The following is a 144179-nucleotide window of genomic DNA, read 5'->3' as shown; positions in this document are numbered from 1 at the left end:
CACTGAATGACATTTTTATAACATGGATGATGCATTATCCCGTGCAAAATCTGTGAATAACCCCTCTTCAATATGATGGGTGTGACGGACTTTGCTCTGACTACTATGTTGTTTTGATCTCTGAGCAGTGTAGCTTAATTGCTTTTATTTTGATACCAGCTGAAAGAAATAAATTGTGCTATTCTGAGAAAAATGTTATTTTTTTTCTTTTTCTGCTGTTTCTTGTTTGCTTGCACTTACTCTCTTTCATTGCAGCAGAGGGATCCTTTGTTATGTTGTGATGGAGAACTTGAGTTTGTATACTTCTAATTCACTGTCACTTTGAAAGCAGAATGATAGTATTTTGCATATCTTTGTTCTCTTGGAAGATTTGTTGACACACTTTATGGTCTTTGGCCAAAGAATAAATTAGTACAATAAATCCTGAAACAGCAAGTGCAATTCTAAATTTTTTGTCATAGATTTTACCAGTCTGAGTCACTTTTTCATGTTTTCTCAGTATGTTTGCAAAATTAATGTGGTACAGTACCTCAGTTCTTAGCTGAACCTTAAAAAGCCCATTTTTTAATGTTTTTCTCTGTTTAAGAGAGACCTTTTCAGTTTTGCTATAATTCTATATTCCTTAAACTTCTGTTAACAGACATGGAACTTCCAGACCCAAAAATTTGTAATGTAAAGAAATAAATATAATTTTCTGCCTAAATAAGAATAAATATATGCCTCTGTAAACATTTCTTTCAGGTCTTTTTCTCTGTATTGATTGGAGCTTTCAGTATTGGACAGACTGCTCCAAGCATAGAGGCATTTGCTAGTGCAAGAGGAGCTGCCTATGTGGTCTTTAATATAATAGACAATGTGAGTATCTTTACCCTTGCTATCATTTCAAAGCTTCTTTTGAAGATAAGAGACCCTTCTTTTTAAAGACAGGAACTAAATTCACACAAAAACTTAATGGAAAAATTATAAAATTATTCTTACATGAGGATATCATCAAAGTAGCAATGTGGGAGCAAAACATCATGCAAATTATATCTTTCAGAAACCTCATCTAAATTTCTTAAAAACCCCATTTAATATCTCTGCAAAATAATGGTGCACTCAAAGACTTCTTGATAAAAGAAATATTGGGGATTTTTTTTGTATTTTATTTTGCACAGGAACCTCAAATTGACAGTTATTCAGAGACAGGTTACAAACCAGACAACATAAAAGGGGACTTGGAGTTCAAAGATGTTTATTTCAATTATCCATCCAGACCAGATGTTGAGGTACTGTAAATGAAACTTTATGTATATTACCGTTGAACCTGAGGGTCATATGTTGGAAAAAAAATAATTTAAAAGCGTTATAAACTAAGTCTTGTTGAAAATATAACGATTTCAGGTTGATTCTCTAATGTATATAAGACTACCCTGTCATCACAGTGATTTTAGCTGAAATTATTTCCACCTTAGTTAAACACGTTAAGTTTCCTGAATAATTTTTTGTCTAAAGCCCTAGTAAGTGTGGCTATGCAAAAAAACCATAAATATGTATTTCTACCGGAATCTAAATTTACAATCCTAACTCATTTATTTGTGTATAATAATAATAATAATGAGATAGTGAGTTTTAAAGTAATTGCAGTGCAGCTCTTGTTATAGCTGTGTCTGAACCAGTTAAAGAAAGCAGATCCAACAAGGACTTGCTATATATGGAATAGAGATCAGAATCTTTATTTGCCTAGATGGAGAGTAAGCTTCCTTTTAAAAGTACTGGCATAAATTCAAAGTATTGATGCCGTGAAGATAGATGACACATGAATGATTTCTGAAAATACTTTCACAGGGTGTCTTTGCACTATGCAGCTATTTCCTCCCTTACCTTGAAGGGAAATCAGTGACCTTGATAAGGTGATCTTTCTTACTTTTGATAGGCAGAAAGGAAAGACACTCAGCTTTTAGCCATGACTTTTACATAGCTTCCCTGTAGTTTGCATGGTGTATTAAAGAAAAAGATGAGGCAACATAATACAGAAATATTGCATCATATTGTTTCTGTATTATATTTTAGTTATGGGTAGTATTATTTTGTCATATGAAATGGTTCATGAGACAGGTAATTGTGAAGTATGTTGTATAATACATAGATACTGAACCAATTGTGATGTAATTAAATGGAAAATTGAGCTGAAGTCATCAGTTATCCAAAATTAAAAGTCACATGTTTATAAATTTTATTTTTAGCAGATTATTCTAGAAATATGAAGGTTATTTTATTGTAGTATTTCAAATTTACCTTGACATTCCTAAATACTGTTATTTTTGTTTTTGATGGACCTTATATGGGTAGATCCTGAAGGGCTTGAATCTCAAGATTAATTCTGGCCAGACAGTGGCCCTGGTTGGTGGCAGTGGCTGTGGGAAAAGTACAACTGTTCAGCTCATCCAGAGATTTTATGATCCGAAGGAAGGCATGGTAAGATACCCCAACTGAGATAACTGCTCTGCGTATCACACTTGTTGAAAGCGTAGCTTGAGCCTCACTGCCATTGTCAATGTTCCAATGACATGGTAAAGTGTCTGCTAAAATGGCACATGCCAGCATGGAGAGAGAGGTTCCTTGATCAAAACACTTAGTAAACAGTTTTTGTCTGCTCTCTTTTGTTCAGGTTAGCATTGATGGCCATGATATTAAGACCTTAAATGTAAGATATCTGCGGGAGGTTATAGGTGTGGTGAATCAGGAGCCCGTGCTCTTTGCCACTACTATTGCAGAAAATATTCGTTATGGCCGTGAGGACGTCACCATGGAAGAGATTGAAAAAGCCACCAAGGAAGCAAATGCTTATGACTTCATCATGAAGCTACCCAATGTAAGCAGATCAGCTCTCCTGCTGAAGTAATTTCTTCTAAGCCTTGTTCCAAATAGTTCCTCAGAAGGAATGCTTATTAAGAGAGGAAACTATCACTGGACCTGTGAATATGCAGAGCTATGCAGAACTTTCTCATAACTATTGAGAATAATGTTAATTTTCTATCTTCAGGCTATGATTTGACAGGCATTTGAAGAACTACTAGAATTCCAGGAACACAAGTGATTAGTCAAATTTAGTAGGTGTTTATTCCTGCAGGGGAAGGAGAAGATGTTACTGTCATTACTGACATCTTTCTTCAGTGGAAGGACTGTGCCACTGAGTGTTTTCAGTACTTGTGTTTGTCTTGTAGAAGTTTGAAACGGTGGTTGGAGATAGAGGGGCACAGCTGAGTGGAGGCCAGAAGCAAAGAATAGCAATTGCCCGAGCTCTGGTTCGCAATCCAAAAATTCTTCTGCTTGATGAGGCAACATCAGCTTTGGATACTGAAAGTGAATCTGTTGTGCAGGCAGCACTGGACAAGGTCAGTAGTGTTTAAAATGAAGCAGGTATGCAGGAGCATAATATTTACTTCTTTTCCCACCCTTTCGTTGAAAATAGAGGCCCGTAAAAACACAAAACATAAACTTTGATTTGGCAAATATTATTTGTACAGAGAATTTTTGAGGTCCTGCAGGTATTACAGAGAGAAATCTTATTTCAAATCAGAAGATGGAATCACATTTTCTGCATTATTAAGCTTAAACCAACATTTTCTTGGTGTAAATACCATCCTCTTCTACAGTAAGACCTTCTGTCTTACTGCCATTCATATTGTTGTCAGTCATGAGGTTCTCCTGGGCCCACTCCTCAGGCCTATCAGAGACCTTCTGAATGTCATCCCTTCCCTCAAGTGGTGAATAAACTGCACCACTCAGCTTGATGTCATCTGTTAACTTGCTGAGTGTGCACTCAGTCCCATTTATCTGGATCAGTGATGAAGATATCAAAGAATATGGACGCTTGAGGGACATTTCTGAAGATGAACTCCATCTGCGTTCCAATAGAATTCCACTGCTTGGGATCATTACTTTGATTATTTAAACTAGAATTTGCTTGATCGCTTTATGGCCTCACAATTAAAATGACAAGCTGTGACATTTGAAACATTAGGTGCAATGTGCTTATAAACATCCAAAGATAGGTATTTAGTTGAAATACAATTCACATGAGATTGTAGAGACTTTTTATTGTAGTCACTTGAGTTAGCAATGACTTAGAACTTAAAACACTGATTTTTTAAAAAGAGTGAGTGTGAAATACTTTCTATTGTTTCTGAGTATAAATTCTCTGTGGATTTTAAGGCTTAAATGGGCAGCTATGGGCCTAAATATAACAAATTCTAGCATTTAAAAAATGGTAGGGTTTGTAACACTCTAAAATTTTATATGTTGAGATTTTTATTCAGATATTTGTGATCAAAATTTGATGTATTTATGTGCCACAGTGAAAGATGGTGCCTAATAATAAATTTCAAACTTAAGATTATATTTCTCTTTTAAGGTACTCATTGAGATACATTTTAAAATTTTTTTTTGAAAGTCATATTTTTCTGTGAACCATTTTAATGTTTCTTTTAAGTCTTATTCAACTCTACTATGAAGATGGACTTTTTGCATTTAGTTCCAAATACTCACATTACCTATTGCTGTTTTTAGGCAAGGGAAGGACGCACCACAGTTGTGGTAGCTCACCGACTGTCCACGGTCCGAAATGCCGATCAGATTGCTGTGTTCGAAGGTGGAGTTATCGCAGAGCAAGGCAATCATGCTAAACTGCTTGAGAGAAAGGGAATCTACCACAAACTCGTTAACATGCAGGTACTTTTCTCTCTAGCTGTTTTTTCATTTTCTTTTTTTTTTTTCCCTACACCCATAGCCATTATATCAGAAGTATGAGAAATTTTGCAGCATATTTTGTTAGCAGCAAAAACCCCATATATTTTGAAAGGAGAGAAGTAATTTGAGAGAGGAGACCACTTGTTTCTGTACAAGCCCTCTTTAAACCCAGAACAGTACATTTTTAATCCTCTAGGTACTTAAACCTAAAAGATTATTTTAGTTTTCTTTTTATGCAGTTAATGTAGAGCAGATGGCTACAGTAGTTTGCTATTCCATTACTTGTTCTTAGTCTGATAAAAGGTAAAATACAGTAGCTGACACTGGAGGAATAGAGCATGCATATTCTAAGCTGTTTAGTCATAATCTTTCATACTGAATTTATTTATAGAGAAAAAAATGTGTAGGAATAGAAGAAAAAGAAAAATAATACAGCAATGCCAAGTGCAAGAATATGTTTTGAACTTATATAGACAGAAAAAAAGAGATTGCAAATAATAATAAATTTCAAAAATGTATTAGTTATTAACTGAAGACCAAAATACTTTGATGCTTACATCTCAATGTCCCATGTGACCATTAAGTTATAGCAGATTTTCATTGTAGCCTTTGTTTTACTGCACAACCACTATGTCCATTAGAGAAGCTGAAACTGCCATCTCAGTACGACAGACGGAAGAGGCTAAACCAGACCAATTAAAATATTTCTTCATAGAATATGAGAATGACTTTGGTTTCCTTAGATTCAAAGTAACTTTTTATCCAAGCAAATGTGATCGTGGAGAAAATAAGGAAATATGAAATGGAAAGAAAATTTAAAAAGATAAAAGAGAAAATAACAGAAAATGGAAAGCAAGCAAAAATAAAAAAACAAACCAAAAACACTAATAGTGCAAAAAAGCAGCAGGAAATGTAAAAAAATGAGAAAAAAACTCCCACAGGTTGAAAGCAACTTTGAATCCAATTGCTATCAAATATATTAGGGGTGGGTAGACATATATTTCTTCTGTCAAAGAGACTGGCAAAAGTACCACCACAGGTAAGGCTCTTTTCCAGGCTGCTCTAATTTTTGACTGGTTTCATCCTGAAACTCCTTGTTCCGTTTAAAGTCAAGAATTGTTAAGTGTGTTCTGCAGTACAGATGGTAATTTTTTATCACTTCATGAATAACCTGTATATCCCCCGAGAACTCATTGTAAAAGAACCCAGGAGGACTGCAAAGGGTTTACACTCGATTTAAAACTTTGTTAGTTTAATTCATTTAAAAAAAAGAGTAGCTACTCTCACTCACCTGTCCTCCACTTACACTAAGTATTTTCTTGGGAGCTGCAAAACTCATATAAGAATAAACCTCTGAAGACAGAGCTCTATTAAATGTTATACAGATTTTCATATCCCCTTTAAAGTGGATATGTTGTTTCCCCCTTACCTCTTTCAACTGAAACAAAGTTACTTTTACATTGATTACCTCATAATTTTGAAAGTTTAGAGTAATATATGCATAATTAATCTTAGCATCATGTTCTTCCCACTTTTAGGCAATAGAAGCTGAAGCTCCATCATCAGACAATGATGAGAATTCCCATAGCATCAAAAGCGGTGAATCTGAAGCAGAATTTGGAGAATCCTTAACAAAAGGTTTGAGGAGGCGATCAACTCGGAGAAGCATGAGAAAGCCAGGAGAGCAAAATGATGGTCCTGATGAGGAAAAAATTTCACCTGTAAGTATCTTTGCAGAGTTGTTAGTGAACTTGATTCCTTTACATAAAGTATGCTAAACTCATTCTCCTGCTCAAAAAGGTACAAGAAGAAGGAAGCATTTGATAGGGATGAAGAAAACCCTAAATACCCTTTGACTGATAATATTCATAACTTGCTTTTTTATTCTCAATGTAAATGATAATACAAATATAATGATAATTTAAAAATCTAGAACAACTATGATGAGTTTATTATTGAAAATAAATTTGCTCTTAAAGAAATATACTTACATATATTTACATACCATATCAACATAATCTGTATAGGTTAAACATTTATTTTTTATGAGAAACAGAACATTTAGCCCAACATAACAACTCTTACAACAAAACTAGCCAAAAAAAAAACAAAACCAAAAGATGATTGCATTCATATTTACGGCAATTACTTTGCTGTTATAAATTGCTTAATAAACAGTTACTTGAATTAATCAAGTCATGGTTTAAACACAGCAATCTGCCCAGAATGAGTAGTTCAGTCATCATTGACCAATACCAAAGTATTCACCAACAAAATTATATGGATAAACTAATATACAATGGCAAAAGCTGTAGATATAGTATACAGCTCTTCCTTTCTTGTGTTAGAATAATAGAAAGTGTATAGTCAGTTATTTATTCATGTTATTAAAAACAATCCATTTTTACTACCCTTGAAGGAAGGGGAAGGAAGGGATGGAATAGGAAATTGATTATTAATCTCTCCTTTTCTCCATATTTCTCCAAATACATTCATGTTTGTCCTAACAGAATTCCCATTTTTTAGGCTGAAGAACTACCTCCAGCTCCATTTTTGAAAATTATGAAGTTAAATAAAACTGAATGGCCATACTTTGTAGCTGGAACATTGTGTGCAATTATCAATGGAGCTTTACAACCTGCATTTGCAGTCATATTTTCTGAAATTATAGGGGTAAGTTGAAGTAAAATATGCAAAAAAACATAAGCCCACAGAATTTTTTCTAATAAAATTAGGTTTAAAACAATCACTGCATAGTGAAGCTGAAGAGTGAATGAAGCACTCTTGCAAAAATCTGAAAATTTGTATGAAATTTACAAAATCCTAAAAATCTTGCTACCACCTGAAATATGATTGTTATACTTTAAATCTTATGTAGCATATGCTCAGATTTTATATTAATGCAATTGATTACCAAAAATACTTATTGAGAAAGATGAGAGTATTTTAGATTCTTCGTGAATTTTTAAAAAATGTTTTAAATTTTATTTTGTAGGTTTTTCAAGAAACTGACAAGGATGTCTTAAGAAAAAAGAGCGACTTATATTCACTGCTGTTTTTAGTACTTGGGATCGTTTCCTTTTTTACTTTCTTTTTTCAGGTATGTCTTATTTTAACTTTATCACAATTGTTCATCGTGTTTTGGAAACCAGCCCTGAAATGTACTAAAAATTTGTGTCTTTGTAATACTCAACCCAGAACCTGTATTTATGGTTCTAGGTGTGTCTTGTGCTGAAACTGACCCAGAGCTTGTGTGTTTGAGGGTTTCGAACTTCTTCAGACCTCTTAACTTCGGAACTTCCCCTCTTGTTCAGCAGTCAAAAACATCTCAGGATGAAACTCTGGATTTTCTCGCTCTTTTCCTGTTGCTAACTAAAGGCAATAGAAGCCCCTCCAGCCTTTACATTCTACCACCCCCTTCTCACCCTCAAGCATTCCTGTTTGAATCTGTTAGTTATTGAAAATCAACCGATCTCCTGTCTTAGGTCTCCAGTTTTTTAGTTTCCTAACCCTTTCCTCATCCAAGGGAAAATCCCTATTTCTCCTATGGGAATCCCCAAAGATTCCCAGCCTCAGTTTTTCAGGTGAGACTCATCACTTTAATATTCATTTCCTCCTGCTGAAATACGAATGGTTGTACCTGCTACAACAGTGCCACTTAAAGGAATAAAAAGATTGTAATAATAAATGTTTTCATATATAGTGTGGCTTAAAATTTATGAACATGTTTGTACAGTTTTATCTGTTAAATGAGCCTACAGAGTGAAATAATAACGTGCACTTGAGACAGCAGCATAAACAGTGTCTTGCAGAAACCTCCTGGTTTGTTTATGGAATTGTCTTGTTGCACAAGCAAAAAAGGCCTTGAGTACAGAAGGCTGAGTTGTACATGGCTGTGATAGGTTTGCTCAGTTTATAAATGTTCAGATAATGTCTTGAATTTGAGTGATGTGTTTGACTTCAATGAACCCAGGTAGCCTTACAAAGTCTTTAATCTAAAGTGAATGGCCTAAATGCTACTTGTTTAAATCTGACTTAGACTGACTCATACAAATGAAATCTGAGGGTTCATTAGTGACATTTTCCCTAAAGCACGCTGGTGAAACAGTGCTGGGAAATATTGCTATGCTCCCTTATATTTTTTTCAGAAATAATATTTGAATGTCTCTGCTGTGAACCTACTCATATTTATGTATATTAAACCTGTTTTTACATTTGCTTTGTGCAGACAGGACTGCAATATTTTGTACTTTGACATTGTAGAGGCAACGTATCTAAAATATTTATTGAACAAACACAAACAATGTCATATTGTACTAAACATTGTACCTTTTCTCAAACAGGGCTTCTTATTTGGCAAAGCTGGAGAAATTCTTACAATGAGGCTTCGATTCATGGCATTTAAAGCAATGCTTAGACAGGTAAAGATAATAAATATTTTGATTTCCTGGGTTGTAAAAATAACTAATTGTATTTGTATAAAATAACTGTATTCTACATCACTCTATCATATTATGACTTACCAACAGAGCAGATTGTTTAAATCAGACTAGAAACCAATTTGGTTAGTTACATGTGGTTAAGCAAAGCATCCTTAGACGGAGAGTATTGAATCAGTAGAAGAGCTTTTTATGTACTGCTTGCAAGGATTTAGATTTGCAGCCAAGTTACAAGGGCCTTAAAATTGATGTGCACCAGCAGTATCCCATTATTTGCTCATTTGCCTGCTTTACTTTCTTGGTGCCCTTTCTCGCCCAAAGAAATGCAATGCAACTTACATTGTAACTCCTACTTCAAATGTCTGATTTAAATTGTGCTGTGTACAGACATGGTTTTGTTTAATGTATTGAAAGTCTCTGTCCAAGAGCCCCATAATCTATAATTGTTGTTTGTTAATGCAATAACAAGATTGTATATTGAAAACTAAAACCACTTTCAGAGAATTAAAATATAAATAGAACATAATGTTGTGAAGTCATTCTAAACAGGCCTTAGTGTCAGTGTTTTAGATTTTGAAATATACAATATGGTAGTTACAGGGTTTTAAGTCTTACACATAAAGCAAGTCTTGCACATATACACACAGAATTTGAATCATGTGAATATGTTTATTTGCAATGTGACAGAAAACTGTTGTAGTCTGAAAAATTACGATTTATAGATCAGCCATACTGAAAATCTACTGAGAAGGCGATCTTACAGTTGAGTCTTGAGGTCATAAATGCCTGTAATACATTATCAGGACTTCATTCAATGCATATTACACATCAAAGTTTAAAATAGATATTTGTTCACATGGTGAATAAATAATAAACTGTGTACCTGATCTGAACAATTAACTTAGATCAGATAGACCAGTTTGGTTTTTCATTTGGTTGGGGAGTTTTGTTTGTTTGTTTATTGGTGTCTCATAGCTTCCAAATAAGCCTATTAAATATGGGAAGAAACAAAGCAATGAACTGAAAATGCTTTTACACTTAACTCCTCCCCAAACAGCTTTGCCACCACAAGGGGGTGTGACTGAAGTGTCCTCTCCTCCAAGGAGGTTCAGAGTGGGAGCAGCAGTGAGGGAGGGTAAAATTTTGCTTTTGGGAATGCTCTCCTTTTTTCTCAGCAGTGACAGTGAATACATCAGATGATTCACAAAATTACACTTTTTGTAAAAATATTCATTGTGCAATGATGGAATATTCATTGTGCAGTGATAGAATGTGTTGGTTTGAAAACAAACCAGTGGGAGATCACAAGTCCAGATTGAAATTAAAAATAAGTGAAATAATACAAGGAAAAGCACTGACAAAGTCAGATACAACCTAACACCCTGTTAGGGTGGTGGTAGCAATCCAACTGAAGTAGTCCAGTTGAAGCGGTGATCCTGTGAAGGTCTAGTCTCCAGCTGAAGGTCCAGTGGTAGCTCTCCTCCTCTGGGAACCCAGTAGACAGGGCTAGCTCAGGCAGTTCCAAGGCCAGGTTATATCCAGGTGGGAACACCTGGTTCCTCCCTCCTGGGCAGAGCATCCCACAATGGGATGAGATAAGTCCATGAGTCACACGGTGGGTCTCTGATGGCCCATTGCCTGTCATGCGGGGTGGGTCATTAGCAAGTGATAATAGCTAACGGATGGCCCATTGCCTGTCATCCGGAGTGGGTGATAGCAGCTAATGGCCCACAGCTGGTGGTAATAGAATACTTAACTACGTCTATATTGCAACCTAGGACATAGAATTTGAATTGAACTTATTTAAGTATGCAGAACTGAGGCACTGCCACATACCAAATTTACTTTGCAGTTTATTTGAAATGTCCAAAACCTGGTCTTAAAAATAATGTTTCTTATTGTAGGATATGGGCTGGTTTGATAATCCTAAAAACAGCACTGGAGCATTAACTACAAGACTTGCTAATGATGCCTCTCAAGTGAAAGGAGTAAGTAAAACTTTGGTTTGGAATTTTTCCTATTTGGTTTAGTATGTAGCAAAGTTGCAGCTTGGGTTTGACTGGTTGGATAACAGTCTTGATTTTGACAACTAAAATTTACTATAAAACAATAGCTGTAGAGACAGTACTGATGAACGTTATGACAATTATGGTAATATATGTTTACAAACTAATTTTCAAGTAAATTTTTTCTAAACTTTACAATTTTGCTGTATTGTGATCTTTATTATTAAACAAATTTGTTGGGAATCTCTTATCTGAGAAGTCTTTAAAAAAAGGTCTTATCAACCTAAAGACATGCAACTAAATATATTCAGTTTATGATCTGCTATTTTTTTGATTGTATGGATTTCTTATTAAAAAAATAGAACTGAGCAATAGACTTCTTTTTCTCTGTTACTTTTTGGAGATTCTTTAGAAGTAACTTGTGTACTTTCAAGGGTCTGTAATATCAAGCTAAAGTACACTGAATGTAATTATTTCTGTATGCTTAAGTGAATTTTTACTGCTACATGCAGGTATGTGCTGTTTTTTTTCTGAACTGAAGAGTTCTGAAGTATCTTTGACATTTTTTCCATAGGAAAAGTTAAATGTTTAATTTTCTTCTTACTAGGTCTCTGTTTGATGACTTATAAAGCCACCGCTGTGATCTACAAAATATGACCGATTTTAATGTTTAGATGTAAATGTGGGTATGTGATGAGGGTAAAGTTTGTTCAGTTTCAAGAGCAGAATTTAGAAATTGCAGAGTAAATTTATGTAATCAGAGCGTGGAGAAAGAAGAAATAAATATGATCTAGGTAATTTTTTATAAAAGCATTTAAGAGAATCCCATTTTGAAAAATAGCAAAACTGTGTTAAAACTTTTTAAATCGTGTTTTGAGAATCAGGAATTTTATGAGTGAAAAATCTTATTTAAAATCCAGTTACTTTAGTAAAAAATTACTTTTTTTTCTTTCTCCAGGCAACTGGGGTCAGACTAGCTTTAATTGCCCAAAACATAGCCAACCTGGGGACTGGAATTATTATATCATTAGTTTATGGCTGGCAGCTGACCCTGCTTCTTTTAGCTGTTGTGCCCATCATTGCAATAGCAGGAATGATTGAAATGAAGATGTTGGCTGGGCATGCTCAGAAAGATAAAAAAGAGCTGGAAGCTGCAGGAAAGGTGGGTCTAGAGAAATTAATCTATTTCTGTATTGTGTATACAGTCATATTTACCAAAGCATTGTTAATGGATGTATTACTTCCAAACAGAGAACATTTCACAATATGGAAGTTCCAAAGACAGTCAGTTAAACTAGTAGACCTACTAAGCATCACACCTCTTCAATAATAATTGAAGACTTATGTTACTAACCCATGAATATTTTTGTAGTTGATAAATCTCAGAATGTACTAAACACTATTCAGGCGCATTGTCTTCTCATTCCTTTTCTATTTATCTTTGTTTTCCTTATTTTACAGCCATCTTCATTTTGACATTCTCTTTTTTTTTTTTTTCCTGTCATCCCATTTTGGCATGTCTTCTATCTTATATTTATTATACTGCTCTTTTTTTTTTCTCCCCTCTCCTTCATCTTATTAATGTTTGCAGTGATAATATGTATATATCCACTGGTTTCTGTTTGCCATTCCTTTGTTTCTTGAGTGGAAGAGAAAGATGAGAACTGAAAAGCAAGAAGGCTAGACTCTTGTTTAAAAATTAAATGAAGGCATTTAATGTCACTTCCGTCCAAAATTCCTTTTGGGACAGAGCAACTATTTCATCACTTCCCAGATATTGCTTTCTTCAAGGTAAAACTCCTCTAAAATCTCTTCCTATGTCCTACAGTTTTTAGAAGTTGCTGGAAAGAAAATTATTTAGCTAAGGTCATGCAGTTCCATTCCTTCTCTTTCAACTGGTACATTTCTTTGCTTCTTTCTAAGGGATAAGCATTTAAATCATGTTATTTTGTTTTAGATGTGACAAAAAATAGTTGACAATTCCTGGAATGGACACAAAAGACTTTCTTAATGCAGCATATTGTGCAGAATTAGCACAGGTGTTACAAACATCTATGGGTTTTTTCCAGAAGTTAAAAAAATATTTTCTTTTCATAGTAATGTCAGTTTTCCTTCTCAAGGCCACCTAAGAAAGCACTGGACTACAGATATTTTATTCAATTTTCCTTTTTTAAAAATTACGGGGTTTTATTCAGTAAAAATGGTGTTCCACCTGGAAAATTTGCTTTCTGCAAAGAGTTGCTAAACTTAGGTTACTAAAAAGCCTTATGTTATGGTCTCTATTAAACTAAAATTGCATGAAATGTATATTTTAACAAAATATGGTAAAGCCTTGAGGGCCTTTTCCCAGAATTATCATGGTGGGAAGAGACCTTCAAGATCATCAAGTCCAACCATCCAACCAGCACCACCATTATCACCCCTAAACCATATCCCCAAATGCCACATCCATCTCTTCAATGCTTGCAGAGACAGTCACTCCACCACCTCCCTGGGCAATCTGTTCCAATCCCTGACTACTCTAATAGTGAAAAGTTTTTTTTAGGATCTGGTCTGAATCTCCCCTGGCACATTTGTGCATACAAATGACTCAAATCTAAAGAATCTGCAAGCTTAAAGAATGTATCAGAGCAAATATTTACTGCTGACATCTAAGTTAGGCTCTAAGGCACCTAAGTAACCTGGATATTTTGATTTTAGCCCAAAATCAGTGGACTGGAAGTTGAATGCTAATATGCCATTTTTCTTGTTGAGTATCTTCTCCATAATTGTCATTGCTGTCTAATGTTTTTCACCACTTCTTTGTAGAATGTTAAGAGGTCTTATCAGAAAATTCTAAGCATTTTAAGAAAATCTCCTTTTCATAAAAAGAAAGTATAAAGTGCTTATTTTTATAACAATGGTCTATTATTTTAAGAACCAGTATAAAAAATACAAAATTGTATTCCAACACAATATTTTTATTAATTTAGAATAAGGAGTTGCAACATAATCTTATCTTTGATTAAAATATTTGTTTTTCTATTACAGATTGCCACAGAAGCAATAGAAAATATTAGAACTGTCGCTAGCTTGACCCGAGAAAGAAAATTTGAGACGATGTATGGTGAACATTTGATTGTACCATACAGGTATAATAAAAATAACTAAGCTAAAAAACAATCTGTAATAAATTGCAAACATTTACTTCAACAAAAATATTTTTTTTGTTAGTGTGCATGATTTAACATATAATTTATTTATCTCAGAATTAATGTCAATATTTTGCATATTTTAATTGAAAAGTGCAACCATCACCAATCAATATTTTTTCTAAATTTTATTCCATTAATTTTCTGTTCTAATATTGGTATCTTCAATTACAATGTCACTTGGTTTGGAAAAATATTGATTTTAAGTGAGCTTTGGAAGTGGTCTAGTCTAAATTTACACCTGAATTGTTTTGGATATTTTGTTAAAACCTTTTTAATGTAAATTGAATAGTACATTAAGCTATTTTTCAAAGTGTTAGTGAGATTGAAAACATTTCAATAATTACTTACTGGTTTAGGGCTAAAAATAAAGTAATATAAGTCTGTCTGGACTAAATTGAAAATTAAAGGTCTTAAAGTAAACAACTAAAAAGATTCTGCCAATTAAAGTTTTATTTGTTCCAGAATGGAACGTTTCATTTTCAGCCATCCATGAAAAAAGTAAAGGAAATGAAAATATATGTACAGACATAATGGGAAAGAAGTAGGGGTGCCACTAATACATCTACCATAATAATTGAGAGGTTAGAGCACAATGCAGGACACATAAAAGATATTACTTAGCTTTTTCTCTCAGGCTGCTTGGTTTTGAGCTCATATCTCACAACTTGCAGATCAGTTTCTAACCATTCTCAGGGTTGACACTGATGGGATTGCTCCAAGACTTTCATCTTTCTGTTGTTTCTAGTGTAAATAGGAACTTATTGCCCTATGAGAGAGAAGATGTGGTTTTTAGTTAATGTTGCAGTGTATGTACACTGCCCACTCGTAACCATATCAATTGAAGTCAATAGTTTTTTTCTAAATTAGGACTTCAGTATGATTGCACATTTTGACAAAAATATGCATTCTTTCTAACAGAAATTCTGTGAGGAAGGCACATATATTTGGCTTTTGTTTTGCCCTTTCGCAAGCAATGATGTTCTTCACCTATGCTGCGTGTTTCCGGTTTGGTGCCTGGCTAGTGGTAAGAGATCTAATGGAGTTTAAAGATGTATTTTTGTAAGTATCTCTTTTGCGATCTTTTTCCTGTCTGTCTAGAAAAATAATTTATAATTTAAGAGGTTTATGGTTAAACAATATAGGGCTATGGAAACAATAAAGACTGTGAAAGGCTGAGACCCTACCAGTGTGCATATCAGTGACTTCAATACCCAGGAAGGTCAACCATACTGATTTTTTCTTGCCAACCTCATTGAAGATCGTTAACACAGCTGACTTTGACCAGATGTTGGAAAGTGTCTGCATCCCATCTGCTAGCTAAACATCTCTAGCCAACTGAGTGAATTTCCAGTTAGATTTGAAAGAGAGGGTTTGAGCAAAAACTGTGTGAGCTCTCTAGGCTGTTCAAATACAAAGTAAAACAGATCACTTTATGTAACTCTGAAAAGACAAAATTAATAAAAATTAATCTATTTTACTTTGCTTTAAAAGAGGCTAAGAAGCCTCGTATGTCAAATACCTTTTCTTAGTGATGAGTATGTTTCTATGGTGTGGGGCAGTAAGCAATAGCTGAAGACAACAGGTTCTTAAACTATTCTAATGTAGCCTGTAAAGTTACATAAAATTCTGTAAAATGACATAAAATTTGCCGTAAACCAACAATAGCATAGTTTTCAACCTTTTGCAGTATTGCAAGCCCTGCAATTATTTCCAGCAGGGATGGGATAGAAAATTAAATCTTTATTGTCACCTTGTTACAGGTTTGATTTCTTATTTTCATTGATGCCTTAAAAATTGGCATCAGTAACTCCCAGCAGTCATTGAACCATTGAGAGGAAACCACAGTGATGATCGAACAGGATAAGATTAACAATTTTGCCATCCATTTACCCCTTTCCTCATAGCCTCTGCTGAGATTTAATAAACTAACCAGTATTAATAATTGAAGAAATTAGTGCTAATGAGTAATGAAAACACTGAATTTGGAATGAAGGCATATTTCATGTCATTAAAAGAGGATAAATAGAAATTTCTGGAGCTAAGTGAATAATTAAAGCAATAATAGTTGATTACTACTTTATGCTTTCTAAATGTAGCCTTCTTTTTTCTCTGAGTAAAAGAAAAACTTGACTGCACTCCATTTCCATTGTCCTTTTCTTCATTGTCTATTGAAGTTTTTCTTACTGATTTCTTTTATAGAGTGTTTTCAGCTGTTGTATTTGGTGCAATGGCATTAGGACAAACCAGTTCTTTTGCCCCAGACTATGCCAAAGCCAAGATATCAGCAGCCCACCTGTTTCTGCTGTTTGAAAGAGTGCCCTCAATAGACAGCTACAGTGAGGAAGGAGACAAGCCTGTAAGTAAGCCATGTGTAATGGGTGGTATTGTTTATTGGTAATATGGACAGCAGTCATTCTCACTTCCTTCAAACTGATCCTTCCTCTCCTGATTTCATCCTTATCTCAAAGCATTCTTGACACTAACTGAATGCAGCATGGACTAAATTCTCTTTTGTGAGTCCAGCTTTTTCACACAGAGACAAAAGGTTATTTGTTTTAAAATCTCTCTTGATTTCTGAGAGGGTGGGGATACTTCTGCAATTCTATTTAATCATCTGTGAAATTGTCTTAACAATGTAACAGTGATACTGTTTTAATTGTAGGAAACATTTGACGGAAACATAACAATCAAAGACGTGGCATTTAACTACCCAAACCGACCAGAGGTCAAAATCCTCCAAGGCTTGAATCTAAAAGTAGAAAAGGGACAAACTCTGGCTCTTGTTGGTAGCAGTGGCTGTGGAAAGAGCACTGTTGTTCAGCTGCTTGAGAGATTTTATGATCCACTTGATGGAGAATTGGTAAGTATTTTTGCAAGAGCATGCCAACAGATCAAGTGAGGGTATTCTTATTTGGTTTTATGTGAGGTGATAAATACAATAGATGTTTTATTTTTTAAGTATTTTTAATGTTAAAAATCAGCAGTGACTCCTTGGGTCTCCTTAATTAAATGAGATGTATGTAAGTCCTGTTTTCCCTCATTATAATGAACGATTGTTCTATAATAAAAACAGTTAAAAAGTTGGTAAATATATGTATCTACTACTGTATAATGTGATAATAAAGTTTGCCGTTTATGTTCTTCCCAAAAAAAAGAAGAAAGGGAACATTGAAAAAATAACTTTTATTGTGATTTTTACTTGTCAGAAATATCTTTATGGATATGTCTGCTTATCAAGTGATAGATTGTAAATACTTTCAGTAATTTTGGTTTAAAATATATGTAGGGTTTCCTATATTACTTGTTCATCAACTTTACAATTTTTTTAACATAAAGGTATTGTTAATTGCTGTTGCTCTTTGATGTAAATGCTCAGAGGTTTTGTCTGAAAAAATACACATTCTGGTCTAAATGAGGTGAGAATAAGAAGGGTTTTAGGACTTGTCTCTGCAAAGGTACTCACAAAGCAAATACAAAGATAAAGCAATACTTAAATAAGGCCTAGATACAACAGAAAATATTTTTTTGAGGTTAAAAGTACCCAAAAAGGTCCAGTGTAGCAAAATGATGTGTAGAAAGAAGCAGCATAGGTGGCCCAAAAGTGTGTTTAACAAAGTGCAATTTCCTTACCAATGTTTTTGATCTTGTGTCCATAAATAAACAAAACAGTTTACTGAAGAGTAAAGCACAGACCTGTGGCATAGAAACCGCGGAAGTGTTGGACTAATTCTCAAGCTGAGTTGCACTGTGAACTGAGTGAAAGGGGTTCAGCTTAAAGCAGTAACTGTCAGAACAGCTGTTCACAAAAACTCCCTCTTTATACCTGCAGATTATTTTGGTTGATTTTGAATCAGGTTCATTATGACACCTTTTCCTTTGGAAAAAAAGTTATATTGGCTGCAAATTGACTGTTCCAGCACAAACTGTGCAGTTACTAGATTATTCTCCTCCAATAGCCATGCTATGAAGGGGACAATTCTTCAGCTACCCAGCTGATCATGTCACCTGATGCAGAGCCTGAGCACTGCGCTGGGTCAGTCTAGTGGAGATGTAACAGCCCTTTTAATGTCCTGGTGTGTTTGTGTCAAAGTTAAGGTGACTTGTGTAATTATAAAACTGATACATAATAAAAAAAAGAATTAAAAATTCTGTTTTCATCTATCTAATAGACAATGATAGCAATTCAGCAGACAGATTAGGAGAAATATGAGAGAATTGCCAATAAAGAAAACTGGCCACAAATGATGTCTTAAGGAACACAGAAGTAAATTTCTTATATATATATGCAAAATAGAGGAAAATATTCCTGTTGAAGAAAGAAATGAAAGAATTTTACCCAAAGTTCTTTGAAGTTGCCTCAGCATATCTTATCTTCTGTTGTCTTCAAAATCCTAACTAAATATTGAAATAAAGAAAAGCACTGAGGCAGCATAAGAGACTGTTCTAACTTCTATAAAATAACCCTTCAGAAAATTCTGGAACATAGAGGAGAAGGAGGGGGAGGGATTATGTGTGCTTGTAATTGGTATCTCTAAGGAAAGAGCTGCAATTGCACAACTTCTATGTATGAATTTACAGTAAGTCTCAAATTCATATATACCTATGTGACTAAAATTTAAAATCTTCACTTTCTCAGCTTTTTGATGGCAAAAATGCAAAGGCACTGAATATCCAGTGGTTGAGAGCTCAGATTGGTATCGTCTCACAAGAACCAATCCTGTTTGACTTCACTATTGCTGAAAACATTGCCTATGGAGATAACAGTCGGCAGGTGTCCTTTGAGGAAATTGTTAGTGCAGCAAAAGAAGCCAATATTCATTCCTTTATTGACTCACTGCCAGATGTAAGTTATTCCCTTTCTCTCCTCCTCAGAACTGGACGTGACCTAAAGGGGCAGGGAAAAATTGTGTCTGCTTATAATTACCCGGGGTACAATAATTCCCTCAGATGAAAATAGATCTTAAGCTATTTTTTAAATATTTTCCTTACATTTACCACACTTATTTTCACTCTGGGAGACTCCATTGTCAAGTGGAGAGTGGAACATTTAAGATTTCAGGGAAGAAAACACACAATTATAACTAACTGAGAGCTGGTAGTAAGGGGTGGGGTTTTTAAAGTTGAACACTTGTTTTTAAGCTCCTGTCTGTCTCAAGCATATTTAAAAGATAGTGATAGACTGATGCGTTTACACATTATTTCCAATTATACCTAGTTAAAATTTAAATTTCTGATATTCTTATGGTCTGAAAATAATGCTAAGAATTTGTCACACGCACACACCCACACACACATATATATATGACCAACACATAATAATGTAAGAATGTGCATCTTGGGTCAAATGAAAGAATCATTTGACTCACTCCTTGTTCCATGCAGTGAGCAGGAAGAATAGAACTTGTAACAACAAGTATTCATAAAGGCTAAAAATTTAATCACATTTCCTCTGAATTCTCATCTAACTTTGCATGATTTGTCAGAGTTTGAACCCCTTTACTGTCACAGACTTTCACTGACCTTTGGTGTTGTGTTTTCTGATTGAGAATAACATTTTCATTTCAACCTCAGAGGGTCTTGCTGCTTTGAATTTATTAAATGCTTGGTGTTACAAAGGAGCCTCCTAGAAAAAGAGCTATAGATCTGTGGCAGAGGGAATTCTGATCAGTTGTTTTCAGAGAGCTACTGGCATGGAATATGCAGATTATGGGTGGCTGGTGTCAGAGTTTATATGCTTCAATATGCATTAGAACTGCTTTTAATTCATAGCCTGAACTTTGTGTATTGTTTCTAGAAATACAATACTCGTGTGGGAGACAAGGGAACACAGCTCTCTGGTGGCCAAAAACAACGTATTGCTATTGCCCGAGCTCTTGTACGAAGGCCCCAAATTCTGCTACTGGATGAAGCTACTTCTGCCTTAGACACAGAAAGTGAAAAGGTAACTTGAGTCTGAATCAGGAATCTAATTTTTTTTTTTCGTATTATGGTTATTGGATTTACTCCCACAGATTAAAGCCAAAAGCTGGAAATATGGTGTCTTATGCAAATTACGTATGTAGGCTAATAACAGACAAATATAAATGTCTTACCCCTCCTTGGGAAAAAAAAGGTATATTTTACATCTGTCTGGCAGTAGGCAGATTGAAGTTGCTATGAAGAATGCATTCCTTAGTCTAGAAGTCTTCAGGATTCAACTGAGAAAGTGCTATCAAAATTGAATCAGGACACACAAACTGCAGAAGCCAAAAAGATTGAGGATGCTGCCAGAGAACTTATTTTTTCTGTGAAACTGTGACTTCTGGCTTTCATTAGTTTTCTTCCTTCTCCCATTGCTCTCTGGTCCTTGCTACACGTTTAGGGCTAAAACAAAAAGTTCCAGTGAAAATTGCTAAAACATTTGCTTCTTTTTTAATCGCAAAGCTCTGATCTTCTGTACAACAGAAGTACAGTCTAGCTGTAGAAGATCAACAGAGTCTACAAAAATACTTACTATTCATGAGGCAAATATTATAATCTGGAAAGATGAAATCTCTCTACTAAGTTTTGATCAGTTGTAAGCATGAAAAAAATGAGGTTTAAGGGGAAGATGCCATTAAATAATCCTATGATTTATTGTTTTCTTGTTTATGTGCCAGTTAGGTATTGAAATTTAATCTCTTCTTTTATTCTGTATTAATAAACATAAGGAATAAATACAAGAAAGCAGAGATTCTCTTTAGTATTTTTCTGCCAGTGCTATCTTTAAGAAAAATGCGATTCATGAGACTCCCTGTGAAATCATGAGAACTAGTATGATAGCAGTGGACCCAAGAATATTGACTTAATTCCCCTTTATAATTAATCAGTCATGAAAAGAAGCTGTAGAGGTCCCCAATTAAACCTCCTCTTCACACAAAGGCCAATACTGAACTCAGACTGCTTTATGATGTGTCTGGTAGGGTACTTGAAAATCTCGAGATTCAGTAGCGATGTTTTTGTCCCTGTTCCAATGCTTAATTATCCTTGCAGTGAATCCTTTTTTAATATCCAGTCAGAACATCTCCTGTTACAATTTAAGACCATTTTCTCTTGTTCTCCTGCCATGCATCTCAGTAATGAGCCTGGTTCCATCTAATCCTCTTAACTATCACAGCATCATCCACTCTAACAGTTTCGACTCTTTGCCAACACAGGCTAATTCTAAATCAGGAAGCTTGTGCAACAGATATTCCCTTTCCCTCACTGTTATATAGCAGTTTACAGATGGCAATAGAGGTATAGCTCAGAACAGCTGCCAGAATTGTTCACCTTTTGGTTTGTTCATTGTGCAGATTGTCCAGGAAGCGCTGGATAAAGCCCGAGAAGGTCGTACGTGCATTGTGATAGCTCACCGCCTCTCCACCATCCAAAATGCTGACAAGATCGCCGTGGTCCAGAATGGCAAGGTCGTAGAGCAGGGCACCCATCAGCAGCTTCTGGCTGAAAAAGGCATCTACTATTCCCTGGTCAATGTTCAAAGTGTGTAATACAGCACCTCAGTTAAAGGCAGTACTTACCTCTGAATTGTCACTGTAGCTACTTTTGTCATTGTAATTATTTCAGTATCAAGTCAATCTTGATACTTTTGGTTTTCCTCCTTCCTTTCATAAATCATACAAACCCAAGAAATACTAGTAAATGTGTACCAGTTTCTTACAACTAGTTTTCATTATTCAAACCACTTTTCTGTGAGGCCAAAGCAGAGGCCCATTGCACTCATGAAAGTAGAAGCACGCTAAGCCAAATGTAATTAATATTAGCTTGCTTTGAGCTCTTTCAAAAATCACATTAATCAGGTGTATCTGGTAAGCAACCTGGAAATATTTTCATGCTCAATAAAAATAGTTTTGCTGTTGTCAGAAGTAGACCTCAAGCCTTATCCTCACTGTGCCTTGTAAGACACAGTCAGTCCTGGCCTATTAGGTGTGTTATCAACTGTTTTAAGAACTTGCAGGTCAGCTGAAGCTTGATGCCAGATGTCTTTTGTTATGATGTGGAGTTTTAGCCTGGGATGTTAGCAAAGGCTCTGAAAGTATGGGCACAGGCTGAACACAAAGGTACCAGGACTGTAAGCACCTTACTGATGGTTAATTACTGATCACTGAAGAGTTGCAACCTTAAGAGATGGAAAAAGACTGCTTGAAGTGAAACAGCATATAAGAAAAAAAAAAAGCAAGACCACAACTGATGGGCAAGACAAGGCACCTGCTGCAGCCTGGGAAAGTATCTGCAAGTCTCTCAAAGTCCTAGGGTCAGAGGTCAAGGAATATGAACTCTCTAAAGACTGCAACATTTTACACAAGCTGAAAATCCTGGATTTGGACTTGGAGGAGGAGGAAGGAAAGCATCCTTTTCAGTGTTAGTGTCCTTGGCTGAAGGGCTCTTGAACCTGTTCATTGCTGTGACTGAGACTCTCAAGGACTGTAACCATTGGTGCTGAATTCTTGGCATCCGCTCTGGGATATTGTATATTGTGTGCTAATATAGGATGGCTGTTAAGGGCTAACTGCTTTGAATATGGAGTAATATTGATTAATAATTATTAATAACTAAACATTAGCAATGTATTTTGTTAGTCTATATTTATGCAGTAAAGCTTTGTTTTTAAGTTTAAAACTGTCTTTATTAATCAGTCATCCACACTTCCATCGTAGCAATTTCTAATTCCCTGAGATTTATACATGTGGTCTGTCTTACCTAGATCTAGATAGTTATACACACAGAGCCAGTCTGATAGGCAGTTATGCTCATTATTTAGGCTCAACCATGGACCAATAACACTCTTCAGAATGTCGATTGATGCAGTTTCATTGTATTCCTCTTGAATCACTTACCTATTTTCTCTTGCTTCTTAGATGCAAAACCAATTTGACTAGCAAATTTGTTTGTTTCCTACTTCTGCATTGCTTGATACAGTAAGGTTCTTGTCCATCTATGAAGATATTGCTCTGCTTAGTAAGTTGTACTTGCAACTACAAGAATGAAATAGATACACTTCAACATTACAGTCTGAAGATTCAAATAAGAACATACTTAAACTGATTTTTTTTTACTAAATTCTGGATGTTAGTATTTTGTTTTTAAACTAGAATTTTTAATTGTTGATGATTACAGTTTCTGATGATTGTATTTGTTTTCCCAATTCATTTCAAAGATGCTTGACTTACCAGACCAATTTAGCTCCTTACAAAAATCAAGTTAGCACACAAATATTTTGCCACAAACATCTGAAAATCAGGTTTTTAAATTTTGGACATATAGTTTAAAATGTATTTCAGAAATTCACATCATAGGTAGAAATTTTCCAAATCTATTTTTCTGTATTCTTTTCTTCTACATTTCTAGCAATGTAATTTAGTCATAAATATGTTCTGTATTTCCAAGACAGTATGGTATCATTATTCTAGTTGTTTTAATGCAGTAAATTGAAAGCAGGAAGTAAGAAACAATACTTTCCTACTTCAGCAGCAACTTCAAATCCTTTGCTGTGAATTTCATGGACTGTAGAGACATCAAAAGTAGAGAACAGGAAGGAAAAGAGCAGAACACACAAGGACAGCTATCTTTAGCAATCCCTGTTATTGAATGGTGAGTACATTTTGTCTTTGTGTGCTTATCCTTGCATACACCTAATTTTGGTATACTCCATTAAGGAGGGAGATCAGCATCATAATGCTGTTGCTGTAGAGATCTAGGACAGGACTGCATGTAACTCACAATGAGCATTCAAACCTAAGTAATTTCTCTAAGCAAGTCTATCTTCTACAGGGCTAAAAAGGTCTGGCTGATGAAGGCAGGGCACTGTTCATCCTGTTCTAGAGTTGCTGCCACTAGCAGGTCAGATTGGCCACAACCTTATATTGTATCTCATCATAAGAGGATGTGACCATGATTATCATAAATACCTACATTGTTAATGCCTGGGTATAGAGTAAATTAATCACACCTTGAATGACTTTTTTATTAAAACAACCATCTTAGATCCTGCATTACATAACAATGTTGTATAAAAGTAGATCCTTGAACATTGGCTGCAGCCTTACATTCACCAAGACAGAGATTTTTTTTATGGGAATACTAGGAATTTCATGGGGCTGTTTCAAAATGCCCTGACATTTAAAGTTATGGATGTTGTAGATAATTTAAATGTAAATATTGTGTCTACATATATAATCTCTGTTTTAATAGATTCCGTTGAAGTATCTGTGGGTAGAAATGGTCTCATTCATTTGCTTAGTAAAGGAGATAAATACGTTAAGATTTTTTTTTTTTAATACAGCAAACCATTGTTCTAAGATAAAAAAGCATGTTCCTTACTTATCTAACAAACAGGAATAGTTTTATTTCCATGTTAGTTCTCATTTGGTTCTCAAATCATAGATAAAAAAGGAGTAAGTGAATAACTTGATTAATCTAAGAAAAAAATTCAGTTAGTGATATACAAGATATTAAAATGAAGCAATGTTGAGGGAGAAGGACTGCATATCTATGTGACTTACTTTTCAAATGTCCATAATTAGGACAGCTTTCATTACAGCAATATGTAAAAAAGCCAGGACAGAACTTAAAAAGAATGAAGCTACTATAGAATTACAGAATGACTTGGGTTGGTAGGGACCTTAAACAACATCTTGTTCCAACCCCTCTTATGTGGGCAGGGACACATTTCACTAGACCAGGTTACTCAGAGCCCCATCCAACCTGGCTTTGAGCACTTCCAGGGATGGGGCATCCACATTTTTTCTGGGCAACCTGTTCCAGTGCCTCACCACACTCAGAGTAAGGAATTTTTTTGTAGTAGCTAATCTAAGCCTTCTCTCTTTCAGTTTAAAGCCATTTCCCCTTGTGCTGTCACCACACACCCTTGTAAGTAGTGTCAGTGCATAGTGACCGGCATTATCTACTCTCTCTACTGCTGGGGCTATGACAAGCTGTTTGGTTAACACTGGCACCACACTTTTTTCTTTCTTGGCACTTAATGAATTTCTTCTTACCTTAAATTAACTTAAGATTAACTTCTTCTTATCTTCCCTTTTACATATATCACATTTTGTATAGCTTTCATTTAGAATTAATCAATGTGCTTGCTTGTTTAGAAACTCTTCAGTCATTTCTTGCTATGCACATATTTAATAGTGTTGTAAAGTAATACATCATGTCCATGTCCATGTTTCTTCAACAAACAAAAAACCCCAAAATTTTTACACACATTCCAAGGAATGGGTAGGACACAATGGAATTATGACGTTTCTCCATCCATGAGATGAATTCCTAATCTAAATTAAGTTTTCCCAGGATTTTCTTTCAGGTAGTTCTACAGAAGATTTATCTCCATGTATCTGTCTATTCTTCACTGTAAAAGAAGATGAGTTATTAAGGATCAGAATTATTTACATATCTGCTGAATCAAAAACAACTTAGACACTACTCCTCATGCATATTAGAGTTGTGAATTACAGTTCAGGATGCTAATATTTCCCTGTGCAGCTTGTTAATGGTGCATTCAATGAAGCATATAGCAATCTAGTTTTGCAGATGTTTATAATGTTGTTTCCTGCAATTTCCTGAGGAGCTTCATAAATAACCAGATGCTTGGTTGTTCACTTGCTGCTCATTTGTAGACATTTGAAATGTTTCCTCTGAAAACATGGTTATTCCTCCTAACTCTCATTTTCCCATATTACCTATGATACTTTAAAGGTAGAAAAAATATATGTGATTTTCATCTAAGGATCTTTCATTGAAAAAGAATTTCTAAAATTTCAAAATACCTTTCAAAATTTCTCAGTAACTATTCATGAAAAATTGAAAAGCTAGAAGTAATTTCTCTGTTTGAACTTTAATACCAGTTTCCTTTGGGTTCATGATGAAAGGTGTGTATTTTGCTCTTTATCACTTTATTCTGTAAATTAACGATTTTTCTTCCTATGGCCATGTCTTTAATTTGCCACATGATGGCCTCATTTGTTCAGAAAATGGCTACACTGATCTGCATTTTCTTCTTTTTACTTCTTCACTTATGTCTTGTTCAACTCAATACATGCAGTATTCTGTCTAACCCAAACAGCAATATTCTCTCTCCTGCCTAAGGGATTAGCATCAATTTGCAGTCCTGACAGCATTGCTACCATGTCTTCTAAAATCAGAATTCCCAAGGCTTGACTAAGGCAATAGACACTAACTGCTCTTCCCAGCTTCTACTATGTCAAGCAGACCTATTGGAGTCAATCCAGGATCGTAGATAATGTTTATCTCCACATTCAAATCAAAGGTCTTTCATTTATTTCTTCCTAATTTAATCTAATTTGTCACAAAATCTATTAAGATAAAGGAGAAGGATAAAGAGGAATCTTCGCATGTATTAAAAATATTTCAGAGTATTACAAGAGCAAAGAGGTTTTCAATTAGTCTGGGTAATTTGATTCCAGATACAGAGTTTGAGTGCCATTTTTCTGAGTGACTTGCTTCTTAAAGAGATATTACATTCAACACCACTATCATTCTACAATGAATTTCCTGTGACCTCTAAATTTTACAGAACAGATATAGAAATTTACGAAATAAGGTTTTAAAATGCTACATTTATATTAAAGTGAAACTGTTCACCTGTGAGACAAACATCTTACAAGCATCTTACCACCCATGTCAGTATTTTATACTCGGTGAATTTAATATTTCCTGTTAATAGAAGATAAATACATTACATAGTTGCTAGACTTTGCATCTGTGGACAGGAAATTCAATGTCTGGTTCAATTTAACATATCACAGACTTTAAAACAGATGTATAATGCACTTTCATATTACCTAAATGAAAATAATAATTTTTAAATAGTTTTACTGTCTAATTGGTTAGACTAGCTGCAGTGAGGATGCAGAGATGGTTTGTTGCTTTACACTGAGAAAATTCTGTTTCTAGTATTAGATTGCTTCACAATAAGAAAATAATTCTTGATAACACACCAATGAACTTTTCATTGTGGGTGAATATGTATGTGCACAAACACTACTCTTTGTTGTGTCCAGTAACAGAAGAAGAAGTGATGGGTCCAATTTTTTTTGAATATGAGAAAACAGTTTATTATTGTGAGAGTGGCTGATCACAGGAACAGGTTGCTTAGAGAGGTTGCAAAGTTTAAATTCAGATATCCAAAACTAAACTCGTCATGGCCCCAAACAACTTGTTCTACTGACAGTGCTTTAGCTAGGCTGTGGACTAGACAGTCTCCAGTGGTGTCTGTCAATCCCAGCCATTAGGTTTTTCTGTGCAGGAAAACCATGGTCAACCATGTGGAGTTGTATGTTTAAAAGTATATAAAATTATGTAAAAGTCTCTCATGCTTCACAGGTGACTATAATATGACAAAAGGAATGTTATAGAAATACTTTATGACCTCTGCTGACAGCCTGAGGCAAAGAATCAGATTTGGGTTGTGTCTCCCAAAGGAGAAAGAGGGTTGGTTTTTCACTCTTACCAACAAACCATCATTTCTAACAGAACATTGTTTTGACACCATGACAAGAAGCCATGACTTTACTCAGTGAAAGCCAGGGACTGGGAAAGCTTTGTTGTTAGGAATTGCAGATAGTTAATTACAGGACAGCCACAGGCAGCTGGAAAGTGGATGCTCAGGTACTGCCACAGCTGCTACTGAGAGCAGCTTTCCCCTTCCCCTCTACCACCTTCTCCTCATACTGCATTGCTGTAAGACCCTCAAGGGCCACACAGAGAATTCATAATGAAAGGAAAACACTGAGTTCTTCCAAGTTTCTAATAGCTGTCACATCACCTAACCTCATTCTGACTGTTAAAATTTTTTTTTGTTTAATTTTTTAATATTTTCATCCTTTCTCAACCAACACTATCAAATTCTAAAAAGACAACACTGATTTTCTAGATATAAATACAGCCATCCATAAAAGTAATTCAAGAGATCAAATATAGCATAGTTTAAACCTTTTTATAAAACCCTCTCCAGCAATTTTTTCTTTATTGGTACATCAGTGAATTTTTCCACAGAAATTTTTCTTACACTCTGATGGGAAAGTTGGAGGAAGAAATTACCAGGTAGTAGGAAAGTTTCCATTCAAATAATGGCTATTGTTTTCTTGTAATAGAGACCTCAAGTGAATGTTCTTTAAAGATTATCCCAATGATTAGCCCAAGGTTAATCTTCTTATAAATATTTCACGGAACAGTAGGAATTCAATTTTTGTTATGTCATTGAGCTAAAATCATTTAATAGGGAGGGAACACCTTGCATTTTCCCACTCTAATCCCCGTCTGTGCCTGTTTGCTTGTGTGTGTTCCTACTTTTACTCGTCCTCCATCCCCATATCTTTCACTCCTCACTGTCCCCTTGCACTCCCCAGTTCGCATTTTGCCACCAGCCCTGCCTAACTGCAGCCTGGCTTCTCTTCTTCCTGTAACAACTTTCTTGTTCATCCTTTTTCCTTTTCCCTGATGCTTTCCCTCCTCTGTCTGTGGTAATGACCACAGGAGGATAAGGCATAGTCCAGTGTACACATGGCTGCCACACATTTGGTGCTGAGGGATGCCCTGGGGTAGGGATCTCTGCAGCTGGGGTTTTGTAGCAACATCTCCAAGATTAAAGATGAAATAAGGAAAAAATGTAGTGTTCATTCAGGAAGTGGCTACCTTTTTCATTGCATTCAGAGCTGGTTTTACAAAAGGCTGGAAACTGACACTTGTGATTCTGGCCTTCAGCCCTGTTTGGAATTCTCATCAGCTCTCTATGCAAAGATATGAAAAGCATGAGTTTTCAAGAACCTAGTGAGCTATATCTTCTATAATCTCATTTGGTGTCTGTAAGATTTAAAAATACAATCTGTATCTTAGTGAACTTAGACCTTGTCTACATACAGAAAGGTGTGAATAGCTACACAATGATACTGAAGAAGAGCAGTGCCTCAACCATGGACTCTCATGTAGTGCTGCAAAGTTTCCATATGTTGGCTGTTTTTATAACAGTGGCTAAAGAGGTTTGTTGGGGGTTTTTTAAAATATTTTTTTCTGTTGATTTTTTTTCTTTTCACTTCTTTTTAGCAGTTTAAGAAAGTATCACAAAACCTGTAGATACACTGTCCCCTTCTTGAAGAGAATATGGTCTTACAGGCCTCATAAACCCACTGAGAGTTACAAACCAAAAAGACAGGCGCATGGCAAAACATCCCCAAGTATAACACTATGGTTACAAGCCAAGGTCATGCACATGTATATATTTGTATTATGTGATGAAATAACAGCCTTGCCATCTTTTTGATCTTTTATCTAAATATAAACAGTATGACCACAAGACCCAGAAAATTTTGGAACTCAAAATTCAATAACAACTTTGTCATCCATCCCTTGACCAGCATATCCCTTTGTGCTCCAGCTGCCACTGTTACCCAGCTTGGGTGGCTAAGGAAGATCTTTGGATACTTTCACCTGGCTTCCCAGTTCAACACAGCATCTCTCTTTGGTCACCCAGTGCTGTTCACTACCCTCATAAGTCTCATTATCTCTTTTTTCTGCTCATCTTCAAGGTGCTGTTTGCCAGCCGCTTCACAGCATAAGCACACTAAATATGATGTAGGTGTTTCCTCATGGCTCAGAAGTGGGAAGGACCTCCCCTGTTCCTAAGACCAGGTCTTGTTTTTGTAGAAAACAAATGTACGGCCTAATACCCCTGTTCTATCCTAAAACCAGGTGAGCTTTTTAACTCTACTGCTGCAGGAATGGTATTCTACTTGTCTGAAGATTGAAAATCTATTTCCAACAAAACAGATGCACAGTTCCTGTGCATTAATTAATTAATGTTATATTAATTTGTTAATATACATTAATTAATTAGTGTCTATTAATTTGTTCCTGGACCAGCCCTGAGCCTTTACTTTAGTAGTTCCCTTCTGTGGGTTTACTTTCCTGTGCTGTTTACAGAAATAAATCTTAGACTCTGTCAGATGACGTTTTGCTAGGCCCACCAAATTAAGTTATTTTCGGTTTTTTCAGACAGTTTAAGTTTTTGCTGGTCATATTTTTCTTTAATTTTGTCATATTGTATTTCACATAATTTTGGTTCATCTACTTCTCTTTTTACTACCTCCCAATATAATTTATCTAATTCTGTAAGATGTTCTGGTATTCTTTTATCCTGGTCCTCTCACTGGTTTTCTGTACTGGTCCTCAGTTTTGTACCATCAGAAAATTTCATTATCATGAGTATTGTTTGCATGCCCAAGTCATTAATTTAAGTAAGAGCAATAAATCCCAAGACTGGATGAAGAACTAATATTGACAGCTCTCTTGTGTATTACATCTCCATGCTGAACACCTCTGTCTTCCTTCAAACTGTTTTTTACCTTACTGTTATTTAATTACAGCACAACTAATGTTTAATAATTTATCTCATGGCTTTAGGATTAATTGACTTTAGTAGGTATTAATGAAGTCCCAATGGATTAGTTTTACTGGGTCTAGCCTCTCTAGAAAAAAGTACTAAAGAAAAGTAATTGGGTTAATTCTTTGCTTCCATAACTCATGACATAATTTATTGTCATTTATTTCAGATTTTATTATTTTCTTTAGCATTTGTTTGCAAGCTTTTTGTGCTGTTTTTGTTAAGAAAGAAGTGCAATTTCTCACGTTAGTGTTTCTGTTGTAACTCTTCAGCCCTGTGGCTCTATTCACAATTTGAAAATAATCACTAGAAGTTTTTGCTACTGAACCAGTATTATGTTGGGCAGTTTATTCAATACTCTGCGATAAACAGTTCATGATCACCATGAGAAGCACATTCCTTCCTTACCATTTTTCCCCTTCAGGTCAGATGTGGTAGTTAAGATACCCCAATTCATGTTTGTCACCCTACTTTGGGCACCATGCATTTTTGTGGGGTTTTTATACTGAAAGTTCAGGCTGAGCTACAGTTTCAAGGCCATCCCTGGTGCAATTATCATCTCAATGCTTTTTAATCTCTAATACGTGAAATCAAAAACCATTGTTGCAGACCTTTTCTCTGTGTGTTCATCTGTAATTACAGTAAGATGAAATTTCTCAGTACATCACAAGTAGAAAGACAGTCAATACATTCTTTTCTACTCTTAGCAAGATCTTTCTTGGGCTTGGATTACTGTATACAAAAATATTTTATACATCTTCAATGTTTTCATGGGAAATTTATGCATATGCAGAATGAAAGAAAGAGTAATTTCCTGTATGTTCTGGGGGATTGAGGGGTTGTTTTTATTTCCTTTTGGATACCAAAAAAATAGAATATATGAATCACATTGCTATCAAATCAGCGATTTCAGCCAACATTTCTGTGGGTATTGCTTTCTTTTTGATATATATATCATATGCCTTGACCTTCTGGTACGGAATCACTGTGATATTTTCCAATTTTTATACAGTTCACAATCCCAAAATTCTTCTGCTTGATGATGCAACATCAACTTTGAATACTGAGAGTGAATCAGCAGTGAAGGTAGCACTGGACCAGGTCGGTATTGGTCAGTGTCAAAGTGCTTTGGTCAGTGCCATTGGAATGCAGGTAAAGTTGTTAGGGGTAGGACTGAAGAGCAGCAGGCTCCCCAAACAAGCTTTAGTCTTCAGATCACTGGGGAGCTCAATGTGTGCTGAGATCTGAATATTCCCAAGCAGTTTTGGGGATTCATGTGGTCTATGCTCTAATTAACACCCAGCAAAGTAATTGAAAACAACTCGGGGGTGTCTTCTAGAGCAGCTGCTACATGTTGACTGCTGTCTAGACAAAACTTATGAACCACACAGAAAAGTCAAAGTAATAGCCAATCCCGTATTTCTTGCTGTCTGCTCTAAGCATGTCAACGAACTATTTACAGAAAAATTCCACCTATTCCCCAGTCTGAATCAATCATATTCACTGATTCTTTCCCTCCTCTGTTTCTCTACCTTACTATGCATCTAAGCTTGTGCTCTGCATGAAGACAAATTCTCACCACTGCATAAACATTTTCAGCAATGATCACAGTGTCTCTATGGACAATCTTTTCAGAGAACATGAGTTCACCATATACTGGAGAAGTACCTAATCTACCTTCTCATCATCAAAGATTTTTTGGTCCCTAATGTTTACTTGGAGACCTAATTGCCACTAATTTCAGCAAGAGTAGGACTCTTTGTCCAGTAGTTCTAATCCCTGATAATTCACACTACTTTGTGAAGTATTGCTGGCACATGCAAGGATCTTTCTCCCAACCCATGACCTGTGAAGTGACTCCCAGAGGCAGGAGGGCAGAGAACTGCTGATAGACATTTTTGGTGAGATTCCCAACCAAGTGCTGCAATATAAAACTTACCGAGCTTGTTTAAGCAAGCTACTTAGCCTCTCACCTCCCCGACTCAGCTTGGAAATTTATCTTCCTATTGACATTTCTGACAGAGCATGCCAGGAAGACTTGCTCGGACTAAACTAGCTCTGATTGCTGATGTTGAGCAAGACAAAGCTAAGCTGTTGTTTGCCAAGCGTTCATTCATTCATTCTCCTCTTGCCTAATTTTTCTCTTCCTGTCTGTGCTGAGCAGGTACCTCCATATATTGGATATAAATCCATAAGAGGATTTATATCAAAAGCACAGACTGTTTTCCCTGCAGGCTTTGCCAAACTTCTGATGAATCTCTGTTTACTGTTTTGTGTATGGGACATTCTGCTATTTCTAATGAAGGACCTTAACTTGATTTTCTTCTACATTGATGTGATTTTAACTTTTTAGTATCACCTCAGACATAGGGAAGCTTTCAGAAAGAAAAATCATACATTTTTTATAGAATGGTTTGAATGGTGTAATTTCCAGCTCTTAAAATCATGTATCAAAATAAAGATATCAGGTTTATCTGGAAATTCGTGGAGAACATCCCGTATATTACAATTTTATCTTTTAATTCCTAATTGTAAAACACTTATTAAGCCACTTATATTCTAGCAGTTGAAAATGATCAGTGAAGATTTTTAACTGAGTTATATAAAGTTTGTATTCATTTCTTGGATCATTAGACATTAATACAAAGTTATCCCAGCAGATGCTGTCACAATGTGCCTGTAAATACATCTTTATTGTCAAACTACATACTTCTAGGATTTATTATAATTTCTGAGTAATTTAAAAGATGAAAAAAATAATATTAGTAATAGAAGTATGATTTTAAGTACAATTTTAGATAAGTATTTTCAACTCATTCAAATGATTAATTTAGGGCAAGTAAAATTGTTAAGTGATAATTTCTTTATACTTGTGAAGTGTTCTGTAATAGAATTATCACTGACATACTTAATGGTAGATTATCTCTTTTCCAGTGAAAACTGTACACATAACCAGGCAGGATATTAAAGGGGAAGTTTCTAAAGTATAACCTTTAGATATTTTTGTTTAGAAAGTAGTAGGACATGAAAAAAAAACAAAACCTTAACATACATTTGCATTGAAACTATGTTTTGGTGCATCTAATTAAAGTTACATTTTTGCTTTAGTTTATCTTGAAGTAACGTAAAAACATTGTGAAGTTCCAAATTCCTCAGCTGACCATTTTGATTTTTTCTAAAACACCATTTGAAAATATTTTATTCAACCCTAATATGAAGAGAGGAAATGTTACATGTACCTGAAAACGCTCATCTGAAGCCACTGTTCCACTCTTTCCAGGTCAGAACAGGATGCTACACATAGCTCAAGGTTCTTATGCAGGTCTTACAGCTGCACTTGAAAACCGTGTAATCACAGAACGAGTCCATAATGAATTAATGAAACAGAATGGAGTTTACTAAAAGCTTGTTAACAGGCAGGTAGCTTTTCTCATGGATTTTATCATGCTGTGTACTATTGACCTAACCAGGTTGAATTGCTCCCAGAGGTACTTCCAGATTTGCCGTGTTTTCTCAGTGAAGAAACTCCAGGAGAAAAAAGCTTCCCTGAAGAGTGCTAAACTTCAGATTAAGGAAAATTCATGATAAGTAAAATATTCAAGTTTAATTCAAAGCTGTGAATTACAGGAATTCTAAGCAATTTTTTTTTCAAAAGTATGACATTAAAAATAATGTATATGTGATCGTAAAAATTATGATTGTGGTAAAAATTAAGTTGTGGAACTGATTGTTTCTCAGACTACGTTTCCAAATCATAGGATTATAAAATCACTCAGGTTGGAGATAACCATCTGGTCCAACCCCTGCTGAAGGCAGGGTGCACTCTGAAGTCAGGGCAGAGTGCTCAGGATTGTGTCCTGTTGGGTTTGAAATACTTCCAAAGATGGAGACTCCACACCCTCCTCAAGCCATCTGCTGAAGGACCTCCCACCATCATTGTGAAAACTGAAAAGGTTTTTTTGCAAGTATCTTTTCAAATCAGCAGCATCTTAGTGACTCAGACTCCTGAAGTTTTGCCATTCAGACATGGTCCATCTTGAATATTTTTATTATCTCCCAAGTTGTCTCCTGAACTTGTCAAGCAGTTTAGTCTCTCAGGCCTGAAATAGCTGTAAGTTTTGTTCCCTATTCTTCTTGGCTCCCTCCTCACACTGAAAGTCCCTCTCGTTGACTTTCAGATTCTCTTTTAATTTGAGGCCCTTTTATACAATTTTTGCATTTTGAAGAGACTTTCTGGCAGGTCTCTTCAGTTAACCTGGTTCTCCTGCATATTTTCAGAACAGTTTAACATAATAAAATTAAAAAAAAATCAGTGGCTAAAACACACACACACATTCACACTAACACACACAATCCCCCTTATGACTGTTAGTGTAAGGTAAAGTTTTTCACTGAATAGAGACAAGACTTAATGGAACTCAGCACTTGATTGGGCTTTGCAAAAATACTCAGCTCTTATCAATCTTTCTTCTCCTTGACATGAATTTTAGTTTTTATTCAGAACTGATCATCATTTGAAAGTACAGGATAAGATAGAATCATAGAATCACACAATGGTTTGGGCTGGAACAGATCTTAAAGACCACCCAGTTCCAACCCCTCTGTCATGGGTAGGAACACCTTCCACTGGACCAGGTTGCTCAAAGCCCCACCCAACCTGACCTTGATCACTTCCAGGGATGGGGCATCCACAGCTTCTCTGGGCAACCTGTTCCAGTGCCTCACCATCTGCACAGATTTTCTTCCTAATATCTGATCTAAGTCTACTCTCATTAATTTTAAAACTGTTACTGCTCATCCCATAGCTACACTCCTTGATAAAAAGTCCTTCTCCAGCTTTCTTGTAGCCCCCTTTAAGTACTGGAAGGCTCCTATAAGGTCCTTCTGGAGCCTTCTCTTCTCCAGGCTGAACAAACTCAAATCTCTCAACCTTTCCTCGTAAGAGAGGTGTTCCAGCCCTCTGATCATGTTTGTGGCCTCCTTTGGATTTGTCCAACAGGTCCATGTCCTTTTGCTGGGACCCCAGAGCTAGATGCAGTGTTCCAGGTGGGATCTCACAGAGGGGCAGAATCCCCTCCCTAGCCCTGCTGCCCACAGTGCTCTGGATGCAGCCCAGGGTGTGGTTGTCTTTCTGAGCTGCAAGGGCACATTGCTGGATCACATCAAGCTTCTTATCCACCAACACCTCCAAGTCCTTCTCTGCAGGGCTGCTCTCAATCCACTCTCTGCCCAGCCCTTATCCATGTTGGTTTACCTCAGTGCAGGTGCAGGACCTTGCACTTGGCCTTGGCAAACTTAATGAGGTTTGCACAGGCCCACCAAGGTCCCTCTGGATAGCTGCGAACAACTTTTAGCATCAACACTGTGTTTTGTTTCAGGCATCAGGGACCAAGGATCAGTTACAGAGAGAAGGCAGCGCATCAGCTATCTCAGAGGAAGCACGGATGGGATCAATCCTGACTGGACAAAAGACACCATCTGCTCAGAAAAGCATAAAAAGGTTCAAAAAGCAGCATCATGAACTTGATCTAAAAGCCTGTGTCTCTGTATTTGTATCTGCCTGTGTTTTCTATAACTAATGGGACAAGAAAGGAGCACAGTCCCACTTGAGATGGAGTAACTTCTAAACAAAATATGGGAAGGCATCCTATATGTCTGGGTAAGGACCCATAAATCAACAAAATCCTACAAGAGTTCTGTGGAAATGCCTTTTCCTCAGAAGTTAAAATTGTTTGTTGTCATACTTAAAATACTTTGAGTAATATCATGAAACAAAATTATGTTAGTATGGGAATAGCCTAAGTAGCAAGTTAATTCATTTAATTATAGAACAAAACCAAAACCATGTAATTAGTCATACAACTGAAATAACACACCCTGAATAGAGAATAATTACTATTTTTGTCTAAATGTTTTGATGTAAAATGCCTCTGTTAACAAATAGATTCCTGAAAATTAATATGTAATTATCAAGCTAAGGAGCCAAACTTGCTAGATCATATTCAGCAACAAGAAACAACTTTCTTAACATTCAATACTATCAAATGCAAAAAGTGGTTTAAATTCTCAACTTCTCTTCCTGGATAGTTCCATGAAGGGTAAGTGACCTAATGTACATCTCATTTACATTTGCAAATTGCTTTATTTATTGCTCAGCCACTTGTTCTTGCCCAGTCTGTAGACTTCTGAATGACACCTTGCTTCCTACTGAATTGTGTTGTAGTCAGTATCTGTTCAGACTCAGAGGCTGCCTCTGGAAAATAACCAGCAGCACTACAGCTTTTGATTTTAAGTTCTTAGAGAAAGAGGGGGAAAACCTTGGTATTTGTTCTAAAATGAGCATAGGGTCTGGTGGGGCCTGAAGACTGCTGCATGATATGCACTTGTTTCCTAAAAAGTAATGTCTCATTTTTCTTATACCTTGTAGGTGCTAAATGTAGGTTTTAAACACTTAGATTACCTCAGTTACAGCTCAAATATATTTTATATTGCAATATTATTCTCAAATTGTGTGCAGATAGTCACTTTTGAAGAAGACAAAAAACGTGATCAAATTATAAAAAAGCTTTTTTTTTCCCCCCACAAACAGGATTTCATGTCAGACAAAGCTGAAGAAATTCTTACAATGAGGCTTTGATCTGTAGTATTTAAAGCAATTTTGAGACATGTAAAAAGCATTATATGTACTTAGTTTTCTGGAGCTTTAGAAATGCTTATTTGTTTACATGACATAAATTGTCTTTGTGTTTATTTAAGCAGTCATGCTGTGATCCTACCCATAAAGATACCACACTGACTTCTTTAGCTCAGTTTAGAAACCAGCTGTGCTGAACCTTCATAACATGTCCAGGTAGATATTTTGAATGGTTTTAAATCATAACTGTAAGTCAAGTGTAGAAAAGCTCAAAGGTAATTGTGGTGTTTATTTAGCTGTTTTAATAAAATCAGAGTACCTTTGGACTGAGGACCAGAGAAAGTAGACTGTGCTTTAAGAGACTGAATCTGAAATTCAGATCAGCCTGCATGGACAGCTAACTCCGTGTATAGACTAGGATCCACAAAAAATTCCTAGTGAAGATGAAAGGACCTGGATATCTCAGTAACTGCACTCACTGAACTGGTGGCTGCTCCTCTGTAGCAGGCACAGAGCTAAAGAGTCACAGTGGGGATCAGGTCTAGGAGCAGGGCTCTGCTGTCAGTAGAAGTACATTCAGCAACAAAGGCAAATCTTTTAAAAATAATCAGCCTGAGATGCGAGCAGGGCAGTCTCCAGTTGCTGAGCAGTGAGTAGGACAGCAAGGCCCCAGGAGTGTGTGTAAGCAGCCTTATCAGCAGCATTGCAGGGTTGGCACTGACTGCTTCCCGGAGCTGCTGCAGTGCTGAGCTGCTCAGCACCCCTGCTCTGCTGCACGGTGTGTAAGGTACCAGGGGAAACTGCTAAACCCCACCTGGGAGGCACAGCCTGCACTGGCACCTGCCCTGAGGGCTTGACAGTGTTTCCAGTTTATATTTTAGTACAGCTAGAACTAATTCAAATATTTTTGTCCCTCTTTTGTTGCTATTCCTACCCTTACCAGTTGATATCTTGACAAAAAACTCTTTTTAATTCATCTCATATTTCAGGGAAATGCTGGTATTCAGCATCTTATTATCAATCCACAGCATAACTTCAATCCTCCTCTGAATTTCTATTAAATTTTACTCTCACCTGACCCAGCTGTCGGCATGCTTGTGATCCCTGAAGTACAGAAAGCAGAGTAATGTGAGACCAGACCAGACACCTCCCTCCTTTGTCATTCTGTCACTGCAGACAGTGGTTTATGCCAGCCACGTCAGTCTCATACATCCACAACCTCCCCACTTTACTGAGCCCATGCAGCTGAGTGAAGTTTCCCTGGCCTCCAGAGAGGGTCATCTCCTCCATGAGAAGTTCCCAGAGCCAACCTGGGTCACATCAGCTTCACTAGTTAACCCGTTTCCCTAGCAACCCAGATGCCCAGATGCTCCTCCTCTCTGGTTTGTATGGGAAGGGATTACAGGTCACCTTCTTGGAAATTAAGTCCCACAACACTTCTTTGACTAGCCCAGGAGGAAAGTGAGGTCTCTCAGACCATGCTGAATCTCAACAGACACCTGGAGGAAGGACTTGAAAAGACCCTAAAGGAAACAGAGTGGTTTTCACGGTTTGAGGATTCAAGTAAAGCCACTCTATTCACTTTTCTCACTCAGGTGTGAAGTGTCCACCTGGCAACCTGTTCAAGTATCAGGCACTGCAACTGTGGAGCCTGGGAGGGTTTTGTGCATTGGCACCAACATGAGGTGTGTTCTGCCATCATGGAACACCAAAGCAGCCATCTGGCTTTGCTAGCCTAGAACCAAATCAAAATTCCTTTTTTTCTTTTTTTTTCTTGCCACATTTAAGAACATTATACTTTACTGCCCTTAGAAACAATCTCCTACCCTTACCCAAGAAATCAAAATGTAATATGTTTATTGATGTCTAAAGGTTCTGCATTTATACATTTATGGTAAGAAACATAAAATCTCTTACAATACACTAACAAACATTTCTTACACAGAAACATCATACTTTGAAACAAATTATGTATGTATAAAGTAATACAAAAACTTAGATTATTTCATGGTGGTGATATTTTAGTTTTGATATTTGGCAAATCTGGAGGAAAGATAGAATGAATGTTTTATTTTTGCTTACTGGGTTTAAATAAGGCAAATGTCTTGCATTTATTTCAGACTTTTTTGTTTCCAAAGATGTGTTTTAAAGTCACTGGTCCCTCTGACCAATTAATTTGAATTTTTAATGAGATAGAAAAGTATATAATTGACAAGATAATTTCCCCCTAAGAATAGTATCTTCCAGATGAGGAAGAGGTGGTGTTGAGAAATCTCCCAGCACTGCACACAATTTCACATATGTGTTCTCAGACACCACAGAGGCTTTGCAGCAACACTCAGAAAGATTTCACAGCGGAGTTACAGCTCTCACAGTACTTGTAAGTGACAGCGAATGAAGATTCATTTCTAGCTTTATAACAGGAGAAAGTATATTGTTTAGTAATTTTTGCAAATGAATGTTATACATCCAAGTAATTGTCCCTGATTGGCAGATTCAGTGGCACTATTTACTGAGCATCTGATTGTCAAAAACAAGTTAAATTCACAAGAAAAATTTATTGTAAAGCTACATTTAATATGAAAAAATGTGGTGGTGTTTGTGTTATTGCAAAAAGGAGTTTTGTGTTCCCATACCTTTCTTAAACTTCTGTATCTATTGCATTATTATATGCAATGAATACCCTGTTACATGTGTCATCCTGTTGTAATCTGAAGTGATTAAGTTCTCTTATGTAGCCTAATTAGGTGATGTGCAGACTGAAGTTTTTGTACTAATTAATTTTTTAAATTTACTTATTAAATGATATTTATTTCAGTGTCACAAAATGTTTTTATATATGTCCTTCTAGTTCCTATTAATGTTCAATCATTATCACTAGTATAAAAAAGTCATCCAAGGAGTCTCTTGACCTAATGTAATTTACCTAGTCAGCTTAGATGTCTAGACAGCATTGTGTTTTCATGCAAAATATTGCAAGTATTAAAAATATTAACAAAATGCTTAATTGTATGTCCCAAAATGGAGATTGCTCTCTTTGCAGCCCAATTTGTCCTCATATGTTTAAAGATAAAAGTGGTCAGAGGGAAAAAAATAGTCATCTCAGGCTCCAAGTTAGGAAATGTCATGTTTTGGATCTGGCAAGCTTAAACTCATGCTTCTATGTATCTTTTAAAAAATGAGACTTACAAAATGCCATTGTCTTTTCCTGGACAAAATCTAAGAAAAAGGACTGTAAATCTGAGCGAATATATGGAAGCAGAGGAGGAATGCTAGATTAGATACTGAAGGCTTGAGGGAAACATCTGTACAACTGACAAAAGACAAAGCATCCAATTCTTCAGAATATTTAGACCAAATTAAGCACTTTCAGATGGCCTCTGGTGAATAAATCTCAATTATCTAGGTAACAAATATTTACTGTCTAGTTTTCAAATAAACCAGAGTAATTTACTGTGGTTTCATTCATTTCCAGACTACAGGTTCCAGACTGGCACTAATTGCCCAAAATGCAGCTATTCTTGGGGCTGGGATGTTTTGTTGCTGATCTGTGGCTGACAGATAATCCCTCTACCTTTAGCCATTGTGCCAATTGTTGCTGTAAAAGGCATGATTCAAATGAAGATGCTTGCTGGACACAGAAAAAAAAGAAGGAGCTGTAAATCACAGGAAAGGTAGGTTCTGTGATATTTTTACACTTTTATGTGGTACTAAACTATGTTGCTTAATAGGGACATTGCTGATGGATCAAGAATATAGTCCTCAAAGAAGTCAGAGTCTACCTTGTTCTATGATTTTGACAAAATGGTGATATAGCAAATATGAAGCCAAAAATTGAAAGCATGACTTACTCATTTGTGTTCTCAAAGAGTTTGTAGCATCCAGAGCACACTAAGCATTTAAAAAGTACTGGATCCCTCATGCCTGTTTCAAAACTGCATTTGGGTTCCCTAGTCTTGATTTTTGTAATTTTTTTTCAGTTTCTTCCCTTTCAGACCCCCTCTCTTCTACCTCTCCTCACATCTTCTCTTTCTCTCATCTTGCAGTTGTCTGTGGGTTTAAGATAAAAAAGCACAGTATAGAAACCATCAGTAACAAGGATGTGTGAAAATGCAATGGTGTAGCTGACCATGCCATACAATTTCTTGCTCTGAGTTTTATTCCTTCTGTCTCAGCTGGGAAGAGAAGCAGGAGCCTGGGAACCTGTTTCAAAGGAAAATCCTTAGAGTTTGTAGTGAGGTGGGAATCAGACTTTTCCTCTTGTCCTCTTGCTTGTTACCTGGGAGAAATGTCCTCAAGTTGCCCTAAGAGAGGTATAGAATCAGAATCATAAAATTATAGAATGGTTTGGGTTGGAAGAGACCTTAAAGATCATCCAGTTCCAACCCCTCTGGCATGGAAAGGGACACCTTTCACTTACAAGTTACTCACATCCCCATCTGAACTGGCCTTGAATACCTCCAGGGATGGGGCAGCCACAACTTCTCTGGGCAACCTGTGTCAGTGCCTCACCAACCTCACAGAATCCTTTCCTCATATCTAATCTAAGCCTACTTCCCTTCAATTTGAAGCCATTGCCCCTTGTCCTGTCACTACCGGCTCTTGTAAAAAGTGCCTCTCCATTTTTCATGAAGGTTTTCTTCAGGCACTGGAAGACTGCAATTAGGTCACCACTAAGCCATCTCTTTTCCAGGCTCAACAAACCCCACTCTCTCAGCCTTTCCTCCTAGGAGAGGTGTTCCATCCATCTGATCATTTTGATGTCCCTTCTCTGGACTCACTCCAACAGGTCCATGTCCTTCCTGTGCTGAGGACCCCAGAGCTGGATGCAGTGCTCCATGTGGGATCTCACCAGAGCAGAGCAGAGCAGTGCAGAGCAGAGCAGAGCAGAGGGGCAGAATCCCCTCCCTGGCCCTGCTGCCCACAGTGCTCTGGATGCAGCCCAGGACACATTTGGCTCTCTGGGCTGTGAGTGCACATGGCTGGGTCATGTCCAGCCTCTCACCCACCAGCACCCCAAAGTCCTTCACGGCAGTGCTGCTCTTGATCTGCTTATCCCCAGCCTGTGTTGTCACTGGGTGCAGCACCTTGTACTTGGTCTTATTGAACCTCATGAGATTACCATGGGCCACTTCTTGGGCTTGTCCAGGTCCCTCTGGATGGCATTCTGTCCTTCAGGTGTGTCAACTGCAGCTCCCAGCTTGGTGTCACCTGCAAACTTGCTGAGGGTGCACTCAATCCCTTTGTCTATGTCATTAATGAAGACAATAAATAACACTGGTACAAATATGAACCCCTGAGGGACACCATTGGTTTCTTGATTTCCAACAAGACTCTGAGCCCTTGACCATTATCCTCTTGGATGCATCCATCCAGCCAATTTTTATCCACTTCATAGTCCTCTTATCAAATCCATGTCTTTCCAACTTAGAGAGAAGACTGTTCAGGGGGTGGGAGAGGTTGTGTAAAAGGCTTTACAGAATCCCAAATAAATTACATCTATAGCCCTTCCTTTATCCACTGATGTAGTCTTCCCATCCTAGAAGGCCACTAGATGGGATATTAGGAGAGATTTCTTCACTGAGAGGGTTGTTAAGCATTGGAACAGGGTTCCAAGGGTAGTGATTGAGTCACCAACCCTGAAAGTGTTCAAAAAATCATGTAGATGTGACACTGAGACATGGTTTAGTGGTGAAAATGGCAGCGCTGATTACAGGGTTGAACTCAATGATCTTAGAGGTCTTTTCCAACTTTAATTATTCTGTAATTATATGGTACTTAGTCTGTGTTTCTTATTTGTAGATTGTCTAAGCATTTATTCTACTTCTTATGCAGAAGTAATTGTGTGGAAAGAAGGATTTACCAACTGCGTAACGTAAAGTTTTTGGAGGTAAGCTCTTGTATTTAGAGCTTCTAGGCTTTTCCTTCTGACTGAGTTGGAGGTTGAGTCATGTTTGTTTCCAAGCTGTTTTCCACATTTACAGTAAGTACTGATGATTCACAAGCCTAGAGGTGTTCTGTTACACATTAAATTAAGAAGTTAGGTTTATTTTTAAAAGAATATATGTGTTAAAAAATAAGAAACATGTTCTTCTTTACATGATAGGGTAACCAAGAAAAAAAATTCATAACACTGTGTCTAATTATTCACAAAGTTTTGCCAAATTAATGACCTTGTTGAGTGAGTTCTGATGCACTGAAATATTTCAAAGTTATTTTGCAGCCACATTGTTTACAGCTGGTAATGGTAATCTCATGCCAACTTCCTTGGAGACTATTTGTAAGAAGAGTTACATGATTGTGAAGTGATGACCTGAATATCTGGTTCTGGCAGACTGTATTAATCAAAACAATTTTTTGCAGATCATCAGTTTCTGGCAATATTTAAAACACGTATCTTTCCATAGCAATTCAGCAAAATGGTTTACACTCAGTATATCAAGCAAACTTGAAGGAAAACAAGTCTCAAGCATCTCTTTTTAGCTCCAGGTAGAAATCTATTTTTTTTAAAAGTGAGGTTCTTCCTGGAGTGCTGCCTACAGAGAAATGCCATCATCACACACCAGAGGTAAAAATAAACTACTCTCATTGAAAGGCAGTGCAGAAATAACACGGTTAAAAGAGAGCAAATATATTTCATGCCTTCCTTATGAGCAACAAAACCTGTCATACACTTATCTAATGAATCAGGTAGCTCCTGGTACAATCCATGAGCAACAATTCAAAGTGGTACAGACATTATGGGGAGCTTCTCTGAAGGTAGTGGGATTCCACAGTGTACAAATCTTACATGGGTGACAGAAAGTGACAAAGAATTGAGCTTCAGTCCTGCATACTGGCTGGTTTTCTAGACATACCTAATGATATCTTCACATATCTAGTGGATAATTCCTAATTTTCTACTCCCACGAAATGAGTATGTTGAAACTAAATTATGAGCTGTAGGGAATTTAGTGCTTAATCAATATACTTTACAAGATTGATTTCCAAGATGTTTTACATAATTAGTTTTGATTTGCTCGATTCCTGACCAAGGCTAAATCCACTGTTGCTGTTGTAACACTTGCTGTTGGTATCAATTAGCTAGAAGTAGATTCTCTTAATATTTGGGAGAATTAAGAAAATTAAGGCATGAACTTCCCCTAGTTTTCAATCACAATTGGGTACTTAGCTTAATTAATAATTTTGAGGACTTCTACTATTTTTCTACTGTGCAAAACAGGAAGATTTTCAAAGATATAAAATGAATAGGGATTAGATGCCAAACGACTGTATGAGCCAGGAAAATGTGTCTCTACATTTTTAGGAATGGCCAGTGGTTCTCTTTTAGGAGTTTTAAATGGCGTTGGGTTTGGAATTTCTCCTTTAGAAGTTTGGAAAAACTCCTGATTTTCAGAAAATGCTGAGAATATACCCTGTGAAAGACAGTTTCTTTTTGGGGAAACTCCAAATCCCTGGTTGCTTTTGACAAAGTGAATGTATGTTTACCCTGCAGTTCCAAATGCCTTTGCAGGTGATGTGGGCTTGTTCAGGGTATCCTGACTGGGCTGCTGCAGCCATGACAGCTCCATGGCATTATCCTCATGGCAGCCTTCACAAGACCAATGGAACATAAACTCTCATTGCTGGCCTGTGCTCAAATGTGTACTGTCTGCACTTCACTGCTCTAATTCTAATTGGATATATTTAATAGCAGCACACCCACAAAGATTGTGACTATGCTCTCAACAGGACATAGACACACTTCTATTGCAGTTATCCATTGGATTATGTTTAAAAATATCCATACAATCTTCTTCTCTGCTGATGAATATCTGCTCCCAGACACAACTGCTTCAGCAGTTACAGAAAATATTTGCATTGTTACGTTTAATCAGGAAAAAAAATTGAGCTTATATCTGGAGAAAGTTTGCAAGCACCACACAAGTTGCAGGATGCTTCCTAAGACAACAAACACCAATAAACTGAGGTCCAGAGTAGGGACCAGTTAAGTGTGTATACCAAGTACACGCTTTCTTAGTGCTTAAAAACTGAAACACAAAATTATCCAACATATTGTTTGATTATAACATGATTTTATAATGGAACTTTTTGGGGGATAAAGTTGTAATTACTTAAGGAGTGGGACTGATCTTGAAGCACTTCTCCATGTTGCTGAAAGTGAGTCAGAAAGTGCATGACTTGTCAAATGAGCCAGGCCAATTTGTTTGGGACAATTTCTAAAACGAATCAACTAAGACCTGCTTACAGCAGTAAAGAAGGGCTAGGCTGTGACTCTGGAAAAATGTGCTTGATCTGACTTCTGGAGCAAGTGAAAATACAGTGAGCACTGTCTGTCTCCTGCCCCCCATCCCAGATGTACAAACAGGGCTCCAGGTTGAAAAAGGCATCTACTCTTGTCTGGTCAATGTTCAAAGTAGGACATGAAATGCATGAGACAGGGCAGTACCAGCAGCTGAACTGCAGCTTTACAGCAGGTTCACTGTTTTAGGTGAGACTGGATATTTCACTACACGTGGTTTTGGTAGAATTCCATAAATAGTTTCCTTAAAACCCGTAACTAATAAATAACTGAAGTGCATTTGCTTTAAGAACCTAAACCTCTTCTTGCAGCACAAAATTCATAGTTGCTCAAAGAGTACACAGCAGTCCTGAAAAAACCTCACTGACTTGCCAAACTGCAAAGTGAAGGACTGGGTGGAGAGCTCCAGGCACTGAGATCAGCTCTGCTGCACAAAGCATCTGTGCTCATGGAGAAGGGCATAAAAACAGGGAGAGGCTGTGAGGGCAGAGGCACTGGAGACAAAATGCTTTACACAACATGGAAATTAATACCACATTCATGAATTCATGCATCCATGGCGCATAACAAGTAGCTCTACCAAGTCACAGAATTTAAATTTGTTCTCCCTGGATACACTTCTGTCTTCAGTTTCTCTAGGCAAGGCTCAGACTGTCTCAGCTGAACAGGAAATTCTGCTTATGCTGGTGATTCAACACCATTTTCTCAATGATTCACTTTCTGAAAAAGTGAATACTTTTTCTGTATTTCTGTCAGCATTTCTATGTTCCCAGAAATCCTCAGAAAGGCAGGAGTAGGTGTATTGAAAATAAATGCAAATAAATGCAAAATTACATCCTTCTTTAGTTTGCAGGCTGCTTTGAATGAATGTTCAACACAAAATGTCCTTATCCCAACTGCAACCAGGTTTACTAACCCTGTTGAGGGGTGAAAGGTTTTAACAATCACACAGAATCATCAGGCATAGCTTGATCCAAAATCCTAATCTATCTCACAGAAATCACAGCATCATGAAGACACAGGCTTCACTGCCCATTAGATTTCAGAAAGTCATTTACCTCTGAGAAAGAGAGTGGGTTATTACAAGCACTGCAGAACAGGGATGGATGTTTTCCCTGTATGAGTTTTGGAAGATCTCAAACTGTTAAACATTGAATGGTTGTCAGATATAATTGAGCCAAGACATACAGGTAGCTCAGTAAAGGCAAAGAAAACAAAAATTGAAAGGAGGAGACCATTTTTTGAGGCAGCAAGACACCCTGTAACACACCCTGGCCTGTAGAGAAGTGTCAGGCTTTGAAGGAGGAAATCAAAAGGGGACCTGTTCTTGCTACTGTGGACAAAAAATGTGCAACATAGCTTCCAAAAGGCAAAGAGACTGGTTCCATATTAGCTGAAAATGGAGTTGTTTCTATAAAACAAATAATGGTATTTGATCTCTCTGAAACTCTAAAAGCTAGAGAAAAAACAATCGGTACTTCAGAATCTCTATTTCAAGTTCACCTGTCTCCGAGATCATCTTTTTCTCACAATGTTGCTACATATTAAACAGTCCAGCCATAAATCAATTAATATAAAGTTGATTTTTAGAAGAATTTTATTTCTGTAACAGGAAAATACAAAGCGTCTCAGAAGAATCAAGTATTAAAATCCTGAGAACCATATCAAACTGTATTCAGTGCTTACTTTTATTGTGCATTATTAGTGTTAAGCAGCAGATATTCACAGTTCACTAGAGAATGAAAACTGAGAAATTTGAAACTCATGCTGCTTTCTCTCTTTATTATTGAGTGATTCTCTTTTCAAAATACTTCAAACTGTAGTGCTCTCATACTACAAATGTAGTGGGAACATCCCCGTTCATGGCTACAACATTTATTTGGTATAATCCTGATAGCAAAGACAAAAGATAACTGAGAAAATACCACATAACCTGATGGAGGCAGCCCTTCTGTTTCATAAACCACTATGAATAAGAAGCATAATCACATAAGAGGACAGTGTGGTTACTTTTAAGTACAAAGTTAAGTGCTCCACTGGCATAAACACTGTCAGCAGACTACAAACTATGTGACTACTAAGGTCATAAATAAAAGTCACCAATCAATACTCCACTCCAACATCCCATCCCTAAGTTGCATTGTTGTGGCATATTTTAATATTGCATAGTTCTACACAGGTAAGGTACTACTGCTTGCATTGCTGTTGCAAATGGCTACATTATTCTTAAATGGGTACTGTTACCACAGTAAATCTCATAAAAATAGCTACATGTCACATAGATCATTAAATGTCTTGAATAAAACAGTACTCTTGAGTAGTATTTCATTTTAAAGTACTACATATAACTCATGAGCTTGCCTCTTACATGATTATCAAGCTTACAGCTGTGCTGTAATTGTTAACTGCAGCATGTCATGAAAACACTGGAACACAGTTCTGCACAGCACTTCTGCATCAGTCTCTGGGCAGGATTTCCAAGAAGAACAGGTAGCAACGATCCTATTAATATAGAAAACAGTGAAGTCACCACTCTTAATTGTCAAGGTCTAGGATAAAGTCACACAAATTGTCCTGAAATGTGGAATTATCGACATAAATTCCGAAGTAAGAATTGTCACATAAAAATACTGTACCAACATTAAAAAAGGACTCATACCCTTAGTGCCTTCAGTAAGCAATAGTGCTGACAGATCTTGAAAACAGATACTTTGATTTAAAATACCCATGACTCCATCCACAGTGACACTTTTCTGCTTGTATTTGAAAATGCTATGAATTATATTTCTTCTTTTTATGCACCTAGTTTAACATTTTAATACTTCTTTTCTGTTTATCTGATAAAAGATATATCTTAATACAGTTCTATTTATTTGAGAGAGCCACAGATAAAAGTATTAATGACTTGTACTCCTGAACTGATTTGAACGGGCAAACAACCCATGTTTAGCTCTAGGAAGAAGTCATTCGAAATACACCTAAAACAGCAATTTATCTCCATGCATTCTAACCAAAGTAGTTTTAGATTTCAAAAAAAGCAGTAATTTTTGTCCATAAGACCAAGACCCCAGAGTTGGATCTTTTCAAATTGTATGATTTTTGGAGAAGCCAAATGTTTTAGCCTCTCCTTGTCAAAAAGGTCTGGTTTGAGTCAAGATGTGTGTCACTGGCAAGAATGATGGACAATGTGCTCATCTGTCCTCTTATCTGCTCTAGCTGAGCCAAAAAACTTTTTGTAACCTTTACATGTTACAAATTATCTCTAAACTGACAGCCTATTTTAAAGTTAATTCCTCTTGATGCTCCGTTCTTTCACCTTCCCTACTCTTTATTTCTGCTTATTGTCAGTATCTTGGTGCTCACTTGCCCTTCACCACTCGTCTCTCCTCCCAGCCATGCCTTCCCAGAATGTCAATGCCTCTATTACCATGTACCTCACTTCTCAACCTCTTCTGACACATTCAGCCGTATTTCTTTGGTATTTGCCTTTCCTCATTCTACTTGTTAGAATTTCCCTCTGTGACGAAGGCTGAACCATATCCAAAATGAAATTATATCCTTACCTGTCATCTCTAATTGAATAAAAAAAGCCATAGCCATGTTCTACCATAGGGAGTGCAGATCCATTAAACCTAGTGTAGCCAGTCAGACTAGTTGAAAGGACAAAATTCCCACCTCCTCCACTGTGAAACAACACAAAACAAAAGCAGCACTTTTAAAGATAATTTAAAACAGAGTTTTACAAAACAGCTATTCTGTTGTAGAGATCAAGAAATCAGCATGAATAAGGCCAGTGTAACAAAGGCCTTGGTATCAAGGGATACAACTCCCTACAGGACAAGAATATGAATTACCTGGCTGTGAAGGCCTTATCCCCATACAGTTCTGGCACTGGCAGTCCTTGCTCCTGTGCAATGAGCAGGAGACCCAGAAGATGACGATCAAAGCCTGTCAAATAAATTTAAATACTGAATCATTAACAGCAGCATTCCCAGTTTTCTGCTTCTTCTGGTGTGGACAGCTGGGAGCTCAACAGCAGCTGAAGGATGGATAAACAACAGCATCATATTGCAGCACCCAAAAACATTTCCCACATATTTGATCTAAGAGGTCTTCAATACTTTCAACTTGCAGCACCGAGCTCAAAAGCAAATTACTTAAGTAACATAGACCCAGCACAGCTCCTGTGGAAAACAAAACCCAAGAAAACTCCCACTTCAGTCAAGGAGGAGAAGTTCCACACAGTGGAATTGGCCCACGGGTGATCACGTCAACACAGCAAAATGGCTTTCAGGGCCATGACTTCCCTGAATTGTGGTAACACATCATGTAGGATAGAGAAAGTATGAATTTCATCAGGTTAATTTCCCAGCTACTCTTTCCTACTCATAAAATAGTGTACAGCACTAACACAGCTAGGTTAGAATCTCACCTAAATCTCTCCTCTGCCTAAAAGACCAGCTTTTTCACTTTTCAGCAAAACACATATTTGACTGGAAGGTATTCCAAAGTAATGTTTCGTCAGGCAGAAAAAATGAATTAATATTCTAAGTGAATGTATTTTTGGGGTACAAGGACGGGTGCAAGGACTAGGTTTTACTTCTTCTACCCAAAATTAAAGTATAAAATGTTCAGGGGTAATTTTTATTCAGGTTGAAAATAAGGAGACAGAGAAAATGTACTAGCATACAATGTTACTCCCTTTTCACCCACAAGAAAAAAACAAAAAAAAAATTTGATCCCAGAGTACCTTTTCCATTTTCACATTCTTTCCTCATTTTATTGTGCTTTGCAAATGCCTTATGCATCAGTTGTAGCTGTTGATAAGTCTGTAAAGTAGGAGGGGGGACAGGATTAAAAAAAAAAAAAAAGAAGAAAAAACAATCCAAATGAGTAACACATCAGCAATCACAGATCAGCAACTTTTCCCCTTTTATAGTTTCTAACTATTTTAGATAGTAGAAAACAGAAGAACTTGAAAGGTACATTAGAACCTCTCTTAGGCCCTTTTTCCCAAGTCCAAATTCCCTTTCCAGGAGAATGTGCTTGTTTGTTTCCTGTATATCTGTTCTCTTACTCAGATCGCTTTTGAACTGAACAATATTCAAAACCTCATGCTCTTTCCCAAAAAACCTGAAGCAATGAAAAGGAACCACTGTGAATTAGAGTGACCAAACCAAAAAGCCTTCAACGACACCATTTATTCAGAAGGACACTAACTCGTACTAGATGCGTTTCCAAATTTTCTCTGCTGATTGCCAGTTCTGCCCAACATTATTTTTTTTCCAAGTTTATATTAAAACTTACATATTAAAATCAGAGAGAAGATAATACAAATAATATGGGTTTTGTAAAGAAGGCCTTGAGAAACAGTCTTAGACGCTCAAGATCTTGTCTTCCAAGATCTTAGATCTTGATAGCTCTTTGACTACTTAAGAAGCACTTTTTATCCCTTTATTCATCACACAAGAGGCTGCAGGAAAGAATGTGAAACAAGGACAGCAGCCACTTGATTTGGATAAAAATCAAGCCACCAAGCTGACAAGCTGCAAAAAAAATTTGAGACTAAATGATTTTTTTCAAACTATCTAACTTTAAGGTACTAAAAAGCACCTTATTGAAATTAAGCATGTTAATTTCAATACTATTGAACAGATTTTTTAAGCTCCAGGAGTCAGTATTAAAAATAGCCCCAAACAACAATAGGGAGATATTTGGAGATTCTATTTAACATTACAAAGCGAAAAAGGCTACAGTTAGTGTTGGAAGTTACACACTAGTAGTAGTAGTAACCACAGAAGCCTGATAATTGGTTAGAAAGGAACTGAGGAGCAGGGAAATAATAGGAACCCATATTTGGAATAGGAAAGCAGATTTGGAAGATGGCCAGAAAACTGAGTTTTAAAGCTGCAGCACATGCAAAAAAAAGCCAGTTAAGACCAGGAAAATGTGCTCTTAAAGGCTAGAATTATCAATCACACATGCTTTCTGACAACTGTCTTCCTCTGTTTTTCAGAAGCATTAATAATATAAACCATTTGATTTTTCTAAAGATATGTTGCCCTTTGTCTCAAAAATCTTCTTGCTTCATTTCTCAGGCTCTGAGAATTGTGCAGTGAGGATAACAGAAAGAGCTTTAGTAGAGCTCTTGCTTGGCAAGAAAGGCATGACCTGCTTTGCCAGCCAAGCACCAGAGGGTAGTTGCTGGGAAAAGAAAAGGTCTCTGGTTCAGCTACTCAAGGACAAACTCTGGAAGACATCCCTGTTACCACTAGGACACAAACAGATTCCAATCTTGCTCTCAGATAAAACTACTAGACAAACATTTCCTAATTTCCCTTGAAAATTAAAACAACAGAACCACTGCACAGAATACTCTGGTTCCAATCCAGTAACTTTTTGAGGCGTGAAATAAATCAGTGTGAATGTAACTCAAGACAGCTACATTCTTGAACTCAAAAGGTAAATAGCACAGAAAACCAAACAAGCCCACACATGACAGCACATCTCAGTCACAATGACCAGAGCCAGAGTTCAACCCATCCAACATTTGAAATTTGTCTCACTGGAAAGATGCCAACACCCATCAATGAGACAGCAGAAAAATGAGTCTGAACCAGTTCAAATAACAGGCCTTCTAAATACAAGACGATTAAAGTAGAATTTCAGTATTTACACTGTCAGAAGGATCCAGCATGGACTTGCACCATTCCACTGCTTCCACAGTACATGGTCTTATGGTCTCTGTGCGGCCATGATAGAAACGCCTGGTCATGGCAGTTTCGTAACAGCAGCCTGGACTAAGAACAAAAATTAGGGAAGAGTGTCTCATTAACTTAAAACTATTTGCACACTCAAGGACTAAAAAAGTCTTGCAAAAGATCTTGCACATCGAGCTCAGTTACAAGTACCAAAAACCCACTGACTTTTTTTAAGTTACGTGGTTGAAAAAGAGCCACAAAGCAACTCCACGTGCGTTTATGGGACAGATGACTGAAAAAAAGTGTCAGTACTATAATCATACCTTGAAAAGACTGCATTGCCATGGATATTTTCTATATCCAGAAAGGCAGAGCTACCAGCCTCTAGCAAAAATAGCTGGAATTACACAAGCTTTAGTTTATAGACTTCCACCTATACCATCCAAACTGTCAAAAATTAGGAGACACATTTGAAACAAGCAATGTGTTCCAAAGCATTTAGAGGAAAAAGGTCAAAACCTTCTCTGCTACGTACTGACAGCCATCCAACTTTTAGGTAGAGCAACTCCAGCTCTGTGACAGTCTGCCATTTAATATACAACCTACATGAAACATGGAGGTTGTACATTTACAACAGACTAAGGCTATTTTAGTCACATAATTAATTTGTCCAGATGTTCAGCAAACCAAGATCTACCAACCTTTGTTATGATGAGACACCTCATCAGTGACTAAACACACTTCTGTGATGAAACTCTCCTCCTTCTGAAGCAAGCAATACTCCACTGGTCAGTAATGACTTACACAAGCCATAATGAGTGCTAGTTAGCAAACAGAAATTTGGGAACACCAATAACAGGAAGAATGACACCTTATAATCAATAATACAAAATTAAATGCCACAACCAAAAATACAGAGGCGGGCATTTAAAGGGTCACTACATCTATCTCAATTATTCTGCCCGAAACTTCACATCCAATAGTGCTAAAGAAAGTGAGACACTGAAGTTTGTGAAGCCTTTTACAGGCTTGGAAGTCTAAACATTTTACTCACGGCTGTTGCTACAGATAAAACTCTCTTCTACATTTGAGCAACTATATGACATTAGACAATCCTGACCCACTGCACATTTGGTGTTTGCCCAAGTGTTTCCTTTGTACAGCCTGAATTCAAGTCTTCATGGACTGTGTTCTGCCATCCATTCCACAATATGCATGCATTTACCCCTTTGGGCACAAGAATACAATTCTCCTGAAACAAGAATGGCCCCATGCAATGTTACTGTAAAAAACCCTTAGTTCTTTATTCTTACATCCTCGTAGCATGTTACGTACTAACATTGCAAAACCACTCCATCCCTCTACTCAAGAAACTAGCTTTTTATTCCTAACCTGATATGTTCTTACCGTCCATGGCATTTGTAATGAGCAAGCTGAAGGGCAAGCTGCACAAATGTATCAGGATGAAGTTTTCTCTTTCTAATCAATGCTTTGCCAAAGGATGTAAAGGCATAAGACACCAGCTGCAAGTCTGATACCTGTCATACCAAGGGAGGAAAAACAACTGAAGTCAAGAAATATCACAACTTGGTCCACTTCAAATAAAACACACTCAACATAAACCAACAATGTAACAAATCTAACCATGGTGTTAAATTCATCAATTGATCAGTAAGATATTCATTCCTGTTCTCCAGCATGAAGAAAGACCAACTAAAAACATGTAAATAGAATGAAAAAAAAAATACTATCAGTAACAACTAAGAGTACCAGGAACAAATTTCACCTTCTTGTAATATAGTTCTTTAGTATGTTCAATTTCATGTAAAATTTTTGGATCCACTGTGAATACAAGTTCCTCAGGCAATGGAATATCCCTCACATTATCTGATCCCTGGGAATATGAAGATAGAAAGAAAGACACAAAACCAGAAAATGTTACCCATAAGAAAAGACACATTCACTGAAAAGCTGGGAAGTTTATAAAGGATAGATACCTTCCATTTTCCCTCATTTTCAATAATCTTCTTTTCAGCATAAGATAACATGGTAATTACAGCCATGGCATCAAAAGGAGCATGCTAAAATCAGATAAGAGAAGATATTACATTATTTTGCATAACACCAGGAAGATCAAACTGCTCTGGTTTTTTCCCTATCCCACTCTTTTTCCTGCAGACCAACAGCTTTACTGAACAGAGTTGGACTTGTTTTTCTAGTTCTACAATAAATATAGAACTACTCTAAGTCTACCCACTGTTTTGACTGATCTGCAGCCAGACAGGGAGGTACAGTGTACTACTGCCATGAAAAAGCAGATTTCAGGAAAAATATAAGCCCTTCTGGCCATGCAATAATGAGTTTAAAATAACATGAGTTTAAAAAGCACAGGTGTTCAAATGGATACATCATATAAAGAGTTAATTTGAAGCCTTCTTGTGCATTGTATTTTTTTTCTTTGGAACTCTTCATTAAATACTTTCAGAAATAAGATTATTACTTCAGATCCCATTATTAATTCAAGTATGGTATAATATCAAACACTGAGAAAGAAGACTGCTTTTGGAAACTTACCAGACGAGGTGCCAGGTAAACAAGGCTATACTAAAGAGTAACACATTATGCACTTAAAATAATACTCTGAAAGGGGAAATCAGTAAATAAATATTCAAAAGATGGAAAAAAATTTAACTTACATCACAGAATGCACTACAGGTTCCATTGGAAAAGAATATGCTATTGTAGGATTTATCTCCCCAGCGCACAGTTGGATCACCTATCACCCCCAGCCTCGTAAGCTAAAGCAAAAGAAACACACTGTGAGCTCTAAAAAACACCAAGAACACTGCCAATCTTTGTCAGCTAAACCTAGCCTACATTAAGATGGCAAGACCTCCCTGACAGATAACAAGTTCAAGATGAAACGTGATTATAAGGCCAAGTTATTAAACAGAAGTGTGATAAAAAGTTAATGACTATGTTTTTGAAGACCTTGAAGGACAGAGAGCTAAAAAGCTATGAAAGTAGATTTCAGCCATCCCCACTTCCAATGTCCTAACAATTAAAACTATTTAAGTTTTCCTATGGATCCAAAAAGCACATTTTTTGCATATTTATTTGCTTCACTTTTACTGTTCTGAAAGAGCAAGAGATGTTACTTCTGTATATATGCAGGAGAAATTTTTGTGTAAAGATGAACAGATATGAATTATCAAAAATCCTCAGCTACCTCAGTGTAGTCCTCAGGAGTTGCATGGGGACTAGAATCATCAAGGCAGACCACAAACAAACTTCTCTGAATTTTTTCCAGAAGAGTTAAGTTCTTTGGATCAAGACCAATCAAATATTCCCGTAACTAGAAGGCATAAAAAGACAAAGCTAAGTGAAAGAATGTTTTTCCAGTGGTCACAATGCTTTTCCCACTAACTTCTGGCTGTTGAAGTATTCCTACCTCTGCCCATTTGGTCCTTTCATTGCTTGTTAGGGCTGCCAGTCCTGGTCCATCTGGTTCACTATGGCATCTTTTCTGTATATACGTAAGTTGCCTTTAAGAAGATTTCAAAAACTGAACTTAACAAAGAACAAGTGGAGAGAAGGTAAAAGTCACCTTGTTTCTCTCTCTTTTTTTGGCAAAGCTGGAATTTTGGTTCGACATGCACAAGCCAATGTGAATTTTCAGGAAGCATGAATCAGCTCCCCTGGATTCTAAGGACAATTGAAGACCTGCTCAGTTTTCAGTCACTCAGCACCTACGAGCCCAGTACAAACTCACACATAAACATAGTGCCAATGTGTTATTACACACTTAATTTAAAACTAGATTTAAGACTTCAACAGTGCAGGTTGAGACTTTTCAGAGCAGCAGACATCTGCAGTAGTGCAGCTTTACAGCTTTTATAGCAACTAATCATATACAAGGCAAATATCCACTCCAGATAAACCCTGAAAGTTAAAGCAGAACACTAGCTACAGTACATCCTGAATGTAGAGTCTGAACTACAGAAGAGCAATTTTCTTCCTACCTTTTACTTGCATTTTCCTTTAGGAGAACAATTAAGAGAGGGGTAATTTTTAGTTTGCAAATTCAGTTTTTCACATGCTGTTCTAGATGTTGAACTCCACAAATCACAGGCACTTAATTTGGCTTGTTCTTTGTTCTGGAACTCTTGCTTATTAAATTTCACTACTGATCATTAGTTACATAGCATCAAAAATGTAAGATGCACACAATGAGGTTGTAAAAATAAAGCCAAACAAAAAACCCCACCAAACCAAACCAAACCAAACCTGCCCTTCCTATAGACAATAGATTTAGGGGTTTTTGTCTGTATCCCAAGTGCTCATTTCTTTGTCACTGGCTTTGTTACTGGCCTTAACAAGTACAGCTTCGAAACACATATATTAAAATATTAAGTATTAAAGTACCAGACTATTTTAAAAAGTGATTTTTTAGCTTCTCTAATTAGTTTTTTGTCTTGCCTGAGGAATTTGGCCATCCACTTTTTGCCAGTTCTAATTACAAGTCTTCTGTTGCACTCTCTAAAGCAGCACTTTGACAAATGCAGTAAATTATTACCTGGCAAAATTAACAACCCTTCTTTAGTAAGGAGATGCACATAGATCCCAAATCAATCACAAGGGATTGATGCTGAAACTACTTCTGTATGTGACAGGAGAGTTCAACACATGGGAGTGCTTCACCTTTGATAATGATTAAGTAGCAATGAGACAATTTTCAACGCGGATTGTACCTGAAAGGAATGACGATAGTTATAATCCTACTAATTCCATACAGAGAAACTTCATATATAAATGATGTTTCCTACTGAAGTATCTTCTTTCAGCCCTTTTGTATGATGGTCTACAGATGTATTACAGCAGTACATGGAAAGAAGTTGCCATCCACTGAACAAGAACTTACTCAAATCTGAACCTTCAACTAAAGGAGAAGCTGTAGCCTCTCTCACACCTGATTCTTTGGGGTGAATGGAATGGAAAAAAAAGTGTCTTTTGAATGTAGCTTATATAGGACAGCTCATTTAAAATAAACATTTTGAAAACCTGAAAATCTCTGGAGGAGTCAGCATGCTGCCTTCATGCACAGCATCAAATGCAAACACTCGACCTCGACACAGGACTATCAAGTGAGATGGGCACTCGCCTTCAGCCTCTGAAATGAAAAACAAGAATAAATTAAAATCCAACCTTGGGGATAAAGTGACAGATACAGGAAGAACTCAGTAAGTCCTACAGACACTTGTTCAATTCTGCAAACTTCAGGACATTTTAAAAATCAACAGAAATCACACATAACTTTCGCTGTTATAAACTACCTCAAGTCATTGTTATGATCCAGTAGCAAATTTCATTTATTTGTATTTCTTGTAGGCAGGAACCCCCTCTCCTGAACTGACTGTTCCTTGCTGAATTTACACACACTCATAACTCACAGAATTACAGAATTTGTCTTTCATCAACTCTTAATGCTGGCATGCTTATAATAGGCATCAGGCTGGTAACATACAATTTGAAGCAGAGCTTTCTATTACTCTTATTTGGTAAGGACTAAATATTGGACCAAAAAGGGCACTTGTAGATGAGATACTGTCTTTGCTACATTATATAAACACTCAACAACCAGTATCTGATTTAGTGCTCAAGAAAGCAAGTATTTTATGGTTAAACTGACCACTTCATTAGCACATTTAAAAAAATCATTTGTTTGTATTAACCCCCAACTTTCAATTGTTTACCAGTTTTAAAGTAACTGGCAAGCGAGTCTCTGGTAACTCCAGGAATTTTGCAAGTGCAGAAGAGCATTCGAAATTGGTTCATGTCCAGAACAGTATTCCCAGATCTCTCTATGGCCACCTTCTCCCTGTAGTAACAAATACAGCAACATTAAGCAAGAGAAATTACAATGATGGAAATAAATCAAGCTAAGACAAACCTGCCTATTACCACAAAGAATGCATGCCAATGAACAGAAACATACATATGCAACTAAGGGATACACAGACTACTAATATTTAGCATCAATTATTTTTTCCTAAAGTCTTACGCTCGTAATTGATCCCAGTATTTCAGGGTGTGCCATATATTTATACATGCTCTCTCTATCTGAGTGCCCTCTTTTGGTGGCCAGCAGTGTTCAATATAGGGACCAGGGCCTCCAATATTACAGTGTATTTGTGTTGCGATGCGAAGATCAAGATAAGCCACATTCAGCCACCAGTCTTCCAGCTGAAATGAAAAATGTTTAACATCAGAACTTAATTTTTATTCATTAATTCTTTAATAATCACCTGAGTGTTCAACTGCCTGCTCTTTTTACTTTTTACTTTTTTTTTTAATACTCCGAATAGTAGTTCGTCTATAACATAGCAGGACAGTGGTTCAAAACAGCTGAAGATAAATGACACAGTTAGCTCTTCTATTTTCAAGCTTGAAATAAAATTCAATGCTGCTTAAGAATATTAAACTGTAAATTATGATATTTCTTCCCTGATATTCAGCATCTTAAATTCTTGCAGATGTCAGTTGTGGCTGCTGCAAATATCACAGATTACTCCATGAAGAATAGAAGGAAAGTAGACTTGTGTTGAGAAAGGATCTGAGACAGACAGTACATAATGTACATTTTCTGCCACCATCTGAAAATCCCCACTCTGGAGTGTGTCATGTTAGGATTTAGAAAGCCCTCACAAATTCCACTTGGTAATGACCTTCCTTGTATCTTTTTCTCTGTTGAAAGACAACTTTAAAATGCTATGACATAGCTTCCTTCTGGGAAGAAAAAGAGAGAAACCAAACTCTCAATTTCAGGGTTGGCTTTGTTGGGGTTTTTTTTGTTTCTTGGGTTTTTGCCAGGGTGGAGAGAGAAGGGACAGATGTCATAGAAGGAGAGACTGACAGACAAAGCATTCAAAAGCTGGTAGATAACTTTAAATTTCAGTTAGTGAGCTCTCTTAGCCACTCAGCTTTGAAGAAAAAACAAATGACATGTATATAAGTGAATGAGTTCATATCCATAGACCAAGTGGCAGATATAAGAAAGATCCTAAGACTTAAAAAAGTGAAATTACTCTTTGAGTTATATCCTGAATAACCAACTTTCCACAAGTTGAATTAAGATTTCTCACATTGAATTATGATTGCTTACATATCTAAATACATACCCAATTCCTTCTCATTTTCGCTCTTTCCAGTAATTTCTGATGCAACTCTTTCCCAATGCCATTTTCAAATTTTTTAACTATATCCTTGGTTCTTTGATATTCTTCTTGATTTAAAAATGGCTTCACTGTAAAAAGAAAATGTTTTTATTTTAAAGACAGCTGCATACTAATATTTATTCCAAGATTCAGATATCCACAGGCAAGGAAGCGAATAAGAATGAATTTTTCCAAAACAAGTATTTGAAGGGAAAACACCTTTTAAACACCTGTCAAAAATCTACAAATAAATCAGTATGTTCTAATAAAACATAAATACATACTTTTAAATAAATACAGATGTTAGCAGACTAAAGTAATTTCTGAAAACCTGAAATACCTAACAGATAACTAAATCAAATATATTTACATCTGTAGCTGGAAATACTATGGAGTTCTACCAAGTAATTAAATTTACAGGAATCTTGTTTGTAAATTAGCACATTGAGCCATATATGTCTGCCACCCTACCGCACCAACTACAAGCTACTTGTCTTTATTTTCAAGTCCATTCATGGTCTACAAGCAACTTGCCCATCAATTCTCACTCACTGTTCCTGTGTTATATCCAACTTTGATTGATAGCAAATGCAGTTACTGCTAGACAGCTTTTCTGTTTTTAAATCCTTTTGGATTTTTCTCAGATCATGTGCATTATAGGCCAAAGTCCTCCATAAACATCTGCAAAACTAGTCATTATTTTAATCCAAATACTCCTTAAAGACTTTTCACCATGAAACCGATGGTCAGTAACAGGCAGTGCTGACATCATTTTCCATACAGGCACATCTCATTTTTTTCCTATACCCACCAGGTCTGCAATGTATTTTCTGTTATATATATACACTTAGATTGTGAAGTCAGTGGGAGATGGAATAGAGGATTGTGCGTGTGAGGTGTGTTTCTGGTGATTCAATGCCTACACAATGAGGTCCAATTAATCTTTGAGGCTGCTGGACACCACCATCAGTTAATTTCTTGTCCGCCTTGCTAGTGTTAACCCTGTAATCAACTTGTAGCCCTTAAGAAACAAAGACACACAATTACTAAAATTTAAACAATTATTTGCATCATCTCTAATCTATCTTTTGCAAGTAACAACCAAGTTTCAACTGGGCAAGATCTCAAATACTTATTTAACCTAAGTATCAAATCTTAACTCTGTCTTGCTGCAACCACAACTGCTTGCCTGCAACCACTATTTTTCTATTCATCATAAATCTAGAGGTCTTCTTGTCCAACACTTCATCTCCACAGAGTCAACTGCAACAAGTTGCTTAGAACTGTGTTGGGTTTTAAATATTTCCAAGGATGAAGCCTCTCCAACCACCTTGATAGCAACCTGTTCCACTACTTCAGCAGTAAGAGGAGTTTTCTTATGTTTAAAAGGAATTTCTTGTACTTCAGTTTGTGCAAATTACCTCTTATTCTTTCACTGGATACTACAATGATACTACTCCTCCACAAAAAGTAATCACACATATTGCAAAAATCTGAACAATCCCAGCTTTCTCCACCTCTTCTCATGTGTCAGATAATCCAAGACCTTAATCACCTTCATGGCCCCTCTCTGGGCTCACTTCGTTGTGTCCATCATTTGCTTGCAAGGGGAGCCCAGAAACAGACACAGAACTGCAGATGTGTCCTTCCCAGCACTGAAACAAGGGAAAGGATCACTTCTCTGTACCTGCTGGCTCTGTATCTGCTGGCAATGTTGCTTCTAAAGGAGCCCTGAAGACTGCTGATATGCCTTCCTGCAAGGCCACACGCTGGCTCCTGCTCAACTTCATGTCTACAGACCACAAGGGCTCTTCTGCATCCAGGCATTAGGCCCCAGCTTGTGCTGCTGTTGCATGTTACTCTCCCCTGGCTGAATGACTTGGCATTTCCCTGTTTGTTGAGTGTCATGAGGTTCCTGTCAGCCTGTTTCTCCAGCCTATCGAGCTGTCTCTGATGGCATAAAAATGACCTGGTGTATCAGCTACTCCTTCCAGCTTTGGAAGCTCCCAAAGTCAGAGTACACTCTGTCCCATCATGGAGCTCACAAATGAGCACACTAAAAATTACTGGACCCCTGGTGTACAACATCAGAGACTGGCCTACATCTGACATATGTGTTGCTGATCACAAACCTTTGAGCCCAGCAGATGATACAACTTCCAGCCCATCTGACTGTCCACTATCTAGCCCATACTTTATTAGTTCATCTATGAAGATTTTCTTTAAAAGCTTTTGATATGCCAAAAGCCTTGCTAAAGTCAATATAAACAATATCCATTCTTCCTCCTTCATCCAGTAAGACAGTCACCTCATCATAAAAAGCTACAATGTTGGTCAAGCAAAATTTCCTCTTCAGAAACCCATGCTACCCATTTCCAGTCGTCTTCTTGTCCTTCAGAAATCGTTGCCATGATTATTTGCCAGGAATTCCCAGGAACTAAAGCAAGACTGAACAGCCCATAGTTACCCAAATCTTCCTTTTTGTCCTTCCTGAAGACAGCAGTAACATCTGCTTTCTTCCTTTTCTCAAGAACCTTCACCAATAATCATGATCTTTCAAAGATTATCAGGAGTGGCCTCCCAAAGAACAGCACCCTCAGTACTCTGGTGTTTGATCACCCTGATTGTGGGAGGGGCAACAAAAATGGGCACATTCCAACAGGGCCCACATAGTTTTTCATATTCAATCAGTTCAGTGCTGATCCTCTTCTATCAAAGGAAAGTCGTCCTCGCTCCTCTTCAAAATAATTCCATTTTAATCCTAATTATATAAGGCATTTCAGTATTTTGCACTACGTGTCCTAAGGTGAAAGAAAAGGATCCATTTTCAAATACACCCTGGCCTCTTTATGGTACTCCACAACAGTATAATGCAAGTCCTAGTGACACTTTTTCTATTCCACAGGACAAACAGGGAGAGTGAGAGCCAAATATTACCTACAAATGTGGTTTTAAACACATTCTGTCAACCTTAGGCAGCAAGACAGAACATCTACTTTCACGTATTATCATTCAATGCTTGTGTTTAAATTGCATTGGGACCTCCATAAATTCCACTGCAGCGCCACCATGACTGGAAAGGTACCAGCATTCCCCCTTACAACTCCACCACAGATGATCAGCTGTGGACATTCAGGCAGTGACCTCCTCTAGATGCAGCTTGAATTGCACACCACAACAAATGCAACACATTTGTTGTGAACACAAATGGAAAAAGAAGTAACAGCAACAGAGCCATTCACCTTTACCCTTTTGCAGATTACAGTTTTCACTCTGAAGCTGAAAGCCTTCCCTGACTGAGGGTAGTCCAACTCTCAGGTTTCCCAGAAAATTACCTTATTATCACACAGTATTGAAAAAGAGAATGATTATCCTTTGTTATTTGGGTTATAAAGTCATTACAGAGCAATATTCACACAGAAAACGAAAACCAAGCAAAATTATTTGGTTCTGGATTTAATTCATAGAATCATTTAGGCTGGAAAAGACCTGTAATAAATTTAGTTAAACCATTCAAGGGGTCACTAAGATTACAAGAGGACTGGAATGCACAATGAAATGAGGCTGAGAACTGCATTTGTTGAGCTTATGAAGAGAATGCAAAGGGGAGATCTTGCTGCCCTCTCCAACTGAATGAAAAGTCCTGGCGAAGATAAAGCACGGTTCCTCTCAGAGATGCAAAGAAAAAGGATAAGAGAAAATGGAATAAAGATGGAATACAGAAAACTTCTGACATGGAAAATGTGAAGTTTTTGGTCATTGCTAGGTTTTTTTTGGTTGGTTGGTTGCTTGGTTTTTTGTTACCACGGCACAATCATGAGGGTGGATCAAACACCAGAAGAGGTTACAATGGAACAGAGTCTCCACCCTAAGCAAGTAAACAAAACCTGCCTAAGCAAGGCCTGAGCAACATGCTGTAGTTGGATCAGCTTTGAGCAGAAATCTGGTCCAGACAAAATCTTCCCAACCTACGTGATTCTGTGACTACAGGGCTTCTTTCTATTTAAAAGCTATTTAATCAGATGTAGAAGCAGCACTGTTGAGAAGGAGCAGAACTTGGTCCCTTTCTCACCACAGTTCAGTGAAACCTCTCCTGCACTTCTGCAGCTCACAGATCTTGGCTGATCTTCCTTTCTGATTAGGAGACCAGCCCTTCCCATGAAGAAGTATGCCATGAAAGACACCTTCAGTTGCATAGTAAAAGGGGCCTCTGGAAAACTGGAACTTTGAGTTTTCATACTTTCATGTTGAGTCCAAGTTTCTGAATCTCAACCTCTGGGTGAACTGGAAAGCTAAATAACACGGCTATGGCCACCTCCTCTGCTCAAAGCTTACTTTCAAAACAGGGTTACTCCTTAAAGCAGAGGTAGCTACTGCAAAGCCTTAAATAAGTCATCTTCTGAGACATTGTCCAGTTTTTCCAGTTGGCTGGCTTTAAACAGAGGAGTGCTTTATCAGCAGGTGCCCTGACTAATGTCAAGTGCCTAGGGTCCTCCTCCAACCAGTGAAAGACAGTTTTCAAGAACTGTTTTAAAGCCTCTATGACAAATCATTTGGAGGTTCTGAACTGTTCTTCAGAAGCACCTCCTTTCCTTCACTCACATTTACAGACTAAAATGACAAGCTTGAGCAAAGCAATTCACAGAGCTAGGTCTAGAACTGTGCCCTGCACTTTGACATTAAATTATTTGTACAAGGGAAGACTGTGGCAAATGCTGAGCTAACTTTTCTCCACCACCAGTAAGACTAAAGAAGAGCAACAGTGACTAAAATTATAGAATGATTTTGTACATGCAACAGTAAGCAGCAATTAACTTCAGCATGAAAACAAAAGGGACGTGATAAGGTATTTATGAAAACACATCAGCATCAGAAAGCACGAGCAAACTAATTCATTGTCAGATTTTCTCACTCCATGAGAGTTATTTATTAACCTAGAGAGACAGATGGGTTTACAAAACTAAACAGCAATTTTGTTATCACAGGTTCTACTTTTGCAGCACAACTTTAGTTAATCTGCATTACAGCAAAAAGAAAATGCATTATTTTAGACACACATACACACACAACATTTTTGCTCTAAACCCACCACTTCAACATTCTGCATCAAAAAGCAATGATGTAAGGGACACCAAAGCAGGCCATTTCCAGTACACTCAGAATAAATGGGAACTCAGAGTGAACTTAACGAATTCTGTTTTGGGCAAGGGAAAATTTGGTGTAGTATGTTTCTGCTAAGGAGGGAACTCCAAGTCTTACTTTGTTAGCACTTGTAAGACGGTAAGATACAACGCAGATGTTCCAGAAAAACTCCATGTCTCAGAGTTCTGAAAATTATTGAAGAAATACAGAAAAGTAATCTCAAGATACTTCATAATGTGTTTTTGCCATTCCCAATATATAATAAAGAACTAACCAGTCATTTCTGCTTTATAAACAAACCTAAACACACATGCACTGATGTTGCTCTCAAAAGTTTTCTGTGATCTTCTTTAGATTAGTCAACATGTCAGGGCAGAAATTATCCATGCTAAATTATGTGAAAATGCTCACCACTGCTTTTTCCTACTACTGTATAGTTAATAAATGCTCTTTTTCACCAATATTAAATATGAAAAGTTTTAAATAACTGGGTTTTTTTAAAGATCCTGGGCAAACACAGTTATAAACAAGCAGCTATGCAAAACAAAATTTGTAGGTGAAGTATCTTTTATCAGACCAGCTTTTTTGGGGGGGAAAAGAAAGTTAAAAAAAAATTCACTCTCAAACCAAAAAGTTAACCATCCCACATGCCAAATTCCCTTGAAGAAAGGTTATTAGGGATAAAATGGAAACTTACTCAGGTTGCTCTGGGCACTTAATTTCCACTTTTGAAGCTGAAAAAACCTTTGGCACTCTAAGCTTTCTCTATCCTACGCCCCAATTACAATACAAGCTGTCTCTACAATCATTTGGCAAACATCTTCAGATTAGCCTGGTTACAACAGCACATGTCACGCTGCCATTACAACATTAAATCATTACCTGCATCAAGATATTTACTCAAAGATTCATCAAGAGGAGGTACTGGCAGGGAAGGCAGGGAATCCTGGTACTGAAACGTTCGCTCCTCTGAGGATTCAAGCACTTGCTTTTCCATGTTGCAGATCTGCAGCACAACCAGACAGTCTATTCACGAAGCCCACGATCGATGACGAAGCTCCCCACACTGTTCTCCCCCACTCCGGCCTCCCATTTACACGGTAAAAGAGAGATAACACGAAACGTCCCCCGGCAAACCCTGCACCCAGGGCTTCTTGCTGGCTTGCAGCCATGAGAGGCTCACACACCGCAGGGGAAACGATGACCAGGCGGCTATTGATGCTTCCTCCGACATGTATCGATCAACCAGCTCGAGCACTGTCGCTCTCTTTCCCAAGAAGAAGCCAGTCAGCCCTGGGACACCCGCCTGAGACCAGAGGATATCTGGGGAAGGGGGAATCACCCCCCAGCCCGGCTGGCCCCTCACCGCCGCCCCCGCAGACCCTCCCCAGTGCCCCGCCTGAGCCCCGGCCGTGCTCTGCTTCCAGCGCTCCCCGGGCCGAGCCGAGCCGAGCCGAGCCGAGCCGAGCCGGGCCGAGCCGAGCCGAACCGAGCCGAACCGGGCCGAGCCGAGCGCGGGGCCCGCGGCAGTACAGCGGTGTTTACAGCGGCTCAGGGCCCACGGCCAGGAAAGTCCCGGAGATCTCCGGGAGGATGGGACCTGGGCGTAAGGGGACAGCCGAGCCGAGCCCACCCCTCTGCCCCGCCGTCGCGCACCCCCGAAGGACGAGGCCGGCGGAGGCCACCGCTCACCCCGGCCCCGCCGGTGTCGGATCGCTGGCCTCCTGCCCAGCGCCCCAGCCGCCGCCTTCGCCGCTGCCCCACTTCCCAGCCGGTCCGGAAGCGGCGCGGGGCGGGGCGGCCTGGGGGCGGGAGCGGAGCGGAGCGGCTCGCCGGCCCCTGCGCTCTGGGGACCCACGGCGGGGTGTCGATAAAAGCAGAATTTGAAATGGACAGGCGGTGGTGACTCCCTCGAAGGCAGACGGGCCCCGCAGAGAGACCTGGACAAACGGAGGGCTGGGCAGTCACCAACTGTGTGTAGTTTAATGAGGGCAGGTGCCGGATTCTGCACCTGGGAAAGGGCAACCCTGGGCGTGTGTACTGACTGGGTAATGAGGGGCTGGAGCCCTGGGGGTCCTGGGCCATGGCAAGTTGGACATGAGCCAGCAGTGCCCTGGCAGCCAGGAGGGCCAATTGTGTCCTGGGGGCATCAGGCACAGCATCACAGCCGGGCAAGGGAGGGGACTGTCCTGCTCTGCTCTGCACTGGGATGGCCTCACCTTGAATATTGTGTGCAGTTTTGGGTGCCACAATATAAAAAAGACACTAAGCTACTAGAGAGCTTCCAAAGGAGAGCTTTGAAAATAGTGAGGTGCCTAGACGGACATGAGGAGTGGTTGTGGTCACTTGGTCTGTTCTGCCTGGGGGAGACTGAGGGGAGACCTCACTGCAGTCTACAATTTCCTCATGAGGGGAAGCAGAGGGGCAGACAGTGACCTTTTGTCTGTGGTGCACAGTGACAGGAAACAAGGGAATGGCCCGAGGTTGTGTCAGGAGAGGCTTAGGTTGTATATTAGGAAAAGATTCTTCCTCCAGAGGGTGATTGGGCACTGGAACAGGTTCACCAGCAAAATGGTCACAGCACCAAGCCTGCTAGAATTCAAGAAGCATTTGGAAAATGCTCTCAGGCACATTATGTCATTCTTGGGATGTCCTGTGCAGGGCCAGGAGCTGGACTTCAGTGGCATTTAGAACTCAGGATCTGTGATATGGGGAGAAAGCACAGCTGGGGCTGCACTGGAGGCTGGGGTGCTTCAGAGCTGCTGTCCTACATGGGCTGTGCTCCCAACTCCAGTGGTGTCCTTAGCATGACTAAAACCAGATGCAAGCCCTGGCTGGCCCAGGGGACTCATCACCCAGGGTAAGTGGCCCAACTGCTTTGTGGGTGGGCAATAGCCCAGGAATCTGCAAGGGCGTTTCTGTGGAGCAGGTGTGGGCTAGACTGGTGGGTTTCTGTGCCACCTGTTGAAATGCTGTGTGGGAGAGATGCTTGTGGGGTGTGACTTGTAGCTCCACAGGAGTAGGAGTAAGCAGTAACCAGAGTAATTGGGTGGGATTTGGAGCAGCCTTCACATGCCAGAGCAAATATTTCACCACATGATGAAGCACCACTTGTACTGGGAAGGACATGTGAGGCTCATCCAGCCCTACTTGCCATGGTTAATGAGGTCTCTACTTTCAGAGACAGCTGCCAGTACTGCTGTTTGGCACACTGAAGGGGTCTCTGACACCTGCATGGGTACTTGGGTGGAGTGTGTTGAAAAGCTATGGCTCAATCCAGAACAAAATGTCACCATGTTCCATGACTTCTTTCCTCTTTGCATCTGCAGCAGTGGCACCCTCTGTTTGCTTCTTTGTTCCTACATGCCTTTGCTGCCAAAATGGCTTCCTATTGCCTAGTGTTGTGGTTTAAGTCCAGCCAGCAACCAAGCCCCATGCAGCCACTCACTCACTCCCCCACCAGTGGGATCGGGGAGAGGATCAGATGAGTAAAAATTAGAAATCTTGTGGGTAGGGAAAGCAAAAGCCACACAGAAAAGCAAATCAAAACAAGCAATTCATTCATATTTCCTGCAGGTAAGTGTCCAGCCATCCCCAGGAAAGCAGAGCTCTGTCACATGTAGCAGTTACTTGGGAAGACAAACACCATTACTCAAAATGTGCCCCCATTCCACCTTCTTCACTACACTTTGTAAACTGAGTTCTTCTTGAAGCCTATGGTGCTGCATGGGGTTGTTTTGACCCAAGGGCAAGACTCAGCACTTGGCCTCATTGAATCTCATACCATCGGCCTTGGACCATTGATCCACCTTGTCCAGATCTCTCTGCAGGGCCTTCCTGACCTCCAGCAGTTCAACACTCCTACCCAGCTTGGTGTTGTCTGTGAATTTACCAAGGATACACTCAATCCCCTCATCCAGATTATCAACAAAGACATTAAACAGGAGGTTGCAATCTTCCAACTAATTTTTTCCCTTGAGATGTTAATTATCTTTCCACATTGATGTCTTTGCTGTTGATTGTCGAGCTACTTGCCTGGCACCATCGCTGCAGCCTTTATTTCCAGTTTTATGTCTCTTACCTTTCACAACTCAACTCAGTGGACCTCTTCAGAGCTCCTTCTCTCAATTTAATGATTTCCTCAAAAATCTGAGCAAAGGTTATGTGGTTGTACCACAGCAGAACTAGGCTGAGTGCAGAAACAGTAGGAAAGGAGGGGAGATTATATTGCTCCTTGTTGTGTTTACTGTTGAAGTCTCCACATGGTCTATATATTTGGCAGTTTCAACACCCTGGAAGGTCCAAATAGTAAAGTCCATGTTGGGAATGCATGTTGTGTGACTTTAATATTTATTTCAATAATTTTGCATTAGGGATGCTGTGAGTATATCAGCTGCAACTCTCCCACAGGTAAGTTTCTCTGTAATAATGTTCTGCATTTTTTTTTCTAGACTAAGTAAAGGGATAGGTAGACAGCTTTCTGGACAACAGGATTGCAGTTGTTCATGACATGCAGATTTTTTTTTCATCAGCAGCTTTTAGATGTTAGCAGTGACTTTAACCTATTTTGAATACAGTCTGCTAAAAAGGTAGCCATGAGAGATATGTTACTGGGAAAAATATGACTAATAAAATGAGTATGCTCCATACCTTTTTTATTTATAGTGTTTAGGTATAATGATGAAGGATTACCTTAGTCTTTATTTTTCAAGAAGCAAAGATCAGTATTTTTGTGAAGTCAGGAGTGACTGAGATATGGCTTCCCCACAGATATTTTTTTCCTGTGGCATATGCATTTTGTTGTCTCCTAAATGGAAGGTCTCACTACTGCTTTTTGCTGAATAAGAAAACTTTTAGGGATATAAATCCACAATCCTGAAAAACCTGTAATAAATATTACAATGCATGTAACAGATGTATTTTCCCTCCAACTGGAGACATCTTTTCATAAACTTATGATTTTCCACAAAGCCCTGGAAAATACATATTTTTAAACTTTTTAAAAGGATGATTTGAATAATGAATGTAATCAAATGTGTGTGATATAGTAATGTGTAAAATACTGACACAGCTGCAGAGATAAAAAAATTTAACTGTATCACAGTGTTTAGGGCACTGAGACATGCTGGTGTCTATCACTTGCACAAACTGCGTTTCTCTTATGAAGATAAAATCAGTAGAGTATTACATTGCCCAACTGTCCTACAGCCTGACAGCTCTGTTATTACAGGATTGCAGATACTAAGTTGTCAATGCCCTGACTTGTGAAGGTTCCCATATTCCCAGCCAGGTGGCTCAGATGTGTGCCTAGCTGTAAGCAGTCCAGCAGCTTTAATTACAGACTCTGTACCTACCATGAAGTGGATCATTTGACTCCCAGGTGCACTGTTCCATTTCTGTGGTTATTGGTGGGAAGTGAATGGGCTACCTTTTGTGAGTAGACTTGGATCTACTTGCCATCTGAGGATAGGGTTGCTTCTTCCCTGGCTTCCAGAATCTGCAGACAAGGGGTTAACTCATGTATGTGCAAACGAGATGGGGTCTAGTATGTAGCATTTTCAAGTGCCTAGATACCCAAGAGGCCTCTTTGGTCCTGGACTGCCCCACTGGCAAATAGCACACAGAGTTCACAAAGACTCCTTCCATAGATTTCTAGGCTGTGTGCTGTAGAATATATTTTCCTTGGGAAAATATCTTTCAGCCCTGTGCTGCAAACACTTGATGTTTCTTTACCTTTGGCTTTCTGTTCCCTTCAGGGTGGGTCTGTTGGTCCATTTGTCCTACCAGCTGGTCAGTGCAAAAGCAGCTTTGTTGTCACTTGTGTTTTCAATTGTACTTTTCAGTTAATACTATAAGATGATGCCATGACAATGAATATAAAAAAAAAGCTAATATAAAAGTTCATAATGCCCTGAAAACCTGTCTCAAAAACATGTTTGAAAAATAATCCAAAATTTCTTTGGTATACCACGTCTGTGTCCATTTTTAATTCTGCTGTATCAGAAGGAAGTTGAAATACTGAAGTGAGCATGGCAGGGTCCCCTGTGACTGTGACTGGAGTGGGTGGTATACAAGGAGAGTCTGAGATAATTGGTTTTGTCACAAGAGAGGAGTGCCAAATTAAGATGTCTACCTAATAGAAGGAAATGCAGAGGATGGATAAAGCCAGACTCTGCTTGGATCTACTCAGCAAAAAGACAAAAGACTTGCAGATACAAGGGACAAACAAGGAAAAAGATAGAAAAAAAATATCCTCACTATGAGCCATGATTGAACACTGACTGGAACATGGTTACCAAGGGGGAGTTACCATCCTTGGAGATACTCAGTATCTAACAAGAGAAAATTTGGACTATATGATCTCTAGAAGTCCCCTTCTACCTAAGTTGTTCTGTGATTTAAACAATGGCTCTTTTAATCTTTTATACAGCTCTTTATCAGACTTGAATTTTACTTTCAGCTTATTCTAAAGAAGAGAGTAAAAGCCAAGAAATACTTTCTTAAAATTCAGTAGGTTTTTTTTCTCACTGAGCCATTTCTTTGGCAATAGTTCAAGAAAAAAACATTCTTTTTTACTGTGAACACTCTAAAGTAGATTTTTCTGTCATTAATTCATCAGATCATGCATCTAACTTAACATTTATAGGTAATAAAATAAATGCTTGTTTCTCTTGAAATGTTTACAATCCACAAAAATCTTGATTATACAGAAGAATTCTTATATATGCTCTCTTTGTTGTAATAGAGTCTAAGTTAGATCTCAGGTGTAAGGCCAATAGATGGAAGTAGAAGAAAATATAAAGACGATTTGGAAATAATAATAATCCATTATTTTTAATGGCTGTCTTGTCTTGTAAAAAAAGTGAAAAACATTTCCCTAACCAGCTATGCTTAGATTTCAAATAAATCCAGATTCAACTGAATGCACTCCAAAAAAGATTGTTTATTCATGTAGTAGTTCTTTCGTGTTTGTGGCCTTTTTGTTTCTCTGAATTAAAAAGTATCTTTCAAACCAGTAAGACAGACTCTGCAGCTTCTTTGTTTCAGGAAGAGTTGTAAAATAATTCTTCAGGGCAAATTACTCCATTAGGTTAGCACAGATGTGTCATTTACATCCAAACCTTGGGGCTGTATATGTAATATCAGCATGCACCTGTCCAGCTGGATGAAGTGTGTGAAAGCTTCCAAAAAGGTCATAAAAGGCTCCTTTCCTTTTCACCAGGAGGATGGTGAGACTGATGTAGGTGAAAAATACACTACAGGATTAGTTTTCAGCTTGATAAACAATGTGCTCTTACTACATAGCTGTGTATTTGCTAGTGCTGACTAAAAGATTGGGGTGGAAGATTATGTTCCAAGAAGCTGGGAAGGGACAGATTGTCTCATCAGCAGCATGATCAGACAAAGCTTCAGCTGGTGACAAGCCTGCATCTCAGTTACAGCTTTGACTGTTGGTCTCTGAGCCTCATAATTTCTCTGCACCACAATTTTGCCTTTCCCACAGCAGTTTCCTTTGCAGTGAAGGCAACAGTGATTGTGAATATGGTTTTACTCCTATTCTTGTAATCAAATACTTCTGTAGGTGATCCTGTGACTAAGAAATCTGGCCCCATAGCTGACTTTTTACAGAAATCTGGTATTTGTTTCCATACCTTATTAGCATATTTCAGCTTGCGTGAGGAAAACTGCACTTGGAATGATTTTCCTGTAGTCCTTGCTATCAAATTTCCTCTTCTGATGGGGTGCCAATAGGTGTGGATATAGGAATTGAGCTCAGACTGATGGGATCACATCACCCATAGGATGCTGGATAGCCAGTAATGAATGCAGAACTTTCAGATGGAAAGAGACAGTTGGTTGTGAGCAGTTGTGGGGATTTTACTATCATCGTCCAAAAATATTTGTGTTTAAAAGAGTGGGAATAGCCCTCTGGAGTCTTGCACCTACTGTAGGTCTCTCAGTTACTAATTTGGAATGGACAAGTCCACTGAATACTTTCTGTACCCCTGGATTATGAGGCCAAACCTCAGTGTTTATAAACCCTGTGCCTTTTTTAGTCATGTGCTTTTTTTCTTGTAGCGTGGAAGTAGAGTGTGCATGTGGTCTTCCCTCTCATGTGGATTGCTGTGGTTAAAGTGTAGTGCCAGCCTTCTTTGTGCTATGTATACCTTCCATGCAAAGGCTATGAAAGGAGCAGATTCCTGTTATCTGTGACATTTATGCCTCTCTGCCTAAGCGAGATCTTTCTGTACCCTGCTAGGTCTCCCAATGTTTGCATGTTTTATTCTTGTCAGTCTTGATGCTACTTAACTCACACTTACTTTTGGGAAAGCAAAACTCTCTCTTCCCTAACCTGCTATGTCCTTTCACTTTCCATGCCTATCTTTTGGTTTTGGTGGGTGACTTGCCACTTGGTGTCCAGGAGCCAAGAGCAGCAGTGGTGGGAGATGGAGGGACCCCCTGCAGAAGCTGCTGTTTCTCCAGACTAGCAGTTCTGCAAAGTGTTAGTTTTCCAAATTGTTGTCAGTTTGGCGTCAAGAACCTCTGACAGATACACATCAGCATCTGTGAAGAAAGAAAAGCAAGCCTTGTCTGTTTGTGAGCATCTGAAGATACAATCCCCTGTTCTTCTGTTTATGGTCATCTTCCCACATTTTTTCCAGCACACAGTTTTGTGCATGGTAGTGGAAGTACTGGGATAAACCTCTTTTTTTGCCCTAATTTATGTGGCTGTTAGACTAGCTCCAACTGTGAATGACACACAAGTTCTCTTCAAATTAGCACTGCTGTTCACTCTCAGTGGCTGACTGAGTGTTGGCAGCTTATGACTCTGTTTTACAGAAATGAAGAGGGAGAAGGAAAGAGTGTTTGTACAATTGAACAATGTCTCATGCTCTTGTTGTACAGAAGTAGGTATTGACATTTGCATCCCTGCCTTGAGTATTTGATGTCTTCTCTGACTGGAAGTGTTTCTGTGGAGTGAGCTTTGTCCCAAAGCTGTAAATGAGTCTCCAAAATTAGAGACTAAAATTGTGTTTCTAAGCTGTGTGATGTATCTGAGCCAATAGCATACTGGGGGTTTTATTGTTTATCTTATTGTATGCCTGACTGTTTTGCTGTTGGTTGACCAGCAGTTTGCATTGCTAAGACTGTTGCACTCTAGGTCAAATGGTGACTTCTTTGAGTGCCTCAAGGTTGTGCATAGACAGGGAGCATCTGAACACCCCTAGGTAGAAGTTTGAAGACTGCAATGTGGGCTAAGCAGCTAAGGGTATGAGAGAGTCTGTTTCCTGTAAAAAATTCTTTATTTGAAGGTTCATTGTTCTCATTTTGATTCTTAAAAAATCTGTCTTTTGGAACTCAGACACCATTTCCTTGGTTTTAGAGTTTGCTGCAAGGGGAAAGTCAAGGCAGGTCTCCTCTAGGCAGCTGGGATCTCGCCATGGTACATTTCTGTGTTTCCAGCTGATCACAGGGCAGGAACAGGGAGAAATTGGTCTTGGTAAAGTTTTATTCTTCCTCAGAAGCACTTTCTTTGATTGTACCAGTGAAGCAGTTCTATTGAGTACTATGATGCTTCATATAGTAATAGGTCAGCACATGTTTGTCTTCTTCTGAGGTAGCAACAAAAATGTCCATTCTGGTTTATTTCCCATGGCCAGCCCTGTATGCAGACTGACTATTTTTATGTAACTTCCACACTTTATTTCTCTTTGCAAGACTGGAAAGTCAGCTTTTCTACTGTATTCTAGTCCCTCCAGGTTTCCTGTTTTCTCTGAGTATTTTGAATTTTATTTTCTTTCTTGCTCAGCAGAGCTTAGCAGACTGAACTCAGTGCATGTCCTAGGTATTAAGTGCAATAATAAAAAGGACTCTGTTAAACTAAGCCAGTTCTCTGTTAACAAGACTATTTTACAGCATTGTAACTAGCTGGCTTTCTTCACACACATACAGACTCGTTCCAGTGTCAAGCCAGTAGGTGCATGGCATTGAAAGTATTCACCAGGCCACAATACATACCTGTTCTAGAACCACTTTAATAACCTGAATGTCCAACTTAAAGCAGGTAGCTTTTCTAGTGAGCTTTTCCAGAACTTGATGGGTCCAGTGGTTAAAAATCTTATTTCTAGCCATGGTTAATTCATGAACAATCTCTAACCATTTCTTGGAATGTTATTTCTTCCACCTTCATCTTCCAGTGTCCTTGTAGAAGGTAATGTGCTCTCATAAGTTCTCTTTTCTAGACATGCCCTGCATCAGATCTGGTTTGAACTCACCTTTCTTGAAGAAGCTGACCAACACTATAGGCAGAATTCCAAGTGAGATCTCTTCAATACTCTCTCTGGCATTGCTCATCTTTCCAAATCTGGCAGGAGATCCTGCTAATGCATCTGAAAGGTTCTCCCTTTTGCAAAACCCACTTTTCCCTCCTTGCTTCACCTTTGTGTTTCCTCTTTTATTACTTGTGTATAATCCTCTGAGGCTATATTTAATAATAATAATAAATTTGGATTCATTCAAGATTGTCACTGTCTTAAGGCTGTCATACAGAGGAGGGTTACTCCCGCTTTCTTTTGGATGGCATAAGAGCTGCTTAATTGCATGCCTCTTCATATAAGCAGCTAATCATGATTTTTAAGAGAAGGTTTTAAGTGTATCCTTATTTTCATCATTTGAAGTTGAGTGACTAGGAAATTAAGTGTAATTGCAGTTAAGGTGCTAAAACCAGTGCAGATTTGTTTAATAACTGACAGAGAAGAAATCAAGTTACACTGTTCACAGTACACATAATCCAATGTATTTCACAACTGTCAGTAATAAAAGTCAACCTTTATGAAGCAACATACAAAACATGGTTCTTTAAATCTTAGGTGTGCAACTGAGAAACACATACTTCTTTGTTGTTCTACTTCAGTGATCTGTATGTGTTCATTTTACTACTTGAAATGAGTTGAATTAGTGAGTGGCAACTGTCTAGGCAATGTTTCTGTTCTTGAAAAATAGTTACATCTAAGTTTTCCGTATTAATAACTGCTGGATAAAAATATACTCTTGCACTGTTTCTTTATGATTTCTGAAAGAATCATGCTTCTGAAAGAATCATGCTTTCCTGACTTACCACTACATCCATTTGTATTAGTATTGTGGTCCAAAAGAGACTGAAAATTGCCATAAAACAGCAGCTAAGAAATCTTTAAGGAGGAACTTCTGAGGAGCATTTAAGAGTCCAAGCAGGAGACTGATCAGTGGAGCCATAGTCTGCCATCTGTAACACATGGAAGCCAACTCAGCGTGGCCTCTAGGGAGGCAGGTTCTGGATCTGCTTTGTACCAGAGGGAAGGCAGAATCACAAGGAATAAGGAGGGGTGGAAGGAGGTTGCAGCACAGAGTGGCAAAAGAAACCCCTCTTTGCCCTTCAAGTTACCCTCTAGGATACTCTGACAGAAGAGGTACAAGGCCCTGGGTGTGACAGGTGAACTGCCTAAGGAGGTAGCATTAGGTGCACCCATGCAAGCAGACTTGCCAAGATCAGAGAGACCAACCTCTTGCAACAAAACCTGCATGAAGACCAGCACTGAGAAGAAACAATGGTTACGGTCACTGTGTGGAATGGAAGCACTCATTTGCAGACCCGACTCTCTTTTCAGAGGTGTTTGCTGTTTCCCTGAGGCCCAGGTTAGGGGTGTCACCACAAGACTGAACAGCCTAGTACAACATTCATACTATCTATTCCTGTTCTTTCACATGGGTACAAACGACGTCACAATAAAAAGAGCCCCAAAAAGAATGCCAAAAAATTTGGTAATGTATAACTCAGTACTTCCAGTACTTCCAGTACTTCCACCTTCTTTGGAAGAAAGAGGTGAGCCCAGAATATCAATACCTGACTCCAGGACTAGTGCCTTCCCTATCACTTTGGGATTTTAAACCATGGAGGAACCTTCAAGAGGCAAGATATGCTGGGGCCTGATGGGATCCACCTGTCCTGACAGGGAAACATGTCTTTGGGCATAAACTGGTGGGACTGATAAAGAGAGCTTTAAACTACAATTGATGGGGGAAAAGAGATAATTACAGGATTATTGCAGGAGAGCTGAAGGTTGGCATGGCATCACCTGAGGGTAGCAATGTTAGTGGGAACACTTACACCATGGGAATACCTTGGAAATCTTTTCAGGACTTGGGAGTTCACCAGTACTGGTCAATCTTTAAGAACCACCTTTTGGAAGCACAGGAACAGGCAATTCCTCTGTGTCGTAAGTTGAGCAAGTGGGGCAAAAGACCACCTTGGCTGAACTCATGGGGCCCAAGAGCAAAAAGAAATTGTGTGATCTCTTGAAGTGAGGTGAGGCTTTGGAAGAGTATAGGGCTGTGGTTTATGTAAGCAAGGAGAAGACACAAAAGGCCAAAACTCTATTAGAGTTGAAAATGACCAGTGTTTTGGAGAGCAAAAAAAAGGCTTTTTGAAGTACATTGATAAAAAGAGGAGGTCTAAAGTAAACACTGGACCAATGCTTGATAAAGACTGTCATCAGATTAATAGGGATGCAGAAAAAGCAGAGGCAGTCAATATTTTTATTTTTTGCCTCAGTTTTTAATAATATTGCTAGACCTTGGACAATGTATATACTCCTGTATGAGCTTCTCATGACATTGTCAAAGTAGGGAGAGGTATCAGGGTTGCTCTGGTATTGTACTGTGTGACCTTTATTTATGAAATAATAACATCAAAGGCAGTGAGGCTCATTTGGGATGTGTATTAGTTGTTTGCCTGTCCTGGTCTGGGCTTCTACTTCTGGGGGTTTATTAATAATCACACTTCGACTGTGATGGGGAACGGGAGAGGATGATTTTTCCCAGCCTTTTACTTCTTTCTCCACCTTCAGGTCTGCCAGAACAGTTTTTGGGAATGCTGAATTCTCTCTGGATGGTAAGGATAACATAATTTTGTGGCTAGTTGTACTGTGTCTCCGCTGTGCAGTCTCTGTAATATTTAGAGATAGGACAAAGGTTTCTAGGGAGGTTGTCCAGAGACCTGCCCCAGGGGTGGATAGCCACGAGTACCATGGAATGTGGGAGGACATGGACAAGTATTTGGAGGATTTTTCTCCTCCAGTGGTTTGGAAGTTCACCCCCAAGCAACTATAGGACCCTGTTAAAGTGATTAAATGTGTGAAGGAGAAATGGCGTGGGAGTTCTAGAGAGGGGAGCTTCCTGCAATGTGCCTTCCAGGGGAGGGGAAAGGAAACAAATCAACAAGTGCCGTGGCCACACAGCCTGCAGCTGAACCAGAAAGACAGACCAAGCCAGTAGCAGTTTCCCTTGTTTGGAAGAGGAAATCCAAGCCCAGTCAGTTCCCATATTGAGTGACAGAGGAGGGGCAGGACCCACACAACCAGTGGAAGAGACAATCACCCAGTCTTTATCTCTGGGTGAGCTGCAGAAAGAGTTCAGCTGCTGGACAGATGAGTCCATGTGGACCTGGCTGCTAACAGTTCAGACACATACCATTTCATTATTTTTAAGGAAATAGCCTATAGCCTGCTATTTGATTAATGCTATACTTTTAAAATCTTATTCTTAACCTCTTTTATTTTCATCCTTAGTAAGGAAATAATTGTTTCCAGTAGTATTTTATTACTTCTAGGAATATTATTAGTGTGCCTGATGTTTATAGCAGTTGGCTTTTCTAACATTAACACTGGGTGTCAGATTTTACTGTTGGCAAAATTTAAGGTAGGAGTAAATAAAGTGTATTAGGTGCTTCATTACAAATACCTCTGCTAGCAGATACATCACGTGTAGAAGCAGTACACAACTGACTTGGGCACAACAGCACAAGTCAGGACTAGCCTATAAAAGAGGCTCTAAATTCTGCACCTTCAAAACATAGGTGTGCCTCATGGTGCTTTGTAACAATTACAACATAAAAGTGCTGTGATTTTCTACTTTCGCTGTTTGGCAGTGGCAGTTGCAGGGCCTGGGACCAGCTGACACTGCAGAGCCTGCAGCCAGGAGGCCTGATTTAGGGTTCCCCAGGAAAGCAGAAATCAGAAAGGAGGAGAAGACTACAGACCTCATTTGGGAAAGAAGCAGTGCTTAACGACTGGCTGCTCAACAGGTAGGCTTTTCTAATACCATAGACTTTTCAGTTTCCTAGAAATTATGAAGTGTATAACAAGAAAGAATAGTGTGAAAACAACAAAGTAGTCCAGCTTACATGTCCAAGTTAAGCATCAGAACCCCTTTTGGCACTCAGGTTCCTTAGTTTTTATCACTGCTTGTGAATGTTTTTGGTTTTTTATTTTTATTGTTACAGATACTCTTGGTAGAGTAGCATTAAAGAGAAAAAAAAGGGGGGGGGAAGCCAGTCTTCCTAGTATTGCAAATGCAGTTGCAAAATACACAGGTGTTTTTTGGTTACTTACAGCATCTGATTGCCAGGAGCATAAAGGATAGGTAACGTGAAATTATCATACGTAACCACAGTGGGTAGTTATGTCTTTCAGCTTGTAGAAATTACAACTGGTCTACTAACCAAATGCATTTATGTGAAAATGCATTACATTTGGTTAAACCAAATGTTTTAACCAAATCAGGTGATGGTCTTCTACATCAGCATTTTCAGAGCCCTACAAAACTCTTCAGCCAAGGTGTGAGCACTGTACTTCTAGACATAGTTCTTAAAAAAGGCAAGCTTTTCTATTTATACAGGCTTTTTTGTCAGTGAGCTTGTGTGCCTCCACATATGAAAACTGCTACAACTTGTGTACTGTCCTGGCCATGCTAACCTGTGCTTTTTAATTCACTGGGATTAGGGCACTGTGCCTTTCTTATATTTCTGCCAAATGCTGTGTGTCACATCTAATACATGATGCTTCTGTCTCCCGTTTGGGATGCTGCATGCCTCAGTGCTGCCTTTTTTGTTTGTTTTTGTGGTGGGGCTCCTTCCCTTAAGCCTCAGAAAGACTTAAAAGCAGGTGTCTGTGCAGCTTCTTGATGTGCAGCACTGAGAAGCAGATCCACCCTCGGGCTCTCACTGCCTGGCACTAGTGGTCTTTCTGACTGTTCAGGTATTTGTACTTAAAGTAAGCTGGATGGTGATGGAATAAACCTGTATGAGTTTAAATTGGGAAAGATTTCAGTGACTGTCAACAGTCACTGTTTAAAGATATGTCAACATATCTTTAAATTTAAGGACTTTGACTAAATGTACTTCTTTATCATGCTTGAAATTTCTGTGTCACCTTTGGAATAGTTTGGCTATTTTTTTTTGCTATTTGACTGTCAAGTTAAAACACTGGCTTCAGAAATGTTTGAGCTTTTTGTGTATTTTTTTGTGTTAGAAGTGACTGTGTAAATGGAACTAATCGTACTGAAGGTAAAAATCCACCAGAGGACTTATGTCTTCTTCCACACTGGTTCCACTATTCTTCAGCTACTTTAGGCTCACATATCCAGTAATTTTTGAGACACTTTTTTTTTGTGTGTGTCTTGCTCTTCTTAGTGTGTCTTTGAAGTAATTTGTAACAAATATTCACAAACCCTCCAGTTCAAATATACATGAAAATCAAGCAACCACCACAGCAACATCTGGGTCAGTTTTCTTTTGTCTTGTGTATTTTTGAAATAGGTCTGAATTGCTGCCTATTCTGATGTAGTTTTATTGCTCAAACTTTTTGTGCAGGCAAAAAAGATTGCATATAGGTATACAGGTGTACTTTATGGTGAATCAGCCCTTGCATGTACTGAGCTATATTCAAGGCAAGAAATAATACCCTTAATGATTTTCAGCATTTTGGAAATGGAATTTTGCTGCTTGAGGTCCCCTAATCAGTATTTTTTTTCCATCTCTTTATAAGAACATGAGATTTTATTCTAATGTTTGCAGAAAACATTTAATAAAAATTCTGTATCACTAGGTTTCCAATTAATTTATTTTCACCAAGTACATGGTGTTCCCAGGTTCTTTTGACAGAATACAGCCTTATAGGCAATCAGTGCTACTGCATCACTTCAGTACTTACATCCACAAAGCTGATCAGCAAGAATAAAGGGCAAGAAAATTGGGAAAGAGAAACAAAAATGATTGAGAATTGTTTTTTCTTTCAGAAAGTAAAAACAGTATCTGAAGCTAGAGAGAATGCACTTGGCATCTTCAATGCTATTTTACTTTCCCAGCAAGAAGGAAGAAGTAGTTATAAATCTTGCTTCAGCTGTTACTTCTATCAGTCACTGAAGCAAAATTACTAAAGCTTCTGTTTTAAAGTTGAATGTGGCTCTGGTTACTCCACCACCTCAAAAGAATATAACAAAATTTGATTTCCAGAGATGGGCAGTGATGATGGATATGAAGGATACCTAACACAGCCAGGCCTTTTCATTCAGGAAAAAGAAGTGTTTGAGGGCTGAGACAATATGACAGAAGAGCTCAGAAATGCTCAGTGGCAAACCCTGAGAGGTGCATTATTCACTCTCTTTACTGTACTGCCCTGTGCCCATCAAATGAATTTGTACCAGTCAGATTAAATACAAAAAAGGGCATTATTCTTCATGCATCAGATAGTGCAGCTGTACAGCTCATTGCAAGAGGATGTCATGGATGCCAACTGTTCAGGGGGAGACTGGAAAAATGCAGGAAAGAGTAATTCAGAGACATTTTATATATACAAAGAAATGACATCCTACTGTTCTCTAGACATCTATTTTACTGCTGTGGTAGAGAGAATATTGAACTAGGTGGTCCTTAGGTTTTCTAGGTCTTCAGATGGACCTTGTATTTTGGAGTATATTCTAAAAGCCTGTTTTTAAATGGTCTTCCTGAAATCCCTTATCAATTCATTTTGCTGCTTGTAATGCCTGTTGTCGACAGTGACTGAGCAAATATTAACTAAGGGTATTGCCCAATACTATTGTACCACCATTTATAAAAACAGAACTGATTTACAGTGTTGCAGGAAGATCATCTCATATCTAACAGTTGAAGCACAAGCAGTTCTGATGACAGAACATACTGCACCGTGTTATTTCAATTTAGACTTAATTCACTCTAATTTTCCTATGTCTTAAAAGTCTTGTTCTAGAATGAAGTATTGTTTTCTTGGTTTTTGGGGTTTTTTTTCAGACATGGAGAAGCTGATTGCTTGTGTACATGAAAGGCCAGATGCACTCTGTAGACTGATTTGCTTTCCGTGGGCTGGAAGTGGAACTTCTCAACTTGCTCAATGGGGCAAACTCTTCAGCAATTCAATTGAAGGTAATTAATTTTTGTAGTTAGAGGTTAAGCAATTCTGAAATACACAACAGAAACATTTTTTAAATGGATTATAATAATCTTGAGAGCACTGCAGTCTTCATCCAGTGGGTCTTCTTGAGAAAGGAAGGAACTAGCATTCATTAGGAACTTGCATTTCCTGTAGGGTACATTTTCTGTACCACCTTGAATCCAATTACATTTGATTGGGTGAAAAAATTTTATCCTCAGAACTACATTTCAAAGAGTATAGTATCCTTGACTGCATCAGAAACTATTGGTATGATTCAGAAACAGCAATACACTGCATATTGTTGATAAGCCAGTCTTCAGCAAGGTCAACAGTGAAGATATGAGAACTATTTTTATTGTTGAGAGGCTGCACAAAGTATCTGTTATACAGCGTTTGCACTTCTTGTATCAAAACTGAAATTTAATCTATGAATTTTATAACAGTGAACTGATATTTAGTTACACTATGAAGTAATTCTCATTGCTCACAAGACTTGTCAGCACTAAAAAGATCCATTGCTTGACCTATTTGAAGAGGAACCAAGGCCATTTTCCAGACTTTCCACAAAGAACAAAAAAATCCATATTCATGAGCACTGCCACTGCAGTTTTACCAGTCCTCTCAATGCATGCATACTTTCCAGCCAGCACATTGAATTTTCCTTGAAATTAGGGGAGAAAACAGAAAAGAAGAAAGAAAAAGTTTTTGTCTGCTGGAACTACTTCCAAGAAAGATACTAAGGAAATGGCCCAGGACCAACAGTAGCCACAGATATATAAAACCAGGGCACAGCATGCTCTTTCAGAGATGGTTTCTGCAGAAAGCATAGAAATGCAAACTTTTCTGTACTGCTATCTATGATATTAGATTGTGGTTAATTCTACCTCTTCTAAAACACTTCGTGTCCAGCCCATTACTTGTAAATAACTGGCAGTATGCATGATGTCAAGGAGATTTGAGAAAATCAACATTTTTTTCATTCATTCCTTTCTTTCACTAAACAGTGAGACGAAAATCCTGAATTTTGTAAGGAAAATAGTAAAAGCATGTAAAGTTTCCTTCTATATAAATATAAATAACTATAAGTATAAAACCTATAAATAACTATAAATACAAATATCCACTAATTTGCACTATGATACCATATTTTCCAATTTGCAGTGTTGAAGAGCTGTCAAAGAAGAAAACAAGGACTGTACAATTCTAATATAGTTCCACTTACTAATGCTGCCCTTAAAAGGATATATTTTACACAACCCTCAAACTTACTATTATTGAAATTAATGAATTTGTGGTTGTTATTAAAACTTATAATAATAAAGTTGATTTCAAGCCTCAGCTGGAATCAGGATCTTGTGGATTCTGACCCAAGGCATTTATCAGTCAAATCAGCTGTAAAGGCAACATTTGTGACTAAAGGAAGGGATGGAAACCTAATCTCTTGCAGGATTTAATCACAGTAGTAGCAATAGCAAGTGCATGGTATCAGCTGTAAGAAGGATTAATTCAAATAGTATATATATTCTGCAGAATAATTTAAAAAATAATTAAAATTATTTTACTGTATCTATTTGAAACAACTGTAATTCTTTTCCCTCCCTTCCTCCACCTCTTCTGCAGTGTTCTGTATAAGGTTTCCTGGAAGAGGAATTCGTCTTAATGAGCCTTTTGCAAAAGACATGACAAGCATAGTTAATGAAGTTACGAGTGTTTTGTTAAAAGAATTGAAAGAAAAACCATTTGCATTTTTTGGTCACAGGTAAAAGTATATACATTTTTAGATACCCTGGTGAAGGAGCTTCTATTTCTGAGCTCTAGGAGTAGGTACTTGTTTTTATTTGCAAAAAGTATAGAAAAATATGCTTCTGCAAGGATCTTCTGTCAAGTCATCCTAAAACATGTAGTTGCTCTCAAAGACTGTTTATTTATTTATTTATTTATACCCTCAGGCACAACATCATGTGCTTCTGATAAATTATAATTGCATTATAATGTTTGTGTTAGTGCTTGATCTGTATGAATGCAGGGGGTGAACCATTCATGAAACACAGATTTTTGAAGACTGCCTAGTCTCAAGTATTCAAAATAACTGTTCTTATTGCAAAGTAAGGAGATTATTAAATGAAAGAGAAACTGAGAAAATACCTTATTTGCAAAGTTAGACTGTGTAGGAATATACTTCATGTCAATTAATATCTCTATAATCTGCATGTCCTTTACCATTTCAGCAACTGTTAAAGACAGCCAGTTAGCACTGATTTTAAAATTTTGTTATATTTTTCACTTTTAATGTATGTTTTTGCTTACTTTGCTTTAATTCCTCTTTTCGCTGCAGTTTTGGATCTTACGTAAGTTTTGCAGTTGCGCTTAATTTGAAAAAAAAGTACGGACTGGAGCCAGTCCAGCTTTTCATGTCAGGGGCACATGCCCCACACGTAAGTTACAGAACCATTAACATTATGAAACAGAACTGTAAATTAGCTACCAAGAGTAAACACAGTATTTTACAGTATGGGATGCAGAGTAGTTTTAATACAAAATAAACATTGCTTGAGAATCTTATGAAAAGTGTTCTGAGGTAGATGCAGAATACATAATACTCACTGCTGCTAACCTTAGCCTTGGGAGAACAATTTCCTTAAACTAATGCTTGAACTAATTAATGCTTAAACTAACTAATCCTTAAACTAAACTTTTTTGACTATTGTGTTATTCACTATGGCCTTTGGCTTAAAACTCAAAAGTAATCAAACCAAAATATTAAGTGGTCCTCCTTACTCCTGTTATGTGTGAAATAACTGTCTTGACCTAGTCTTTAAAAACCTGCTGCATCAGCCCTCAATACTTTTGTCCAATTTCTTCTCTCTCCTCATTCTTTGTAGGATTTTTAATCAGTTTCTTCTGAGGTCCTGCTAGTTCTGTTAGTCTTTCTCAGAATAACAGCAGTAAAGTGGCCTTTTTCCAGTCCTCCTGTCGTCAGTCAGCATTTGCTATTCTGTCCTTCAGTTTCTAAGGCTTCTCAGCAGTCCTAAGTATGAGCTAGTGATTCATGGAAGCAATTGTTATTCCTGCAAATTTCAACAATCAGTTGGTCTCTTCAGTCCTACATTAGTCAGGTTTATGTCCAGTGCTAGGTTTTTCTTTCTCTTAAATAGATTATTTTAGTAGTTGCATTTCAATAGTAAGAGTCAAGCTTGAACAAAAATTAATGGTTGTTTGTCTGTGGAAGTTTCAGAAGTAGAGAGGACTTGGCTCACTCATAATTTGTAATTTCAGTAAACACAGTCTAGTAACGTTTTCCGTGAAGTGTTCTCTGTGAATGTTACACTAATCAGCCATTTTATTATGGAGACAGAAAATTTTTGTACATTTTACTAAAAAAATTTTTAATAAGAAGATTATTAAAGTATATTATATACAACACCAGATCTGTTTTGTTTGGTACTGACAGTCTGAAGCAGTTCTTCCCATCAAAAATGTCGTCATATCTGACGTAAAAGATGAAGAAGTTTTTGCATATCTACAGAGTCTAGAAGGAACTCCTTCTGATCTTCTGTGTAATGAAGACATTAGGAAACATCTGGTGCTTACTTTCCGAGAAGACCTTAGAGTTCTTCAGACATTTTCGTAAGTTTTATAACTTTGTATTACATTTGTATTTTGCATTTTTAGTCCTGTCTGACCATGTCAGGTTTTCTTTTTTTCTTTTTTTTTTTTTTTTGGTAAATCTTTCTCATTTCTGTTATAAAAAGAATAAGAAGCAGTAAACAGTAAACTCCTTTGTGTGCTTTCTATTTGTTTTCTAGTACTTAAGCCCTAGATGAAATACTGCATACTGCAGCAACCACAACTGTTACTGCAGTAGTGAACTTGTCATGGTAGAATTACAGTCCTACCTAGGATTCAAAGTTAGCAGCTACTAAAAGGGAATATTCTTGCTTCTTTTATTGTTTTCTGAGGCTAACCATCTCAGCTGATTGTGCTTCATGAACACTGCATTCAGCCTGCTGATCCAAGGTCCTTTAGTCTAACCAGAAGAACCCCTTTGTTTTGGGTGCCCAGAGAGCAACTAGAGTTTCCTCTGTCCCAGCTGCTGTCCCCACTGGGTATTACATGACACATAATGTCACTGAGTGGTTAAGCCTTCTTACCTTGGCAAAAACAAGGTCTTAGGAACCTGACACCAAAAGATGCTGAAACATTAGAACTTCTATAGGTAACATAATTATTTATTGTGAGAATTTTTATTGCAGGTTGAAACTGTTTTTTTTCCCCCTAACTATAGGGTTACTCTTTCTTTACAATTTTACACCTAATTGCGGTAGGGTAAGGAGATAAGAAACTTCAAGATGCACTATTTTCTTCTCCTGATGCCCTGTATAATCTAACTCATGAATTTTTTTTTAAGTTTTAGAGAAGAACAAAAAACCTATTTTATATGTGGAAATAAATCCCAAATATAGGTATCTTATGGAAAGTTTGATGACTACTTTTTATGTTCACAGATTTGAGAAGGCAGAAATGGGTATCCCCTTCTCTTGTGATATTACGTGCTTTAATGGGTCTGATGATAAACCACATGATTTACAAGGTACTTTGCTTAAATGGTTTTCCTCTTATACTTACACATTTTCCTGTTGTATTGCGTCAGTTAGTTAGATATTTCTGGTTCCTATCTCCTTCTTAAAAGAAACAAATCAATACAGCAGTCTCAATGTATGAACCAAAAAGTTGATACGGGATTTAAAATAATTATTAAATAATAACTTTGAAATAGTTATGCAAAATGATCACAATGTTGACATTTCTCTGATACTTCAAATATATTTTTTAGGTTGGCAAGAAATAACAACTGGAGATACTTCCTTTTATGAGCTTCCTGGAGGTCACTTTTATCTGCTTGAACCCTCTAATGAAAGTTTCTTGATAAAACACATAACAAGATGCATAGAATATGCTGGTCCATGAGTATTTCCCTCAATTTTAATAGCAGAATGTGTAAGGTTAGTCCACAGCAATTTGTAATAAGTCATTATTTCTGTACATTGCATGCAGTTATACCTAAGAGTTGTTCTGTTCCTCCTCTGTAATCCTTTAAAAGGGGGAGTTTTGCTGATTTTTTTGAAAACAAACATTGGATTTGGGTCTTAAAAAAGCTTTCATCTTTTCCCTCTTCTCCTGCATGGGCACAAACTATTCACTTTATTCCATAACCTTGTTTGCAAAAAAATTACATCTATGCTACTTTACTGTAGAGCTTCTCTGTTTGCCTGCTCCTGTCAAAGGCTAAATATAATTTAATACCCAAAAAAATCCACAATTCTTACAGAAAGCTTAATTTATTAGATTCAAATTTATTTAAAATAAGATACAAGCTAAAAATAGATTATATATGTAAATACCCTTTACAGTCAAACAGCTTATGCTTAAAAGATATTAGTGTCAGACTACACAATAAGGAGTTAGTATTGCATTTTTCTCAACAGAGTTAGTTCATTAGCTACTAAAGAGTTAGTTATTAGTGGGAATTATTCTGAATATTCTAGATCCCGTATTTTTCTACCATTGCTTTTGCTTTAGAGATATAGGCATTCATGGCATCCTCCTTTGATAAACCTGCAAAGGAAAGTAGGAGTCATTATCTTTCCTTATTTGTCATACTATAAACTTGACTACAGGATGTAAATTTAATTGGTGTTACACCTTTTTTCAGGTTCCATGCCTCCCATTTGGCTTTGCCTTTCAAATCTAGCATTCCTGGACATTCTGCCAAAATAAATGCATAGCTTTGGTTATCATGCAGATTTACATAACATTAGCTTGATTTTATCAAGACAAATGAGTAAATGTAAAGAATATATAGGAATACCAATATTAATATCTCCAACAGTAGCCTGTTTGTAGAGTCCATATAGTTCCTTCAATTCTTCATCAGTTGGCCTTGTTTTTAATTTTTTTACATCTTCTGCAGCACCATCAAAGTCAGCCTGATGAAAGAACAGAAAGTGTTAGTTCTCCTCTAACACTTAAGGGGTGTATTTAAAACATGAGGTATAGGACACAGAGTAGTATCATTAGATATTCCCAATGACTCACTTGGGTTTAGCAGTCAGACAAGGCATTTTCCTATGAAAGAAGCTTCATAAACCTGTATGTTGTTAGAAAGGGTTATAGGTTTATGTGGCTGATAGGGGTGAGCAGCCTCCACAATTTATGTGGTGATATGTCTTTCACACTGCAGGTATGAAGGCATTCATTGAACTTTATACACTACGACATCTGCTCTCTCTGCTCTCCCCTGCTGCAGCTGTGCAGAAGAGGGGAAAAAAAAGCTGTTCAACACGGGACTCATGAGTTGAGATAAGGGACCGGTGGGAGGACGCACTGACAAAAAGGGCAAAGCAGGTTGCAAAGTGATTTATTAACCTAACAAAGCTGAAGGATAAATGAGAAGTAAAAATAAGCTCTTAAGACACCATTTGTTCACTCACCCCCCTCCCTTTTAAGACATTGTTTCTCCGTTCACGCCCCTCCCGCCTTTCAACCAACAGCTGGGGGCGCGGGGGGGGGGCAGAGTATGGGTTTTTTATTAGTCAGTCCATCGCCACAATTCTTCTGCTACAAACGAGTTCTTGTGCACAGGGTGTAGATTGCTGAGCCGAGGCCAGGCTGCTTCCATCTCGGGAGCAAGGCCATTCTCTCTCTGGGACTCCCAGCGGATCACAGCTTCATCCAGGCATCCACCCGCCCTGGCGTGGGCACTTCCCCACGGGCTGTGGGTGGATCTCTGCACCCCCTGGACTCCATGGGCTGCAGGGGGACAACCTGCGTCCCCCATGGTCTTCAGCATGGCTAGCAGAGGGTTTTTGGTGCCTGGAGCACCTCCTCCCCACCTTCCCCACTGATTTTGGCATCTCCATGTTGTTTTCCCTTCACATTTTCTCACCCCCTCCTCCTCCTCCTCCTCCAGCTAAAAGGAAGTGTGTGCTCACATTTTTTTGATTTCTTCTTAAATATGTTTTCACAGAGGCATAACCAGCACCTCTAATTGACCTACACTTGGCCAGCAGCATGTCCATCATCTTCAGAGCCATCAGAGATTGGCTCTGCTGGACTTGATGGAAACTTCCAGAACCTTCACACAGGACACACAGGAGGCATCTTTGTGCCACTCCCCACCCACTAGCAAAAACTGGGCTAAGCAAAACTAACTCATGAACACAGGGGTGCTTCTTCTCCCAACCCTTCAGACACCTCTTCAGGCCTACCACAACAGCTTTTGAAGGGTTTAAATTTTTCTTAGGTGCTAAACATACCTTGCTGATGTTCTGGGCTAAGCAAAACCAGCACAACACCCTACAGTAATCTCTGACTCCTTTTGGCCCTGCCTGCATGGTGTTGGTTTGAGTGGTGGAGATAAAATCCCCTCTGAGGGATACATCCCACCTCACCCTCCATTTCCACTGCTCTGCTGACAGGGAAGTGGGTGACCAACAGCTGGCACAGAGGTACCTCATGGAGATGAGCTACTGCCAGGACCAGCTTCCACACCCACCTCTGAAACAGGGGAGCACCAGAGTGAAGTGTAAATGTACTCCTTTCATCATCATGCATCACATATTCACATCAACCTGAGGCTGTAGCCATTCTCTCTCTATATAGTAGGTCTCAGGCTACAGTTTGGAGTTTTGTTTCATGCCCAGGACATTTCAGAGAGAGATAGATTTTGTACAGTGACCACAGACCTGTCAGGTCACTGCACTCGTTTAATGCAAAAAGATACTAGCGCTTTAATATGCTATATGCTGGTTTCAACAATTATTTTAGCTCTGAAGTTGGATCTGCATTTGCAGAAGCACAGTATATCCTGCACACATATTTAATATGCACAAAACCGGCTGTATTGGTTTTGCATGGCCAGGTTTTTGGTAGTGGGGGGGCTAAAGAGGTGGCTTCCATGAGAAGCTTTCAGAAGCTTCTTCCATGTGCAGCAGAGCCAATCCCTGGTGGCTCCAAAGATGGATGTGCTACTGGTCAAGGCTGGATCAATTAGAAATGGTTGGAATGCCTCTGTGATAACAGATTTAATAAGAAAGATAAACAAAAGTTGTGTTGCAGTTTTAATTGTGACTAGAGAAGAGCAGAGTGAGAACATGTGAGAAGAACAACTCTGCAGACACCAAGGTCAGTGAGGAAGGAAGGGGAGGAGCTGCTGCAGGCACTGGAGCTGAGATTCCCCTGCAGCCTGTGGTGATGACCATGGTGAAGCAGCTGTGCCTCTGCAGCCCATGGAAGGCCATGGGGATGCAGGGATCCCCCTGCAAGCCCTGGAGTAGCCACATGCCAGAGTGTGGGGCTCCCAGGCTGGAGCAGCCTGTCCTTGGAGGACTGTACCCTGTGGAAGAGTGACCCACACTGCAGCAGTGTGGGGAGGACTGGTGCCCATGGGATGGACTCATGTTGCAGCAGTTTGCAGGGAACTGTTGCCCATGGGATGGACTCACATTGGAGAAGTTCATGGAGAAATGTCTCCCGTGGGAGAGATCCCATGGTGCAGCAGGGCAATGACTCCTCTCCCTGAGCAGCAGGAGAAGCTTCAGGTGATGAACTGACCACAAACCCATTCCCTGTCTCCTTGTGCTGCTGAGTAGGAGGCAGAGCTGGAAGGATGGAGGGATGAAGGGAAGGTGTTTCTAAAGGCTTATTTTACTTTCATTATCCTGCTCTGATTTTGTTAGTCATAAATTCACTTGATATCTCTAAGTTGAGTTTGTTTTGCCCTTGATGGTATTTGATGAGTGAACTCTCCCGGTCCTTACCTCAACTCATGAAACCTTTGCTAAATTTTCTCTCCTCTGCCCAGCTGCAAAGGAGAGTTGGGGAGGAGCTTTGGTGGGTGCCTGACATTTGGGTGAGCTCAACCCACTACAGCTTTAAACTTTGTGTAAAAATCAGCAATATTTCAGCATGAGTACCGTGGGTCTGAGATCACAGAGATCGTGGCACTACCTCAGAAGTCTGTACTGTGCTTCTTTATAACACCTTTCCCTTTAGCAACAGGAAATATTTGATTTTTTTTTTAATAAGAAAACCTAACACATGTTTGTCTCCTTAATTGATGTCTTTCTCCTTGGCAAGTGACTGTGCTGGGTAGTAGACCAGGTGCTAGAAATGAGCAAATATGAATGAGAGTTGCATTCACTAATTCTGTATTTAAACAACATACAAGAGAAAGGTTATTTCTGTTTTTAAATGTAAGAAGGAAAAATGAGTAATAACTTCATTAGAGAGTGATGCTCAAGCATCTTTCTTCACACAAAGACCCCCTCCTGGAATCATGAAACTACCTATTCACTGATATAAGGCCATGTCAGCTGGTGGCTGCATTAAGGCAGGATTAGCAGGCAAAACAGGGAAAGGACAAGTAGCTGAGTGCACTGCAGATTCCTGCAAGGAAACTTGGCCACTCTGCCACCAAATGAGTCACCTCTGCCCTGCGAGATGGAATTCACTTTTTAAAAAAAATTTCATTTAGTTTTTAATTTCATTTTTTCTAAAATTCCTAAATGTAGGAAATGTAGTTTTGCTAATTAAATCCAGATACAAACTTCTGAGGAATTTCTAATTTTTTGCAAAATTTTGAACTGCTATATGAAACCCACAAAGGGAAAGCACAAGTCTTCTAAGAGCAAAAGTGCTCACCACAGGAGGATGTACATCTGTAAGACCAGAGCTGCAACAAGGAGCAGCAGGCAGAGGTGCATTTAAAAGGAATGTTTTTTAAAACTCATGATGTGTGATTAAAAGCCCCCTGCAAAACAGCAATTAAAAATAAATCTTGAATGTTCTTTAAACTGCAGCTGTAAATTCACAGAATGTTAGATGGGAAGGGTTCATTATGACAATACACATTTCTAGGTCTGTCAGTTCATAAGCAACCTTAAAGTGCAATGGTAAGAAGAGACAAAAATCCTGCAGCAATGCAGGTGCTTTTTAACAAATAATATTCCAACTCAGTGAGAACCTCAGTGTTTGCATAGCTGACAAGCAGAAGTTTCTAGAAGGTTCCCACCAAAGCCTCCCTGAACCAAATCCCCAGTAGTGGATGCAGGAGTACAGAGAAGAATTGGTGTGCTAAAATTGATAAAGACTGTTTTAAGTTTGAAAAATGCTGCTGTTCTATTTTGAATATAACAACCCTTCTGAGAATTAGCCAGATAGTGCCATTTGTCTTCTTAAAGTTCTGACACTTGGTCATTGGAAAAAGTATATGATTTGGCAGAGTTTCTGCACTAAATTCTAAATTAAATTACTTCCAAATTATATTCTCAAATCTAAAACTTTATATATACTTTATATACTGAAACATGTAGCTTGTACTTTTGTAGTTTGTGCCTGCTTTAATAGAAATAATTATTGATATTACTAAAATGCAACTATATCATAGAATCAAAGAAAAACATGAGGCTTTAAGTCCAACTTTTTCTGTCTGGTTTCTTTTAAGAACTAAACACTGTAGATTTTTTTTACCAACCAAGTATTTGAGAGTGCTGCAAAACAAATACAGGATTTTTCTAGAATAAAAACCCAAAAAGCTCAGAATATGTTCATATGCTATGTGTATATGTTACATGTAATTGAGATAAACCAAAATTGTGTGCTCTAGACTACATAAAAAAGCTGAATCAATAATGCTGAAATGGCCTTACAGCATCCCTTCTCAGCTTTATTTTTGGTAATATCAATATTTACTTTCATGAAAGCCTTGGCTCTTCGTTTTTCTTCTTATGCTATATTATCTATTCTCCTTCTGCACAACAACTGTACCAGGATTTCCTACAACCACCTGAAATACTTCAGCAAGTTCAGAGGTTAAGCTCAGTTTTAACTTTTCACCAAAAATGCCAAGGGCCAGAGAAAACAAGCACATAACACTATTATTCCTTTCAGCAGCAAACCCAGAATGGCAAATCCAAATGTTTGAGGCCAGCAAGTCACAACAGCACAAGCAGAGAATTTGGGGTTTGGGGGAAAAGCAGTTGACAATGTACAGCTTGGGTGCTTTCAGCCTGGGAGCAGGGAGGGGACAGACACACTGCCATACACAGAACAGGGGTCTGAACTCACAGGATCTGTCAGATTTCTCATAGGACTATTTACCTCACTGTATGCCTTGACAGTCAGGTGGCTTATCCTTCCATGAAAACAAGCCTGTTCCACTTACTGCTCTCCTTGGGGAAGAAGCAAGGACATGGGGATTGCAGAGGAACTCACATGCTCTGAATTTACACCCCAGCCTAGCCCTGAGTCACTCCAGCCGTGCCACGCTGCTCTGCAGTGTTCCAGACACTGCAGCATTAGCATACGAGGGAGTTTTGTACTCAGGCAGCAAGACAAGTCTAATTACACTAAAACTCCTATGCACTAACATCAGTATTTTTAATAGACATACAACATTTATAATGGAGAATCAATTAATGAGGGAAACAAAATCAGCAATGCAAACTACCTTAACACTGAATTAAAAATAGCAGTCAAAAGAACCTGGAGCTGTACAACTTTGACACTCCTAAAAGCAAAGCATTTAAAGTCACACTGTTGGTACAGATGTACAAAATGGATGTACATTTGCTTATGAAAATAAATGTGATGACCTAGCACTCAAGGGTTTTTTATAGATACCATTTTATTAAAATCAATATTTCATTATTAATCCAAATAGTAGTAATGTGACATTCTTGACTACACCTATCACTGACTCCTCCATCACAGACACCTCTTAATATTATCTATACACATACAAACAGAAGCAGCATTCATGCTCTGTTAATTTTAAGTTTTAAAAGTGGTATCAATAATAACAAATAACTAGGTTGCCACATGGGTTAAATAAGTTACTACTGTATGTGAGCCTCTGCCAGCACTGGGGTACAAGGACCATTCAAATCTGCGGAAATCTTTCACGTGTCTGGAATTATTTTCTGATCTAAACTTCTGTCCTGGTTTTGGCTGGGATGGAGTCCATTTCCTGCCTAGTACCTGGTACAGTGCAGAGTTTTAGAATCAGTGTGAGAATAATGTTGCTAAGACTTGCACTGAGCTAAAGGCTTTTCAGTGTTTCATGCCCTGAATGTAAGGAGTGCACAAGAAGCTGGGAAAGGGTGGGAACACAGCTGGGAACACCAGCTAACCAAACTGGCCAAAGGGATATTCCACACCACAGAACATCATGCCCAGTATACAAACTGGGAGCAGTTGGCTAGGAGGGCTGATTGCTGCTCAGGGATGGGCTTGGCCTTGGTCAGTGGGTGGTGAGCAATTGTATTGTACATCACTTATTTCTCCTGGGTTGTATTGCATAGTCTCTCTCTCTCTCTCTCTCCTTACTATTATCACAGTATTATATTTTACTTTTTAAAAAAATTATTAAACTATTCTTTTCTCAACCCATGAGTTTTTACTTCCCCCCTCCTCCCCCAGTTTTCCCCCCTGTACCACCGTAGGGGAAGGGGGTGTGACCAAGTGGCTTCAAGGTACTTATTTGCTGACTGGTGTTAAACCATAATAACTTCACAGTAAGAATGAACCAGAACCCCTATTAGACTGTACAGAACAAAAGATAAAGTAAGGAAACCATTAAGTTAATAATCTTATCTTCATATGATTTTATTCTATATGCATCTATAGAAAAATATCAGAAGATAGTTTAAAAATTTGCAAATGCGTATCTTACACAGCAAAAAAACATGCAGAAATGAAATCTAAATACTAAACGTTTCTTTCTTCATCCCCCTCTAGCCAATCATTGTGCACGGACTGTTGCTTAGGATTTGCCTGCTTACACAACATACTTATGAGCAGCCTGCAAAAATATAATTTCCTTTGAATTGTGTGCTGATAAAATTTCCTTTAGCTTCTCAAACAGAAAGCATAAAAATGTATACAGACATAAACATACACATATGCATTAATGATAAATGCACAAATTATCAGACTATTATCAGATACTGTGTTTTTTGCAAAGAAAAAAGCTTGAATGAATTCTTCATTTACAACAGAATATTTTAGCAGTTTGAGAAACTTACAAATATTTTACAACCTCACTGATGAGAACATTATTTTATTCATTTGTCCTCATTCCCATATAGCTAGATTCAACAAATTTATGGATATTGTTGGTTAGCTGTCAATCAAACCAATGTGGACAAAAAAGCTCTATAATGTCTAATGCAGAATGTGTACAGTATCTTAAAATTTCAACCACTGATTTTTATGTATACAGCAATGGAACAGCATATCATACTGCACTTTGCTCTTTCTTATGATTTATGGCTCATTGCTTAATCATCAGGCTAATAAATTCACTTTCTAGAGTAAATTCAAGGCAGAAAAAGACAAACTATATTTTCAGTGATCATTAGTTAAGCAAAGGTGGCATTATGTTTGGGATTTTGCAGTTTTGAGCCACTGAAGAAATGGGTTTCTTCTTCTTAGCTGTAAGCTGTAACACAGCACAATGAAACCTCTGTGCTACTCAACATAATTGCAGCTCAGAAGAAAATTGCTAAGCTGCTGGCAGTGCACTCCCTGCATCTAGGTCAGAGCATTGTGTTGCTCTCTCCGTGCAAAATGCACACTCTAACTAAGCTGAGACAGACATAATGAGACAGGGATAAAAGAGCTTGCAAATCTCAAAAGTGAAAGGGATAATACGAAAGCCTAAAGAAGAAAAACAGCCTAATCCATCAGGGCATGGCCAAGACAAGGGAAGTATTCATAGTTGCCCACGAAGGTAGGAGGCTAAAAGCCAGCAATGAAGATAATTTCCTCAAGAGCTATTTAAAGGTATAGTCAGAGGCAAAGTAAAAGGTTACTCTCTAGAAGGTACTCTCTAGCCAGACGGTAGTAAAGTAGAAGCGTTCCTACCAAAACACAAGCCCATCAGAATATACCAGTCCAAAATGCACACACCCTAAAAAAAAATACACAATTTCCTTAAAAATTATTTATGCTTCTCAAATGCACATACAACACTCTCTCAGTGTTAGAAGCTTGCCTCCTCCTTTAATAGCTCCAAGCAACCAGCTAGAACCTAAAAACCTAAGTATGTCCCTGCCTTTCCATGCCTAACTTAGTCCTAGCAAACTCAGATGCACACCTAACGAAAAATAATTCATGCGTGCTCTGAACAGGAAAGGCTCCAAAATATGACATGACCTATAAAATAGTTCAAATTAACCAGCATGTAACTTCTGTTAGAACTAATGCACTATTTAACCTCCAAGGCTTTAGGCAAATTTCCCTTGCAGCAAGGTAACCTTGATTTTGCAGTAAAAATCCTCACGCTGAAGAAATTCCGCAGTCTCCAGCAATGCATCACCCAGACGGACAGCGCATCCCTCTCCCCTCGCCTGTGCCTCGGAGCTGTGCTTACCTGGAGAGTCATGATGCCCGAGGATGCCAGCAGCGGCCTCGTTCCGTCTGCGCTGGGGACGCGGCGCTGCTGCCAGGCGGCTGCGGTGGCGCTGGGATGTCCCAGTGAGCTCGGCTCGGCCGCAGCAGCACAGGGACCCCTCCCGCTGTGCCCCTGGGGACCGCCGCGACAAGTGATCGGCGACAAGCGGGCAGGGGGCGGTGGGGGCGGGAGCACTGCGCCCACTGGGGTTTCCGCAGAAAGCTGAGCTCGTTTCCGCACCGTGGGGATCAGGCCGCCAGGCTGCGAGCAGCGACACAGAAATTCCCAAGCCGTTGGTTTGAGAAAGGAGGTTTGCAGTGATTTGAGCTGCCAGCAGCCCCGGTAGTGGTGCTGTTTGTTCCCCTGCCGCAGCCCCTGCCCATGGCCGTGCCCAGCTGAGCTCTGACAAACGTGTGGCTCATCCCAAGGACACCTCACACCTGGCTACACACACCAAATACACCGTGAATGCTGGCTTTTCATTCGGCCTACTAAGGACAGAATGAAAAGAAAATTAATTGATAAACCAGCCTACAAAGGTAACCACCGAAGAAAAAAAATTCCATCCCTATTGTATCAATGAATAAATTATATTCATGCCTCCATACCTTTATAGTTTGATCACAATACTAGATACTTCTGCATTTTTTAACCAGCTGACTTCCCTAAAATAATGCAAAGAAAGTAATTTGAGGGAAACAAGTCCACGTTAAACTAAGCCAGGAACTAACGAGAAAGCAAACCAAGTAAATTTCAATAAATAGGAGGAGATTTTTTAAAAAATGAAACCAACTCTGGATCAGCGGTGCCCTGCTGAGGAAGCTGAGCTCTTTCAGAGCCCAGAGGCTGCGCTGAACCTCGCTGTGCCCTGCCATGGACGAGGCAATCGAATGTGCTTGTGAAGATTTGTTACAGGCTTGGGGCAGGTGGCGGGAAACACTGAACGGAACCAGTCCTTCCCCATCGCCTCAGTTACAGACCACAATGGACGGACAAAACACACGCAGTGCACCGCAGCGAGGGACACAGCCCTGTGGCTGTGAAGCCCCGCGAAGCACTCGGTGACCTGGCCCTGACTGCGGCAGCTGACATGCGACAAAGCACGCACTGCCTATGCGCCGATTTTCGGGAGCACTCGAGACCCGGGAACGCCAGTGGCGAACCTACGGTGAGACCGCCATGGGCAGGCTGCCGCACCAGCGCCTGAGCGCTGCTCTGCACCAGCGCGGCGGCTGCTTCTCCACGCCGCCCTCAGCGCTGCCCCGACACCGCTCTCCGAGCCGCCACAGCGGGACCCGCCCGAGCAGCCCAGCGCCCCGCCCGCCCCCGCAGCGCCCTGCCCGCTCCGGACACCGCCCCGCCGAGGAAACACCCGCCCGCCAGCGCCGTGGGCGGAGCAGGACCAGGGGGCGGAGCGGGGCCGTGGGGCGGAGCGGGGCCGTGGGGCGGAGCGGAGATGGCCAGGGGCGGAGCGGGGCCGCGGGGCGGAGCGGGGCCGCGGGGCGGAGCGGGGCCGCGGGGCGGAGCGGGGCCGCGGGGCGGAGCGGGGCCGCGGGGCGGAGCGGGGCCGCGGGGCGGAGCGGGGCCGCGGGGCGGAGCGGGGCCGCGGGGCGGAGCGGGGCGGTGCTGCGGCCCGCGGCGTGTTTCTGCAGCGTGGAGCGGCCGAGGTAGGGTGGGCTCTGTGCCGGGGCCGAGGGGCAGCGGCGGCCTGGGCCCTGCGGTCGGGCAGCCGGAGGCCGCCCCGCTCCCGTGGCCGTGTGGGCCCGGCCCGGCCCGCAGCTGCTCGGCGGGGCGGCGGTTCGGGTTGCGGGGAGCATTGCCGGCGCAGCCCCGCCACAGGGACCCGGCCCCGCAGCCTGCCGTGCTGGGGCCGTGCTTAACCCGCGTTTCGCTGTTGCCAGGAGCCGGAGGAGCCCGCGGAGCTTTGTAGCGGAAGCGACTGGAGAGGTTCCTGGCGGAGGAGGACGTGGGCGGCGTTTCCCCATCTCCCTTCCGCAGGAAGCGAGGGGTCCTGACGGCGGTGCGAGGTGCAGGAGCTCAGCGTTTGCTTTTCATTCATTGATCGCTTTCCTTATTCCTGCACGCTTGTTTTCCTCAGGAATGGCCGTTTTGAAAAGAAAAATGTAATCTTTCAGCTGTGAACGTGCTTCGTGGTTTTTTCTCAGACTGTTGCTGACTTTGCTTGTCAAAGGTCATCAGAGCATCCCTAATTGAAAGCTTTTAAAAGTAGTAACCCAGAGCTCATTTTTTAAAGCTATGGTAAACTCCCATTCTAACTCAGTCACAAGTAAGAATTCTTGTGGTCATTTCCATTCTTGTGTTGACTTTTCGGTTGTTGCCACTGTGATGATAAGCAAAAAGGAGTAGATAATTGCATGAATGATAGCTCCATAAAGAACTAATAGGTTAAGTTGGCACATTTTTGTTCTTATATCCCAGATGCAACTATTCTGAGTGCTTGGGAGCTGAGGGGAATGCCAGCCCTGTCCTCCCCAGATGGTTTCTCCAGTTTCCACTATTGGAGGCAGACAGCTGGGTTGGATGGACCATCGCTGGGGTGGCCCAGGGCATGTCACAGATTATTCTGAGAGTACTCAGAGTGCCACAGTGCTCTCTTGCATTTTGGAATCCTCAGTTTTACTGTTTTCTGAATACTGCCTCAGTGGTTCTGACTCATTTTGGGTAGCAGTTCACATTGCATTGATTCAACTCTATTCAAGGCAAAATCATAGAATATAGATTATGCTGAGCTGGACAGAACTCACAAGGATCATATCTAACTCCTGGCTCTGCACAGGACTGCCCACAGAATCACACCATGTGCATCTTTCTCCTACTCTCCTCTAGACAAGAGTTTAACTGAGTGAAAATCAGTCAGATAGATATTGCTTGATGACAGTGCAGTTGGCTGAAGATGGTGTTTGTCTTCTTTTTGTATCCAGGTAGCTCATTACCAGTACCCAGAGAACTGGTATGAGTAGCAAAATGGTCTGATGTGGGTGGTAGCCTTTAGATGTTCATGAGCTGTACAGAAATGCAGTCCATGTGCCTGCTTGGGTAACTAGGAAACCTAGGAGAGACTCATGGACTGTTTCTCCTGATTAGAAACCTGAACTGCTCTTGTTCTGTAAGCTTGGCTGTGCAACAATGAAGGTGTTACTAGATCCCAGGCAGGAGCATGGGGGCTTTGCAGTTTACCAGAGACTGTCATCAGGCTTGACTTTGACTCTGCACTGCTACTCTGGACTAGATCAATCAGCAAGAACAATTACGTTTTTTCTGCTCCCGTTCAATTTTTCTGATCCCTAAAGGCATGGTCTAGGTGACACTGAAGACCTCTTCTGAACTTTGGGAGGCCTCTAGGGAATTTCTGTCCTTCTCTGAAAGCAAAAACTATTAAGAGTCTGCAATCTTCTATCATACCTCCCAGATGCAGAAAAACTCAAAGGCATGGACTAAAGACTGAAAAGACAAATATCTAAAAATCCTAAATAAATTCAGGAACTTGGAGCTTGTTTCATGTTATGATTCAGCTTTTTTTTTTGGTTGTGGGGTATTTCTTTTGGTCTTTTTGTTTTTTGTTTGTTTGGGCTTTTTGTTTTGTTCCCATGTCATTGAGTGGTCTTTCAGCCTGTGATTCTGGGGGGGTTATTGTTTGGTTGGATTTAGTTTTGGGTTTTTTTGCATCTGTAATACCTCTAGCTGCTTCTTTTCAGCTTCAGAAGGGTCTGTTGTCACTGCTGTTGCCTTACTGTCCTGTCCAGCTTTAAAAAAAAATTTATATAAAGTAAGCAGCCCTGCACCTGCCCTGTGGAAGATGTGTGAGGACTGGTGCCAATGTGAACAGGTTGATAGATGCCAGTGTCACTGACATAGGATGTTTCTCTTCTACATTCCCAACAGAAGCTTTGATAACAACACCCACAGCACACAGTGCAGTATTTGAACTAATGTCTACCTCTTTCTTCCTTAGGGTGACAAAACACAGAACCACCTCAGGATGTCTGTAATTCAGCAAGGGACGGCAACACTTCGGAAAGCAAAGAAAACCACCATAAAAACATGTCTAGATAACCCCTTTGTTTTCCAATGGAAAACCATAGATGGAGAAGATATGCATTTTATACTAGAGACCTTAGAAGAAAGGATTAAACATATTGGACTTAAAAAGATTGAGAGTCCACGAAAGAAAAAACGTTCCCTTTCGAAGAAACAAATGGAAAGAAAGTGTGACGTTGGCGCCAAAGAAGTCCCTAAAGAAGGGGAAACAGAAAACCACCAACAAAAAGCAGGATGGACTGACATAAGTATCAGAAGGCAGCTTGCTATTGGAGTTAATGAAGTTACCAAAGCACTGGAAAAAAATGAACTTCTTCTCTTGCTGGTGTGCAAGTCTGCCAAACCTGCCATGATGACGTCGCACCTGATCGAGCTGAGCGCCAGCCGCGCCACGCCGGCAGGGCAGGTGCCACGGCTCAGCCAGACAGTCGCACCCCTGCTGGGCCTAACGTCCATCCTGGCACTCGGCTTCAAAAAGCAGTCTGACAAATTCACTGAAGCAATAGAAGCCATAATTCCAAAGATACCACCTTTGGAAGTGCCGTGGTTTCAGTACAGAACTGAAGAACCCATGGCTTATGCAGATACGGATTCCTCAGACAATCTGGAACCCGAAGAGCTTGCGGAGGCACTGGGGAATGAGCTCTCAAGTCAGAAGAGGAAGCATATGGAAAGCAATCAGCCTGATCTTTCAAATGTAATTTTGCAGCCTTTGAAAATCAAGAAACTTGTCCCAAATCCCAATAAGATAAAGAAACCACCTCGCAAAAAGAAAAAGGCTTTTTCAGCATAACTGATTTTAGTTTAGTTCTTTCTATTAAACGGATTTTTTAAATGCAGAATGGAGCACTGTTCTAATTGAACAATTCTTACAGGCTTTACAGTGTAAAGCTTGTGAATACAAGGTGAACTTTATGTTGCATTTAGTTGAGGTACTTTCTGCTTTAATAAAGGATATTGCTCAGACTTGAGTGTTAGTCTTTACCTGGGGATAAGTATTTCATTTGCAGCTGGAGATCACAAAGTTAAAGCCAGTAATGAACATGCTGAAGTAATTTTAAGACATAATTAATACTTCTTTGGAATGAATGCAAAACATTAAGTGAACTTTGTATTTTTACACAGATGAACATGCTTTAAGCAAAACAGATTTAAGTATAATTACTCAAACAAATCAATACCAAAAGTGAAAGTTTATTTAAACAAAGGTCCATGCCGATATAAGTCTTTTAAAGCTGGGTTCAAGTAAATAGCTGTAATAGCACAGGTGGACTTCCCTTTTGAACTCCATTAAAAATAGTTTGTTCTGCTGAACAACAACTTGTTTTGGTCACAAACATACGCAGACTTGGGTTCCACCTGGTACCTGGTGTATGGTATGCTGGAGGAAAACCTATTTTCAAATACAAAACACAACCAAGTAACTACTGCTGCAGTGTGAAAAAAATAACCCCCTTCCATATGCAAACTATTAACACACATCCTGTGAGGAAATGTAAACCTAAACTCCATTAGATTTCTAAATGAAGTCTAAAATTATTTCCCAGGAAATTGACATAAGCCATACACTGTTTTATATAAAGTAGGTGAGAACTGTAACTGCTACAAGACTGAAAACATACCATGTAACTTCTGAATTTCCTTAAATTTTTCTGGGGGCTATGAACAGTTTCCTAGTGAGGGAGTTGGGTTGCAGGAAGGAAGGGAAATAGTGCTGCAGTTCAGGCAATCAACAGCCTGGGAATTTACTTGAAGAAAACATAAAATACTTTAACTGAGTTACTTTTGTATGTATTGTACTTTAACTTTAACTGAGTTACTTTTGTATGTAAATGTACATGTATTTTTCAGAGATTTGCTATTCCAGGTTTCCATTGACATTCAATAGCTTATCTGTATTTTGGATTTATTCAGAAATTACTTTAGTTCATGATACCAACTACGAAGGCAGGCAGTAGCAATGAGCAGTGATTGCGTAGTCATGATGCTCCTTGAAGTTTAAACAAAGCATTTAATGCTAAAACTTTTGTCCATGTCTAAGGGTGCAAGAAGAGGTGAGATTTCTTTGCCTTGCTTCATAGTCCTTCATACATGTCCTTTGTTCTGGCTTTCTGGATGCATAAAACTTTGAAGGCATGCTAGCACTAGTGTATTTCATTCCCAGGATGGCTAACATTAGTGTAAGTCTTAGCATTTACACAGAGCATAAGGATTAGCTTTGGTAAAGAACATAAGCACAGCAATCATCTTTCAAGCACTTCACTGCCTGCCCGGGTCTATCTCTGTCTTTAGGGATTTGTGTTCCCTCTGCAGATAAGAAATTACTTTGGGAAAGAAATTACAGATGTTTGAAAAGCCAGGCGGGAAAGGTGGTGGAGCAAGCTTTACATTTGCCAATTCTTTGCAAACGCCTATTAGGTTCTGAGGAGTCTTACCTTCATAGCAGGCCTAATGCACACAGGTTCAACCTTGGAAATGAGAAGGGCCTCTCCTACTGAGCTCTGACAGTGGTCCCTTTTGTTTAGTACCTGCTTAGGAAGTCAAAGTGAGTTGCCACAATGTTCACCTCCAGAGTGACTGTCTTAGTATGTGGGTGCAGGCTAGGACACCTTCAAGGTTCAGTCCTCTTGACACTGTGATTCTTCAGCGAAGCACTACAGCTGAAGAGCACTCAGCAGGGACAGAAGAGGCCATGCTTAACACACACAAGTTCATGGACAGAACTCTCCAAGAACTGTTCCAACACTCAGGCTCAGATAACTGCTTCCCTCTTGCTCTCTGGTTGATAAAATTTCTCTCTCAGCTACAGTGCTGCACAGCTTCTACAGGACCATGTCTCTGCCCTCCTTCCCCTCAGTTAACATGCACGGTGAGCCAGCAAACGAGGTAGAGGTTTATCTGTTGGATTCAGAAGCAAATGGCACTATTTTACTAGAAGAGAGCACAAGACTGGCTGCAGGAAACTGAGGTTCAAATCTGTCTTCTACCTGGACATATTTAGTCCCATCATGGCCTCAATTTTACAAGAAAATACTTGGGAAGATTTGCCTTCTGATTTCAGAGAAGTGAGGAGAAATCATCTGCCTAACATTTCTTCCATATACATTTTTTTGAGGGGAAGGAATGCAGAGAACATGAACCTGTCTTCTACCTCATCATGGCTCAGGCAAGGAAGTACCTCAGCCATGAGGACAGAGCTATGCCCTGTTGTCCCACCTCACCTGAAGCAGCCTGAGTGAAGATTGCCAAGGCTCTGCCTTTAAGAGCTGAAGCAGTACACCCTGAGCCCCTTGGCGAACCTCCTCATCCCAGAGGGTTTCAGTGAGAATGCCCTGCCAAGGAGACACCTTCTTGCCTTTTAGGAGTTCAAAATTTGAGTCTTTGATGGAAATGAGATTAAACCCTTCTTGTAACCCCAGGTATCACTACCATCAATTACATTTTCAGGCACTTAATTCTGCTCAGGCCTCACACAGAGTCCAAACTCTCTCTGCACCACCTGTTTTGACTGCTACTAGCAGAGAGGTATCAGAGTGGCCAGAGATGTCAAACCCAATGGCACCATTAGATCTCCTTTGAAGTCCTTTTCAATTCATGAGGTCCTGAGCTGGTGCACAGCCAGGGGTCAAACAAACCACGTTCAGTCCCTTCCTTTGTTTGAAGGAGGTTGAATGCTTTAATCAGCTATAATGCAATAAGGGAAAAGTATTTATCACTGTTTCTAGGGCAGAATCCTCTCACCACAATTCAACAAGAAAAAGAAACCAAACCACAAACCATTCACACATTGGAAAAGGAGAGGGAAGAAAGAAAAATCCCACTGCTACAAGGAAGTGGGTAGGGCTAACAGTTATGAAGAACAGACAAATTTATCTTCATGTACAGAATTAAACTTTCAGCAAAATCTGCTGTCAGAATTACAGGCATGTTTAAAAGGAGAGTTAGACATTTGCATTTCATGAGATATTCAAGTCACATTCAAAAGATGCTCACAGCACAGAGGCTTCACTACCACAATTTGGCACTTTCAGCTAGAACAGTTTCTTAATGCAGATTTTCTCCATGCTCACGATTCTGCAGCATCCATGAGCTGAAAGAACTGCTTATCATCTCTAGCTATGACGCTATGCTGGAATGCATATAAAGTGCTTCAGAAGCCACTCCCATTGCCGAGCATTCATGAGGGAATTAAAACAGCTCCACCCAACAACAAAGATCAGCCCTCCTACATTTCAGGAATCGCAGTACAGAGACTTCCAAGGACTGAGGGCAGAGCATTTCTCTTCTGTTAACCAGCCACATATATAGCAAAACTTCTTGTTCCAAAGTCAGGATAAAAACACTACCAGGAACAATTTATGAATACATATTTACACAAGGTACTTTTCATTAGAATTACAGACTTCATAGGAAATCAAAGTAGACAAAGGAATATGTGCAATTTCGCAGAAGCGTTGAAAACATTCAAACTATAAATATCCTGATAGCACTACTAAAATTCTTAGTTTTACACACAGGCTGATGTTATTCTACTGAGGAAAAACTAAGGTTTTGTGCCACAACTGTAAATTAAGTACAGTAATGTATTATCATTCTGGCAACATAGATAACACCTGCACTGAACAGTGCGATACTGTTAAATCAATCCACTGATCTATTGAAGATCAAAGTACAAATCTGTATTTTTTTATTGATTTGGCAGCGTTGCTTATGGAGAAACAAATGCACTAGTTAAACCAGTACATTGTCATACTGCTCCAGTTACAAAAACATCCAGAACTTTCATAGAGCTAAAAACATATCGTACTTTGTGATTTTTCCCCACATGACGATATCCATGTTAATAAGCAAAGATACTCCAGTTTGTATCCTTCATTCTGTTACACTGACAGACATACATCACCACTTAATAAATAGAAATGCAGCAGTTCATCCACATAATAGCAAATATTTTTGTACCCTAATCCACCACTGAAGTTCAGTTTGTACAAAACAGTCTTTTCTACAGAGTGGAAAAAAATACCTTTTTCTCATCAAGGTGCAAGCTAAGCTTTGAAACTTAAATGAATGTGCTTTTTATTCTTTTCATGGACAATAGAAGAGTTTCATGGACCGTCTGATCTATCTGAAAATGCATAAATTTGGTCACATGTGGATGTCGTCACTGATCAGATTTAATGGACTATTTCAGTATCACTGACGTTGTGCTTTTACTCCTCTTGAACAACACCATTTCAAGAGTTATGGAGATCAAATTAACTCAAACGATGACCTCAGAGTTCTAGAAACATAAGTGTTCTCATTGTAATACAAGACCAACCTAAAGGAGGAAGAAAAATAGAGTATTTTAGTTCAAGTATAGCAGTAAATCTAAACATCAGTAGTCTTCTGCATCTCAATTACGGATCATAAAAAGGGCCAATTAAGTTATTTTTAAAACTTCTGCCCATTTTTGGCCAGTGTAAATTAATGTACCATTACACCTAATGGGATTCAGAAACTAATTTTGCTACCTTACCTTTTCAGATTCCATGCCCGGACACCTCCAGTTGTACAAGTAATACTGCAAATTTCCATCTCCAATCCCAAACTTGAGTTTTTCCAGGAATGTTTTGTTTTCCATTAAGTCTAGTGCATTGAACACATCAAATCCTTTCTGGCAACAGCAAAACATTTTAAAAATTTTACTTTTTAAAGTTTCAAATGACACACAAATGATACTTTACACAGTGGCATACAGTGTTCAAGAGACTAAAGCTAATTAAAAGGAAAAAAGACAATGTAATAAATTTTGCCTTTTAATCATGTACACACACAAATTTTCCCAATAAAAAATAAAGTATAATGCACAACTTTGCTTGAAGATTACCTCCAAAAGGTTACAAATTTTAAAGCCACTTTCAGGGCCTAAGGTCTGAAGAGTCCCTAAAGCATTTTCCATTATTTTATCTTTACAGATAGACATTTTTTACAATCACATATAGTGTTTTGACACACATGGCCTATTCTAGTTAAAGCTGCATAAATACAGCTTACAGTGTTTTTCAGCAATTTATCATTCTATTAATGATAAACATATTTTTGTGATTTAGTCCTTTTCTGAAACGCCATTGTCTTTAGAACTCAAATCTTTCACGTGATTCTCTGTCCCCTACTCATCTCATTCTCCCTACCCTCTACCAACTCCTCTTTTCATAAACCTCCCAAATTCACCACTCAAAGAGACATTTCTTGTCTCAGAAGAGCCACATGGCCAAATCAGTCTCAGAGTTTTGTGCATCAACACAAACATGCTCAAATCCTCACCCACTGTGAACTCTCATCAAGCAACATAAACCCAAGGTCAGTTAAGCCATCACAGCAATAATCATCTCGAATGGAGAGCTGAATTTGCTTGGGGGGGGTGAATATAAAAGTCCATTTATTTGCAATTAACTACAAGGGAGCCTGGCCTGAGATCCTGGAGTCTTAACAGCACAAAGGTAGTGCATCAGCAGGACATGATACACTCTTAAGACAAAAGTGAGGTACAAAACAATAATGCTCAATTACTTAAGCACAAGAAGATGGGGTAAGGAACATTCTTTACTCAGTAAAAAAATCAGATTTCTTTTTTCTTTTAAATGTGCATCTCATATTAGGAAAAATGGGGTTTGAACAAAAAGAGCATTTTAAGCTCTACATCAGGACTATTCCAAAGAAAGTTACAAAGCAAAGACAGTGAGTTTAGTAAGGCTTCCCACTACCTTACACAAAGACCATTCTGTGCGCAGATGAAGCTATGCTAAACTAAATGTGTTGTAAAAAACACATAGAAACAAGACAAATAAGGTGACAATATTTGACATTTGGCATTGAAAGTAAATTTTGAAACATTCCAAGTTAGTAAGTAACAGTAACAGAAACCTCAGAAGGCAAGAAGGGAAGTGGGGGAGAATAGAGACACGCTCTAGATACAAACACACTAAGCTGTGCAATTAAACACTCAAAATTCAAACAAAACTCTTCAGATGTAGTTTTAATTCAACGTCTAAACATCAGCAGATTAATTTCAGGTTAGTATCTTCTGAGAGGTATAAAAAGGTTTCTGTTCAAAGGTACTTCCTCCACAGCTCTGACAGACCACTGAAGCAGACTCACAAGAGAATTTCTCCCATGTGTTCTAGATCTAGAAACTTAGTGTCAGCTTCAACAATAAAAAATGCAGTGTTTTAGAGGGATTATCCTGATGCAAGATCCCACCCTCTCCATACAGAATGAATAGAACCTAAGTGAATAACTCCAAATTTCTGGTTTTACTTTGAATGTCAGGTGTTTTGTCCTGTAACTGCTAAGATTTTACTAGACTTAGTTCTAACCTAATTTGATATGGTGTGATATGAAGATAAAAGTAAACATCAGCTCACCTGCAAACCCTGAAAACAATTTGCTGAGCTGAATTTGTACCTCCAAAACCCACGCTTTGGAGTTAAAGCACAGAAAGGACTGTGGTGGGCTGTCCCAAGAAAAGAGCCAAATGTCCACACAGCCTTTGGTTTACTGCTCTCTCACAGAATGAGGAGAAAATAGAGGGAAGGCAAGATATCTTAATTGAAATAATCACAGTTTAATAGACAAGGCAAAAGCTGGAAGCACAAGGGAAGCAAAAAAAAATTCATTCGGTACTTCCCACTGCCAGACAGATGTCAAGCCTCTTCTGGGAAGCAAAATGTCAGCATGCATAATGGTTGTTAGGGAACATAAATGCTATCATCAGAAGCATCCCCCCTTCCTCCTCCTTTCCTTCAGCCTTTGTTGTGGAACAGAACATCATATGATGTGGAATATCCCTTTGATCAGTTGGGATCACCTGTCCTGGCTATGTCCCCTCCCCACTTTTTGCCCACCCTCAGCCTCCTCACTGTGGGGAAAGAGAGAAAGCCTTGAGGCTGTGCAAGCACTGTTCAGTAACAGCCAAAACACTGGTGTGTTATCAGCCCTGCTTCAGTCACAAAGTGCAGCACCATATGGGCTGCTAGGAACAAAGTTAACTCCATCTCAGCCAGAGTCAGTATGTTTGTAAACAAAAGGCTGTGAATCAGACTGCATTTATCATCTCTCTTCCGCTGCCTTACCTCTCCTAGTGTAAAACTCAACTGCCAGATCTGCAACTATAATTAAACATCTAATGATGCACTACAGGCCCAGCAGGTACTTTAGAAATCCACAGGTGTCTAAATCCCAGTATTGCAAGGGGTATATGAAGATCCACTCAAAAGGAAAGAGTCTCATATCACTCAGAGAGAAATGTATGCAGGGGAAGGTGCATAGCCTTGATCAGACCATGGAACTGCCTCCTCAGCCATCCTATCCATGGCCTGGAGAATGCCCAGACACAGCTCCTCATGCCACACTTCTAATGGAGACCAACTGTTACTTCTTTTCCTACTTGACTTTTAAGAATAATTACCAGTATTTTTAGCCACTTCTGAAAATTATAACTAGCCTCTCAAAGTCTTTTTTTGAACTTCCTTTTGGATCACTCTGGAGCCTGAATAGCAGGGTTCTGTATTTCCCGTGACTATCCAGGAGTTTTCCCTGACAAAAGTTACTGAACTGATTATAGGTCAACAAGCCTCAGCAAGCAGCTCCTGTGATAAATGGCAGCTCAGCTGCAGTGCTGCATGAACATGGCTGGGACAGACAGGTTGAAGACTGTGTGGCTGCTTTCATGCAGCCTGAAGTCTGAACAGGTACAGCCTTTGCAGGCTTCATCCAGAACCAGCACAGAAATCCCTGTGGCACGTGCAGGCAGCTCCAAGCATGGCTGGCTGGAGCACAGCCAGCACAGGCAGCACTGAGCACTCCCCAGGCAGCTGTAACACCACCAGCAGTGCAGCAGCAACACTTCAGCTGGATTGAGGAGCACAAAACATGCCTGTGCTCTGCAGCGTGCTGGGAATGGCTGTAGAGTGGATGCCATGGACTGTGCAGTGCTGTGAACTGCCCAGGCCGAGCAGATCTCTGAGAATTCATTTGGAGTGCTGGCATGTGCCACTGGTGTTAGCACTGCACTGCTATGACTCCCTGGTGACTAAGAGCTGAGCCATACTTTTTTATCAGACAGTACTAAACTCTCAAAATTCTTCTGTTTAAGAACTTCATTTATAGTCTTTTCCCTTCCATTCAACCAAACATCTACCAGTGTAATTCCATGCATAAAGGAACACATAAACACTACAACACAACATCATCTACAGAGCTTTACAGGTAGCAATGATAAACTGATAAAAGCTCCCATAAATACACTTTTATGTCTTTTAGAAATAAAAAAATAATTTAAAATAGCAAAATATATTTGATAGAGCTTATTAATTCATCTCCAAGAGAAATTATTTTAGTGATACTTTTCATTCTTCTGATACTTAGTGGCTGGTCATTGCGCTACAGCAGGTCATCAGTGTGCTCTTGGGTGTTTCCACAGTTCAAACTATGGCAAATACTTCATGCATTTGTCATTCCCTGGCATCACTCAAAGTAAACAAGTAAAACAAGCACAGTGCTTTATATTTTGATATATACATATGGTATATGTCGCATCAACTGCACTCTGTGCTGTAGACAGTAAAACTGAATGCACTGGCATGAATAAATTACTCCAGTTCTTACCTTGCCCCCACTCCTAAGAATACTTTATGAATGAAGCAGAAAAAAACCTAACTTACAACTTACCAATTTAGCTATAATGAGAGCATCATTCATTAAGTCCAAGAGGGGAGTCTCTGTATGAATATTGTAAAAGGAATAGGCAGCTTTGAGGCTTTTATGAACAGGATGATGCATCACTGTTGAAGGTAATGTGTAGAAACTGAGGAAGTCTGTTAAAACACCATTTGAGCCCTACAAAAAACCAAAAGAAAACAAGTTAATTAATAAGAAGTAATCAGTTATTGCTTAGGCTAATGTGGCAGTTCTACAGAAAGTAAGTAATAAATGGAACAAGGTTTGTGCACTGTAAGTATTATGGTATAACAGCTAGTCTTAGATAAGATTTGAGAAAACAAACATTTAGATTTTTCTAGTCTATTACACCACTAACATTTTGATAAGCAATTGTCAAAGCAATTCAGTTTGTTTCCCAAGCTTAGTTGCTGCAGACAAAGCTAACAAAGCACACTTCCACTAAAAGCATAGAAGTTTTTCCTGACTGAACTTATTTTTAATAAAATATTCTTAAAATAATATGTATATTTTAAAAATCTGATGACATTCACATTAAGGAATTATTTTCTCATCTTTCTAAAAATATATACTGTGGTGTTATACAAAGCATATTTAAATATTAACAAGCACAACCTATCTGTTGGACAACAGTGCTAAATCACATTGAAATTCTAATAAAACCCATAGTCATGAAAAAAGGTGCTTATACAGAAATCTGAAGTATACTACATAAAACTTAATTTCACACATCTAAGGAAGTTTAACTATCTTCAAGTGTGAAGATTAGTAGGAAATAGGAAAGAATTATTACATGGGTTATGACTAACATGCTGATCACAAAAAAACTCTTGAGATTTTCTCTCCTGGTATCTCCAAGGAGGTAAGGAAAAGAGACAAACAAATACTTGCTCTTGCTTGTTTGCTTTGTATTTTTATGACTAGTGCCCACTAACTAAGAGTTCAATGAAGGACTTCATATGGATCCTTAAATTAGTAGTATTTCTACAGTAACAAGTAAAACAGTTGAACATACCACACGCAAAAAAGCTTTTGTCTTAGATCAGGTACAGATGCTGTAGTAGAGTAAAACTAACTACAAGCAACAGAAAAGTTATTGAGTCACTCATTAAATTCAGTAATGATGATGAAAATCTTAATTGAAAAATTACACACAAATTTTAAGGTTACAAAGATGTCTTAAAAGTCTGACACTAACTTCTGCAGCTCACATAGGTCTTAAGAAGATTTTAAGCACTAACAAACCTACATTTTGTATAGTCAAAAACTAGTCCAAGAGACAGCATAAAAAAAGTAAGGGAAGACTGGGCTGTTTAGTTAAGGTGGCACTGTTAATGTCACATTCACGCTGATCCTGGTTCTTGTGAACTCTCCTGTAGGCTTCAACTCACAAAGCCAGCAAAAAACCAACCCAGGGAGAAGGGCAGACGGTAGGGAGAAGGGGAAGTGAAGAAAGAGGGTGGGACTATAAATTAGACCATGCAGAAGTCCAGTGTGCACTAGACCCACTACAAAGTAAGTAGAAAGCTAGGCTTGGACAATAAAAACTGATGAGCTGGATCACTCATCTCTAGCAGCACTAGGTTTCCTAATTCAGCTGAGGCTCCTGCACAAATTCAGGCTACAGCGTGGGAACACTGAGCTTCACAGCCTAGGGCTTCTGTGAGGGGAAGGTATAGGGATGTTAGTGCTGATCAGTTTTAAATAAACTCATCACTTTCAGCAAAGTAATACACTATCTAAATATGATGTCTACAATTGATTTTGTTTGAATTCAAAGAGAAGGGTGTGTCTTTCCACTAGCTTTACTGCACCCATTCCAAACATGTCTGGGAGATTTCTAATCCAAATGCTAATCTATTCCTGCACTCCTTATTTTGAGAGAAGCATTATAACCAGCTGTTTGGAGGGTGGGGGTGGTAGGTGTGTGTGTGCATATATATATGCAAATTCATACACATATATACACACATTCTTTTACTGGAAAAAACAGGTTTTGCTGAAGCAAACATTCAAAAACATATAATTCCCCCAGCAGGTGCCTCTAAAATTGGTAAAAAAAAAAAAAAAGAATTTTGTATGTATGGCAGAAAGGTGTACACCTGGGAGAATGACAGTCAATTCAAACCAAATCCTTATCTTGAGTCACTGCATAATTTTTCCTTTTTTTCTAGAAAAGGAGATTTGAAGACCACCACTTATTATCATAGCATATCTTTGTGAAAAAAGAATGAAGAAATGCAGGTGGAAGCATTGATCTCAAAACATGTAAGATTCTTTAATCTTCCCAAGACAATGAAATTTTGATATTTTAGAATTCTTATTTAAGATATCCTATACTAGTAAGAGTAATGCAGTTTATCACAGCCAAACGTCTTCTCATTAACAAAATGCAATACAAAGAACACAGCTTGGACCCATGATATCAAATTCTACCTATAACACACATATTTCATACTGCCTGTATTTCAAAAACTTGAAGCTGATATGGACTACTGTAAGTGGCATTCCTATACACATTCATATATGTTAGGGCATCTTTTACCTCTACCACGTAAGTGTCAATAATATGATCCCGAGGCAGGAACCAGTGGGCCACCTCTTCTTCATCCATCACAGGAGCAAGATTAAACTGTTTCAAGTAAGTATTGATTAATTCTTGTACTGCTTTAATATCCTTTTGTTCCATTGGTCTCAAACCCGAAGTCTTTGTGGCCTTATTGTAAGAAAAGAAACATAAATGTTAAGATGTTGAAGGAAAACTGCAAACACAGCAAAGGCTGAAAGTAGGTTGCAGAGTCACTCCAGTTGCTATAATGCATTCATTATTAGCCTACTTTATCCCAGCCACCTAATTCATTATGCTATTTTACAAACGGCTTTCAATCAGAATTCCCTCTCTTCTAATTATTGAGACAGTCTGGGGCACTTCAATCTTTTTATTTCATTACTGAAACAGCTTCATTTCTCCAGAGAAAAAAATACCATCGGCAACCGCCTAGACTTCGTGCAGTTTGGTTTTTTGGTTTTTTTTAGGTCAATCTATTTCTTATCTTCTTCTGAACTACCTGGGGCCTGGACACAGAAACAAAACAAAGAAACTTGCATATCAGAAGTTATCTGAAGACAAGAACATATGCAATTCAAACTTATGGAAATTACTGTCAAGCTATACATCAATATCAGCTGATTAAGTTTAATTAGAAATTATTTAACAAAAAAGATTCCACCTATTTTTAGCACTTGCAAACTCCCTTGTTAACTCAACTTTCTATACAGCCACAACTGGTATTCTGTTAACAAGAGAGCTTCTCGTAACTTAAAGCTGCCTCAAATCAAACCCCTATTTTAATAAATAAAGTTATTTTTCTGACTTTAAACTTCAGAAAAGGAAAAAATTACTTTCTAGTACTATGCAATTATTGCTTAAACAAGTGAAAGTGAATAAAGTTTTCTTCCCAGCTTTTGCTAGCCTTCCTGGATATTTTCTTTTGGGGAGGTTAATGCTTGTTCTCTTCAAAGCTCATTTATCCTGCCTCATCTGTCTGAGCTACATACTTGGGCACGTACCACATTAATCATAGCAAAGTCAATTGCAAGAGGAGCCAGGTAGAGACTTGATTACTGGAAGCCTGAAATTAGTGTAGCTGATTATGCTTTGCCCAAAAGGCATTATTCTGGGGGAGGTGTTTATTCACACATTCTGAGAGTCAGCAGCCAGATGAGAAATCAGGGCACATTTTGCCACAGCTCTGGCCTGTGTATTACATTTCAAGTCTTCCTGCTTTTCAAGGCAGCCTGGGACTATGGCTTGACTCCACAACAGCACATCACCTATATTTTTAAATGCCCTTATTCCATAAGGGAATACACTTGATGAACAGGAAGGATGGAGGAAAAGCAGCTGGCCTGAAACATCTTTTTCCCTGCAGTAATGCTCAGAATGGCCACCAGTAAGTGATTATTTGCAATCCTAGAGCTGAGGGAAAGTATTTAGAACTGTGCTAAAATTTGTTTCTCTGCTGGACTGGGCACATCTTCATGCGACTGTCCTGTGTCAGGATCTCAGTCGGGCAGGAAAGGATATACAGAGACAAACATGCTCCTGTCCTGACTCTAAGCACAAACAAATTTTACTTCTTCCGAAAAACTGCTGCTCTAGAGGTTGAACACCTAGGAAAAAAAAAACCAACCCCTTTTTTTTTGTATCTATAGGTACATGCACAGCTTTTAGTAAGGGTGGCATTTATTAATTACAGTATTTATTATATTTTAAACGTTTTTAGTTCAGACTGTTCAAGTGATTAGGAATGATTAATTCTCTTACAGAGAGATGAGAACCTAGTGGCAATGTTATTCCAAGGACACTAAGAAAAGAGATTAAAATGCAAGAAACAGTGTTTGTTACTGAGGGACAGGATAGCATGGCCTGAATGGACATATTTGTTTGACAGTAGTGCTTATAACAGCCTGAAACTGAGGAAAAAAGAGCCTCAACAGCGCTTAATCCCTTTCTCAGGAAAAAAATAGCCCTCCAAATAAACCCAAAGCACAAGACTTAGAGAGAAAACATCAGAACAAAGATTACATCCTTTTTTTCCATTGGAGAAGCTCACAAATCCAACCTAAAAATAACAAAAATCCTGAGGTATATGGACTCCTACACCACTTAGTTTTAAAAGCTGACTTTGAAAGCACCTACTTTCTGTCTGCACTTCTGTGTACAGTATATGTTTGCCTTAGCTGTATTTTATGAATGAGATATGATATATTATTAGTTTTCCGTAATTAACTTTTACGTTGAAACTGGGTTTTATGATAAAGGAAATGATCAGGGCACAACTGCTATTTCTAATGATTATCTGCAGTTACACGTCTGGTACAACAAGTAAGATCCTTGTTCATTTTTCACTTCCTGAGTTGTTTCCATAAGCAATGTTCCTAGAGTTGCCACCAAAATCTATACTTGTATATTGCACTCTTTAAACTGTTAAAAATGTCTTCAAGGTTTGATGGAAGCTATATTTAGCTGTCCGAGATTAAAACCTAATTAATTTGGTTATTAATTCTTAAGCTCTGCAAACTGCTGTCCTGCACGCAAGGGAGAAGCTGCATGTGCAGGCACAGCAGGCAGTGCAGGAAGTGAGTCTCCCAGACTGCAGCAGGAGGATGGATCAAGCCATGGCATGGGCTTCATTCTGAGGGCTGCTCAGCCTACTACTCAAATATCTGAGCAGTAAGAGAATCTGCAGCATCAAGCTAAATATAGCAACAGGCACGATGCTCCAAAATCAGATGAATTATTATAAAGTACTACGAGTGAGGAAAAAAGTGTTGTTTTTAACCAAAAGGAAGGGTTTGTTTAAATAAAAAGTGGTTCGCTGATAAGGTGCACGTAACAGATACTCTGCAATCCTTTCAAAAAAGGTTGCTTTTACAAGCAAATAAATTGTTTTCATCCATAAAGCTCAGACTAAATTCTACAGGCTATTAATTACAGCAATGAGATTTTTTAATAGCATGTAGTATTTACAGTGACTTGGCCTGTCTTGGACCAAGCACCCTAAGGTTTTTGCAAGCTTAACTATTAGCTGTAAATGTGGAAAAAAATGTTTTTAACTACCTAGCTATGCCAGAGCACTTGTTTTTGTACTAGACCATGCAAGCAAACAGTGCACAACATACTGAAGTGGCTTTTGCTGAGCCTGCTCAATGCAGAAGAACAACATTGTCTGACAGAAGAGAAAAAAATGTGAATTAGAGTGGAATCAACAATACCATTGTACTGAGCCAAGTTGCTGATGGACTTCTTTGAGAATTTTAAGACATGAACTGTTGCTTTTCTGTTCCAGTAATCTCTTACCAGATTAAACATACTGAGAATAGTCTTATGAATCTTCAACTCAATCCTGCATGTTTGTGAAGTCAAGCTTTCTGTGGTTTTTTGTTGGGGTTTTTTTTGTGGGGGGAGGGGATTTGGGGTTTTTTTTTCCCTCTTTGTTTGTTTAAGGATTTTAGGTCAAAATTTATATTTTCTCCATAGTGATCCAGATTTCCAGCAATAGTCTCTCCTGTTTAGTATAGCCCTTAAGGTCTTTTTCATCAAACAGAGATTATTTTTTTAATGTCCTGCACGCACTGCCTTTGCACAGAAAAGCCTGTGCTGTCAGAGACAGATGGAAGGTTATTTTGGGCCTCACAATAACTGTGGGGATTCTCTAGAAGTCATATTGCTTACATCAGGAAGTCTGTAGAGCTTCATTGTTCTTTGTAGAGTCATGTTTCTACTCAAATGTGAAAATTTCACCTCCACCAATTTTCTGGGATTTAGTGATCGATGCCAATACCTGGAAACAAAATAAATAATGTATTTAAATAGTATTTTAAGTGTCAGCATCACTTGCATCCATTTTCCTGCTTCATTGCTTGCTCTTTTTCTATTCTCCAAATTTGTTTCTAAGCAAGCCTGTACTATGTCTATAAGAACGCTGATTAACAAAAAAAAGTTACTTGTATATAACTTGTTATATACAAGTACTAGCTTTTAAACGAGCCTGCTACACAGTATTTTCAATCAAAGCAAACGCTTTTTGATACAGAATGAGCAAGCACAGGGCTAAACAGTTTAGTATTTGCCTCAGCCCTGAAAAAAATCACCATACATACAACAGTAACATTTATTTTCTTGTGCAGACAGGATGCTGTGCTCATGTCTAAGCATTTTGTTGAAGGAGCTCTCCCTTTCCTGGGAGGTCTTAGTGCAACAAAGCATCCCTGATTATTCTAACACAGCATAGATTTTTTTCCCCCTCCATCATTCCTTACAGAATCTTTGGTGTTGATAGGTACAAAACAATTTCAAATCAAAAAGTACTCCATTCTCCAGAAGTCTAAACAGCTGGACTAAAACTGTAGGAACTGAACTTTTCCTAGTAGAAATAAAACCCATTCCAAACAAACAAAATTATATCTGATTGTAACTCTTCCCATGTGATAGTTTTCCCATATTCATCAAATGCCAATAGAGTCCTCCTTTCTCCAGGAAAGATGAAAGTATTTCATAAAAGCAAATCATACAATTACCAGAAATGCTCTGCCACCTCTGGAAAGCAACCAGGTTAACAGGGAAGTGTCCCAGCAGGGAGCCAGGCCACTTGAAAAACACAGATATACAATGTTGCCATTGCAAGCATGGCTTCCACCAAAAGGTCAACAGAAACATGCCTTAGTCTATTCAAAGTATGCTAAACAAACCACAAATTAGATTTTAGTCCAAGAAGCTGTTTGATTCAAGGCACTGGGAGGGAAGGGAAAAAAAAACCCAACAAAAAAACCACCACAAAAACACTACTGGTTTTAGACAATTACATTAAATTTTCTTAAAACTAACTGATATAGGAACCAATATTATTAAGAACATCACCTAGGTTACCTGCAAGTGGCCACAGGTTTGGGAAGTACCACTCCAGCAGTGTAAACAGCCTGAAAAATTCCTTCCAAGTTTACTCTTCTGGTTATTTCCCGAATCAGTACAGGTGCCACCCGTTTAGATCTCAGTTTCTTATGGACACACAGAAAATTTATTTCTACCATTTTCTTCACACTAAAAAGACATTAAATAGCAAAAAATTTAAAGAAAATTACACATTGCATGTTTCCATTTGTATAATTACAGTTTTCCATACAGTGACAGAAAAATTTAAAGTAAAATAAACTGGCCTGTGAGAAAGTACATTTGCAACAAATACTAATCTATGATACTGCAACTGCAATGGCAAATAGTGCAATATGAACGTTATGCCTAAGGGATTTGCATCAGTCTTTTTCCAAAGCTCTGTCAAGACTTAACTGATTGCCTTACTTCAAGATGCAGAACAGCATCCAAGTACACGCAATGTGGTATCATAGTGCTTTACGTTTGTCAGGGTATGAAGACCTGGCCAAGAAGTCCAGCTGGCTGACTATCCTGTAAATGCTTTCCAACAGGGTTAGAAAATTGTATGGCATTATCCGTATCATCCATCACTAAGAAAATTCCTGAGATAAATACTAGTGTTCTTCATTGAAAGAAGCCCACCAACTTTTTATTTTTTGGGGGGGGGTGGGGCGGGGAAGTGAGGAGGAGCAGTAGGAAGTGTAAAAAAATATCTCTGCTATATGCACAGGATATATACTCTGACTTTTTATCCCAAATGAACCTCCTTCTCTCTTTTTAAGCTCTCTATATCAATGGATACCAGTCTAAGATTTGGTTTGTGGCATTATTCTTTTACAAATACAGAAGTAATGGTGAGTTTTACCTGTCATAAATACGAATACTTGCAGGGATGGCACTTATGAATCCTACCAGTTTTTTGTTTGAAGACACTCTAACCCCACAGTGCCACTGGGGTAACCAGCCTGGAGGACGTAATGCCCTAGAATTGATGACAGAAATAATTACAAATTACTGCCTAAGAAGATGTAATAAAATCACCTTTCTTTGCACTCCTGCCAGAACATAATGTGGTACTTGCTACTCACCACAGAAGAAATTCAGGTGAATAATCAAACCTAAACATATTATCATCATCTTCTACGTAATTCTCATTTAACAGTGTGTATAACTCCTTCAGCTGAAAACACACACAAAAAATCCAAAGACTTATCCACATATCAATCAAAATAAACTTGAATTATTTTAGATACATATAAAAATTTTTCTACTTACAACTTCAGCATTGCTAAGATCCAATGTGTCCCACATAAAACCTTGTGGCAAAGAATATGGCTCTAGGCGGACATTGTCCTTATCTGGTTCAATTGCACCATGTGAAGTTATAACTTCATCTTTTGAGGGAGAAGGAGGAAAAAAAACCCAAAAAACTGTTACATCGCTAGCTTTCCTGATAGTTCTGTAATCTGCATTTAATTCACACAATGTTTTTACTCATAATTATGTGAATAGAACAAGAAACTTTTAAAAAATGCTGGAAAATCAGTATTAGTTTACACTACTTCTCATTGTCACAGACCACATTCAGACTAATGACTGTCTCATAATAATATTTACAGATATGCACAGAACCACTCTATCTCAACTGATACCCTGTATTTCACAACACAGGACAGCAACTTCTCAGCACATGCACAGCATTTAGTCAGCCATGAGATCCACAGTCACCTCCTTCACCATGAGAAACATGTACTCACAGCTAATAAGCTATGGCTCAGATCCTGTTTACCACTGACTTGAATGGACCCGAACTCAACAGGATTTTTCAGGTGCAGTAACATAGCAAAGCCAGAGCATTTGAGAGATACTGGTGGTATGTGAAATGTGTTCCTAAAATCCTACATGAAGGCATGCTTTCTTCTCCTCCCTTACTTTACAGCTCCAGTCCTCAGCATACACTTATAGACTGCAGCTGCTCCTCTTCTAAGGAGTGGCACCCACTAAATCTCAGAATCATTTAGGTTGCAAAACACTTTTAAGATCAGTCCAATCACTAATCTTACACTGCCAAGCCTACCACCAAACCATGTTCCTAAGCATCATATCTGCATTATATTTTCAATACCTCCAGAGATGGTGACTCCACTACTTCCCTGGGGAGCCTCTTCCAATTTTTGACCATCTTTCAGTGAACAGATTTTTCCTAACACCCCATCTAAATCTCCCCTGGCACAACCTGAGGCCATTTCCCCTTGTCCTATCACTTGTTAGCTGTGAGAAGAGGCTGAATCCCACCTGGCTGCAATCTCCTTTCACGTAGTTGTAGAGAGCAGTAAAGTCTCCTCCTCTGAGCCTCCTTTTCTGCAGACTAAACACTTTGTTACTGGATGGGGCTTTTTTTTTTTTTTTTTTTCTTTACCCAGAAAGCAGTTACCAATGTGTGTTATGGCCAGGATGGAAACTTACTGATGACTAAAGCCACTCATCTTGCAATCCTATGAAAAGCAGTCCTATGTGAGGCCCTTTACAGTGCCCTGGACTGCAGTGGGCTGCACCAGCTCCTCCCTCTGAGAGGGATGTCTCTTGGAGCTTGCAAACGTTCAAGTTTGTGATATTCTGAAGACTTGCTGAGGAGGAGGAGGCCTACAATGACACCCTCCACTCCTCGAGGCTCAATCCTTGCCCACTGAGAAATGCAAGGAACTTGATGCATATCACTGAACTCAAGGGGAGCTTTTAACAGGCACCTCTGAACACGTGAGCATGTAAATATTTCTGTGCCCGAGTACACACATGTGAGTTCAGTATAGCAGGAATGCTGTCATCTACAATCTATAATTAAGTCACTGTTATAATTGTAGTAAATCCTACTGAATCACTTCATAAATGTTGAATTAATAATTAAGTACTGCTAAACTCTTTTGCACCCTTATCTTTTTGCACCGATATCCTTGGCACCCTGACTCTTCTGCATCCCTAGTTTCCATGTAAATCATTCTGAATTGCTGCTAATTCCATTTTGTGTGTGTGCTTCATCTATGTAGCAAGTAACAGAGTGAACCTTGACACCAAACTCTGTTAAGTTGCACTTCCACAAACTTATATTAAAACCTGCTTGCTGCCATTATCTTTAATGGTGATTCTTTAGGTGGCCCAAACCACTCAATCCCAACAGTTTGAGCCAACTGCCAGCCTGGTCTTCCTTCCCATCAGCTTGTCCTTTGGCACATGGAGACAGCCTATTCCTGCATCTTTTTTTCTGAAAGGACTTGTGGTCCTCCTGGACATCTTTGCCCTTCAGGATTGTCTCCCAAGGGGCTCTGTCAAACAGTCTCCTAAACAGATCTAGGTCATCCCTCCAGAAGTTCAAGGTGGCAGTTCTGCTGACCCCCTCCTTACTCCTCTGAGAATCAAAAATTCTATCATTTTATGATCACTGAGCCCAAGACAGCCTCCAAAGAGGACATCACTCACAAGTCCTCACTTTCCACGAACAACAGGTCCAGCAGGGCACCCTCCTTAGTGGCTCCCTCACCAACTGTAGACACCTGGTACGCTGAAGTCCCCATGAGAATAAGGGCTAGCGATTGTGAGACTTCTGCCAGATATTTAAAGAATATTTAAGAATCTTTAATGTTTAAAGAATATCTGCCTCTTCATCCTGGCTGGGAGGTCTAGTCCTGACTCACACCATAGTATCTGTCCTGTTGACCTTCCCTGATTCTTACCCATAAGTACTCAACCCTATTGTCACCATCATCAAACTAGACAGTCAAATTTCCTTTGAGGAGGAATTTTTCCAAATGATGCGCAATCCTAACAAATACTTATGGCCTGCCATCCAGTTTGGAAGGTCATAATGATTAGCATATTTAAGCAAACTCTGAAAAGTACCAACAGCACAAATATTACTGCCACTACATGGCAGGTTTGGCATAACTAAAGGGCCTATTGCTAATAATTTTAACTTGAAGGCAGGAGGACTCTGAAGTAAATTTAATGCAAAGACCTCCACAACTTTTTCTTGAACTGACAGTTTATTTTTTCCGCCTAAAAACATAAAGCATATCAACTAGTGATTACTTCCCAGTCTGTTCATTCAGCAGATAAAGAAAAGCTTAAACCATCTGCGTGATTAAGAAGAAATTCATAGACACTGTTGGACAAAACCTCACCGACCAGATTCAATGAAGCATTTCTACTAAACGACACTAACAAATCATTTTCTGAGCCACTGTATTGGCCTTTTTAGACTGGAAAGTGACAGATTCTCATCTCTATCTGTGCTCTAAGATACTTTAATTAGCCTGAACTGAACTCCTGGAACTACTGTGCAGACACCTGAATTAGCTCTGAAAAAGCTTGATTATGGCCAGAACGTTTTTTGATTTATGCATCAACTTCTTTTGGCTAGGGTCTCCCTCCACTTAGGGTGGATTGCTGGTGACGATTACTACCATTACTTTATGGAGCTATTTGGAAAGAGTTTGTGTGAAGAAAAGCCATGGCAGGTCAATTCAATCCAGGGGAAAATACAGTATCCAGAGATTCTGCTCTGGATTTCTCTATGCAAGAAAAGAAAGGAAGAAATGAGATTGCTGCAGATTAAGCTATAGCCATGGATTAATGTGAAATGCTGCCTGTGGAGAGAGAACAAGCAGAGTGCTCCTGTGCTTTAGACCCTACCTTATTTCTGCTTGTTCGATACCAGTCTCCAGTGCAATGGAGAGAAACCTGCAGAACAACGCCAGCTACTGCGCTGAGAATGTTTTACTTGTGGGACCCCCAAGTTTTGTTCATACTGAAACGCTACAATTGCTTAACTTGAAGATAATGAAAATAGAAAAAGAAGGTTCAGAAAGCAATGCAGAAAACACAAGACAGTCAGCAACTACCTTCTCCAATAAAGATTTACCAACAGTTGTTATCAGGGATCAGATCAGTATAAAAATAACTTGCCAAATTCATTACAAATTTAAAGGCAAGGAGCGATCACCACATCATCTCACTTGAAATCAAGAACAGAGAACAGAATCTGAGAAAGCATGTCTTCAAGGTAGTGTACATTGTGGCGGAGAACAAGAACACACAGCAGAGAAAAAGTCTGTGTATCAGAGAAGTGCCATTATCCCCTTAAAGCTGTATGAAAACAGTGCAACCTATGGCAGGAGAGCCATCATTTCTGGGATAGCAAGTCCATCTATTGAAAAAAAATTAGGGGAATATAAATAAAGAAAATAAATTTAAAAAAAATTAAAGTTTACTCTTTGTCAACACTTAAGAGTTCTTACTTCACCTATAGTGGAAAAGACTTCTACATTCAATTGTTCAAGAGTTCAGACCTAAAATATACAAAAGAATGCTATTTCAATAGCATTTCCCATTTTTACAGAGGACATCAGAATGAGATTTATTAACACTGTATCTTGTTGCATATTATCTGGGGGGAAGACAAGCACTTCCCCAGAAAACACCAAGAATTCCACATAAACTACACAATGACTAAGGATCCCTACCACACACAGTCCAACTTTACATCCATTTTAGAGAACATGCCACAGAGCTGGCAGACATTTCTTTAGTGATCATAAGACACAGAGCCAGTTAAACTTACTAAGTTTAGGTACAGGTTGCGTATCCCAAAACTGGTATTTACGTTTGGTAGCCTCATCAATATTCTTTGCTGGGCCTTGGCATGCAGAGAGCAGCTCCATTGCTCTCTGGATGTCTTGAAGCTTCTGCATTGGAATGGCTGGATTCTGCACACATAGACAAACAGAACAAGAAGCTCATTGAGTACATTTACTTTGTGAACAGTTGAACAAACATGTTAATTTCTTTTACTGTTCCCTATTCTTACATGTACTCTTCTCATCATTGTTATTTTAGGTACAACATTTGTAGACAGAAGGGTGGGAAAAAGTTAGGTGGGCAACAGGCAAGCAACTTCACAAAATAGTTAATAGTTTTGAATAGCATTTGCATTTAACCACAAAACACCAACTTTTTAAACACGAATACAGCAGGATTAAGGCAGGATACTGTATAGCAACAATAAATGCTTGTTATATTCCCTGTTCTCCTGGCAAAATGCAATAAAATACCAAAAAAGGGGTCAGTATAGGTATTTAACAGTAAAGGTACCGTTGGTACGCATGGAGCTGTTTGAAGTTGTACTTTACACATACAATACAAAATAATATTTAAATTCTCTCTGATTCAGTAGTACCTGAGGGTACACTGATACAAATATCTGCTTTTTAACCTTAGTTAAACTTTAAAATTTTAAACTATGTGTTTCTAAACTGAGCTGTTAAACCCTCACTTATGATCACTCTGAGTAAATGCAACTGGAATGAGAATTTTTTCTGCAAAGGAAAGTACAGAAGAATAATGGTAACAGACCACTAAATCTAAAGGGATTTTCTCCCCTCTCTTTTAAAATCTGTTTTGTTATTTTCCAAGTGGAAAGTCCTGTTCTGAGGCATACCAACAACATGCTTGTGCTCAGGTTTCCCCAGACTACAGTGCAATAATACATCTGAAAGAATAGTCTCAAATGCACTGGAAAATTTGAAGCAATTTTGCACAGAGATTTCAAGCCAGACATTTCTTTTTTTTTTTACTGAACAGCAATGGATTATTATTTCCATATTTCACTTTTTTCCTAGGATTCATGTGTTGAAAACCCACCATAAAATAAATGTAATAACGATGGTAAAGCTTAATTTGGGTGGACATCAGCCTCTGGTATCTTCAGCCACAAAAGGAGTAAAACTCTGTGCCTGGAGCTTAAGCAGCCCATCATTTAGTACTTATAATAAACACTTTTATTATCTAAATTAATGAAAGAAAATGCCTAACGTTTAAATACTGAAAATTTCACCTATAAGCGTGCCTTAAACATCTGTCAACTGACTAACTGTGAATTAACATATTTACACACTTTAGAGCAACACTGTTCCAGCCTAAAAAGCCCACCTTATTTCTAGATCAGGATAACAGAGACATGAATTACTAATGCCACTAGATAAATTCTGAAATCTCATCAGTACATCATGAAATCATACATAAATGTTGACACACTGTGATTTATTTAGTATATTTAAAGTCTCTGTTTTCCACATTAAAAAAGCAGAAAAGCTAAAAGAAAAAAGGTCCTAAGAAAGATCTTACTAGCATAATATTATAGTATAAAGTTAATGTTCAGATACTAAATACACCATGGCTAGGGACATCAGGAGGAATCCCCTTTCATTTCAAAACTTTCAGAGATTGGCCTGACTAAGAAGTTTACTTTCAACACTTTTTGTTTTCCTTTAATAGAAAGCAAGGAAAACCTACACAAAACTTAACGAATTAGAAAAACAAAAACCAGCTCTTTTGTTTCATTTCAGTGTAGGGTAAATATCTCTTCACAGAACAAGATGGAGGGGCTGAGGCAAGCAATGGTATTTTTGCCCCAGTTTTGTTGACAATCTGAGGCCTTTGATGTCCCTGAGCACCATAGCAGTCTGTGAGACTTCCATTAACCACAGCAGGTGAGAAAGTCAGGGACTGTTGAGCAAACAAATCATGCACAGGTCCCTAAAAACAGACCAAATGCATGTGAGGGTGCTGAGGGAGCTGGCTGATGTTAGTGCAACTAACATCTACTAAGTTTAAAATAGCAAGTGGAATTTTCCTATAAAGGGATAAAAGGAAATGTCACACCCATTTTCAAGAAGGATTTTGAGGGCTAAGGGGTCAATGCTGTTTAATGATCTGCACTTGACAAAGAGTGCTTTCTCTGCAAGTGCACAGATGATACCTAGTTGGGAAGAACAGCTGAAATGCTAGACCACAGAGCAGCTACTCAAAGCTACTTTGACAAGCTGGAAACAGAAAATCAGGTTTGACAAAGGCAAATGCAAAGTCCTCCGTCTGGGATAGAAAAAGCCCATGCAAAGGCACAGTCCAGCAGGGACTGCCTAGGAAGCAGCTTTGCAGAAAAGAACTTGAAGGTCCTGGGCTGAAGATGAGCCAGCACACTGCTGGCCAGCAAAGGATAGCTGCATACTGGGTAGGACCAGTAAGACTGGCCAAGAAGTCTTCCCCTTTATATGGCAACCCTGAGGTCACATCTTACATTCTGGGATTCTCTATTACAAGGAAAATACTGACAGAGCGTTGCAAGTTCTCTGGAGGGCCACCAAGATAAATGGGGGACTGAAGCACATCACACACAAGGAGAAGAGGAGAGACCTTGGTTTTTCCAGCCTTAAGAAGAGAAGGTAAAGGGAGTAGGAGGAATCTTATTACTGCCTAATGGGAGGGGATAAAGAAAGCTGAGCCAAATCTTTTCAGAGGAGCACGATAGGACAAGAAACAAAGCAGACAAGTTGCAAACCAGCAAAATCCACTTAGATACAAGGAATTACTATTTTTTTAACCAAAACCGTAATCAAACACTGGAATAAGTTGCCCACAAAAATTGTGGAGTCTCCATCCTTGGAGATCAAACAACCTGATCTGGGCCTGAGAGACCTGATCTGACTGGATCTGCTTTAAGCAGGAGGTTGGTCAAAAAACCTTGAGATGTCCCTTCTAATCTGTTACTCTGTGACTAGGTTGTGTTGTGACTGGTAACACTGGTGTAGACTGGTGACTACAATAATGACTGATAATGCAGATATGGCAAACTTTGTGTCAGTGTGGACAGTCTACATCACTGGCACTTGTAATAGGGAGAGATGGAAGTCTTGTGAGATGGGCAGTGAAGTCTCCTCAAGGTCACTGTAAGCATACAAAGCTAACAAGCATTTATTGCTATGATTACACTCACACCAGTGTTCAATAAGTCTACTATTACATATAAGGAAGGGAGAAGCCAAGGGGACTCACTGTTCTGCTTTACTCATCTCCAGACTGATACATCTGTTTACAAACTCATGTGACCTCAAAATCCTTTTTCAAAATAATTTTCAGCGAGTTCAGGAGCCCCACTGAGTTCTACATGATAATCCTGCATATATTCTCTTAGAGGTAAGGTGTACAAAGTCATTCTCCTCTGAAATATGCTCTTTTCAACCAAGAGTGAGCAAGCAAACTCTAAAAGCCTGTTTTCTATAATCAATTTCACATAGCACTAGGAATACTAAATCTAATTATTACTTGAGTAGCAGAGAAAATAACTATACTTTCCCACACTGATCCAGATCAGCAGTCTAAGATGCTTTCAAAAATTCTAAAACAGAATAGTTGTCTAACACAGACATGGAACACAGCAGAGAAGGCAAAATAATCCCCCAGTCAATGCTGATGCATTTTGACGAGAGACAAGTGGAAGCCATAAAAGAAGAGTAAAGTGGTTTAGCAGCCTAGAGCTTGAAAGAAAGACTTATATAAGAACTCTTTTTTTTAAATGCAAATAAAATAGAAAATTTTATAACATTACTAACAAACTGACTAAACTTCCTCTGTCAGTAAAATAATCATGAATAGTACAACTCCTAGGACCAGGATAGGCTTCCACATTTGCAAAACACATCACATCAGAGAAATGGTGTGCAAGACTGCAAGTTGGTGGACTTAAATCTTGCCCATGAAAACAAAAAAACATGAAGCAGCTTCCTTTTAATGCAGTAAGAGGCAACATATGTAACAATAAGCTTGATCAGCAGAAAATCAAGGATCTCACAGGATACTATCACAATTATGTCTTTATGTTAACATGAAAATTTACCCCACACCAGTTGTAAGAGTGTGAAATTACTTGTGTATCATTTGCAAACAGTCTTCCTGTATTACCAATTCATGACACGTGTTTTACAGAAATGCAGTATCAAAACATGTGGCAAAGAAGTACTTAAGATCTCTCTACATATTATAAAGTGTCCCCTGTGCCAAATGTGCAAATTCAAAGCAATCAAGATAACAGAGAAGATCTAAAGGGACAACATAAAAATCTATCACTATGCTAATGAGTCTGAACACACCTTTTTCCCCTAAAATTATTTGGTAGCCCTAATGTACTTGACAAATCTTACAGGATGAAGATTACTATTGGTACAATGGTGTGGAATTCTCCACACTAATCTGATAAAGCAAGTACAACTACCTCAATATGCTCAATGGTCCATAAACTTTCTTAGTTTTACAAACTTTAGTTCTTAGACTCAGATTTCTCTTGAGATAAAAGCTGTATGCTAAAAAGCCACCACATCATGTTATTCACTGCTCATTCAGAACATGACAGACAAAAGCACACAGACAATCCTATGTTATCACAAAGTCCATGAGGGCTGTACATTCCCTCAAACAATTTTGCATTCTTATCGTGGAGGTCCTTCTGACAGCCAAAAGTTTCTTCAGGCTGTCTGTCCATGTTTGAGATTACTGCATTTTATGTACAATGACATGCTGCTTGCTTGCCCCAATGAGACTCTGGTTAGCACAGCAGGCCCACCTTCCCTCCTGCTGCTGCTGCTGAGAGAGCTTTTCGCTGCACAAGTGACTGAAACTGCACTAAGCCAAGTTAGATGGTGGCTAAAAACTAAAGGCAATTCATCAAATACAAAATCTATTTAAAAGCTCTACCACTGCAGTGTATGATTCTGTGCAACGAGGCTGTCACTAGCCTGAGTTCTAACTGCTCAAAGAGAAAGACAAAACAACTCCTCCTCTGCCTTTCTCACAGTACACCACCGTGGTGGTGACGACAGCTCTGCAAACACCAGGTCGTGCCTTGCTTCTGTCTGTTCAGGACGGGAACCATTTGCTTAATTTTCACACACTAAGGCAGAACTACCAACTTGCTTTTACAACAAGCGACATGCGAATTAAAATTAAATTAGAAAGCAAGCACAAATTGAAACAACCAGGCTCTCACTTTTGAAGGCTGTTGAATTTTAATCTCCTGGGAGTCAGATGCAGAATCTGATTTGGTGCCTCCAGAATTTGGTTTCTCCTTTTTTCTCTTCTGCTTCTTTTTCTTCTTCTTCGCTCCCAAATCCCCTCCAGGACTTCTGCCAGAGATTCAAAGAATGTGCAATGAGAAAAATCAATACCACTGAGCCTAAAATTTTAAAAAAGTTAAATATAGAAAACCCAGCATTTTGATATGAAAAATCTACCAACAGTTTGAATGCAAAAAATAGGCAGCAGAAAGAAAGAAAGGAAGGGGGGAACTCAGAGCATTGATGAAAAACTTCCTGCAAGTGCTGTCTAATTTATTTTGTACTCTGACACCAACACAACCAGGCATTTTGACATACCCGTGTCAAACTGTGATGCTACATAGGAGCCAGTGCTCTTCTCCAGGCTATTACCCAGCACAAACACCAAACAACTAAATTCAATAGTTTGGAGGAGCACAGGAAAGCGTGGGAACTGAGGAAAGTAACCTCCTTGGAAACTTAGTAACTATTAAGAGGCCCAATACCTTTTCCCCTTGGTGCTCAACCATCAGGCACATCTGAATTTGACAAGAATCCAGATGAAAACATTCTGTTTTCAAGAAATTTTGTTCCTAACTTAAGTGGCCATGAAAGTCTTGCTGAAATCCCAGTAAGAGACAACAAAAAACTAACCAAACATTTGTGCTTTAAAACAGTAAGCACAATGGAGTCAACTTTAATTAAAAAGCCCCAAAAACAAAGTAAACATCGCACTTGCAGATTCTGATATATTTTGACTATTGATAATATAAGTTCTTTCTTCTTAAAGCAGAGTTTAATTTAACAAATAATCAAGATATAGAATCGAGATCAGATCAGAATTTGCAAAGTGTGGGATGTGTTGGCAACTCTCAGACAGAACGAAAATAAAGAGGCAATGAGTCAGTTAACTGTAAATCGTCTTCAAGAGGCTAATATCTCAGCAAAACCATAAGCACATAATGGAACTGAAGACAAGAGTTTGGAGGGCTTGGGTGGGAAAAAAGTCAATGCAACAAACAATTGTTTATTTTAATCCTGGAGGCGGAAAAACCCCCAGTATCATACTGACAAGCAAAAGACAACCCAGAACATAACTAAAGTTATTAAGATCAACACATTTGCAAGGGACATGTTATTTGCTGTAACATGCTCACTTTCAAGATTATGATGACCAGTCTTAGCATCTATACCTTGTCTAAGCTGATATTGTCAAGGAAACAGCCCCCCTCCAGTCAGGAGCCCCAAAGCCTACAATTAACCAAACAATGTAACCAAGGAAAGACTGATTCTTGTGAGATCATTACTGTACTTTAGAACAGTCTGTAGTGAAAGACCAATCTCAGAAAGTCCTTCACATTCAAGATTACACTGGGTTATGCTCATAGAAAGAGAGAGCTGTAAATGCTGCAGACTCTAGAACAGGACCAAGCTGTTACTCAGAGGACAACAGTGGAGCAGACCAAACACACTGGAGAGAAAAGAAAGTTTGAAGTATTTAGTAGAAGGCTGCAGAAACTAAAGGTGGATTTGCATAAATGATGCAGGGAGGAAATCTTTAGTATTAAAATGAGCATACTGCCAGATCACCTACACAATTCACCGTGAATCATAATTTCTTTGAATCAAAGCGCTTAGGTTGGAAAACACCTTTAAGATCACTGAACCCAGAATTAACCTAAGTCCACCACCAAACCATATCCCTCAGGGCCACATCTACATGTGTTTGGTTTTCAGTACCCCCAAGGGTGGTGACTCAGCCACTTCCCTGGGCAGCCTTTACCAATGCTCAACAGCCCTCTCAGTGAAGAGATTTTTCATCAAATCCGATCTAAATCTTCCCTGGTGTAAGTTAAGGCCATTTTCTCTTGCCCCATCACTTGTTACCTGGGAGAAGAGGCAGACCCCCACTCGGCTACCACCTCTTTTCAGGCAGTTATAGGGAGCAATAAGGTCCCCCCCAGAACCTCCTTTTCTCCAGTTCAAACAACCCCAGTTTCGTCAGCCACTCCTCACAGGATTTACTCTTCAGACCCTTCACCAGCTTTGCTGCCCTTCTCTGGACATACTCCAGCACCAGTTTTGAGGCCAGTGAAAGGCTCAAAATTGAACCAATTGAATCCAGGATTCAAGGTGTGGCTTCATCAGTCCAAGTACAAGGGTATGATCCATCACTGACCTAGTTGTGCTGGCCATACTCTGCCTGGCCACACTGTGTGACACGAGCCAGGATGCCATTGGCTTTCTTGGCCACCTGGGCACTGTGCTGACTCTCCATTTAAAATAATAAAATTTAAATCTATCTGAAGGTCTGTATACCAAGCTGGCATTTTGTACAGAATTTAAGTGCAGAACAGACCCAGAAGCCTGGCAAGAGATTATAAATACAAAACAGAAAAGCTCCACCCATATGTACAAGACCAAGGGCTTCACCACCGCTATCTGGCAAAACCAAGATAAAAAATACTAGGAAAAGTGATTTCCCTTTGCTGAGGTTCATTTAATGAGGTATTTTTTCACTTTCTGCAACTGTCCACAAATTTTTCTTTCCTCTAACACCTGACATATAGCAAACAAATGATGCCACCGTGTCCCTAAGCTGGCTCCCAAGGGCTTGTGTGTTGAACATCAGGCTCTTCGGAGTTTCAGCAAACACTGTTTTTGAACAGACACCCTCAGTAGGCACTGAGCCCCAAGCTGCACCAGCACAGCTCACTTGTTTTCTTGTCTTTCAGGAGGAGCCAGTGCCACATACACCACAGGGGAATTTTGCTCACTAGGATTACCTGAGGGTCAACGTTTTATTTAGATTGGTGAAATAATGAACAATTGTACTAAAAACAAAGTTTGGCAGCTATGGAGAAAAATCAGCTTTGCCAAGCTTTACTAATGTTATCCCCAGTCAAACCGTAGTTTCACCAGGACAATCTTAGTTTGTCCTTTGGCCAATTCAAGATCTTTTTCATATAGAAATGCATATTCTTCAGGTAGGAATGAAGGAAGACAAGAAGCAAATAATTGTAAAATACGTGTGGTATTTAAAACTACACTACTAGTTTTTTTAATTCTTTTTTAATCTTTCAAAATCCCAGTCCTTGGTTTATGACCTTCAGATTTAAATCTTTCTCACTGTCTGTTGCAAAATAAATACTGGTATCTTTGTCTGACAGGTTATCCAGGGATTGTTTTGAGCAGTTATTTATGCACAGTCTCCTGCTCGGGTCAGTTTAATTTTTACTGTTACAGTCCACACAATGTAAAAAGAGGATTTAAATAGAGTTCTACTCATCCTACTATTTAGGCATGCCTGCAACCCAGATATTTGGCAGCAGGTAGCACACAGAAACTTCCACTCAGTAAACAGGTTTGTCCAACCCAAGTTACAACCAGAGACACCAAGCAAATTAGGGAAGAAGCAAAACCAAAACATCTCAGGATTTTTTGTCCTTTTCATGCCCTGCCTTGAAAAGAACTGAAAGGCTCTAAAACTGGGAGTGAGGATGGCTAGGAAGGGAGGAACTTTGTTGCTCAACTTGTAATAATTACACTGGACTTGACAGCACAAAAGATATGCAAAGGTAACAAGATTAAAACCAAAGACTCCTATTAAAATATCTTCTCTGACATTCTTGTGTGCTAAGATCTGAGCTCTCTGTCTGGTCAGATACAGCTACATGATGACACATTGAAGAATATCACACTTAGAAGTTGGGAGATAAAAAGTTTCCCATTTCTATGAAAGTTGACCTTTAAGTGTGAAATCCCTTTTTCCAAACTACCCTGCTACTGTAAAATGACACAACTCCGAGCGCAGGTCCCATGCAGGAAGCAGGAAAATGATACAGACCTCAGGGTGCTGCCATGTCAAGTTTGCAGGTCAGGAAACACCTCTTCATGCATCAGATCAACACATCTGCCTCAGTCCAGCCCATCACATAGACCACAGTGAATTATACTGAGAAAACCAATCAGTGTTAGACTTGGGGAAGATTTGACTGTGTCAGTCTAGTAGAGACATGCTTACACCAGGAGAACTTGACTGACAGGAGGGCAAGTCTATACACTGAGGTTCAGCTATATCTAAGTACAGGCACAGTCTGATATTTTCAACTGCACCCACAATGATAATTTTGTCAGTCTGATGAATGTGGAGATGGTGAGGCCAGCACAAAAGTGACATGCAAATCCAAATTCAGTTGAGGCAAAAGAAGGCTCAAAAGACCTCTTTCTGCCCCAAAACCACTTAACCTTGCCCCAGAAACAGGCTGTGGATAGGACTCTCAGACAGCCACTTAGGCCTACAGTTTTATGATTTTGTCTGCAAGTCACACATGCAAGCCCATGATCCCACCCACATACCTTTCCACTTATGTACGCACATCTGGTGTTTTGCATAGATGTGGAAAAAAACCCTTTTTGCTTCTCTCTGCATGTGGTGGTGTTTTGGTTGGGTTGTTTGTTTGTTTGTTTTTTTAACTGAAAAATGGGAATACTTACTGCATTTGGGGAGAAGTGTGGCAAAGGTGGAGAAACCTACTTTATGAGGTTCAGAGCAAATCCATGAAAAGCTGAGATGGAAAAATCAGGAGGAGCACAACAATTACCCTGTTCAGGAGGTCAAACTGTTTTGGCTCCCTTGGTCTGAGATTATCTTTCTCACTGACTAATTGTCACTATTATTTTAATTTCCTTTTTGAACACTAAATTATGCTGTAGCAGAAACAGCCTTTTGTAATATCAACATCTGTTTTAAGTTACATGGAATGGTAATTTTAAGTTAGCAATTTCCCAAATTTAAAACTGAACATGTACTTCAGATGTTTATTTTTAAACTGCAAAGGCCTGTGTGGGGTTCTTGCCTTCACAGTAATTCTCTCTCTGTGAATAAGTGAGGTTGCAAAGCTACATTTCTGAGGATGTTGCACAGATCTTTTTGATCACAAAAATCAGGTCTCATGTATATGGGCAAGACTTCAAAAAATTTCAAAGCAGAATTATTTATACTGAGGCTGTCCTTGGTTCATAAAGAAAATGGAGGTTTAGGTGCAAAGGGTTTTATCATTGCTGTGTAAAACTACCACCACTCCAAGACAATATAGAAAGATCCTGACCAGAAGGGTCTATGCCCTTCAAATTCTATGTGCTAGCAAGGTACCATTACAAAAAATCTCTCTGGATGAAGATTTAATTTGTACATATTTCAATACTTGAAAATGTAAGCATGAAAACCTAGCAGCAATACTTTAAACCCTAACTCAAGAGGTATTCCTCAAAGATCTGCATACTTCCCCTGCTTCCCCCTCCAAGTCTGTAAGTCTGTACTCCAAGATGTAAATCTCACCTGCTGAAAAGGAACGCTAATTCCACTACTTTAAAAATATTTTGGGTTTTTTAAGTCTAAAAGTAGTAGTCGTTATAAGGTTGGCCTTTTTAACAATAATCATAGGGATATACTACTAAAACATTCAAAGCAAATAATTTGTGAGGGCTGGGGGAGTTTTTTAAAGGTCATACCTTTTTCTCATCTGTTTACTAAATGTTTGGTGCCCAAGGCCTTTCTGGCATCGAGCATAAGGAGCTATTTAAAATGAACTGAGAGACCTTATAAGGCTGGGTTTAGTTGTGTGGATCCAGGTGCAACAAATACATCTTTTCTATATACACATTAACAAAGATATTTTGTAAACCACACTTTATAATAATACAGAACAAATACAGCATAATGCATCTAGCAGGAGCAAACTACAGAATAGGAAAACAGCAATGAGTCACACAGCATACAATAATCCTGCATCTAAAAAACAGGAGCAGAATCAGAGGACAAAGACATTTGCACAGTTGAGAGCTATAAAATGGTTATTTTCTGCTCCACTCATTCAGTGCTCAAGCACATAAAAACCTCCAAATTAAAAAGAACCAAAAAACCCCAAACAACTATAAAAAAGTCATATATAAAAAAAAAAATCATGTTTTCCTGTGGGCACTATTCTAAGGACCTATTTTCATACGTTAACAAACATCTTGAAAGTACTTCATTTACATGGCAATCCAACAGAGACTGACACACAATGCATATTCTATCTCCTAAAAAAGTGTGGGTTAAAATAGGATGAGATTAAATACTGATTGGCAACAGTAGAGACCACGCAGAATTTAGCAAGTCAGTTGACACAGTCATAGTCTCAAGTAGTTGGACTGCTCATAATTACTTAAGTATATAAAACCTAATCTAATGGCTCAAAGCAAACTTTAAAGCTACCACAGGAATTTATATACAATGACAGGGAGAAAACAGGGAATAATTAATCAGGCTCCTATCACTATGGGTTAATCTCCTAGATAAAGAGTAGATCTTTGTGCATGCTCTGCTGTGAGATTTTTCCTTTCATTTGCTGGAATTCGTTTTAATATTTCAGCCCGCAGACAAAGAGCAGCGAACAAGATTTTTCAAAGATTACAGGAAAATAAAGTAATTCAAAAGTCAATATTAGACTTCATGCAGCAGGTACTAACACTTAAGAGGCTTTTTCTTCTGTAATGATCTACCGCTAATTAAACTAAACTTCATATTACTTGAAAGAATTCACTTTCTTATTCAAAGATGAATAAACCAGCTTTTCAAAAAATACTCATTAAAATACATTTGGGATTTTTAACAAAAACTATTTTTCAGGAGAAGACCGTACAGGCTACAAGCGGTGTCCCTCAAAGTGCAGCGAGCCCTGTGCTGGAGCAGAGCAGCAAGCTGTGATTCAGAGCACACCAAAGTGCAATTCTTTGTTCCCTGGCTGCTCCTTACACACCGCGCTCGCTGTCACAGCAGCCCGAGCACAGCCACACGCAGAGCTGCGCTGCAGAGGGCAGCTACAGCCCGGGCATGCACACGAGCAAACAGGAGAGGAAACTGAAGTAGGACTACAGTCCAAATGAATTCCGGACAGGCATCACCTGGCTATCAAACAGCCCCAACTAGGATGCCAGGTTGGCTCCTATGAAGAACAATAACAACTCTCTGCTCTTAGCACTTTACTTTTACGTATTTGGGAATCACCAGCTGTGACATATTTACTAAAACAAATGTAACAAAAGCCCCAAGACAATAAAACGTCTTTTTGTCCCTTTTAATATCCCAGATTTATATTACTGTAATTATTTCTGACACAACTATTTTAGTGTGCATGCCATTAACTCAGTAACAGAGCAGCAAGCATCAAAGTTTTCCTCTTTCCTGCCTTCTAGACAAGTCAGTTTTCCAAAGTCTCTTAGATTTCTCTTGCCCCATTTAAGATTGTTGCCAAGAAAATCCCAGGGGCAACAGACAACAAACAGTCCACATCCTCAAACATGAAGCACCTACAGAAAGGCTCTCAAGCAGATCAATCACAAATGCACGAGGAAGATATCCGTGCAGCACTGTATAGATTAACCTAGTTCTATTTTAGGTTACTCCAGCCACTCCTAGCTGCGACAACAAAGCGCCTTCTCTGCAATCACGTTTTCTAACCCCTCAAAAGAGAGAAAAAAAAAAAGTGAATTTAAATGAAGCCGACTTTTGAAACATATTCCTCCCACTCCCCTGCCCCAAAAGCCTGCAGAGCAAGCCAGACCCTTGGCACCTCGTGTCCGGACGGAGCCACACTGCAACCAGCCCAACAGCGGTGGGGTGCCAGGGCCGCAGCTAGGCTGGCTGCCTCTCCCATCAGCTCCCCAGGCAACTGGAGACACCGCCTGATCCTCAGCGTGGGAAGATCTGAGACGCGAGATTAGCGGAGAAGGAGCTACAAGCAGACAACAGCGTCTGCCCGGGCTAATAGCGTGGGAAAACACGCGCTCTGCTCTCCACGGCGTGTGGGTCTGGAGGTAACATTTCCTTGCGGACAATGGGTGCCGGTGAGGAGGAGTGTCAGCAGGACAGGCTGGCACACACGGAGCCCGGAGCGGAGCCCGGCTGGCAGTGAGCGGGCGGTGGGTGGGGATGGATTGTGGATGCGCGGGGGAGCCGCTCAGCTGGAACCACCCGGAACCACCGGGCATCTCCCCGCTACGGGGGGCTTCCCGACGGCCAAGAATACTCAGAAACGCCCCCAAGCCCTAACAGCGCCAACAAGAAGGCAGGATTCACCCTGGCTTTTACGGCGCGATTTGAAGGCCGCTGTCCGGCGGGGAAGTGCCAGCCCCGCCACCCCCTCACCTCGGGCCGGGCCCGGCCTCCCGCCTCTCCCCACACGGGCAGAAGGGCGCCGGGTCGGGCGGCAGGGCAGGGCCGTCCCACACCGCACGCTGCGGCGGGAGGTGCCCGGGCTGGGGCCGCTCGGCCGCGGACGGCCCGGCGCAGGCGCCGCGGATGAGCCGAGCCGAGCCGGGCCGGGCCGGGCCAGGCCGGGCCGCGCAGGCCGCCCGCCAGCGGGCAGGAGCGCCCGCCACACCCGCCCCGCCGAGGGACCGCGCCGGGCAGCGGGGCACTCCAGCCCGGGCACCTCCAGCACGGCCTCTGCCGCGGCGGAGGACACGGGGCTGCCTCCCCGAGCCGTGCCCGCTCCCTCAGCGCGCCCCTACCCCTTGGCGTGCTCGGTCTCCTCCTCATTGTCGCCGTCTATGCCGCAGGTGTCCTGGTCATCCAGCTCCAGGCTCTGCTGGCTGGCCGCGGACTCGCTGTCCTCCGCCATCACGGGGGAAGGAGGGAGGGGAGGGGCGGGGGAGCCTGTGAAAGAACCGGGGCGCACGGGCAGACGCGGTCCGGAGCAGCTCCCTCTAGCTGCGGTCCTTCCCCGCGCCGAAGCCGGGGACGAGGAGGCGGCGGCCGCCGGGGCTGCCCGGCCGCTCCCGCCACCCCGCGGGGAGCGGGGCGGGGCCGTGCGGGGTGCGCTCCTCGCCCTGCCCGGCCCGGCCCGCCCTGCCCAGTCCCGCACGCTCGGGCGGTGCCGCCCCTGGGCTCGGCCCCGCACCGGCCCCCTCATGCCGACATCCACGCCGCTTCCCCGGCCTTCCACGGGCCCCAGGATCCCTTCCGTGGGCGCTGCTCCGCAGCCCCGGGAGCCCCGAGCGCTGCCCCGGCGTGTCCGTGTCGGGCACCCCGAGGCCGGGCCTGCAGCCGCCGGGCCTCGGCAGCATCGGCGCGTTCTGCCGGCTCGCCGTGCTTCCTTCTCGCACCATAAACACTCGGACGCCCAAGTTCTTTTCATAGGTCTCCTCAGAGTTTTAGTAGTGACTCTGGGTTTGCTGCTAGATGTAGACAAAATACCCAGTTGCTTATGGCAACAAATTGGAAGAAAGGAAGAGAGAAAGGCAAATACATTACTTCAGATGTAGCTCTGCCCTGCTGCTCCCACTACTGTCAGTCACCAAAGAACAGAGCAGTGTCTAGGGGACCCAGCACAGCACCATAAATCCCAGCTTCCTGGACCTTTCCCCATTCTCCTTCTCCTTCCAGGTTCTGTATCTCCCCTGCTTTCCATAACAGAGATAGTCGTGGGTCTGTCATGGCTACACCAAATTAACCTGTGCCTACAATTCAGAGATGTTTTGAGCTACCTCAATGCATATATGAGTGTAGGCCCAGATCCACAAATGGACTTTGCCATTGCTGTGTTTAACTTTTTCCTAGTTGACTCCCAGAGCAAACTCCAGCACTCAAAACAAAGCTCTATGAACAAAATTTGCTGCTGGTGGAGGCTGCTGAGGCCACCAGGGCAATCCCAGCACGGTGGCTGGTGGGCAATAACAGCACTTGCTGTTTTCCCAAAGCCTTTTGTATTTCCACAATCTCCACGCTAGAAAACCTGGAGTTGAATGGTAATGATTTGTGCCCAGGAAAAACAAATAAAGAGCAATTTGTGTTAAGTATTTGAACTGTTGCGATTTGTTGCGATTTCCAGGGTCATAACAAGCCTTCTGGATGAGATTCAGCACTTCTGAATGCTTGGTTTGGCAGCGCTGCCAAACACATTAAAACAAAAGAATGGAGTGTATCAGTTGTAATCTCTCCTTAAACACGCTATTGCTTACGCCCTATTTGATTTAAGGGGGTGATTTGGATTACTTTTCCCCATTTTTGATACAAGGTGTTACCATGTTTTGCTCTATCGTGTGTTGCAGGTGATGCAACATGTAAAAGATCTCCCTGGCCAAGCAGAAGAAAGCTAAATATCCTTCCAGCTGTCAAACTCTGAACCTCTGTGTACTGAGCACCAGCCTGGGGTCACTCTGTGTCCCACTGCATTTGGTCCTTTACAACTTGTGAGTTGCCACAGGAACTTGTGATTCAAATGCATAAAATGGAATCTGTAATTTACATGTGGACAAGTATGATCTTGCAATGTCAAGTTGTCACTTTAGTTCAGAGGGAAAATGTTTCTATAATGTCATTGTAGTTTGACGTGACCTTTAGGAGTAAATCTTCATTCAGTTGTACTGCACAGGAGAGAAAGGAAATGTGAAAACAAAGGAACAATACCCAATAGTTTTCAATAACAAAAAGCAATTGTGAACAGCTGTCCCATAGCGTGGAGAGAAGTTAATCTAGTGATTATGAATGATTTTCCCCCTCATAATAATGTGTAAGAGTAAGTGAAGAACACTTTGTCAATGACTAAACAGCTATATTGAATCACTGTGTTGGAGATGCTGTAGATTTCACCGTCTTCTGTCCTTCACCACAATTTTCCTTACTCCACTGAGACAAATGGAGTACAGGAAACCTGGATCCTGACTTGTCTTGTAGTTCATATTGTCAATTAGAGACAATATGAATTCCTCCCAGCAAGCTACCCTGCTAGGCATTCTCCCTGGAAGGGGGAGTATAGCTGCAGAATGGCTGCTATGCTGTACATTGTAGCATGCACAAAGAATATCCTTAAGTAGTTGATAACCTGAGACTATTATCCAGGTTTGATTGTTACAAGGTTAAATGACATCAGTGGATGGTGCTTTGCTATTCATGCAATTTTTGCTTATACAACAAGTAGAGAACTTCAGCAGAAGTGAGAGTTATGCACCTGTCCTGCACTGTGGATTTCTGATGTAGCTTTACATTTCTGAAATTACAAGACATATTCCCAGAGCAGTTAAGCTCACTCTGCAGACACTGTGCAGCAGTTACACTACTTGACAGATGCTGGCTATCACATGTGTAATTGTCTTCTGAAAACAGAGCAGCAAGGTGAAAATGTACCTCTGACTTTCAGGACCCCATATGCTCAAGCATAGAGAGCTATTGGAGTATGTGACATTAGGACAGCAAGCATCAAGGATGGCATCTGCTGTGCCCAAACAGTCTCCCTTTGGGCATCTGTATTTCCAAGATCTATGTTGTTCCATGTGGGTATGTCCAGGAACTCCCCAAAATGCTGCACACCAGTACTGCAGACACAACCCACAGACCCACACCAGTCTAAGCAGACCATCAAAAGCCACCAGAAATGTTTAATTTTAAACTTATCAGGTAAAGAGTCTGTGTTTGTGAAGGTGTGTACTTACTGTTTTTAATTGATAAAAAGCGCCTCTTCCTAGATGTACAGGGAAGATAAAAGCAAAAGCCTTTTTATTTTATGAAGACTAAAAAGAAGAAAGCACAGTCATTTTGCACAAAAGCTAAAACATTAATAACAAAGGAAAACAGACTTCCTTTGGAGGAGATACAATACACTTAATACTAAATGGCATATCATGAAATCAATTAAAATAATTCCAGCATGTCATGAATTATTCATCAGCTGGTTATTTTCATAGGTCTCCTCAGAGCTTTAGTAGTGACTCTGGGTTTACTGCTAGATGTAGACAAAATACCCAGTTGCTTATGGCAACAAATTGGAAGAAAGGAAGAGAGAAAGGCAAATACATTACTTCAGATGTAGCTCTGCCTTGCTGCTCCCACTACTGTCAGCCACCAAAGAACAGAGCAGTGTCTAGGGGACCCAGCACAGCACCATAAATCCCAGCTTCCTGGACCTTTCCCCATTCTCCTTCTCCTTCCAGGTTCTGTCTCTCCCCTGCTTTCTATAACAGAGACAGTCGTGGGTCTGTTATGGCTACACCAAATTAACCTGTGCCTACAATTCAGAGATGTTTTGAGCTACCTCAATGCATATATGAGTATAGGCCCAGATCCACAAATGGACTTTGCCATTGCTGTGTTTAACTTTTTCCTAATTGACTCCCAGAGCAAACTCCAGCACTCAAAATGAAGCCCTACAAACACTCAAATACTTTGGGCATCTTGTTTGCCAACATGAGCTCCGAAGAACTCCAGGTTACTGAGGGAGGAGCCATCTAAGCCTGGTAATAAGAAATACTGGGGACTGAGAAGCCTAAACTCTCAGGACAGTACAGGGATTTGTCAGATCTCACCTGCTGGATGAACCATCAGGTGAGACAGTGCAGTACATGGCCAGGGCTGTACCATGTTTCTCCTTGCTCTTCTGCAGCTGAATAAAGCCAGCCAAGCCCAGATACTGTTTCCCTCAAGCAGACAGACAGAATCCAGACTTGTTTACCTGCCTAGCAACACGTATTAATTACATCCCAGTGAGCTGGTGATATATAATCCAGCATTCAGGCAATTGGCATCATCTGATTAGTCTATGTGTTTTGAGTATTAAACACTGCGGAAGAAAAGTACCTGAATTTTTTTTTTTCATGCAGTCATAGGACTGCTCCTATCTTTACACACAGCATTGAATTATTCATAGTATTTATAATTTAAAATGGATTTGGATTGCAAGTAATAATAAGAAACAACTTGCCGTAAACATTTTTAATCTTGTAAATTGGAAGCAAAATGGGTCCAATTTGAAAATTAGCTAATATTTTAGAGTTTTCTGTATTTTTCTAATTAATATTAAAAAGTTATTGAGCAAACAAATATATTTAGACTTTGGTTCATAGAAGTGTCTACTAGTACTACCTCACACTGTTTTTTTTTTATTGCTGCTCTTTATGGTGAAAGCTTAAATACTGTCTTCCTCACTTCTGAATGAGAGGCAAGCGTAAAAGAATAAGATTGAAAATAAACAGAACAAGTGCACCAAAAAATTTCATAGTTGTTACAGTTAACAACAGCATAGGTAGAAATGGTTAGGGAAGGAAATGAGCTTGGGATCCCATATGTTGCACACCTGTATCCATGTGAGATCACACCTCTGATCTTTATGGTTTGTCTCACCCACTCCACTTGTTTTTAGTGCCCTCTGCATACCATGCTTGGGGAGCTGCAGCCTTGCCTGTTCCTGCAGCCCACTTGCTGATGGCCTGTATTGGCTGCAGCAGTCAAACAGGGGGTAAGCACTCTCAAAACATTCCACTCTTTCTGCTGCACTCTCAATCGACTTTTTTATTCCATTTTAAAATGCAGCTCTTACCTTACCTCTTCTATTTTACATCTTACCTTTGCACAGAACCATCTACCTCTCCATGCTGGTGCCTGCATTGGCAAGGGCCATGGACTGTACAGCACTGAAGAGGGTTAGACATTCACATGCATAGCAAAAACATATTGGAGCATTAAAAAATATGTATAATAAACACAAACCTTTGTGCTTAAATGTATAAGTGATAAGGATAGAAAGACATTCATCCTGTTATTATCACTAGTAAAGATTTCAGTTTTCTGAAGCATCTGGTTTTGATGATTGTTGGAAGCAGGATACAAGACTTATCTCAAAGACAGGCTCAAACTTGTTCCTGCATTGCTCAGTTCCTCAGTTCCTAGGATCTCTAGCCCCAAAAGGTAAAAACATATTTAATAATCAGAATTGACATTTAAATAATGATTACAAATACATACATATTTTGCATTCTTATGTCTATTTTTATTTTTAGACCCTTCTCAAATTATGTATGTGAAGGAGAATTAGTGGTGACAGATTTTTTGACAAAGATGGTGTTGACAAAGGTGCTGCAGGAGCTCTGACCAATACTCAGCAATTACTTCTGCCCATCCAATCTCCCAATCAATCCAATTTGCTCCCATCAGCTCTGCAATCAGTTCTCCCACTAGCATTTTATATTTCCCCCATCAGTGTGCCTGCTGCTTCCTTCTGTTTGCAGGGAGGCTGCAGGTACAGCCAAGACATTTTATTTCCCTCATTCTGGATGACGGGAGTGAGAGATACATGAATTATTCTTCATCTCTTGGCCATTTCAGTAGTTTTTCCAAAATGAAAGTTTTTAGAGTTTTCTTTTTATCTATTTCAGATAGTTCTTTGCCCCCAACAGAAAAGAACCTTTCCTGTGACAGATGTGCCTTCTGGGTGGTTAGGAACAGATTAAGAGCATGGGTCAGGATGCACACCTATGGCATGGAGAATGACATTGCATTAAGAAGTGTCTCATAGACTGTGGCTAGCACAGGTTTTTCCCATGAGAGGTTTTCTTGTGTTTTGTAAATAAAGATAAAGTTTGGATGTTTTTGGAACAGTGTCCCAGAACTTGGGCAGTGCAGGCCTGGCCAATCAGGCCTGGGGGAAGGCTTCTGACTGACCAATCTGGGTGACTTTTGAGAACTCTATATATGTGATGAAATCAAAACAATAAAGGTCATTCCTTCTTGCCACTGAGAACTGATGCTTTCATTACTCTGCTAGCTGCTCAACAGTGACAATAGACATAGTGTCTTCCCTATGAAGACAATGGAACATCAGACTCCATTAGGACTCTTCAATTTCTGTGCAGATTCTTTTTTAGATTTTACAGTAAGATTTTACTCTTCAGAATATTACAACTTTGTGCAAAAGAAAAGCCTCTGTCAAGTGTGGAAAAACTGCAGAAAAACTTACTTAAAATACAGATATTAAACAAGCTTTAATCACAAAATTTATACATCAGGTCTAGGCTAGAAGGCAAGTGTGAGTAAATCTCGTGGATGTTGGAGGTACAGCAGAAAGTCAGCATCAAGCATGGTTTTGACCCTGCAATGTCAGACCACAAGGACAATTAGGTTAATTAATACAAGCCTTTATGGGCTCTCATGCCAGTTCTTCCAGTCAGTCTGGAAGAGCGACTTTCACTGCACCATTGCTAGATGTTGGAATGCTGAAACCAGCTTTTTATATTTAAGCCAGCTTTTATATTAAATGCATTTATATACACACATATGAATGTGTATTCATGCACATGCACACACACACACACACACACATGTAGATATACTTTCAAGGATTTCAAGGAATGAAAAACCAATCCAGCTGTCAAGACAAAAACATTTCTCACTGGGGGAACCTGGCTATCATGTTTTGCTTCTCTCATTTTTATTGGGTTATTTAATACAGGATTGCAAGGTATTAAATACAAGTTAGAGCAAATGGCATACATACAAAGAAAGCTTGCCCTCACCAACACCTAAAAAAGAAGTTTACTGAAAAGTCTAATATTAGGATGTCACACTGTATGTCCCATTGACGTGTGGCCTCACAGCATGGCACAAAACTGAAGGCAGGATCAAGGAGCTGGGTTTATAGAAGGGGCATTCCTCGAAGAGAGGGGAGAGAGAAACCAAGGCCCATAGCCTCTCTCATCTCCAGGCTTTTTAAACTTCCTACAACCACTT

At 39.3% G+C, this 144179-nt stretch overlaps 6 protein-coding genes across 14 annotated transcripts in view; 3 read left to right on the top strand and 3 right to left on the bottom strand.

The window, feature by feature from the left end:
* The window catches only part of ABCB1 (ATP binding cassette subfamily B member 1), a 50686-nt gene extending 27679 nt beyond the window's left edge, over positions 1 to 23007 (top strand). For all 6 annotated transcript variants that reach the window (XM_085050637.1, XM_085050638.1, XM_085050634.1 and 3 more), the window contains 19 exons: positions 742 to 855; positions 1158 to 1268; positions 2332 to 2457; positions 2651 to 2854; positions 3207 to 3377; positions 4552 to 4713; positions 6270 to 6452; positions 7258 to 7404; positions 7727 to 7831; positions 9075 to 9152; positions 11075 to 11158; positions 12135 to 12338; positions 14207 to 14307; positions 15289 to 15429; positions 16570 to 16726; positions 17033 to 17230; positions 19007 to 19213; positions 20165 to 20311; positions 21684 to 23007. In XM_085050637.1, the coding sequence (XP_084906763.1) occupies positions 742 to 855; positions 1158 to 1268; positions 2332 to 2457; positions 2651 to 2854; positions 3207 to 3377; positions 4552 to 4713; positions 6270 to 6452; positions 7258 to 7404; positions 7727 to 7831; positions 9075 to 9152; positions 11075 to 11158; positions 12135 to 12338; positions 14207 to 14307; positions 15289 to 15429; positions 16570 to 16726; positions 17033 to 17230; positions 19007 to 19213; positions 20165 to 20311; positions 21684 to 21878 (2835 nt within the window). In that variant the 3' untranslated portion in view covers positions 21879 to 23007. The remainder of the gene's footprint in view (positions 1 to 741; positions 856 to 1157; positions 1269 to 2331; positions 2458 to 2650; positions 2855 to 3206; positions 3378 to 4551; positions 4714 to 6269; positions 6453 to 7257; positions 7405 to 7726; positions 7832 to 9074; positions 9153 to 11074; positions 11159 to 12134; positions 12339 to 14206; positions 14308 to 15288; positions 15430 to 16569; positions 16727 to 17032; positions 17231 to 19006; positions 19214 to 20164; positions 20312 to 21683) is intronic.
* A 24301-nt stretch (positions 23008 to 47308) lies between these two features.
* Positions 47309 to 66610, bottom strand: CROT (carnitine O-octanoyltransferase). 2 transcript variants are annotated; one of them, XM_085050631.1, is made up of 17 exons: positions 66479 to 66610; positions 65669 to 65792; positions 59609 to 59733; positions 58492 to 58673; positions 58184 to 58308; positions 57492 to 57600; positions 55882 to 55975; positions 55660 to 55785; positions 55127 to 55228; positions 54428 to 54511; positions 54217 to 54324; positions 53838 to 53968; positions 52406 to 52529; positions 50480 to 50558; positions 49584 to 49677; positions 49293 to 49412; positions 47309 to 48231 (listed from the first exon to the last, which is right to left on the bottom strand). In XM_085050631.1, exons 2-17 carry the CDS (start codon positions 65781 to 65783, stop codon positions 48111 to 48113), a joined length of 1839 nt encoding a protein of 612 aa, XP_084906757.1. In that variant the 5' UTR covers positions 65784 to 65792; positions 66479 to 66610; the 3' UTR covers positions 47309 to 48110. The 2 variants fall into 2 exon arrangements, with proteins under 2 accessions (XP_084906757.1, XP_084906758.1); XM_085050632.1 differs by having other exon boundaries at positions 66443 to 66571.
* Positions 66611 to 76564: 9954 nt separating this feature from the next.
* On the top strand, positions 76565 to 87284 carry OLAH (oleoyl-ACP hydrolase). The gene is made up of 8 exons (XM_085050629.1): positions 76565 to 77717; positions 78753 to 78908; positions 81912 to 82043; positions 83674 to 83812; positions 84389 to 84488; positions 85505 to 85680; positions 86559 to 86644; positions 86888 to 87284. The coding sequence occupies exons 3-8, from the start codon at positions 81914 to 81916 to the stop codon at positions 87019 to 87021; spliced, it is 765 nt and encodes a 254-aa protein (XP_084906755.1). The 5' UTR covers positions 76565 to 77717; positions 78753 to 78908; positions 81912 to 81913; the 3' UTR covers positions 87022 to 87284.
* A 103-nt stretch (positions 87285 to 87387) lies between these two features.
* Positions 87388 to 96876, bottom strand: ACBD7 (acyl-CoA binding domain containing 7). The gene is made up of 4 exons (XM_085050630.1): positions 96488 to 96876; positions 87923 to 88040; positions 87757 to 87819; positions 87388 to 87669 (listed from the first exon to the last, which is right to left on the bottom strand). The coding sequence occupies exons 1-4, from the start codon at positions 96497 to 96499 to the stop codon at positions 87596 to 87598; spliced, it is 267 nt and encodes an 88-aa protein (XP_084906756.1). The 5' UTR covers positions 96500 to 96876; the 3' UTR covers positions 87388 to 87595.
* A 1222-nt stretch (positions 96877 to 98098) lies between these two features.
* Positions 98099 to 101533, top strand: RPP38 (ribonuclease P/MRP subunit p38). 3 transcript variants are annotated; one of them, XM_085050626.1, is made up of 3 exons: positions 98099 to 98175; positions 98410 to 98535; positions 100482 to 101533. In XM_085050626.1, the coding sequence occupies exon 3, from the start codon at positions 100509 to 100511 to the stop codon at positions 101358 to 101360; it is 852 nt and encodes a 283-aa protein (XP_084906752.1). In that variant the 5' UTR covers positions 98099 to 98175; positions 98410 to 98535; positions 100482 to 100508; the 3' UTR covers positions 101361 to 101533. The 3 variants fall into 3 exon arrangements, with proteins under 3 accessions (XP_084906752.1, XP_084906753.1, XP_084906754.1); XM_085050627.1 differs by lacking the exon at positions 98099 to 98175 and having other exon boundaries at positions 98528 to 98631; XM_085050628.1 differs by lacking the exons at positions 98099 to 98175; positions 98410 to 98535 and adding an exon at positions 98657 to 98795.
* A 2686-nt stretch (positions 101534 to 104219) lies between these two features.
* On the bottom strand, positions 104220 to 137475 carry NMT2 (N-myristoyltransferase 2). The gene is made up of 12 exons (XM_085050625.1): positions 137195 to 137475; positions 128593 to 128728; positions 123337 to 123481; positions 118998 to 119116; positions 118811 to 118902; positions 118588 to 118704; positions 117720 to 117890; positions 116526 to 116634; positions 112833 to 113003; positions 110279 to 110446; positions 106086 to 106223; positions 104220 to 105887 (listed from the first exon to the last, which is right to left on the bottom strand). Exons 1-12 carry the CDS (start codon positions 137302 to 137304, stop codon positions 105867 to 105869), a joined length of 1497 nt encoding a protein of 498 aa, XP_084906751.1. The 5' UTR covers positions 137305 to 137475; the 3' UTR covers positions 104220 to 105866.
* Positions 137476 to 144179: the final 6704 nt, after the last annotated feature.

The sequence above is a fragment of the Lichenostomus cassidix genome, chromosome 2, assembly GCF_008360975.1.
Source record: "Lichenostomus cassidix isolate B80296 chromosome 2, HeHo_3.0, whole genome shotgun sequence".
NCBI lineage: Eukaryota > Metazoa > Chordata > Aves > Passeriformes > Meliphagidae > Lichenostomus > Lichenostomus cassidix.
This window is presented reverse-complemented; position numbering and strand designations above follow the sequence as displayed.

Excerpts from the sequence above, each read along its gene's own strand:
- OLAH (XM_085050629.1), top strand. The coding sequence starts at position 81,914 with ATGGAGAAGCTGATTGCTTGTGTACATGAAAGGCCAGATGCACTCTGT. Across the intron at positions 83,813-84,388 it reads TTTGCATTTTTTGGTCACAG|TTTTGGATCTTACGTAAGTT; the intron begins GTAAAAGTATAT and ends TTTTCGCTGCAG. Across the intron at positions 85,681-86,558 it reads AGAGTTCTTCAGACATTTTC|ATTTGAGAAGGCAGAAATGG; the intron begins GTAAGTTTTATA and ends TTATGTTCACAG.
- NMT2 (XM_085050625.1), bottom strand. The coding sequence starts at position 137,304 with ATGGCGGAGGACAGCGAGTCCGCGGCCAGCCAGCAGAGCCTGGAGCTG. Across the intron at positions 119,117-123,336 it reads GCAACCTGTACCTAAACTTA|ATGAAGTTATAACTTCACAT; the intron begins GTAAGTTTAACT and ends CTCCCTCAAAAG. Across the intron at positions 113,004-116,525 it reads AGCTCTACAGACTTCCTGAT|GCCACAAAGACTTCGGGTTT; the intron begins GTAAGCAATATG and ends TCTTACAATAAG.
- CROT (XM_085050631.1), bottom strand. The coding sequence starts at position 65,783 with ATGGAAAAGCAAGTGCTTGAATCCTCAGAGGAGCGAACGTTTCAGTAC. Across the intron at positions 59,734-65,668 it reads GAGTAAATATCTTGATGCAG|TGAAGCCATTTTTAAATCAA; the intron begins GTAATGATTTAA and ends TTCTTTTTACAG. Across the intron at positions 54,512-55,126 it reads CCTGTAGTGCATTCTGTGAT|CATGCTCCTTTTGATGCCAT; the intron begins GTAAGTTAAATT and ends ATCTGATTTTAG.
- RPP38 (XM_085050626.1), top strand. The coding sequence starts at position 100,509 with ATGTCTGTAATTCAGCAAGGGACGGCAACACTTCGGAAAGCAAAGAAA.
- ACBD7 (XM_085050630.1), bottom strand. Across the intron at positions 87,820-87,922 it reads TGTTGGAGATATTAATATTG|AATGTCCAGGAATGCTAGAT; the intron begins GTATTCCTATAT and ends TTATTTTGGCAG. Across the intron at positions 87,670-87,756 it reads GGCATGGAACCTGAAAAAAG|GTTTATCAAAGGAGGATGCC; the intron begins GTGTAACACCAA and ends TTTCCTTTGCAG.